Genomic DNA, 144,179 nt, shown 5'->3' on the forward strand with positions numbered 1-144,179 from the left:
TTTCTATTGAATATTTTCTGGAAGAAGATCACGTAAGGAAAGAGTACCCTTGCTCAGACAGAGATGTGTTGGAGACACCTAGTTTGGGTCTCATTTGTGGTGGCTGATCATGGGAAATGTGTTGTTGATAAGGCTATCATTTATTTTGGGGAGCCAGAACTTGTGCAGTATAAATAGTAGCTTTTATGCCTTTTATTTTGGATAGGACTAAACAGAAGAAATCCCTTGAAATTTCCTCTACCATCTCATTTAGATAATATTAAACAATATTGGGTCCAGAAGCAGTAAAAAAAAATTTCTTCCCTAATAATAGTGATGGTGAATGCAGTTCTTTATTATATATGAACTTCCTTTCTAATACTCCTGTGTTATCAGTGAAGAAGGAAAATAGTAACTGACAACTGAGAGTAGACCATTGGACTATCAATAAAATTAGTATGCTAATTCCTGGACATTTCTAACTTTGTTGATGTGATGGCCCCATAACCTAAATGATATGAGAATGATATGGAATTATTGCTCTTACCAATGTTTTGTTTCGTATGTTTCTGTGACTGAGACTAGTTAAGAGCTATTTGCTTTTAAAAAATCTTTTATTGATATTTTTAACATACCAAAATTTCTTCCTATATTTTTTACTCTTTATCCTAGAGGTATGTTCCATATAATAAAGGGTATTTTAAAAGAAGAGAAAACAAAACAAATCAATGCATCAAAAAAATCTGAATATATAAGTGATATTTAACACCAGGGGACCCCCCCACACCACACACACACACACACACACACACACACACACACACAGAAACACACACTTCTTCAAAGGAGTGAGTTGAGATGACTCCTCCTATCTCTTCTTTGAGGACGTGCTTGTTCTTTGTAATTTTGCATTCACTTTTGATTGTTTTGTGGTTACTTTTCTATTTACATTGCTTAGCAGCCAAAACTGGGTAAGTCACTCACCTCAGGGGATTTTTGTTTCCTTGACTATACAATGGAAATGAGTTCTAAGATTCCTTCTAACTCTAATAACTTGGTATCAGTGAGACTTTTTGTTCAGCCCAAACAGGCAAATTGGCCTTGGGTTCATGATTCTCAAAGGCACTTAGTATCTGATCTAGTTCTCTTCTCCTTTCCCTCCATCATGTGCCTGAATCTGTGCAGGGCTATGAGAGGAGCAGTCCCAGATTAGAGGGGCCTCAGAGAGTTTCAAATTTAGTCTTGGTTTTTGTGGAATCCTATTCTCTTCTTAACTTGTTTTTCACATTAGTTGTACTGGATATTAGTGTATTAGATAGTAGGTACCTGATTTTTAATTTTAATTTTTTGCTGAGGCAATTGGGGTTAAATGACTTGCCCAGGATTACAGAGCTAAGAAGTATTAAATGTCTCAGAACAGATTTGAACTTAGATCCTCCTGACTTCAAGGCTGGCACTCTATCCACTGTGCCATCTAACTGCCCCCTTAATTTTTTTTTATTTTCTTGTCATTTTTCTAACATTTCTTGCTATCTAATTAATTTAGTTCTATTTGCTTCATTCTAATTTTCTTTAAAAAATATTTATTTTTAAAAACATTTATTATCTCTCCCATCCATTTCCCCCAATCAAATAAGTTAAAAAATAAAATCCCCAAAGCAAATATACACAATCCAGTAAATAAATCCCCACATTATCCATGTCCAAAAGTTTATGCTTCCTTTATTTTAAGTCCATCACTTCTCTAGCAGAAGATAGGTGGCTTGATTAATATTTAATCATCTGAACTAATTTTTTTAAATCATTGTCTTGATTAGAGTTCCAAAGATTTTTAGAGAATTTTTTTCTGCAATTTTGTGGTCATATAAATTGCTGTACTTACTCTGCTAACTTCATGTAAAGTTTCATAAATTCATATAAGATGAAACCATTTCTTCATCTCTCAGGATGCCATACTATTTCATTACATTCATATGCAAAAATTTGTTTAATTATTCCCCAATATATAAGTATTTCCAGGTTTGGGACTCTATGAAAAGAGTTACTATAAATATTTTTGTAAATATAAGTCCTTTTACTCTTCCTTTCATCTTTTGGAGGTATAAGTCTTAATAGTGATATGGCTGGGCTAACAGGTCAAAAATTATTTATGATTCAGTGATTTTTTTTTACATTGTTCTAAATTACTTACCAAAATAATCAAACTAATTTATACTTTTCCCAGAAGTGCAAAAATATGTCTATTTTCTTATAGGCTCTCCTGAATTTATCAATCTTTTGTCATCATTGTAAATCTGATGGGTTTGACATGGAAGTTTACTTATTTTAATGAGCATTACTCTGCTTGTTAGTGATTTATTTTATTCTTGCTTTGAGGGGATCTGTTAATAGGGTAAAGTTTTCCACTTTATGTTCTAAGTGATTTATTCTCATTCTAATCCTTTCTTAAACATCTCTTATTTCACTTATACCTTTATTTTTCTCACTCTTGCTTTAGTTTTGGACAAGCCATTTTCCCCTCTCAAACATTCAGGAACTCAAAAGTCAACTAGAATCTGAAACCTTTAAGAAATGCTGCCTTCCAAATAGTAACTTTCTTTTTCTTTCCCAAGAAATATATTGCCAAAGTCCCTCCAATTCCCCTGGAATATGAAACCCTAAGCTGTGCAGAAAGAAAGAAAAAACATACACACACAACAGGAAATTTGACCTTTTCCTTCACAAATAAAGGCCCCTTTATTTAACAGGTACTGTTTCCTGATTGAACAGAAAGAGTTAAAAGAGAAAGAGAAACAAGTTCAGGATCATAGGACTTTCCTTTGATTTGTTCTGACCTCTACAAGGAAGTCAGGCTGTTGACAGGTAATAAGAACAAATCTATTAGTATTTGTAATTAAGAGTAAGGCTTTGCATGTTTTCCTAATGATCTGACAACATTTCCCATCCCCACACTTCCATTCATGTATGATAATCAACAATGACCAGGCTATTAATAACAGATGACAACTTTAACACACACACACACACACACACACACACACACACACTCCATATCCAAATTTCATAGAACCCACTTGGGACTATTTTCACAATATGTGGGTCTTTTTGGCCAAGGAAAGCTTGAAAGAGACAATAGTGTAGGCTTATAAAGAAGAAAATCCAATTTTCATTGGTTTTCAGGAATGTAAATCCTCTTGGGGAGTGGAGCGGGAGAGTAAATATTCAGGGAAATAGACCCATACAGGCAATCCAGCACTCAATTCTAAATTCATACAGATTATTAGGTTCAGTGTATGATCACAGGAGTGACTTAACATTCAAAACCAGTCAATTAATGTGGCTAACTGTAGGGAAGAAAAATTTCAAGTGCTTTGCTAGTTTTTAACATAAGATATCTTGCTTACTGATTAATATCTCAGTTATAATTTTGTCCTGATTGTTATACTCTTTTTCCTTATAAAGCACTGTGTTTTCTCTCAATTTAATATGTAGCCTGAAATCTTATAAAGAAGAAAATCCAATTTTCATTGGGTTTCAGGAATGTAAATCCTGATAAAGACAAAATCCAAAGTTTCCTGTTTATTTTTATCAAGTCTCAGTCTTTTAAATTTGTTCCCTTTTTAGGTTTCTTCCCTCTATTCTCAATCTCATCACTAGCATTTAAACCTAAATAAGACATTTAAATGATGATTCATGTTTTAATATATTGTCACATACAAAGAAATAACTTAAAATAATACCATTTACAAAAATAACTCTTCAAAAAGTAGGTGCCACCATCATCACTAGCCAGAAGGAGCTAAGAAGGAGAGAATAGTATGTCTGCCTTCTTTTCTATTAAAGAATGGACAAAGCAAGAGAGTAAGTGGATAGAGAACAGAGAAATGGATCTCAGTTCCCCCAAGAAAGCATAAGTTGAAGACTCTAAGACAGATATACCATAGGTCCTATTCCTGAACCTTGGATAATTGTTGGGTCAACCATGATTCTATCCTTGGTTCCCAGTACAAGCTCCTTTCATTAAGGAGCTGTGATGCCTGAAAATGTTCAGCTCAGGAAATATACCAGCAATACTTCAATCCTCACCATTTTCTACCATCTTTCAAAATAAAAATGAGGCAGATCAGATAGTTTATGCTCAGATAAAGTCTGAAAATCATTAAAAACTTAGAATATTTGTGAAGGGATTGCTTACAGCCAAGACCTTACCCATGTCTCCTTTTGCTTTATTTTAAGCTTTCTGAAGGAGTTCCAAAATATGGAGTTTGTAAAAAAGAGTGTATTTGGTTGGAGTCTTGTGTATTTGTGCTCCTTCTTTTTGTAAACAAACATTTAAGCCATTTTATTTGCAGAATTCTAAATTACTGTTGAAAATGAAAAAAAAAAAAGCCCTCCACCAACAATATATTGATGTTCCTATCTTTCCACATCCTCTCCAAAATTAACTATTCCTACTTTTTATCTTGGCCAAGATGTACTCATGTTGTTGATGCAAAAACTTTTCAATTTCATATAATCAAAGTAATCTATTTTATATTTGTAATTTCCACTATTGTTTGGTTAAGAATTAATCTTCTGTCCACAGTTTTTAAAAGTAATTTCCACTATTGTTTGGTTAAGAATTAATCTCCTGTCCACAGTTTTTAAAAGTACATACTAAATTTCTCTGCTAATACTATTGCAGTATGGTCCAAAAATGTATTTAATATTTATGTTTTTCTCCATTTCTCTTAGAAATTCTTATTCCCTAAAACATGATCAATTTTTTAATAACTTTTTATTTGCAAGATATATGCATGTGTAATTTTTCAGCATTGGCAATTGCAAAACCTTTTGTTTCAACTTTTCCCTTCTTTCCCCCCATCCTTCTCCCAGATAGCAAGTTGACCAATACATGTTAAATATATTAAAGTATAAGTTAAATAAAATATATGTACACATGTCCAAACAGTTATTTTGCTGTATTTTGTTTTGGACAAGCCATAGAAAGAATTGGAAAAAAAGAATCGGACTCTGAAATATTGTACAATTAGCCTGTGAAGGAAATCAAAAAGGCAGATGGACAAAAATAGAGGTTCATAGTCATCTCTCAGAGTTCTTTTGCTGGGTATAGTTGGTTCAGTTCATTACTGCTCCATTAGAACTGATTTGGTTCATCTCATTGCTGAAAATGGCCAGGTCCATCAGAATTGATCATCATATAGTATTGTTGTGGAAGTATATAATGATCTCCTGGTCCTGCTCATTTTACTCAGCATCAGTTCATGTAAGTCTCTCCAGGCCTTTCTGAAATCATCCTGTTGGTCTTTTCTTAAAGAACAATAATACTCCATAATATTCATATACCACAATTTATTCAGCCATTCTCTAATTGATGGGTATCCACTTAGTTTCCAGTTTCTGGCCTCTACAAAGAGGGCTGCCACAAACATTCTTGCACAACATGATCAATTTTTGCAAAGTTGCTGCATGTGGCTGAGAAAAACATTCACAATTTTATCCCCTTTCAATTTTCTTCAGAAGTTTACCATATTCAACTTCAATTCTACCTATGTCTTTAACTTCACATGTAAAGACAGTTTTTAAAGCTGATTTTTAGAAAGATTTTGAATTTCAAATTTTTTTCATTTACTCATTGCCTTTCCCTTGCCAAGAGGGTAAACAATATGCTACCACGTTATATATTGCAATAATGTGAAATGTATCTCAATGTTAGTCATGTTGGGAAAGAAGAAACAGAACAAAAGAGAAAAAGGCCAATAAAAATGAATGTGATATGTTTCAACTTGCATTTAGACTCCATTATTTTTTTCACTAGATATAGATATCATTTTCCAACATCAGTCTTTTGGAATTGTCTTTGATCATTATATTGCTGGGAAGAGCTAAGTCTATCATAATAGATCATCATACCTGCAGTTACTGTATATAATGTTCTCCTGTTTCTGCTTACTTCAGTCAGCATCAATTCATATAAGTCTTTTCAATTTTTTTTTCCCTGAAATCCACTTGCTCACTTTTTCTTACAGCATAATAGTGTTCAATTACATTGCATTCAGTTCTGTGAATTGATGATCAATTTCCAATTCTTTGCCACCAAAAAAGAACTGCTTTAAATGATTTGTGCATATAAATCCTTTCCTCTTTTTTATGATTTCTTTGGGATAAAAACTTAATAGTGGTATTGCTAAATCAAAGGATATGTACAATTTGACTGCCTTTTGGGCAGTTCCAAATTGTTGTCCAGAATAGTTTAAATTAGTTCACAACTATACCAACAATGCATTAGAGTCCAAATTGTCTCATGACTTCTCCAATATTTATATTTTCCTTTGCAGTCATATTAGTTTATCAAATAGATGTGAGATGGTAAAGTTGTTTTAATTTGCATTTCTCTGACTGAGAGCATATGAGCTTATGACTATAGATTATTTTGATTTCTTCATCTGAAAACTACCTGTTTATATCCTTTGGTTATTTGTCAAATGGGGAATAACTCATTCTTAATTTGATTCAGTTCTCCTTATATTTGAGAAATGAGGCTTTTTTCAGAAGCACGTGTTGTAAAAATTGTTTCCCAGTTTTCTGCTTTCCTTCTAACTTTGGCTACATTGGTTTTATTTTTACAAAAACAGTTTAGTTTAATAATTTAATCTATTTTGCATATCATAATGCTCTCTGTCTGTTGTTTGGTCATAAATTCTTCCCTTTCCCATAGATCTGACAGATAAACTTCCTTGCTCTCCTAATTTGTAATTTGTATGATCTTTTATGTTTATGTTTTTATGTTTAAATTGTTGTTTATGTTTTTATGTTTAAATTATGTGCCTATTTTGACCTTATTTTGGTAAATTATATGAAATGTTGGTTTATACCTAATTTTTGCTATATTAGTTTTCATTTTTCCCAGCAGTTTTTAATAAAATAGTGAATTCTTCTATTAGGAGACTTCAAGTTTATCAAATAAATGATACTACTATCTTGGGTACTTAATCTATTTCACTGATACACCAATTTATTTCTTAGTGTCAAATAGTTTTGATGACTGCTGTTTTTTTAACATGGTTTTAGAAATGATATTGCTAGGCCACATCCTTTGCATTTTTTTTTTCATTTATACTCTTGATCTTTTTAACTTTATGTTTAGCTCAGACTACATAATAGACTCCCAAGTATTTTATGTTGTCTATAGTCATTTTAAATAAAATTTCTCTTTCTATTTTTGCTGCTGGACTTTTTTGGTAATATGTAGAAATGCTGCTGACTTTTGTGTGCTTATTTTATGACTTGAAACATTGTCAAAGTTGTTATTTGTTTTGAATAGATTTTTAGATGATTCTCTAGGATTCTTTAAGTATATCATATCATCTGCATAGAGTGATAATTTTGTATCCTCGTTGACTATTCTAATTCTTTCACTTTCATTAAAATGCTAAAGCTAACATTTCTAGTACAATATTCAATAATAGTGGTGATAATAGGCATCCTTATTTTACCTAGCTCTTATTAGGAAAGCTTCTAGCTTAACCCCATTACATGTAATGTTTACTAATGGTTTTAGATAGATACTACATATCATTTAATGGAAAACTCCATTTATTCCAAAGTTCTCTAGTGTTATTTTTTAATACTCATTTAACTTTTACTTTAGACATCTGGATGCTATTCCATTCAGTGCAGATATGTTTAGTATTAATATTACTTCTTTATTTATGGTACCCTTTAGCAAGATGTAGTTTCCTTCCTTATCTCTTTTAATTTTAATTTCCTTCCTTATCTCCATATTCATCCTGCTGGTCATTTCTTACAGAAAAATAATATTCCATAACATTCATATACCACAATTTATTCAGCTATTCTCCAATTAATGGGCATCCCCTCAGTTTCCAGTTTCTAGCCACTACTAAAAGGGCTGCCCTGAGTGCATATCCTGTTATCATTCTCAGTGCCACTTATCACCAAGAGCATTTATTTCCCATCTCTTGAGTCAAGATGTTGTTGATGTTCATCCTTATGTACTAACTTCTCCCAGATTACACCCATTATAAAGTCCCATTTCCTATAACAAACATATGCCTTTTTCTCCCATAAGAGTATTATTCACTGCAACCCCCTTCCCCATTTCATTCACTGTGTTTTAATCCATCTATTTTGCAATTTCTCCCATTCTCCTGTAGTTCCTTTTCTTGCTGAGTAATTTAACAGTTTTCTTTCCTTAATTGTTCATCCATGGATTTAATTAAGCTATATCACACATTCTCTTCTATTCTCCACTTCTTTTCTCAATGATGGAGCTTCCCATTATACAATTTAGTCCAATAAATACACTGATTCATCTTTAGAGATAAGGTAGGTTTAATTTATGATGTTTCAGTCTTGGTCCTTCATTATTATTTTAAATTCAGTTTTCATCTTTATTCCCTTGTGTATATTTTAAAATCTTTTAAATATTTATTTTTAACCTAATAGGTTAATCTTTTTTTAATCTCAAGTAATGAGGCACTTAATTTTACCAATTATTATTTCCTTAATATTTTAATTTTTCTTGTATATCTGTTATTTGGAGGTTTTTCAAGTTATGTAATATGATCACATTTTTTTTTTAGTTAGGAATATTTCAAATGCTTCTCTTTTATTGAACATACACGTTTTTAATTGATAATTACATTCAAGTTTTTCAAGACATGACATTTTTCACTGCACCTTGAGTTTTGCTTCTTGGAATGTTATTTCATTCTCTTCTTTAGTTTCTAGTGCATGAAGAACATTTATATTATTACATTATCCTTTCCTTTTCATTTGCATGTCTTTTTCCTAAGCACTTATAGAATTTACTATTTTTTATTGGAATTGCTAAATTTAACATTTATGAGTGTTAGAATTTGAAACTGTGATAGACAAAGAATTTTGAACTCCACTTCTCAACATATATTACATATATTTTTAATTAATTAATTATATATATTTGCTGAAGCAATTGGAGTTAAGTGACTTGCCAGGGTCACACAGCTAGGAAGTGTTAAATGTCTGAGATCAGATTTGAACTCAGGTCCTCCTGACTTCAGGGCTGGCGCTCTATCCACTGTGCCACCAAGTTGCCCAAGATATATTTCTTTATGTAGGTAAGGGAGATTTGTTTATGAACACAATGGAATATTTTCATTCCATAAGAAATAATAAGTAGCCTGGTGTCAGAAACTTAGAAAGACTTACATGAACTGATGTTGAGTGAAATGAACAAAACTAGATAAACATTGTACACAGTAATAGCAAGATTATGTGATGATCAACTTCACAGCAATAATTCAGGATAATTTCGATAAACTTGGGATAGAAAATGCCATCTGCATTCAGAGCACAAAATCTTATAAAAATGATTGTTGAAAACTATCTTTATGTGTATTTACAAAAATAAAATACTACTAGGAAGAAAAAAAGGGCATCCAGTATTTGCTTAATGATCTACTCCTAGATGCTAAGCTACTTATTTTACTTTTGAATAAATTCAGATTGTTAGAAATACTTCCCTGACATTTAGTATTCAGCTGTTCTGCCTCCTTGTAACATTTACTTTTTGACTCACTATCCCATTTCCTGACTTCCTGCTGATGCTTCCACTTTTATGATCCTTTTTAATGAGAAATTCAGAAATAGGTTGTATCTTAAATGGGTTTTTTAAAATCATATATTATCTGCCACTAATCATATGTTAACTACAATGAACAGTTGAAAAGTTTTTCCTTATTCAGTTAATAACTAAGACAATAAGATCTTAATGAAATCATAATAAAATTCAAAGAAATAATGAAGAAACTTGGGAAAATGTGGTATAAGAATTAGTGGCAGGGACTAGAGATATTTAGTCTGGAAAGTAGAAGAGAATAAGCAGTGGGCCATGATAACTATTTTCAGATACCTGAAAGGCAGTGATGTGGGAAAGTGATTATTTTTGCTATACTGCTTAGTTCTAATATATAGAATTAGGACCAGTGAGAAAAAAAAATTATAGGGGGTAGGCAATGGCTGGAATATAGTTCAATTTAATTCAACCAATATATTGGTTCTATGTAGACTGTTTTGTTGTCCAGTCATTTCAGACACTGGAGTATCTGAGGTTGAGTTTGAACTCATGAAGATGAGTTTTCCTGATTGCAAAGCCAACTGCTTTGTTCACTGTGCTCCCCACTGCCCATATGTGGACTTTTAAAAAATGTATTCTATGTATAATACTTTCTTAAAGTATTGAATACTGAGGCTACAAAAATGAAAATTACATAATCCTTGCCCTCAAGAAACTAGGGGTATAATAGGGCAATATTGTAACAAATATAATACCATCTTATTAATTACATCTTACAAAGAAAATCATCTTAATAATTAATGGAAAAATTAATGGAAATAACATTAATAATAGTAGATAGAATGAGCACATCATTACTAAAAGTATTCCAGATGATAAATTGTTAGGAATGTTGTTCATGAATTAGGGAGGAGGATCAACTGAATTATCTCTAAATTGATTTAAAATAGTAGAATTCGTTAATTGTATTTCTTAAGAAAAAAAGTGACAAGAATTTAAGAGCAGCATGACATCTAACAGTATATCCTTCTTGATTTCTTCTTAATGCTCCTTTCCTTAATTTTTTTTTACATCCCCCCAAATGAAAGAGCAGAGGTCTGGTAATGAAAAAGGACAGAATTTAAATAGCAACTGCTTCAATGTTTTGGAATTGCTCACATACAACATTTGCTGGGTTTTGTTTGTCCTTCATTCTCAAAGAGGACCATAACATCAGGGAAGTGATGGCATAACATGAAAGTAAATTGGATTTAAGTGAGCCAGGACTGGGTAAAGTCACCAATTTCACTTTCTCTAGAGCCATCTGGGTCCTGTGATAAGATATGATCAGGACAACCAAGTTAAGGATAACCTGGGATAGAGTGGGAGATCTTGGCTTTTTTAAGCTAAGGTCTTTAATGGGTCTCAGTCAAACTGAGACAATAATCAATTGCAATCTCACCCACAGGCTGCTCTGTATATCACACCATGTTTCTCTCTCTTTACTGAATAGCAATGAGAGACCAGCATGCTCCAATGATAGATCTGTTTCAACAGACTCTTGACACGTCTCGGACCTTCTTTTCTGTTACTAACTTGACAATAGTGTAGTAATTCTATATTTGTTGCATTGTTAGGCCCCTAACCTCTCCCCCAGACTGCTCCAAATTCTTTTAAATAATGATTCTAAACAAATTTTAGAGCATCAAAACACCCAAAAAGACAGAACAGAGCAGTGTTTAGCTAAAGGCAACTTAGAAGCTCAGTAGGAAAAGGTGCAGGTCCAGCATGCAGCCCTAGACACAGACCAAACCATGGCCTGGCCCTACCTTTGAATCAGTGACAGTACTGATATCTTCCAAACCTCTCAGTTCAGAGACACCAAATAGAAGCTAGAAGGTCAGCAGAAAAGATCCTTGAAAAAGCCAACATTTCTATTACAGTGTTAAATAATAGTGGTGATAATGGGCATCCTTGTTTCATCCCAGATCTTATTGTGAATGTATCCAGTTTTTTCTCCATTACAAATAATGCTTGCTGTTGGTTTTAGATAGATATTGCTTGTTATTTTAAGGAAATCTCCCTTTATCCTTATGTTGTCCAGTGTTTTTAAGAGAAATGTGTGCTATATTTTGTCAAAAGCTTTTTTTTTGCACCTATTGAGATTATCATATGATTTCTGTTGGTTTTGTTATTAGTGAATATGTTCAATTATGGTAATCATTTTCCTGATTTTTCCTGATATTCCAGCCCTGCATTCATGATATAAATCCCACTTGGTCATAGTGTATTATCCTGCTGATAAATTGTTGTAATCTCTTTGCTAATATTTTATTTAAAATTTTTGCTTCAATATTCATTAGGGAGATCGGTAATTTTCTCTCCCTGTTTTGACTCTCCCTGGTTTAGCTATCAGAATCATATTTGTGTCATAGAAGAAATTTGGCAAGACTCCTTTACCTATTTTTCCAAATAGTATACATAGTATTGAAAGTAATTGTTCTTTAAATGTTTGGTAGAATTAATTTGTGAATCCAGCTGGCCCTAGAGATTTTTTTTAAGAGATTTTTTAATTAATGGCTTGTCCAATTTCTTTTTCTAAAATTGGCTTTTTAAAATAATTTATTTCCTCTTCTGTTAATCTGATATTCATCCATTTTGATTAGATTGTCAGATTTGTGGTCAAACACTTAAGCAAAATAGCACCTAATTATTTTTTAAATTTCTTTTTCATTGATGGTAAGTTCACCCTTTTCATTTTTAATGCTGGTGATTTGATTTTTTCCTCTTTTTTCTAATTAAATTAACCAAAGGCTTATCTATTTTTTGGTTTTTTTCATAAAATGAATTCTTAGTTTTATTTATAAGTTCAATAGTTTTCTTAGTTTGAATTGTATTAATCTCTCCTTTGAGCTTCAGAATTTCTAATTTGCATTTAAATGGGTTTTAATTTCTTTTTTTTTTTCCTAGCTTTTTTAGTTGCAATTCATAGATCTCCTCTTTCTCTATTTTATTCATGTAGCTATTTAGATATATAAAATTTCCCCTAAGAACTGCTGTGGCTACAACCCATAGGTTTTGATATGTTGTCTCATTATTGTCATTTTCTTGAATGAAATTATAGGTTGTTTCTTACTTGACCCACTCGTGTTTTAGAACTATCTTATTTAATTGTCAATTGGTTTTTAGTCTATATTTCCCTGGCTCTTTAATGAATATAATTTTTATTGCATTTTGTCTGAAAAGGAAGCACTTACTAATTCTGTTGTTCTGCATTTGATTGTGAGGTTTTTATGTCCTAATACATGATCAATGTTTGTGTAGATGGCATATACTGTCAAGAAAAAGGTGTATTCCTTTCTGTCCCTATTCAATTTTCTACAAAGTCTAGTTTCTCCCTAGTTTCTTTCTTTGTTTATTTTGTGGCTAGATTTGTCTGATTTTGAGGGGGAAGGTTGAGATCCTCCAATAGCATAATTTGGCTATTTATTTCTTCCTATAATTGATTTAAAATATTTTCTAGAAATCTGGCTGTTCTTCCACTTGGTGCATATACATTTAGCATCATTTCAGCTTCATTGTTTATAGTACTCTTTATCAAGATGTACTTTCCTTCTTTATTTCTTTTAATAAGATCTATTTTTATTTTTGCTTTATCTGAGATAAGAATTGCTATCCCTGATTTTTTTTACTTCAACTGAAGCATAATAAATTCTGTTTCAGCCTTTTACCTTTACTCTGTATGTGTCTGTCGGTGTCAAGTTTGTTTCTTGTAAACAACATATTGTAGGATTCTGTTTTTTAATCCACTCCACTATTTGCTTCCATTTTATGGGATAGTTCATCCCATTCACATTCACAGTTATGATTACCAGCTCTGTATTTCCCTCCATCCTATTTTCTCCCCTGTATATATACTTTTGTTCTCTTTTTCCACCCTGTCCTTAATAGTCTTTTTTTTAACCTACACTACCCATTACCTGATCTTCTATCACCTCTCCCCTTTCTCTTTGTAGTTTTTTTTTAACCCATCCTACACTACTTTATTTTCTATTATTCTTTCCCCCCTTCTCTTATCTTTTTTCCTAGTGTGTTTGCCCTCCCTTCTTTCCTGCCCCTCCCTTTCCTTTCCTCTTTCTTTTACTACTTTTTAAAATAAAGGTTAGATAAATTTCTGTATTCAACTGAAAAATTAAATTACTCCCTCTTAGAGCCAAAACTGAGGAGATGAAGCTTCAGAAAATGCCCACCCCCTCCCTGCTTTCCCAGGATTGTGATAAGTCTTTTATGCCTCTTCATGTGATACAATTTGTTCCATTATATGTTCCCTTTCATCTTTTTCTAATACAGATCTTTTCCCACATCAGAGTACATTCACAATCACACCCTTGTGTGTCCATGTGATGCCACCCTCTGTCTACCCCAGTGACAGATATAGTTGTCACAAGTTACTGATATTGTTTTTCCATCTAAGTATATAAACAATTTAACTTTAAATTATATATATATATATATATATATATATATCCCCTCCTCCCTGGTTACTTTCTATGAATTAAACAGGGGTGTGAGTCCTGTATTCATAGATTAAATTTTCTGTTTAGTTCTGGGGTTTTTTTCAATAGAAATGATTGAAAGTCTCTTCCTTCATTGAAGATCATAGCCTCCCTTGAAAGATGATGCTGAGTTTTGCTGGGTAGTTAATTCTTGGTTGTAACTCTAGGTCCTTTGCCTCATGAAATATGGCATTCCAGACTCTCCATTCCTTTATTGCAGAAGCTGCCACACTGGATAATTCTGACTGTTGCTCCTTCATATATGAATTGTTTTTGTCTGGTAGCTTGCAGTATTTTTTCCTTGAGATTGTAGTTCTGTAGTTTTCCAACATTGTTTTTTGAGGTTTTTCTTGTGGAATCTCCTTCTGAAGGTGATCGATGGATTCTTTCAATGAGTATTTCCCCTTCTATTTATGGAATATTGGAGGAGTTTTCCTTAATCATCTCTTGAAGAATGCTGTTCAGGCTCTTTTTTTTTTTTTTCATGGATTTCAGGTAGGCCGGGAATTTTTAAATTATCTCTTCTGGATCTATTTTCCAGGTTGGCTATTTTTCCAAAAGGTATTTCACATTTTCTTCTATTTTTTTCAATTCCTTTTAGTTTGTTTGACAGATTCTTGCTATTTCATAGTCATTAGCTTCCATTTGGCCCATTCTAGTTTTCAATGTGTGATTTTCTTCAGTTAGCATTTGTTTCTCTTTTTCCATTTGGTTAATTCTACTTTTGAAGATGTTGTTTTCCTTAGTGGATTTTTTTTTTCATATTTGGCCAATTATATTTTTAAGGAGTTGTTTTCTTTAGCCATTTTTTTCTTCCTTTTCCAAGCTGTTTACTCTTTTTTCCTTACCTCTCATTTCTTTTTCATTTTTTCTTCTACCTCTTTTATTTGCTTTTTAAAGTCTTTTATGAGCACTTTCAAGAAGGCTCTTTGGGCTTGAGACCAATTCATATCACTCTTTGAGATATCCTCTGTGGACATTTTGTCTTCTTCTGACTTGATGTTTTGTCTTCCCTGTCACCATAGTTTTCTATGGTCAAGGAACTTTTCTGTTTCTTGATCATGTTCTTTACTTTTCTTTTGTTATTTCCTAGTTTTTTTTTTTTTTTTTTACTTTTATGGTTCTGCTCCTGGGTAAAAAAAGGACAGTATCCTAAGCTTTCTGTGTAGCTCTGAAACTTGGCTTTGAACCCAAGGGCCCCTTGCATTTGCAGGGGGTAACTTTGCCTGCTCTTTTCAGGAAACATTCTGGTTTCCCAGAATTTGTCTTCTGAGCTGGGACTAGAGGCTGCCCCACTGATCTGCTCTTCTCCTGAGCCAGAATTAAAGGTCTCAGTTGTCAATTTGCTGTAAGACGCTCTCACTGGTTTTCCCAGAGTCTGTTTGAGTTTGGATGAACACTCTTTTCACCTCAGTGAGACTAACCTTTCTTGAAGTTTTTCCAATCTATCTTGATCTGGAGAGTGGTTTCATTCTGTCAGACTCTGTTCAGAGGCTTGGTTTCATGTGGTTTTCAAGGGAAACAGAGAGTTTGAGCAGCTTCCTGGCTTTACTCTGCCATTTTGATTCTACCCCCAGAAGTATCCTTCAAGTGTTCTTTCTACATTACTTTAGTAAAGTGTATTTTGTTAAAATGATTTAAGTCCTACTAATTAATTAGGAGATATGAAAAAGTAGGGGTTTGCATGTGACAGTATTAGCCAGTCCTTTTCTGAAGACCTGGGTCTCAGTAAAAGTAAGAATTAAGGAAGTATCCCTATTTAGAGATAGCAAATTAGTCATTGTAATTGTTTATCATGGTTATATATTAATTGATGATGTTTTCAAGTCAAGTAATCTGCTTACTTTCTCCCTCTCCAGTATACCTCAAATGCTTCTCTTTTTTATTTAATGTTGTCTCTTTCATTTATGATTAGGTTTAGGTTTTCAGACTACCTCATTCTGGTTTGCAATTCGAGATTTATTGATTTTTTGAAATTCATTATTCCATTACCTTCTTCAATTTCAACCATAGAACAATCCATTTTTATTCAAATAACTTTTGTTTCATATTTGAAAATATTTCTCCTGGCTATTTTCACAAATTGTTATCATTGAAATTATTCAATTTAACCATTTTATCTTAGAATTAAAAGTATGTTTTTTTTTTCTAACACCAATCTGGGTTTTCTATTAATTCTCTGTTATAGGAATTCAAAAGTTTTGAACTGATTTCTTATGTTATTTTTTTGCATCTTGGTGTTCAAGGTTTGTTTGATTTTTAATTTATTATCTTCTAGGAGATTATAATCTTTATTATCTGTGTACATGATGTCTTCAAAGTCAGTTGACTTTTTTTTTGGTTTTTATTTTTGTAGAATTCATGTTCTTCTTTTAATGTTATTGATTTTTGTCTCTCTTATCCCATATTCCTCCACTACATCTTATTCTCCCATAAACATACACACACGAATCTTTATCATTGTCTCTTAACTTTTTCCTCTTATAGAAACAGTATCGATCATGTATTCAGTTTTTCTAATCTAGCTACACTGGTTTCCTTGCTATTTCTCACACACTGAGGCTTAATCTGTAGTTATTGGTTACCATGCTTGGAATATTCTTTTTACCTGTACTTCATAGTCTTCCTAGTTACTCTGCTTGAATTAGCTAAAATTCCATTTTCTATAGGGGTTGTTTCTGGGTATTTTCTTCTTCCTATCCCTCTCCTCCAGCAACATACCATTGGGATTACTTTTGTGTGTGTGTATGTGTGTGTGTGTGTGTGTGTGTGTGTGTGTATGTGTGTTTGCATGTTGTCTCCCCATTAGATTAGTAAGAAAAGGGATCACTTTTTTGCCCTTTTTTATATCGTTTATCACACTGCCTACCTATTGTAATCATGTAATTAAATACTTGTTGACTGACTCAATGATCAATGTATTTTGAAACTTTTGATTTCTTCTATATTGAAAAGTCTAATTTCTAATAAAAATTCATTCCTACTTTTTCATTTACATGTAATAGGGGTCTAATGCATGGCCAAAGTATGATAAATGAAGTCTTATTAGAGGACATGCTAAGGATCAGGTGGCATCTCTTCTTCTCTTTGTCTCAAAACTCTAGAGGGAGGTCATTTACTGAAGGGAGTGGAACCAATGATATTTGGAAATGGAAAGGTTCAGAAGACTAGTTAGGAGCTCAATTTTCCAGAAATTGGGTTTGCTGCCCAAAAAAGCACTAATGACTCATAATGTGAAGAGAGTGGATCCTCCTTCAGAATCCCATCATTAAGAGTTTGAGTTTTGCAAGTCAGGACAGCATAATGACCTAAGCAGCAAGTAGGAACTTTTGGGAGGAAAAAAGTTAAGAACATCTTTCTGATGTATTGTCTCAAGTTTTCATTGTCTATGTTTCTTCCATTTGTTAGGATACTTAATGGTCAGCACTTAACCATTTAACACCAATTGGCTTTAAAGGGATAATTGCTTCATAAATATATTAAAAATAAATACATAAACAGTTTCTCCAATACCTTAGGAACATAATCCTTGCCTAGACTAACTTAGGTAGTGGAATGTATATGTATTAGACACAAAATTTAGTTCCATTCCTGCATAGCATTAGTTCTATCAAGTTTGCATTCAGATGTGGCATACATCTCTGTTATCCAAAGGTCACTCCCAAAAGTTCCTACTTGCTGCTCAGGTTATTACATACATGTATGTATAGCCTGAGAGAATAAAGCCAAAGTGTACATGTTACATATGAATTTCAATTTTACTTTAAGCCATTCTGGAGATTTTTGCTATTTTATAATATATGGAAATTATCAAGCAAAGTCCCTACATCTGTCTTCATCAGGCAGCAGTGTGTCCTTTTCCTTCATATTTGTAGCATTGCTTTAAAGTACTTTGGGTTCTTTTAGAGGTTTAACTCATTTTCCCCTCTGCTTTTCGGAAATTTCCTGTTGATTTATTTGCATGCTAACTTGGCTTTTATTGAAACTGACCAAACTATTATTGGATATATAAGAATTTCCTGGTACTTTGTCAAGTCATTCTGTGGTGAGACATGAAGTTACTTCTATCAGCTATGGCTCTAAGTTCTAATGGATTCAAAAAGAGAGTTTGAGAATTACAACTCTTTGATATTAATTCTTGACTTTTTTAAACTTTGCATGAAGATTTTTTATTTTTTTAAACTATAATTACATTATATTTGATGCATAATTCCTTTAGTGATGATTGGGGTCGAAGAATGATCTAGGCAGGAAATTTGATGGTCAAACAACTCTCACCAAACTATTTTCTACCATCCTTCCAGGTGTAAATAGCTTCTTTCTCCTCTAATTTATTATGCCTCTTTGAAATTAATTGAATTGGAACTAATTTGAAACTACCTATAACATTCTAATTTGCATTCTAGTTGAATATGTTTGTAATATCTTTTACTAATCTATGACCTCACTGAGAGAAGAAGTCATGGTGTATGTTCTTATCTTGTGTAAAACCATGATCAGAACCAAGCCTTTAGTGGGTGCCTAACAAATGCTGAATGGATAATAATTCATATTTTTAACACTTTCAAGTTCACTAAGTACTTTCTTTGCAACAATCCTATATAACTATTATTACCTCTATTTTATAGATGAAGAAACTAAATATCATAGTATCAGAAGAAGAAATAAATGAATGAATCAATAAAGAAGAAAAATGTGTTCAAAGAAATATGCTCAAAGATTGATTTATTACAAAGAAAAATAAATGTAACCTTTTTTTTTTTTGTTGTTAAGGAAATAATGCTTGAAGTTTGTCAAGAATTCCCTAACTATTTAAAACCAAATATCCAATATACACTTATTCAGGATAACTTTTTTTAAATGGAGAAGGGAATGTTTACAGAGTATATGGGACTATCCTAAGGTCACCAAGTCTATGACAGGTTAACCTGGAAGTGGATCAATTGTTCCCTTTAATTCCTGACTTGTCAGCAGCCCCTTCTTCTTCATATTCTTCTCCTTCAAGATGGTGTTCATTTTGGGGATTGTTGACTTTGGCTAGAAAAAGTATATTGTTTTCATTATACAAAATGACTATGAATGGCCTGTCAAAGTTAATGACTATAGGTGAAGGGAACCTCATTGAAGTAAGGACAAACTCTACGCCTGTAGCAGCTGCAGCTTCTGTGCCAGTCTCATCTACATCCATCACAGCTTTGTGGACAGCCTGTAAGGGGAAAAACAACATTACTGAACCTGGAGGAACATGAATCAGATCATGAAGGATGATGGGAGAAGTCCTTCATGGACTATGGGTATTGGATCCATGAGCTCTTCACGCATCAGATCAAATTAGATTGCCAGTCATAGCCTCAGTGCTAAAGGAAATCCTAGAATCACTTACACTCTGAAATCTGTGCTGAGAAATTATAGGGGTGGGGAGGGGGGAAAGGAAGGAACTTTAATATTTTCCCTTCATTTCTGAGAAAATGAATTTGATAATTTGTTCTAGACATTTGGAAATAGCTCTGGACAGCTTCTTCCATCCCCATTTTCCTCCTTTCAGCATCCATCTATCCTCCTCATACATTTCTTTGTTCCTCCTTTCAATCTGCTCTCCTCCCTTTCTTATCTTGTCCTTCCTACCCTGATCATATTTTTTTTAATCTTCTCACCTTTTCCCTCTAACCCTTCTCTTTCTTTCCCAGCCTCATTATCATTTTAATGTTCTCATTCCTATATTCCTTATCCCATCTTTATGTCCTCCAGGATCTTGCTCCTTTTTATTCCTTCTTCCTTTGATAAGAGATTTTGTGTTTCACAGACCCTATCACAGAAAATGGGACTTCATAATGTGATTTAAACTGAATGTAAAGTAGTCCCATCCTGGCCTAGGTGAACTTGGGCCAATTCTCTGAACATTGGTCCTTTTATACTGTCTGCTGCATGTGTGGTGGGAGATCTGACTTCAGATTGAAGAGATCATCAGAGTTCAAAAGGCAAGAGTGGAAATTAAGTGACAGACAAGAGATCTGGAACTGAAAGTTGATGAGGAAAGCCAGTACCTGCTCCCCTAAAAGGGAAGGAGAAAGGAATAAACATTTATATAATACCTGCTGTATGCTTTTTATTAAGTGCTTTTCACAGATTTTATGTCACTTGGTATTCACATCAACCCTCAGAGGTAGATGCTAGTATTTTCATTTTATAGTTGAGGAAATTGAGGCACAGAGATTTAAATGACTTGTCCAGGGTCATGGACAATTTCCCAGAAATTACTGAGAGTGATTCTCACTTCTTGGGTGAGATTATTCTGTGGATGAGCTCAGATTTCATCACACTCCTGAGTCAAGGAATCCCCTGAGTATTATCATCTAAATGCTTCTATAGAACTTCCCACTTACTGCTTTATGATTTAACTTGAGAAATAACGCTTTCTTGCTGTCTATTGTTTTTTGAGTGATAACTGTCTGGTGGAATTGAAGATAAGGTGCCTTAAATTATTCTTCCTTCTCTCAGTTTGGGGGCATGATTAATTCCTTTCTGGAATGAGCAGAGCAATTGACTTTTTTCATACACCATAACTCTAGATGCCAAATATATGGTATATTGTTATTGTCATTGTTTTAGTCATTTTTCAGTTTATGTCTGACTCTTTGTGACTCCATTTGGGATTTTCTTGGCAATGATACTGGCATAGTTTCCCATTTCCTTCACCAATGTGACCCCATTTTACAGATGAAGGAACTGAGACAAATTAAGAGTTAAGTGACTTATCCAGAGTCACACAAGTCTTAAGTGTCTGAGGCCAGATTTGAATTCAGATATTCCCCAACTCTAACTCCAGTGCTATATTTAATGTACCATCTAGCTGTCCGTAAAAACAAAATTTGCTAACCCGAAATACCTGGATTAGAGTTTGCTAAACTGATTATGATTAGTAGAGATTTGAATTCTTTGCTACATGTAGCTGATCAAACTATTAATGGGTACTTAGGAATTTCCTCATACTTTGGAAAGTGGTCATGCATGAAGTTACTTCTATAAAGAAAGGCTTAATAATAGGTTCTGAATGAAAGCTCTAATTATTACAGTTCTTTTATATTAATTCTTGGGTATTTTTAATCTTTCATCAAGATTTTTTTTATCTTTTTAAAACCGAAATTGTTAAAAATGAAATTTTGTGCATAATTCCTTTTGCTGATATTTGGGATTGAAGAATTCTGCACAAATGATGTATTCTATAATCTTGATGGTCACACAATTCATACAAAGCTACTTTTTGCTACCCTCCTAAGGCAGCTGGGTGGCATAAGGAAAGAGAACTGGTCCCAGAGTCAGGGAGAGTCTTCTTCCTGAATTCAAATCCAGTCTTGGAAACTTACTAGCTGTATGACTCTGAGCAAGTCATTTAACTCTGTTTGCCTCAGTTTTCCTATTTGTGCAAATGAATTGGAGAAAGAAATGATAAATCACTAGTATTTTTGCCAAGAAATCTTCAAATGCAGTCTTGAAGAGTCAAACAGGAACTGAACAACAATCATCTTCCAAATTGAAAGTAGCTTCTTTCTCCTCCAATTAAATATACCACTTTGAACTTATGTGTCTATCTATAACATTCTATTTTTCATTGTAGTTGAATATATCCCTATCATCTTCTTTATTAGACTATAACCTCCTTGAAGGAAGAGATCATGGTTTATCTTTTTAACTCTTGCAATACAATTACTAAGATTTGATGAGGAGGTTGGAAGGATGTACAACATTTAGTAGGTACTTAATAAATGTTGAAAAAAGAATAATTCACATCTATAACACTTTCAGGTTTACTAAGTGCTTTCTTCACACCAACCCTATGCAACTATCATTATTCCTGTTTTACAGCCGAGAAAACCAAAGTTCCAAATCTCAAAACAACGAACTGATGAATGAATGAAGAGAACCTTTTTGTTCTTTGCACTGTTGAGACCTCCTCGGTGCATTCGGGATGGGAGAAGAGCAACACTATAAGTCTCCCTACCTATTGAGCAAACATCCTTTGTTTTGGGCTCTTTTGTAGTTGGGAAAAATTCCCCTGGAAAGCTCTGAATAATGGGGAGGGAACTCCACCCTAATCACTCACTGATGTCTCTGTGGGTCTCAGTTTTCTCATTTAAGTTTCATTTCTCCAATTTTTATAAAAACCAAACAAATACTCATCCACTTCTCACAATGGGAATTGTCTTTTTACTTGGGCCTGACAGATTGTAAGCACTTAATATTTGCTGATTTGATCTGACTATGCGACATTAAGAAAGTCATCCAATACTTTGTGAATTGGAAAATGGAAGGAGGTGGGCAGGACAAGTGGAGAAGCAAGTAAAGTATATATAAAATAAATGCAAAATCTTTTCCAAGCTAGGAAAGCACTAATGCAGGGCTTATCAAGAAAGACTGAATATAGAAGGGGGAATCTGAGATGATTCTTAATGGAAAGAAGGATTCCAAGAAGCAAAGAAAGGTGAGGAAGGGGAATATTTTAGGCATAGAAGACAGCTTGTGCAAAGGTATGGAAATAGAAGCTGGTTTGTGTATAAAACTGTTGAAGTTCAAAAGGAAACCCCAGGAGGTTGGGGTCACAAACAGTGTCAAGAGGTGTCTCAAAAGAATTTGCTAGGCTTGAATCCTGCACTAAGTCAAGGGACAGAGCTTACTGTAATTGTAATGCCTATTGAGGTGGGCTAAGTTCCAAAAGGATTTAGCAAAGAACCAGGAACAAAAAGACAAATTTATAGGAAAAGACAAATTTGCTTCTTCATGTCAGTGATATGATAATTTTATGGCCCAGAGACAGAACTGAGGAGTGGTCTATTCACTTTTGTCTCAGGAACTAGGTTATCACCAACCAGCAGATTATCTATCAGAAGACTTTAGAATCATTGACAAGACAGATTGTTAATCTACTTCAGAATTACTGCTATTTTTCTTATAGAAGCTGTATCCTATCAAAACCATAAGGAGGCCAGTTTGATAAGAAACATAGTAAGGCAGAATAGTGTGAAATCTGTTTTGCAGATTGCTTAGAATGAAGTTGCGAATAGGTTTTATATTTTATTTGAAGGCAATAGGGACCCATTGAAGCTTCTTGAGCAGATGCCTTTCCTCATTTCTTAACTTTTAAAATATTTTTTCCATGAACATATTTGGACTTTTCTTGTATATGCATGAAAGTATGCCTTAAAAAAAAAATAGTTCTTATCTAGAATGTGAAAATGTCCTTTTCTCCTGAAGGTATTTCTGTGTATTATATAGTTGGAAGCAGGAAACAAACAAGCTTGATTGGTCCAAGCAAAGAGCTAGGGATCTATGAGCACTTTTAATAAAGCACAGAGCAGTTAGTAGAACTAGAGGTCACAGAAAAGCAGAGGATCACATATATTAGGTGGACAACTGGACAAAAGAACTGTGAAGCATGATCTAGGGTCAGCTAGATAAAATGGATTATGTGAGTGTACGCTAACTTACCAATCAGAACTTCTTGATCTTAAGGAAAAAGTAACAAAACTGAGTGAATTAAATCCCTCAGAGAAGAAAGAGGCATGATCTAAGAGGATACAATCAGGAGTGAGATGGGATTATGGGGTTTTTGTTTGTTTGTTTGTTTGTTAGCTTTTTTTCAGAGGAGGCTGAAGCCTGCTTGAACAGGCTCCAGAGAGCTGATTGTTAAATTTTCAATGTAAGCAATTATACCTTAGAAATTGGCAAATACAATAAATTTATTGTTCTGTCCATTTCCTAAATTTAACAAAATGGACAAAAATGTTAATAATGATTAATAGTAATTAAGTTTAGACATGTTTTAAGTATATATATATATAGTCAGACAGCTGGTGTTTAAACCACTAGACTTCTAGTCTTTTTCTTGGTGATAGCTCTATCTCTTACTTTTCAGGCTCTAGCTCTTACTATTCAATTTGGCTAATGGCTGAATTGAGTGAGTAAATGAAGCAAACTGTAGATCTTTGTAAAGGAAAGTTGAGTCAATGTTTATTCTTTCATATAATTTCTTCATGCATTGGACAAATTTTTTTTTACACTTACTATGAATCCATTCTTTTGCTAGACACCAACAATATGAGGACAAAAATTAACTCATTCCTACTCTTCTGTGAATGACCCCTGTTGAAGTCTGATTACCATCAGGTAAACAGCCATTTCTAGCTCCTAGATTTTTTTTTTTGTTTAATTTCAAATTGAATACACACATATATATACATACACATTGATGCAGAAGTAGACTTCCAAATTCAGTAGTGCTGTGAAAAGGATTCCAATTGATGTAAAATAAATTAAATCAGCCTTTGGAAAATATAGCAACAGAAAAAGTGCTGTTGGGTTTTGTTTTGCTCAGTCATTTGGGGTTTTCTTGGCAAGATATTGAAATAATTTGTTATTTCTTTCTTTAGCTCATTTTATAGAAGAAGAAACAAGGCAAACAAGGTTAAATGACTTGTCCAGAGTCACACAGCTAGTTAAGTGTCTGAAGCCAGATTTGAATTCATTAAGATGGGTCTCCCTGACTTCAGGCCCACCAGTCCATTCACAGAGTCATCTAACTGTCCCAGATGTCCAATAATTCACAATAAAAAGGGTTAAAATGATACAGGTAAATATCATAGGATAATGCTGAATGGATGTTTGAATGAAAGGGGCAAAGAAAAAAAATATTAGAACTGGAAAAAACCTCAGACATTGTCTAGTTTAACATTGTGCCCTTCTCATTTCTGATACGCACTTTAATGAAAAGGTAATTAACTCATAGAGAAATGGAATGCTTTGTCTATGATCTCAAATCTATGTTTTCTAGCTATCTCCACTCTACCATATTGCTCAATCAGAGGTACTTTTAGAAAATTTGGGAATTCTGTTCAACAGGAAATTGAAAATTCTAAGGCTCTAGAAATCCATTCTTGTTAATAATGTGCTACAATTAAGTATGCTTTGAAGACTGAAACTCTGCGTTTATTGGGCTCTGTTAGCTGCATTTAAGTCTCTAATACATTAGGAAACACTCAGTAAATGTTTGTTGACTGATTATTAGGATTGTACATGCATACATTTAAAATGATTCTTCACATAGCTAAGGAATCAAAGTTTTTGGACTCTGGGAGGTAGGAAGGGAATACCCATCTAAAACAATAACAAAACTGTTGGAAAGAGTAAGAAGTGTATTTTTGTGGGTTTATGATACTGAAAATTAAGCAAGTGTTCTCATCTCCCTGATCTCTAAGGAAATTATGGTCCTTAGAAGGAGCAAGACCTTCAATGGTACAAAAAATACAGCATTAGCCAAAAGGTGCATTTAATTTTAATTATATAATATTATACACTAAATATATAATATAATATATAATTAATTATAAAGGTCAATCACCCACTGTAGCAACATATCCAGATATTACATTACTGTGTATTAATAATATTAATCTGAAAATTGATTGGTCAGGATAAATTTATTTGGAGTGACCCTAAAACAACCCTGAGCTTTTTTGAAATTATTTGGCATAACTCAAGAAACCATGCAATTTCTTTGTAACATAGATGCCAGGGAAGATGATTTTCCTGAATAACAAACAAAATTCTTAGCTTGGCATTTAAAGCCCTCTTCAATTAGATATTATTATGAATTTTCAGATTATTTTATATACTTTGAAAAATGAAAACTAATTTGTCTATTTTTTTTCAGGTTTGCAAAGCATTTTCCTCATAGTAACCTTGTAAGTCAAATGCTGAAAAAAATGAAGAAAAGAGAACTTGTTTGCTTAGTCACATACCTAGGAAATGAGAAGCTCATGGAAGAGTTGACATGTATTGGTCTTAGAATCAGGAAGACCTACATTTGAATTTAGTCTTAGAAATATAACTGCTTTCAGAACTCAGGCAAGTTATTAACTTCTCAGACTCAATTTCCTCATTTTGAAAAGATTAACATTTACCATTTAGGGAGTCCCCTAAGGTGCATAAAGTGTTTTACCTATGTTAAGTTATTTGCTCCTTATAGCACCATAATGACACAAGTGCTCTTATTATCCTCATTTTTGTAGATAAGGAAACTGAAGCACAGAAAGGTTAAATGATTTGTCCATGCTCCACCAATCAGAGAATGTCTGAGACAGACTTCAAACTCAGTTCTTTCCTACTCCAAGTCCTATGCACTGTTCATTGCATTAGCCAGCTGGAAAGCATAGGCTATTAAATTAAGAGCATATATCTCAAAGAGTTATCATGGCAATTGGATGAGAGTCACTTAGCATCTCTAGGTCTCAGTTTCCTTATTTGTACAATGATAGGATTTATATTAAAGGGCCTCTGAGGATTTTCCCACCACTACATCTATGTCACCTATGTGAAATTTTTTTTTAATTTTAATTTTCAGTTCCAGATTCTCTCCCTCTCTCAACTTCCTCCACCACTATTGAAAAGGCAACAAGAATGATATCCACTATATGTATGAAGTCATGCAAAACATATTTCTACATTTGGCATATCAAAAATAAAAGCAAGAAAAATAAAATAAAGAAATATTATTCTCGGAAATTAAAGCAATAATTAGGAGCTATTTTGTGCAACTGTATGCCAATAAATCTGACAATCTAAGTAAAATGGATGCATATTTAAAAATATATAAATTGCCCAAATTAACAGAAGAGGAAATAAAATATTTAAATAACCCTGCTTTAGAAAAAGAAATTGAACAAATCATCAATGAACTTCCTAAGAAAAAATATCCAGGGCCAGATGGATTTACAAGTGAACACTATCAAACACTTAAAGAACAATTAATTCCAATACTATATAAACTATTTGGAAAAGTAGGCAGAGGGGGACCTACCAAATTCTTTTTATGACCTAACTATGTTGCTGATACCTAAACATAAATATGGTGTGGAAGAGTCAAAACAGGAAAAGAAAATTCTAAGCCAATTTCCCTAATGAATATGGGTGCAATATTTTAAATAAAATATTAGCAAAAAGATTACAGCAATTTATCATCAGGATAATACTATGACCAGGTAGGATTTATATCAGGACTATCAGGGTTGATTTAATATTAGGAAAACTATCAGCATAAATAATCATATCATTAATAATACTAACAGAAATCATATGATAATCTCAATCGATGTAGAAAAAGTGCCAATTCCTATTAAGACATTAGAGAGCTCAAGAATAAATGGAGTTTTCCTTTAAATGATATGTAGTATCTATCTAAAACAATCAGTAAGCACTATATGTAATGCAGATAAGCCAAAAGCTTTCCCAATAAGATCAAGGATAAAACAAAGATGTTCATTATCATCACTATTATTCAATATTGTACTGGAAATGTTAGCTTCAGCAAAAGATAAAAAAATTAAATTGAAGGAATTAGAATAAGCAATTAGGAAAGAAAATTATCACTCTTTACAGATGATATGATAGTGTAATTAGAGAATCCTAGAAAATCAACTGAAAAGCTACTGAAATAATTAATAACTTTGACAAAGTTGCAGGCTATAAAATAAACCCACCTAAATTATTAGTATTTCTATATATTATCAACAAAGCACAGCCACAATAGAAAAAAAGAAAAATTCCATTTAAAGTAATTGTAGACAATATAAAATATTTGAGAGTTTACCTGCCAAGACAAACTCAAAACATTTACAAAACTCTCTTCACACAAATAAAGTCAGATCTAAACAATTGGAAAATTATCAATTGTCTAAGGGTAGGCTCAGATAATAAAATTAAAATAACAATTCTACTTAAATTAACCTACTTATTCAGTACTGTATCAAACTAACAAAATTCATCTGGAAGAATTAAATAAAAAAAATTTAATTATATCAAGGGCATCAATGAAAAACAAAATTCAAAGCAAGATGGTATAGCCATATCAGATCTAAAACTATTTTATAAAGAGGCAATTATCAAAACTATTTGATATTGACTAAGACATAAAGTGGTGAACCAGTGGAATAGGTTAGATACAAAAGACCCAGTAATGATTATAGTAATCTAGTGTTTCATAAACCAAAGACTCAAACTTTTTGGATAAGATTCACTATTTGACAAAAACTACTGGGAAAAATTGAAAATAGTATGACTGAAACTAAGCATAGACCAGGGGGGCTTGTGGGCCATATAAAGCATTTGGTTTGACCCTGCCAAGGCAACTGCAGGTGATGATGAGCCAAAAACTAGTATGACTGCTTGAGTTTTAAGTAGATAATTTTGTATAGCTTACAAATGATATAAATAACCATATGGCACTTGGCAGAAAAAAGGTTTCCCACTCTTGGCAAAGACCAACATCTCACATTGTTTACCAAGATTAGGTCAAAATAGGTATATGATTTTATTTGGGAAGTGGTTGTGGTTTGTGTGAGTGTGTGTGTTGTTTTGTTTTTGGCAAGGCAATTAAGGTTAAATGACTTGCCCAAGGTCACAAAGCTAGTGAGTGTTAAGTGACTGAGGTCAGATTTGATCTCAGGTCCTCCTGACTTCAGGGTCATTGCTCTATCTATTGTGCCATCTAGTTGCCCCTGAGTATATGATTTAGATATAAAGAGTGATTCCATAAGCAAATTGGGAGAGCAAAAAACAGCTTACCTGTCAGATCTATGGAGAAGGGAAGAGCTTTATAACCAAACAAGAACTGGAGAACATTATGAAATTCAAAATGTATAATTTTGATTATATTCAATTAAGAAAGTTTAGTGTAAACAAAGTCAATGCAATCAACATTACAATAAAAGCAGAAAGCTGGGAAACAATTTTTGACAGTGTTGCTGATGAAGATCTAATTTCTAAAATATAGAGAACTGAGTCAAATGTATAAGAATACATGCCAACTGACAAATGGTCAAAGGATATGAACAGATCATTTTCAGATCAAGAAATTAAAGCTATCTCCAATCATATAAAATATTCTAAAACATTATTGATTAGAGAAGTGAAAATTAAAACAACCCTGAGGAAACATTTATGCTTATGAGACTGGATAATATGATGGAAAAGAAAAATTATAAAAGTTGGAGAAGATGTTGGAAAATTGGAACACTAATGTATTGTTTGTGGAGTTGTGAACTGATCTAACTATCCTGGAGAGCTATTTGGAACTATGTCCAAACTGCTATAAAACTGTGACCATCCTTTGATCCAGTAATACCACTTCTTGGTCTGTATTCCAAAGAGATCATTTAAAAAGGGAAAAAAATCCACAGGTACAAACACATTTTAGCAGATCTTTTTGTGGTATCAAAGAATTGGAAATTGGAAAAGAATGGAAATTACCCCATGAATTGGGGTAATAGTTGAATAAGTTATGGTAATGGAATGCTATTTTTGTATGTGAAATGATGAGCAGGTGGATTTCAGAAAAACCTAGAAAGACCTAGAAAGATGCTGAATGAAGTGAGCAAAACTAAGAGAATTTTGTAAAAATATTAACAGCAAAATTGTGTAATGATCAACTATGATAGACAGTTCCACTCTTCAAGACAATTCCAAAAGACATGATGGAAAATGATATCTTCATCTGAGAAAGAACTATGGAGTTTAAGTGCAGATCAAAACATACTATTTTTACTGTTTTTGTTTTTCTTTTCTCAGTTTTTCCCTTTTGTTCTGATTTTTTTCCATGATATGACTAATGTGGAAATATGATTAATATGATTGTACAAGTATAATCTATCAGATTGCTTGCTCTCTTTAGGAAGGTGTAGGAAGGGGAAAGTGAATTTGGAACTCAAAATCTTATAAAAGTGAATGTTGAAAACTATCTTTACATGTAATTAACAGTACTATTATATGAAAAAAATCTTCAAACTGTACTCATCAGTTCTCTGAAGGTTGATAGTATTTTTCATCATGAGCACTTTGGAATTGTTGTAGATCACTGTATAGATCAAAATAGTTAAGTCTTTCACAGTTGACAATCATAATATTGCTGTTGTTGTGTACTATATTCTTCTAGTTCTACTCATTTGATCTTGCATAGCTGATATAAGCTTTCTCAGATTTTTCTGAAGTCATCTCCCTTTGCCATTTATTATAGCAGAATAATATTCTATCCCAATCAAATGCCACAATCTGTTTAGCTGTGCCACAATTAAAGATTATCTCCTTAATTTCCAATTATTTGACACCAGAAAAAAAAAGCTGTTATAAATATTTTTGTACAGATACATACATCCTTTACTTTTTCTTTGATTTCTGAGATACAGACCTAGAAGTGATATTGCTGGGTAAAAGTGTATGCACAGTTTTATAGCCTATTGAGCATACCTTCAAATTGTTCAGAATGGGTGGACTAGTTCACAGCTCCATAAACAGTACATTGGTATCCCTATTTTTTGCCACATCTGCATTTATTGATAAGTGTTAGATGGTATATCAAAATTGTCTTAATTTGCATTTCTCTAATTATTAGTGGTCTAGAGCATTTTTTCATATGACTATAGAAAGCTTTGATTTCTTCTTCTGAAAACTACTTACTTCTATCTTCTATTTATAAATTGGAGAATGACTTCCCAAAAATTTAGTTCAGCTCCTTATATGTTTGAGAAATGACACCTTTGTCAAAGGAATTTGCTGTAATGTTTCAATTTCCTGCTTTCCTTCTAATTTTGGCTACTTTAATTTTGTTTGGGAAAAAAAATTGTTTTAATTTAACATAAACAATGTTATCCATTTTGCCTCCTGTGATTCTCTCCATATTTTGTTTGGTCACGAACTCTTCTTTCCTTCCTAGATCTGACAGATGATTTTTCCACTTTCCTAATTTGCTCGTTATATTACCTTTTATGTCTAAACCATATATTCAATTTGAACTTCTCTTAATATAAGGTATGAGATGTTGGTCTATACCTAATTAATGCAAGATTGATTTCCATGATTCCCGGCAGTTTTTTTCCCTCAAACAAGTGAGTTTTTGCCTTAATAGCTGGGACTTTGAGATTTGTCAAACAGTGAGTTATGGTGGTCATTTACCTAATCTATTCTATTGATTGACCATTTTATTTCTTATCTAGTACTAGATTCTTTTGATGATTATCACTTTATAGGAGAGTTTGAGAACTGGTACCCCTAGGCTGCTTCTTTGAACTGTTTTTTTTTTTTTTTTTGGCATTGATTCCCTTGATATTCTTGACCTTTCTTTTATTTTTCTTGTCTTACTGTTATAGGTACCAATTCTGGTAAAATATTGAAGAATAATAGAGATAATGAACATCATTTCTTCACCCCTGATCTTTTTGGAAACGCTTAGCATTTATCCCCATTAAAGATAATGTTTGCTCTTAGTTTTAGAAAGATATTATGTATCATTTTAAGAAAAGCTCCATTTTTTCCTGTACTTTCTCAAGCTTTTAATATGAATTGGTGTTATATCTTGTCAAAAGTTTTTTCTGTATTTTTTGTTATAAACAATTTTTTTTGTTTTTGTTTTTGAGAGTACTATTTATGGTTTCCCTAATATTATTTAACTAGTCCTACATTCCTGGCATAAATTCAGCCTGACCGTGATGTATGATCTTTGTGATATATGGCTTTAGTCTTATTGCTAATACTTTATTTAAAAATTTTGTGTCAATATATATGAGGAAACATGTCCTACAATTTTTTTCTTCTATTTTTCTCTTCCTTTCCCCTGTTTTTCCTCCTCTCAGGCACTTTACACTTGAAAACAGGTGATATAGTAGATAGAGCATCAGACCTTGACTTGAGTTCAAACTCAGATTCAAAGGCTTGCCAAATGTATGACTAGATAAGTCACAAACTCTGTCTTAATTTCCACATTTGTAAAATAAGGATAATAACATCTACCTCTCTGGCTCATGATGGATCAAATGAGAGAATGTACATATAACTCTTTGAAAATCTTAAAAAGCTATATAAATGCTTTTTTTAAGTCATATCTAGCTCTTTGTGATTTTGAGTCTTTCTACTACTTATGATTATTATTTATTAGCTGTTGGATCTGTAGCTCAAATGGTGCTGCCATTCAACTGTGTATCATTGACAAATCACTTCCCTTTAAAACCTCCCTTTACCAGAGTCTTCCTAACTTAGGTTGAGAAGACCTGAATTCAAATCAAATTTGAGGCATTTCCTAGCTGTGTGGACCAAAGCAAGTAATTCTTTCACTAGGTAACTCAAAAGGTTATTGTGATGAAGATATTTTGTTTATCTTGATTCTTTATAGATATATGGATCATGACATATTTCCAGGGAGCTACATTACATTTGAAAAGATGAGTTATAATAAAAAAGTTATCTTATTCCTTGTGCTAGAGAATCTACAAGAATTGTGGGAGGCTATGGAATCTATAGACATATGTTTTTGTTATTTATACTACTGCAATGGTATCAACATGACCTTGTTCAACCTTGCCAAAGCAGAACTAGTACCTTGCCCACCTCTGTCTTTGTACTTAAAAACTTGAAAAGCAATAATTTAAAGTTGTTGAACCTACTTTGGAAATTTTGATGTCTTTGGCTTGTTCACTTATTCCAGAAAGATTAGCATCATCAGTAAAGAGTTCCTTAATACCAATTGCTGGAAGGATCTTCTCTAGTTCATAGTTACTAGAGATTGAAAATTTCGGCAAATAGAGCTGGATCTGTCTGAAAAAAAAAAGTAAGAAAAAAAAAACCATTGTGATCATTTTATTCTCTAGCACCTTTGGAATAAATTAATCCATATCTTGATATTCAGTTTAACAAGTATTTAATGAACACATTAGGACCCTAACCAGAGATACAAGGTTGGAAGTGAACTTGTTATTAAAACTAAATGGGTTTTCAAATCTTAGTATGGTAGCAAGTTGAAAATTAGGGAGGAATTTGAGAGGAAAGAGGGAGGAATTTGGAACACAGGTTTTTGCAAGGGTCAATGTCGAAAAATTATCCATGTATATGTTTTGAAAATTAAAAGCTTTAATAAAAAAAAGAAAGAAAGAAAATTAGAGATACAAGGTTAGATTGTATGCCTTAACATAAGTTCTGTTGTATATATGGAAATGTTCTTTCTTTTCTTTTCTTTTTAGAAGAAAGATATAAAAAAGCAAAAGTGATTTTGTTTAAAACAAAAACAAAAAAATAACACTTTAACATTAGCTCTAAGATTAACCCAATTTTTTCACCTTCTATATATTTGGATGATTTTCACATTCCAATTGAGAGAAGATCTTCAGTAATGGGTAAGATAGTCTATCAACTAATAAACATTTTTTAAGAATTTACAGGGTGCCAGGCACTATGCTAAGTCTTTATAAATATCTTATTTGATACTCACAGCTCTGGAAGAGAGGTACTGTTATTATATCGAATTCTAGTAGGGCAATTTTCTTTCCTTCCTTCCTTTCTCCCTCCCTCCCTCCCTCCTTCCTATTTTTCCTTCCTCTTTCTTTCCCTTCTTCCTCCTTCTCCTTCCCTCCTTTCCTTCCTCTCTCCCTCCCTCCCTCCCTCATTCCTTCTTTCCCTCCTTCCCTTTTTTCCTACCCTCCCTCCCTCCCTCTCTTCCTTTCTTCCTCCCTTCTTCCTGTCTCCTTCTCTCTTCTTCCCTTCCTCCCTGCTTCCCTCTTTTCTTTCTTTCTTCCTTCCTTCCTCCCTCCTTCCTTCCTTCTCTCCTTGCCTCCCTCCTTCTCATCTCTCTTCCTCTCCTTCCTCCCTCCCTCTTTCCCTCTTTTCTTCTTTCCTTCCTTCCTTCCTTCTTTCCTTCCTTCCTTCCTTCTTTTCTTCCTTCCTTCCTTCTTTTCTTCCTTCCTTCCTTCTTTCTTCCTTCCTTCCTTCCTTCCTTCCTTCCTTCCTTCCTTCCTTCCTTCCTTCCTTCCTCCTTCCCTCCTCTTCCTCCCTCCCTTCCTTCCTTCTTTCCCTCCTTCCTTCTTTCCTCTATTTCTTCTTTCTTTCTCCCTACCTCCCTCCTCCTTTTCTGTCCATATGAGAATACATACCTTTACATGTGTGTGCTTTAGCAAAAAAATATAAATTTTGATTACTGAAGCTTCACGATTTATCTTGAGGTTGGGGACTAGATATGTTTTCCTCTTTCACACTTAATTATTCTATTATTTTTTTTTAAAAAAATGAGGACAATTAGCTGTTTTATTCCATATAGTTTCATTTATGATTTTCTGAAATGGAGCTATGGAAAACTAGATTTTGATTTAAAAAAAAATTGGGCTTCAAATAGAGTTACCTGACCATGCCTTAAACCTGAATCACTCTTTTTAAGGACCACACCTAAGTATGAAAGGGCAGATCAATTCTCCTAAAGCTCCCACAACTGTGAATCATAACATATTTGAAGGAATTGCAAATCAGCCTTTACTGACCCAGATATTGCTAGTGAATTGGGAATGAAGTAAATTGGAGGCAAGAGGGAAGAGGAGAGAATTCAGAGAGTGCAACTGCCTCTCAGTCTCCTTGTATTGTTATCATCCTCTCACAAGAAAGGATCTTTTCTGATGGTCAGACTTAGATTCCCAGCAGCCACTAGCAGGTAGCTCCCATAACACACTCTGGCTCTCACTGACTAGCCAATAACAGGTTCCAGACCAAGCTTCACTTGTTTGAGTTTTGATAACTCAGAATGAGTATAAATAGAAATTTTTTTCTGTCCTGACTAGAAATTTTGAAGGTCTTCCCCTTTCAGTTTGATTTCTTTTTCTTGGAGTGGGTAAAGCAAAGCCATCTTTTGCCTCATTTCTTACATAGTCTTAAATCACTGAATGTTTGTTGCTTCAGACAAACCAAGTCCTGGGAAGATCTTAGCTTAAAAAAGTCAAAGTCTCTCACTCATCTTCACTCATCCTGATTTATGCCTTGCACTGGACTTGGATAGCTCTAGAGGAGAGAGTGAGACTAGTGATTTTGCACAGCCCTGCTGCTTTAAAATCCAATTCATTTGCAATTCAAGACATCACTCTCCTGATGTCATTGGTTCTCTTCAAGAACAAAAAACAAATAACAACCTGCGCTTTTATCTGAAGCTTATATTTATATCTACTAGCCTCTGCTCCCCCCAAAACTATACATAATGAGTATTTAACACATTTTTCTTGGATTAAGAAGTTTAGAATGTCTGAGTTGAAAGAAATTGGAGAGGCCCATCTATCTAGTCAAACCCACTACTTTTTGTGGAGAAGTTAAATAAATCCAGAAAAAAGTGACTCAGGGAAGCCATTCCTGTAGTAGCTCATTTGGAATTCTAATAAAGGCCTTATAAACATTAAGCTAGTACTTTCTCAGCTTTGCTACTGCCAATTGAATTAAACTTAAAGGATTTATTAAATTGAATCAAATAAAACCAATTCATTTCTTAATTTGTCATATTTATAGAGGCACAATTGAGTTATTGATGAGTTGGTTTCTTCCCCTTGTATTTTGAGGATAATTTTGTTTTGTAAAAGTCCAGTAAAACATAAATAATCCTAGGATAGAAGGCAAGAAGTAATCTCCCTCTCTTAAAAAAAATCCATTTTTATGATAAAGTGAAAAATGCCCTATATTGATAATCAGGAGACCAGGAACTAGTGTAAGTTCTGGCACTGAATTGCTGAGTGACCTTGGACAATTACTTAATTCCTCAGTTTTATTATTTATAAAATGAGGGAAATGATATCTATTTCTCAAAGTTGTCTTGAGGAAGCACTTTGTAAACATTAAAGTTTTCAGTTTTGTGAGGTTATTTATCAAGGCTATTACCCATCTTCTAATGAGGTGACTTGAGGTTCCTATCTAATGCAGTTTTTTGGTATTTATGTAGTTTACTTCTGTGTTATGTCAGACAGAGTCCTGAATTTGGAATCAGAATTTGAATCTTTACTAGTTGTTACCTTGTCTCAGTTTCTGCATCTGTAAAATGAAGGTATTTGATAACTTCTAAGGTTTTTCCCAGCTCAAAAGTCTATATTGTAATTTTATTTGTTTAAAAAAAAGATTGGGAAAATATGTGCCAATTCTTCTTTTTGTAAACACTTTATCAGGGTTCATTGGCATATAATCAGGCTCTGAGCAAATGAGGCACACACAAACAAATAAAAAATCAGAAAACGTTTATATTTACTTATTCTTAAGATTTTATAGAAGGATGTTGCAGTATTTACAATATAGAATGGTGTTAGAAAATAATAGAGTTTACTGAACTGAAAAACATGTTTTTTACATGACTATAATTTGGATTGCTAGCTCATGAGATTTCAATGTGTCTTTTGACTAAGATACAGCCACCTCTGCCTGAGAGGTGAATATTTCCCAGGATTGTTTTGTATTCCCTGAGCATTTTATCAATAATCATTCTGGTTTAGCTTTTTTTTTTTTTAAATAGTGTCATCAAGAATGGAAAGAACAGGATAATACAGATTAAACAATAGAAAGAATGTGTTAAAGCTGGATGTGATCCTAGAGATGATCATAGTGAATAATTACCTTTCTTGGAGTGAATTTTTCCACTTGTTCAGTACTTCTAGACTGAGAGCATCTTCAACAGTCTTCATTTTTGTTATATCAGGAAGAATGAAAAGTGCTGTAGCATTTCCCCTATATTTCAGTTCTACAACTGTGCAGAAAAGTTCCTTGTCTTGGAAAATACGGGTATGAAATCCAGCTTTGCCCATCATGGAAACATCAACAGTCTTGTTTTCACTCACAAAGAACTTCTCCTTAAAAGTGTCAGATGAAGCAAATGGTGTTTCCCATTTGGCTTAAGAGAAGAAAAAAAAAAAAGATACAGAAAAAATGTTATACACAAAAGCGATTTTATAGTAGTATCTACAGCTAGGGCAAGCAGAACTGGAAATCACAAAATCAGGGATTTTTAACCTTTGTTTCATATGTCATGGATCCCATTGGCCAAATCCCACTGAAACCTGAATATTTTATTGCCTACATTTATAATTTAAGCCATCTACAGTCATTTTGATTTATAACTTGTCATGGGACCCAAATGGGTATGAAATGCCTCAGTTTCATTGCCTCAGTTTCCCTGAATTTTTTTGCCTCAGTTTCCCTGGTGGAAACTCCCTCCTCCTTCCTGGCCATAAGACTGAGATAATTAGGGCTGTAGAGCTCTGACAATTCTGGCATCCCAAAGAGTCATTAAATTCCAAATGGTTTATCTCAAATGCCTGGGCATCTTCTGACCACACTTTCTGACTCCTGCCTGACCACTTTCTTATCAGAATTTATGATTCTTTCTCCTTACCCCCAAACTGTCAGAACTGAATTATGGTCCTTCCTGGAATTTTCACTCACCCAGTGTTCTGTTCCCCACCTCCCTTGCCTTTGTTTCCCTGATTGCTGGAGCCCTATAAAAGTCTCTGGGATTACTTGCTTGTGGCTGAATGCTTTGAGACAAGAGTCTGATCCAGTTGACTAATCAAAGCTCTCCATTAATAAAATGTTAAAAACTCTAATCTATCTTGCCTCAGTTTTTCTGGCATTTCAAGTGAGACAGGTGACCTTGCACACCTCTTCAAGAATGAAGGACAAACAACAACAATAACAACAAAATGTCAAAATTCTGTTAGTAGTTAATGAAAATAATGATGTAAATTTTTAAAAATCCAATTTCATGGAACCCCTAAAATCTCTCCACGAACCCCTGGATTCCAGTTTAAGAATCCTTGCTCAAAAATCTATAGGCTCACAACTTTTTTTTTCTTAGCTAGAAGGAGCCTGAAAAAATCACTTAACTATTCCTTTACTTCTCACTTCATTGTTTTCCTGCTCCATGATTCTTATTGGCATAGGACAGAAATTTTTAATAAGGAATAAGGAAAAAAACTCAACACTCCCTTAAAGTTTGATTGGACCAAAGGATCATTGATTTAGAAAATGAAGAAGCTCTACAATTATTCTAGTACAGCCTCATATTTTTACTAATGAGGAAGATGAGTTTCATAGCAATTAAATGACTTTTCTAAACTCAACAAAGCATTAAAGTGTAGAGCCAGGGTTTAAACCTTAATTCTTTTTCTAGAAATCCAGTGTTTCCCTTTGGTCATGTTACCCTTCTGTAGAATAAAGTGAATGATCATAGAGTTGGACCTATAAGGGACCTCAGAAGTCATCTAATCCAACCACTTAATTTTATAAAACCTTATTTTATCAGAGATCACTTCAGTTACAGATCAATCAATTGTATAAAATTTCCTGTAATGGCCAGAGGAATAGTAGATAACAAGATATGTAGAAAAAGGAACAGGGAGTGAGACCATAGGTTGAACATGAGAATCAGAATTGGAATTGAACCTGAAAAGATAAGTGGTTTTGAGATTAGGAGAAGAGAATAAACATTTATTAAGCACCTACAATTTGCCAGGCACTGTGCTGAGTACAGGATGAACCCTGAAACTGTGTCCCCTTTAATATGTAAAAGAAGAGAGATTCGGGGGTCTCAGGCTCTCTCCTGGGAAAAACATACCTTCCCAGACAAGCCCTTCCCAACTTAAGTGTCTTCATTCAATTGGAGATCTTGGTCAAATCACCTTTCATTGAAACTGAGATCTTTTGGGGGTGGCCTGGATCCCCTTCAGGGGGTTCTACTGGGAAAAGCCTTCAAACTTCTAGTTAAGTGATTTTATTCAGTTGGAGATCTCTGTCTGATGGTCTTTTATTGATTAGTCCAGACAGCTCCCAGCCTCAGGCCAACATTTGCCCATATAACCAGGGGTCTATTAATTCCTAATTAGGAAATTCCTAATGAGGAGTTTTGCCCACTAAGAGACCTTCTCAGTGAACAATAAACTTCCCTTTTCTGCCATTCAGACTTTTCGGGTTTGCGAATTCTTTCTCATTGGATTTGTGATGAATAGAGGGGATTCCCCACCTCAGTTCATCATTTTGATTCCCTGACTGGGAATCCCCAAGAATCTGGACAAGGTAAAGCCTTTTCTTGTTTTATTCTATAGCCAGAACATTCCAAATTCCCAGGAAAATTTGGATTGTTGGAGCTCGATGCTCAGCAGAATTCTCTGTCCGGGAATGATCAGACTGGAATTCCTGTGACTTGACAAAAAGTCCCTTTATTCAGGGAAAGTTTTTGTCATATTTCTCTCTCTCTCTAGGGATGCCTAAAGAGAATGGAGAACTATAGAATTGAGAAATCTGGGGCTTGTGGCAAAATGATCCTTCTATTTCTAAGGATCCTTCCTTAGGCAGAAACAAATTCAGTTTGAAAGATCTCAAAACTAAAAACCTTAAATTAAAACAGCATTGCAGGATGCTGCTTAAATTTGCTGAAAGGAAATCAAACTACCTCTTTTCTATTCCTCTAGGGACACAGGAACCCTCCCCTGTATTTCTATGCAGTCCTTATCAAAGAGACATCCCTCTTCACCTTTCTACAACTTTTCACAATGTTAATCCTCTGCTATCTTTTATACTATCTTTTCTTTAGACTTTTATGGCACTGGTGTCTCCTGGTTCTTCTCCCACCTGACTTTTCCTCAATCTCTTTTGCTGGATTTTCATCTTGATCATGCCCATCAATTATTTCTCAAGGCTTTGATTTGAGCCTTCTCATCTGTCTCTTCTCTATTTAACTTTGATCTCATTTGCTCCAATAGATTCAATTCTCACATCTATATGGATGACTCTTAGATCTATTTATTCAGCCCCAATCTTTCTTCTGAATTCCAGTTTTTTAAATACACTTTTATATCAAAATGGATGTCTAATAGATGTCGTAAATTCAAGATTATATTAGTTGTTTTTCTTTCCTCAAAGAAATTCAAGAATAGATTCAATTCTCACATCTATACAGATAACTCTTAGATTTATTTATCCAGCCCCAACCTTTCTTCTGAATTCCAGTGTTTTAAATCCACTTTTATATCAAAATGGATGTCTAATAGATGTCTTAAATTCAAGATTATATTAGTTGTTTTTTTTTCCTCAAAGATATTCAAGAATAAATTCTCACATCTATACAGATAACTCTTAGATCTATTTATCCAGCCCCAACCTTTCCTCTCAATTCCACTTTTTCAAATCCACTGTCATATCAAAATGGATGTCTAATAGATGTCTTAAATTCAAGATTATAATTAGCTGTTTTTCTTTCCTTAACCCCTCCAATATTGAATATCTCTATTTTCTAACATCTTTGTAAAGTGCAATTCTTGGGGGTTTTTTGATTTGTATTCCCTTTATTTTTTATTCTCTATTACAAGAGTTGACTTTCTGGGGAGGGAATCAAAGGTGATATAAAAAGGTATGGCTGCAGCCCTTAGGAATAACAAAGACTACCTGGTCTTGGAAATGATGTAGTTAGAAATGCTGTATTTCTTCCCTTGGGCTATCTTGTTCTAGTTTATTGTATATGACTAAAATGCTGAATTCAAAAACATTGCTGGCTATCAGATAATACCTTGTCTGTCAATGATAATAGAGTTCCTGAGAGTAATGAATGGCAATAATGAAATTATTAAAGTTAACACTGATAGAAAACAAAATTGGGTGCCTGCCACTTGATCTAGTAACATTTCAGGCCTAAAATAATGCCTCTAGAAGGTTCCCACTCACCTCCACCCCCTAGTTTTTATTTTTCTAAAAGGATTAATAAATGAAATGAAATTTTTTTTCAAGTCTATAAAGAACTATCATGGGGAAGAAGGGTTAGACTTATTTTACTCGGCCTCTGAGACCAGAACTAGAGTCAATGAATGGAAGTTATACAGTTTGATTTTGGTTTGAAGTAATAAAACAACAAAATCTTTTTAATAGAATGCATACAATACTGTAATGAACTACTTTGGTAGGTAGTGAGGAGTTCACTATGTTATGCCACAGTTCCCTTTTAATGTCCCAACCCAATTTCTCCATTGTCCTATTTAGTTACTCTGCCTCAGGTTATAACCTTTCCCTCTTAATGATGATAAGATAAATGTTTTATATCTTTAGGCTATAATCATTCCTTCTTAATGTTTGACAGGATAAAGGTCTATCCATTTTAGACATCATTAGAATATCAGTAACCTCTCCAGTACCTCCCTCCATTGTGTCATCCTAAGTGCTTCCTCCCATTAGGTCATCCCCACCCAGGTACCTCCCCCATTATGTCATTGTTCTTGTTATCCTATAAAAATCTTGCTGTCTCAATACTCAGGGCTGGAGACAATAGTCTCGTTTAGCCTTGGGACCAACCATGGATCCATTTGGTCCCAGTATATCTCTCCATTTAATAAATTATTAAATTGTTCTCTAATCTCTGTCTTGCTCAGTTTCTCCATCATTACAACTACTATAAGCAATCTTCAAGTAGAATATCAAATAGATATATAAAGTTGTTTACTTGTTCTGAATGTTGTACAGAGAATTCATGCTTCAGTTACAGGATGAACTCAAAGACATCTAAGCCTCTTCCCAATTTATCAATTCCCCAGTTGGCCTGGTGCTCTCCAAGTTCAGTGTGGACCTCTATATATCCCCAACTCCCATCCTGGTTCAGCATAATTTTGGAGAGCACTGAAGTTAAAACAATCTGGATATGAATCATAACTGTTACTCCTCAATCATGTGACTAAGCAAATCATTCCTCCTCAATAAGTTTTGGGGTTTTTTTTTTTTTTGTTGTTGTTTTTTGGGGTTTTTTTGGTAACACAGGATGATAATCGCTATTTTGTCTGTTTAAGATAGGCATATAGTTAGGATAGTTAGAGCTAATAGATCCACATTTTAAATGTTAATTATCATTAATATTACTCACTAAGTCCTTGAAAATCTCTACCAACACTGTCCCTAACATCAGCTTGTAGCCAAAACAAATTTTAGTTATTACTAGCATTTTTGGCAATTCTCTGGGCATAGGGGTTGCAGCATTTCTGTGATTGACTAAGTTATTATCTCTAAACTGTAGTAAAGACTAAAAATCTGGGGACCTTTGATAGGCTGATCTGAAGCAGTCTGTAGTCTACCAGAAAGGCTGGCTTTGTATCTAGGGCAACACTGCCAAAGCAATCTCCCTTTTGTCAGAAGAATTGCTAGTCATGTATTCTGACCCCACAGCAAGAATCCTATCCAAAGAAAGAAACTTCCAAGTGAACCCTAGAGATCCAAGATGTCCTTAGTGGACTGATACTTAAAATTATGATGAATGCAATGATCAAGCATGGCTTCTGAACACTGACAGCAAAGCAAGCCTCTCTCTCTCTTCAGAGGAAAGCTGGCATGTAGATATGGCACAAGGCATGTTTTCTTAGTTGTGGCCAATGTATTCATTAACTTATTTTTACTATATTCATTAAATTATTTTTACAAAGGAAATTCTATTGATAGCAAGAGAGTCATTGGGAGAATTAACATTTTTTTTTTAAAAAGCATCAATAAAACATTTTTAAGAGATATTTTTCTATAGCCACTACATCATATAAAATGTAATGGGTCAGCAAGAAGGTGCACTTACCTTATCTACTGAAACACAGATAGACAAGCTTAGAGTGAATTCGGGGTTCATTGATCACTCTTTATTCAGGGGGAGTATAGACATTATTGGAGGGCCTCATCAAAGAGGACAACCCATAGAAGCAACTGCAAACTACAATTTTGGTTTTTAGTTGAGATCTTCCCAGAAAAAAGGGAGTAGCCTGGATAGGTAATGAGAACCAGACTCTTCTGGTTCATAACCCAATTGTATCTCCCACAATAAATTCATCTCTTGGTCTTCTCATCTAATTCATTCTTTCTCATATGAACTTGGGTAGCATGAGTCAATAATCCCAAAGACTAGTTACTGATACAACCCAGAGTTTGTGATCAAACTCTGAGGAATTTGAGATGATTCTGGAAGCCTAGTGCCACCATCAGTCTTTTTTCTTTCTCTTTCTACATACTTTATTTTCTGCTGCCACCAATCTGCCACTTTAATAGCATAGTATATACAGTATAAAACGACTGGTAGATGCCTTTCCTAAAAGAGAAAAGTCATGAACTGTACATTAGGGAGTTAAGAGACTTGTGATATTGATGTAATAGAACTGTATGCCCCTGATCTTTGGGGAGGCGGGGGTGAGTTAAAAAAAACCCTGAATCTCAACCTTTCAAGGCTTCTGGGAGCATCCCCACCCTCCTACTTGATTACCAGAAGAAACTCTCACAATAATCCTCACCTTCAATTCATTTGGAGATCTTGGCCTAGGACATAACCACCAACCATTATTAACCTGGAAATTAGTCCCTCAATTCATCTGGAGATCACTCCCTAGCTCTGGGCCATAGAAAACTAAATAAAATCAAGACTCTGTATCCCAATCTTTGCTAACTTCCTAATCAGAACCAGCCCACTGAGATTTCTCAGTGAAAATAAACCCATTTTGTCAAATCACTTGGAGACTGGGACTATGAATTCTTTCGCAAAACTTGCAACACCTGCCTGGTAACACCTCATTGCTGTTAGAGTATCTCACCTCTTAACAATATCATTCCTGATTCACTGTATGACTCTAAGTCACTCATTTGACTTTTCCATGTTGCAATTACCTCATCTACAAAATGAAGACAATTCCTGCCTTCTTTATGCATTCAATGCCAGTCACTACTTACCTCTCAAGGCTGTTGTAAGATCACATAAGATAATGTGCTTGAAATTTATCTTAAATTCACAGTCTACTGTAATGTGGAAACTATTATCATCATTAATCAGTCAACAATCATTTAAGCACTTACTGCCAAGTACTGTGACAAGTATTGGAGATAAAAAAGAAAGAAAAACAGTCCCTAGACTTCACATTCTCATATGGGAGATAATATAGGGATAACTGGGTATGTACAAGTTAGTCACTCATCCTTCATACTCAAAAGGGACCAAAATGATATCACATTGTTGTGGAAGAAACACAGTATGTTTGACTATGTGAGTAGATGGATGGTAATCTTAGAAGGGAGGGCACAAGCAGCTTCAGAGGCTGAGAGGGGCCTCTGGGATTTGAGCTGAGTCTTGAAGAAAGTTAAGATGTAAGAGAGCCAGGAAGAATTATAGCTAGGAGGAGAACAAGTCAGTACAAAGACTTCAGTTGGAATATGAAGTATTCCTAAGGAACACCAAGTAAGTCAGATTAAATGGATTTTAGAGTACCTGGAGGGGAATCAAATGTAAGAAACCTGGAAAGGTGTGAAGGGACTAGACTTTAAATTTTATAGAGAGTATTAGTCCATTACTTATAGCTATTAATATTATTAGTCTCTCTTTTTCCATTCTCACTACTCATTTTTAATCTGCCTTTAGTATTTAGGTTAATATGAGTTTTAAATATTGGAATTGAGTCAAGTAATACATTTCTACACTCACTCACTAATGAATCAGAATGACAGAAATAGATGTCAGTTCCATAGTTTATTCACTTCCAAATCCTAGAACTTCAGCACTCTGGGAAACATAATGCTATAGTTGTCACAGGGATGATCAGGAATACACAGGAACATTTGAAAACTGATTGTGGCTATGGGGATCCAAGAAATACTACAGGAATGGCTTTTAGTTTTTACACAATAAAATATATGAATCCAATCACAATACTGAGGAATAGAGAGGAATAATTGGAGAAGTAAATATTAGAACTTGACTGATCATATCAAAGGAGCCAGAAATCATAATATTTCACTGGAGAAGCATTAGCAATCCTAAAATACATGATGCACAATGGAGAAAATGCACATATTAAAACTACAAAATAGGGATTATCCTCATTTTACAGCTGAAGAAATTAAAATAGACAAAGGTGAAATGAAAGGCTTAGAAACAGTGAATTAGAGATGACATCACAAGTCTCCTAAATCCTAACTGTTTCTTTTTATATACTAGCACCTACAGTTCCTAGTACAAAGCAGATGCTTAAGAAATGCTGATGGATGCTGTTGTAGCTATATCATGTGCAGTCTTGGAATTAAACTAAACTAGGAAACACAAGCTATAATTTGTTAAATCAAAAAAAAAAAAAAAAAAAACAATTCTTTCTATGTGGGTGTGGTCCATTTTTCCATTCCCAGATTCTAACAACTAATTGAAGAAAACATACTGGCCTTACAGTGGTTTGTATAATCATATAGTTGGCTAAGCCAATACACAAATAGCCTGTGGTGCTGGACCCTTCTCTTTATTGGTGAGGAATTGGCAGTATTTACTCAATGTTAAAATATTTATCCTTCATGAATCCAAATTTAGAAAACTCCAAGAAGAAATCATTAAAGATCAGTGGTTTGGTATAAAGACTCTTGTATTTTGTGTAAGAATATATGAGTCTGAGTGTGACAATAAACAGGTCACTTAAATCCTCAGTTATAAGAAAAAAGGAGAGGATGATATCACACATCTACACATATCAGATGCTATAGGTGGACAAAGAGTTGGAAATAAGATTGAATCAAAGATATCATTAAATCACATTTGGGAAATTCTTCCATGTTTCCAATAAACCAAACTTATTCCTTGGCCAAAAAAAATCCATCTCTTAAACTCCACTTATATTTTACTAACGATAGTGAAGTGGGTTATGGTCCCTTTAAGAAACTGTATTTCCTATTGATTTGTGATTCCTTTCTGATTCCCAGCCCCTCCTAGCTGATGCATTATCAGCTCAGGAAGCCAGGGCCTTTGATTCACAAATCCTGGTCAAAAGCATCCCTTTGAATTCCAAAAGGAGAGTCGAGCTTGTCCCAGCCCCCTTTGGATCTGAGCCAAGTTGGACTCTCCCAACCCCCATTCTAATGATCTGCTCGAGTTTCCCAACCTCCACCAAGACAAGCAATATAATGAGCTTCCATCAATTAAGATCTTTGCAGATGGACCTTGACAGTTCCCTTTACTACTATGTCTTTCTGCCCACTGAGAACTGCATTCTCAGTGCAAAACTCCATTTTCTATAGATCTGCTCACTGGAATAATATTCTTTTCCAGTGTTATCCTCTCTTTATCCTCACCTATTTCCCTAACCAGACTTTATGCTTAATATGCATAATATTTTATGCATAATAAACCTCTTATCAATCTGGGTTTTTCGGTCTGTAAATTCCTTTACAGGGAATCTATGCACAGTCAAAAGGGAGTCCCCAAAACTCCCTACCCTTGCGCCGAATCCCAATGGGTTGCAGGGGAGCTCCATTTAATGCCCTGAACCCCAAACCTGCCACTAGACCTCATTTAACTCCCTGGCCACCAGAAACCCTAATTTCATTTGAGTTCCCCAAATCTAAATCTCATCAATAACATATATGAATAATGGACAATCATGATTCCAAAGAATCACTATTTCAGGTGACATAAATGGTAGACATCAGTAAGTTGCAGCATGATTTGTACATGAGAGGGGACATAAAATACATAAATGAATATATGAACTCAGAAAGGGAACTGAAGTTGTCATATTATAAAAAGGAAGAGTAATCAAGCCAAGTACTGCTCTAATAGCCATAACACAGTAATTGAAAAAAGCCTTTTAGCTTTTGGTGGCTCCTTTATGGAAGGTTTATGGAAAGACATGAACAAAAATTGCATAGGATAAAAAGATAGATTGGTTGTGATCTGAACCAAAGAGGAAGTATCATGTCCTAGATGCTGAATTGGGAAGTGGAATTCATTATATAGGATTATATTGAGAAAAATGCAATGAATACTTAAAATTATATATAATTGTGAGTTATAATTAGTACCAGGAAAGTAAATAAAAGTGAAGTACCAGTGGCCAATCTTCTCAGTGTTTTCAGTGAGCTATTACCCAAGGGAACAGGAAGATAATGGAAGTAATTTTGAAATGGAAAGAATAAGTCTATTGGGCCTTTTGCTAGGAAGCACCATTGGCTAATGAAAAGTGATCATTGTGATCTAGGCTTCGTGGATTTTGGCTATATGGCTTCAGAGAGAAGGTTACTCTGATTTCATCTTATGACAGTAGGTAGAAAAGTCAAAACTTCAGCTATAAGGCAGAACCTATTATCCTAATCAACAAGTAGATAAATTTACTTCAAGAAAACCCCTAGAATAGGACAGGTCACAGATGAGAGAATTTCAAGGGACTGGCACTAGGCAAAGCTTTAAGGTGGTATAAGAAGCCTGAAATAAAGAATAGTGATGGATTTCCTGCCAAAGTATATAAAGGATTCTGTGGATTCATACTCACAGAAGCTTAAGCTGAGGAAGATGACTTCAAACATTTTGCAAATGTGCTAAATCCCAAGAAGTCTACTCTTAAGAAAATGAGAAAGGAAAGAAAAAAATGCCTTGATGGAGTTCTGGGTCACTCATACTTTTATGAGCTTGGACAACACACATTAGCCTTGTCAAATGGAGCTTAAATTAGCTGGGTATCTAGAACTTAATGCTAAACCCAATCTAGATCAGACTGAGTCAGCTGCCTAAGACAAGATTTTGAGAAGAGTTTAATCCATCAAGGGGAAGGGAACCAAGAAAGACTAATTTCGTGTATATTTGTAATAAGGACTACATCTAGCACATAACTTGACATTTTAAAATATCCTCTGTACATTCTTATGACCCCTTCTGTGTTTTTTCCCTATCACTCCCAGGATCATATTTACAATCCTATGTTTGGAATGTAAAGCCTTTCACAAATCTGGTTTTTCCTTCCTTTCTATTTTTATAATTAACTCCTCTCTCTGCACCCTACAATCCATTTCTACTGGCCTTTCTTGCTGTTACTTGTTTAATGCTTCATTGCCCATTTCCATATCTTTGCACTGGTTACTCTCCATGCCTGGAATCTTCTCACTCCTCATATCTTACTTTTATTTTCCATTATTTCTTCCAAAACTTAGTTCAAATCTCACTTTCTGCAGGAGACCTATCTCAGTTCTTTCAAGTGTTAATGACTTCCTCTCTCAGCTCATCTTCCATTTATTCTATTTCTTATGTACATGGTTTGATTGTTTTTTTTTTTTTTTCATCACGCTATTTTCTCCATTCCAAGATAAGTTCCTTGAAGACAAGAAATATTTTGGACTTGTATTTCCAGTGCTTAACACAAAGTCTAGCACATAATGTTTAGTGAACTTTTGTCAACCGACTGACTGATTATGTTGCCTGTAATAGCAAGCACTGGATAAAGGTTTAAGTCTTAGCTTTGGCTATTTCATGTGTCACTCTGGACAAGTCCTTTTACCCTAGCAAGCCTAAATAGATGGTCTCTTTAAAAGGTCTCTTCCAACTTTAATATTCTGTGATCCCATAGTTACAATAACGACAAAAAGTAAAATGAGAATCTACAAGAATAGTTCATTAATTGTCAAGGAAGAAAGTAGAAATGGAAGGAAGACTAACTTCTGGTTTTTTTTTTTTCTTTATCTTTTCAAATTGACTATATATTTGAGAGTTCATACAGTCCAACTTCCTTGCTTTATAAAACAACAATAACAACAACAAACAAACAAAAACAAATTCAATGGGGAAAATGACCAGCCCAGAGCCAGAAAATGACCAGCAAGCAAGAAATTAGTAGAAGATTCCAGTGGAACAAACCTTAGGGACTTGCCTATGAGAAAAAATGAGGTCATGGGTCCAACAATCACTTATAAAAGAATTTTTCTCCCTTGAGCCATCCAGATGAACCCAAATTCTTACCTTTAAAGAATATGTGATTCACGAGAACCATTACTGTGTTTTTATCAAGTCTGTCAAACAAATTTATGATTTTCCCTTGTGTTTGCTTCTCTACATAATCATTGATCTGTTTTGTTGCTAAATCAGGATCCTGGAAATTAGCAGGGAAAACTTCTGTTGAATATAGTAACTTGCTATCTTGCTGGAATTTCTCTATCAATTCTATATGTTTGCTGGTAAACAAGGCATTGCCTGAGCTTAGTTGAAAATCATCATTTGGGAGATTGAGGGAATGTAAGAGCTGCTGAAAGCTTCTGTGGATTTCAACTTCTGAGGTCTCTGTCAAGTTGAATCCCAGGCCTTCTAGGGTCTCACTCAAGGTGGTTCCTTTGGTACCAAGAGACAGGAGAGCAAATGCTGTTGATATACTCAGAGGAGAGAAGAGGACATTCTCTTGGGTTTTTTCCGAAGCAAGCTTCTTGTATAGTTGGAACGCAAAGTTAGCATTGCTGGTATGTATTGAAGAGAAAGCTGGATTTATTCCACTTAGTTGCTGCTCCTGGATTTGGTCACCTGTTTGAGCTTCCTGTGTGTCAGGGTTACACAGCCCAGTCACACAGAATACAGCCAGGAGCAGTCCCAGAAGGTAGGTGGATTTCATTCTTCCAACCCCTAATCTGTGGAAAAGAAGATTCACTGAAGTCATTATAGGTAAAATCCTAAATAGCATTAGATTTGGGCAGTTAGGTGGCAGTGGATAGAGTGTTGAGAATGGAGTCAGGAAGACTCATCTTCCTGAGTTCAAATTTGGCCTCTGACATTTGCTAGCTGTGTGAGCCTGGGTAAATCATTTAACCCCATTTGCCTCAGTTTCTTCATTTAAAAAATGAACTGGAGAAGGAAATGGCAAACCACTTCAGTATCTATATCAAAAAAATTCCAAAGGGGGTAATGAAGTGGCAAACATGACTAAACAACAATAATATTGTTCCTTTATTTCTTTCTTTTAAAGTGTGGAGTCTTGTCATTACCACTTTTTTATGTACTCTCAGGGTTCAGAAACAGTGGAAGAAAAAACTGGGAAGTTTGTGTTTGATGCTTCCCCATAAACTTTTTTCCTCCTTCCTTGTGTTGTGCCACACTTCCCTTTTGATGTTGTGCCATGCTTTGCCTTCCTGACCTAGTTTCCCCATTGTCCTATCTGACTCAGGTTATAATCTTTCCCTCTTAATGTTTGATTTAGTTACTCTGCCTCAGGTTATAACCATTCCCTCTTAATGTTTGATAAGGATAAAGGTCTTATATCTTAGACTCTTAATATTTAATGGGATAAAGACCTTTATCCATTTTAGACACCATTAGAATATCAGGAGCTTCTCCAGTACCTCCCATTATGTCATCCTAGGTGCCTCCTCCCATTAGGTTATCCCCATCCAGGTACCTCTCCCATTATGTCGTTGTTCTTGTTATCCTATAAAAAAGCTTGCTGTCTGATACTTAGGGCTGAATTCTTTGAGATGATAGTCTTGTCCAGCCCTGGGATTCCTCCAGAGGCTCCAGAAAGAGAGCAGTTCACCAGCTGGGGCCACATCTGACAGTAGATACTTTGGATTCTGCCAGGGGAGAGTAAGTCCAATCTGATTTGTTTTTGTCTGTCTGTGTTAGCACCTGGATTTTCAGAATATTAGAATGCTGACAGAATGATAGGCATTGAATTCTGGATAATACCCTTTGGTTTTGTGTCTCCTAGACACCTAGTCTGATACTTACTTGTGCTAACACCTGGGTTCTTAGAATAACAGGACACTGACAGATGTTAAAATTCTGAGTAGTGTCAAATTGGATGCAGTTGGTACTACCTGAGTGTCTCCTAAGACACATATGATTCTGTGTGTCAGTTGGCACAACTCTGGGCATTCCAGAGTATAAATCTGGGTTTCTTTTTAAGACACCATTTGGCTTTGGTTCTTTATTAGTGTTGAACTGGACGCAGTTGTCACCATTTGGGTGTCCTTTTAAGACACCATTTGGCTCTGGTTTTGATGTCAATGTCTTACTGAATGTTGTAATTGTGCAGTCTAGGTGTGTTCTGTGTTCTGTGTGATTTGTTTGTCTGTTTTGTTAGTTTTAAGAGCTCTGTTAAATTTAAGAACAATGATCAAATTTGGGAATTTGTTGTTCCAATACTGAACTCCAGCTGGAGAAAACATTTGATTAGGAATTTTAAGATGATTCTAAATTTGGGAAATAAATTTTCCTGTTGCCTATGCAGGGTAGAATTAGTTATCTTTAAGTATAAGATCTTAAAAGAACAATAGCTTATTAAAGAAGTTCTGTTAACTTGCCTGAAAGGGGTCGTGTGCCTCTAATTAGATAAAGTATGTAGGCAAAAGGATCTAACTTTTCTGAAAACTTCAACTCTGCCCAAGTTGGAGCTTAGGAGGAGTGCATTAGGAATAATGGCCACATGGAGCCAGAGGAAGAGAATGAAACTGTGCTGTTTCATTATTTGAAATGAGATAGGAAAAGCAGTTTTATATTATTGGGAATTTAAAGTTGTATTTGGTTCAGAGTTTGTTACCTATATTATAACATTATAAATTATGCTTTAAATCCAGTTCTGCTGGACATGTGGGTTTTATGGAATTCCCCCATCCATCCACCCACCCACTGATTTCTGCTACTTTAAATGTTGGGTGGGGTAGGGATCTTTTGTAAAGATTTAAACTCACCCCCCCACTGCTGTTACTTCAGCTATTGGTGCATCTAGTTAGCCTGGAGTGAAGTTTAGTTCAACTTCCCTCCTCCCCAACCCAGTCTCTTGGGAGGCAGTGTGGGGGGAAGGGCAGTCACATGGAATCCTCTCCTCCCCCCCTCCCCAAACTATTTCAGACATTTTTTTTTATCAAGTTGTAGCCACTTGGTTCTTGGCTAAAAGCAGCAAACTGATTTGTATAAATATAAGGTTATGGTAAATATCTGTTTAGAATTTGTCATTGGAGGTAAAATTTCTTGGATTTGTAGTTAATATGCCACTGCATTTTTTTTCCCTCCTGTAACTGATTTCTATAATCAGAGCAATGGTCAATAAGAAATTATTAATTCAATTATGTCATATCTTGGTGTTTCCAATATGGTTATCTGTAATCATTATATCCTAAATATTTGAGCAAATAAGTATTTAGTCTGGATATTCAAGTTTTTTTTTTCTTTTTTAAGGTTTATAGCTAATGAGAGGCCACATCTTGTAGCAGTCTTTGTGGACCAGTCTTTCTATCTCAGACTGTTCTAACTTTTCTTTGTTAGATTTGTTTTTGTTTCTAGATTTGGTCAAATTACAGATATATTGACTTGCTTCTGGGACCTAGATCAAGCTTTGATTGTCAGCACACCATATCACACCCATCCCCCTCCCTGGACTGAGCATTTTCACCCATTTTCAGCAGGAAGCAGCTTTTGTAATTTAGGGTTTTTGTAATTTGGACTGATATGGGGGAGTGGGAAAGTGATTGAATTGTTAGAATTTTAACTCTGTATTACTGTGTGTTTAAGACTTGGGATGGAAATTGTTAAACTTGTGTAACTATGGCTGTTATGTTTAAGGGACTTTTAGTCTGTTATGTATATGCATATGTATATGATTTATATGTGGGATGGTTATTTGATAATTCCTTTCCGAAAAAAAAAAAAAAGGGGAGGAAGAAATAGGAAATTGGGGAAACTGGTATATTTTCTTAAGCACTTCTGCCCTACCCCCTATCTTACTAGTTCAGATTTAATTGGAAGTCCTTTAATTTTTTTAATGTCCTTTTCATTTTTTACTCCTTGCTTAAATTTACTGGACTATGATTTGCTCATTGTGCTTTAACTTTGAAATCCCTTATTCTGTTGGAATTGCCCTAGCAGACTCAGTTTTGGGGATTATTTTTTAGAAACAACCAAAAATGAGATACCTGTCTTGGGACTGGCAGTCTCTGTGATTTGTTTTTGCACTCCTGTTACCCCAGGTCCTTAATTAGCATTTCAGCATACTTAAAAGGACTATGATTTTCTGGTTATGCTTTAACTTTGAAATTCCTTATTCTGTTGGAATTGCCCTGGCAGATTCAGTTTTGGGGATTATTTTTTAGAAACAACCAGAAATCGAATATCTGTCTTAGGACTGGCAGTCTCTGTGATTTGTTTCTCCACTCCTGTTACCCCAGGTCCTTAATTAGTATTTCAGTGTACTTAAAAGAACCTTGTAGTTGATATCAGGCCTCTAAAAGTTTGGGGTTTGCCTGACTTAGTCTAATTGTGCATAATCTCAGAAATCTGATCCTTTCTGCAGCCCTGTCTGTTCCTCTGGGCACAGACAGGTAGAGCTACTCCAAGCCTCACCCTTCTCCCCTGGAGCGGGTTGCCCCTCTGAATGGGCAGCACAACTGTCTTGAACCCTGCTGCTCTGTAAGCAGAGGCCAAGTCATGCACAAATGACCACAGACCTCTGTCCATATGCTCCCCAACTGCAGAGGACCTGGCATGATTGAAATAAGGAACTTTGTGTGTTGCTGATTAACTCTGGGGTTATCAGAGAGAGACTTGATCTTGCCATAAGTCCTTGCATTGTTCTAGCTTTATTTTAATTTTTATTTGGTCTATTTACATCACATTGTTGTTCAAAATTATGGTGCTAAGACCTTCTAGAGGAAGGTAATTAAAAGATTTGAATAGTTAGAGAGAGAGTGTGTGGAATATTGTGCCATAGTTCCCTTTTGATGTCCTGACCTAGTTTCCCCATTGTCCTATCTGCCTCAGGTTATAACCTTTCTCTCTTAATGTTTGCTAGGATAAAAGTTTTATATCTTAGACTTTAAGCTATACTTATTCCATTTTAATGTTTAATGGGATAAAGGTCTTTATCCATTTTAGACATCATTAGAATATCAGGAGCCTCTCCAGTACCTCCCATTATGTCATCTTAGGTGCTTCCCCCCATTAGGTTATCCCCATCCAGGTACCTCCCCCATTATGACATTGTTCTTGTTATCCTATAAAAAAGCTTGCTGTCTGATACTTAGGGCTGGATTCTTTGAGATGATATCTTGTCCAGTCTGGGACCAAGATCCATTTGGTCCCAGTATATCTCTTCATTTAATAAACTATTAAATTGGTCTCTAATCTCTGTTTTGCTCAGTTACTCTGGCATTACATTTGTTCCTTTCTCAATTCTCTGATTTCCTCAAACACTTGAAACTTTCCCTCACAACCTTATCTAATACCTCATTGCTACTAATGCCTACTAAGATATTAATTGATAACTGAAGACTTCACCCCATTGGGATAATTGCATTTAAATAAGGGTTATTCAAAGACCAAATGTCTTTGCACACTCAAAGTACTTTGTTGATCATTCTTTAGGATTGATGGGATGGATTAGGTTAAAAACACATAAAAATTTGCACAGAGAGGGAGAACTTTGAAATAAGGTTATCTCATTTTCTTAGGTTATAAAGAGGAAACTGATGCACAGTAAAGTTATGATTTGCCTGAGATTACACAGATACTTTATGAAAGCCTTAATACTAGAAGAATTTTTAATCCAATTTAATCTTTAATTCTACTTTATTGCTTAAAGAAAGCTTGTCATTGTTCAGTCGTGTCTGACTTTTTGTAACTACAAAGACCATTGGTCATGGGATCTTCTTGGCAAAGATACTAAAGTAATTTGCATTTCCTTCTCCAGTGGATTAAAGCAAACAGAGATTAAGTGACTTGCCCATACATCTAGTAAAAAATAGGTTACATATGAATTCAGGTCTTCCAGATTCCAGGCCAACTACTCTATCAAATGAGCCATTTGGTGGCTTGAAAGGGAGAAAGGGACCTTAGAGGTGATCTAATCCATTCCTTTTATTTAACCATTAAGGAAAGAATGCATAATGAGAGGAGAGCACAGACCAGAATCACACTGAATTAGTGATAAAGCAAGGATTAAAACCCAGACTTTTTGATTCCTTGTTACTTCTTACACACCCCCCTCCTCCAGGTAACTTGCCTTTGACTTATCTATTCTCAAGAAATTGTTTCCCAAGAAAACAAAAAAATTCTAGTATCATGGCAATGCAATTCAGTGCTTTATATTTAATCAAGCAATAAATCAGCAAGCATCTATTAAGTACAAAGGTGTATTGGTAAGTGTTTTAACAACCAGTTCTCCATGAAAACAAAATGTGCCCATGACACATTTTTTAAATTTAATCTGCATTATTACCATTTTCTATATCACTTTCTTTACTTTGGACAATTGATCAAACAATAAAACAAGCCTTGAATTTAAGCTTATATAGATTTCCAAGGTATAAATGCTCATAATAAAAATTTGACAATTAGTTCTCCCAAACTCATAGCACCCTACATTAAATATCTTCTGTGTGTCAGACACTGAATTAGCTTCTGGGGAGAAAAAAAGTAAAAATGAAAATAATTTTGTGTCTCAAATATTGGAGAAGTAGTCTATCCTTACATCATTATTAATAATGTATGGAATCTGCTCTAAAGAATTGAGAGAGTACCTTGTCTTCACCTCCCAGCTAATGACAATGAAAATTCTAATTGAGCTTATATATTTTAAAATATACTGTCCTGTTTATATCAAAAAAATCATTTAATTCCCCACTCCATTCCACCCAAAAGTCATCTGTAGTGGGCCTGGAAAAAGAAATCAAGTTATTAAAAATCATTTTGTCTATAAAAACCATCCTGTGTTTATAAAATCAGGTTATTTTGGGTATATGTTAGACCTCATTAAATCATGAATGACAAAGAACTCAGAATTTGAAGGAAGTTTAGAAAACTAAACACAGACTGTTAGAAATCAAAGGCACATTAAAACAAATAATATCAGAATTGGACAAGACCTTGGAGTATAGAATGTCAGAACCAAAATTATTAGGACTAGGTAGACACTTAGATCATTATATTTATTCTTATTTCCATATCACTATATGGTTTACAAAACATTTTCCTCAAAACAACCTTGTGAAGGAGGCAAATCAACTATTAGGATACACATTTTTATGGATGATAGAACTGAAGTTCAGAAACACATAGTTAGAAAATTATCCTGCTTTTTTGCCATGATTCTAGTTAGTGGCAGAGCTGAAATGAGATTGGTTTCTTGTTGAATGAATTCTGGAGTGTACTGGATAGAGCTCTGGAGTCAATCAAAGGATCTTGCATTTGAAGCATGAATTTACTACTTAAATCTGTATAAATTTAGGCAAGTCACTTTCCAATTATTGATCTCAGTTTCTTCAACTGAAAAATGCATAAGTTGGACTAAGGCCTCTTTCAGCTTTGATATTCTCCAAATATTAAAGAACAAAGAGATTTATTCACCTGAGCAGAAAGCATTGAAAGAGAAAAATATTACTTACCACCCAATCCCAAAGGTAACAGCTGCTTACTTTGTTCACTGTCACTGCTTTTATTTACCACAAGAAAAAGCTCCTCCCCTAGTTTAGTAAGCAAATTTCCTGTTTTTTTTTTTTTTTTTTATGTTGAAACTGGCAAAATAATGATTTCCAGTAACTGGACCTTTCTATTTATTTGCCTATTCCTCACTAAAAGATTAAGACCACGTGTTTAAATCATGTATTTCATAATGCATTTTCCTTTATTTGATCTCAGCCTGAAGGAATGAGAATGCTTGAAGATAAAATCTATTATTTACCTAATCAGACAATCAGAAAATTATAATTGTACTTGTATTATCAAGTGCTGCCAGGAAAATTTCTTTCTTTCCTTCCTTTCTTTCTTACCACTCTTCTTCTTTTAGAATTAATACCTTGTCATCTATGACTATATCTCATGACAACCTCAACTAAACTGGGAATAAGAAGTCTCATGCCTGCCCCCCTTTATATGAAGACAGACATTTAGAACTTTTTCTTCAGTGAAAAAGACTGTCTTGAAAGGAAGTGAATTCTTTATCACTAAACATAATCTTTAATTTCTAGTGATCTCCTTTGTTTTAATATTACTTTCATGCCAAAATATTCTCCTTGACTGCTATCCCTTATATCAGAGAACAAGAGATGAAAAAAGTGGGAATCCAGTAAAATTAATCAATGCATCAACTGAGTTTACTCCACTCCCTTTTCTGTTCAATGTCCCAATCTTCCTTTCCTGCAAAGAAAGAAATGAGATGGGTCTTCTCTTTTCTGCCCATCTGGAATAAGACAAATCTAATCCAATTGCTCTGATGCTATAAATAAATGTCACTTTGAGGTAATAACCTTAGAGACATTTTCTGTTTCACAGTGTAGTGATTCCATCTAACAAAGGCATGACAACTTAATTGAAAGGCATAACACATATGGAATCACATTCCAAGATTTGGTCTTTCAGCCAAGTCCTTTTCCCACTCTACCACACTCTTCAATAGTGGTCCATTGGAAGATTGAAAGATTGAAAACCTCTAGTCTAGAGGGGACATTGTTCAAATAAGTAATGCTAGTCCTTATTTGGTACCAGGTACCAAATAGGGTACAAAAGAAATATGCTTCATGTTCCTTGCCATGGAATTTTTTCATTTAAAATGAAGCTGAGAAAAAAATAAAAATTAAAATTAAAAAAAAAAAAAAAGAAACTGAGGGTAAGTGATACTTACAAGTCTCTCTATCATGTTGTATATTCTATGTAAAGTAGTGTTCTAATGTAGTGTTCTAAAATTCTATTTTTTATGGTCTCTTCTAGCTTTATGATTATACTGTTTACTGATTCCTTTCTTTGTTCATTTTCCAATTGCCCTCCCTTTCCCTCACTTCTAAAAGAATCATACTTGACAGTCTTAAAAATTATTTTATCTTCCTTCTCTACCTCTCCTCTGTCTTTCAATCTCATGTCTCATCACATTTTTTCACGATATTATATATTTCATGATATTGTGAGAAAAGGGAACTTACATATTATCAATATATGTTTCTCTTTTTACAGATGAAGAAATTGAAGCTTAAAGAGGGAGGGTGACTTGTCTTCCCACAAGAAGGTCAAAATTAAAAGAAAAATTTCTCAATCTAAATGTAGTATTCTTTGGATCATACTATGCTGCCTCATTTTACTTTAGTGCCCTCCCCATCCCTTATGTCTACTTCAAGCTGTCATTACTACATCAGTGAGTATTGGCACTCTCCAATGGAGTTCTGGGCAAGTCCCCTTAGTCTCACTTTGGAGAATTTGATTAGGTGATCCATAAATTCTCTTCAGGATTTTATCTTCTATATTCTAACAGTTTATTAATAATAACAATAATAATATTTTTAATTGCCTTAGGATTTGCAAAGCATTTTAAATTTTTTATTTCATTTAATCCTCATAAAAACTACAGGCGGAAGGTGCCATTATTATTCCTATTTATTTTACAAATAAAGACACTGAGCTAGTCAGAGCTTAAGAGGCTTGTTCAGAGTCACATAGATAACAAGCATCTGAGATTGAATTTGAACTCAGTTCTGACTTCAGTTCTAGCATTCTATTCACTATACCATCCTAGGTATTTCCAAATTATAGAGTCTTATGACTATGGAATTCTACAACTCTACTTGGTAGCAGAATTAGTATAGAAAACCTGACAGGTACGGTCCTTTTATCTAAGAGCATTACAAAAGATCTCTTCAAATTATGACTATTTCATAATGTTTGCCCTTAGATTTTGGTTTTTCTTCATTTCTTTTTATTTTTAGTCTCTCAACTGTGAATGGTTTCATTTCAGTGAAATATAGAAGTAACAAATTATTATTTTTGCAATAAAAGTAATTATTTATAGTGGCTTTCAAAAAGAGCTTTGGATGTCAACAGGATTGCACAGCCCTTTCTGTTGATGTTTGTTTTGTGAGAGAATATTGTGCAAGACAAGTTGCTTCTGCAAACATTCTTTGGACTGTGTTCTGTGTTCCACATTCAGTAATGACCCAGACTAAACAGTGGTGCCCTCCATATCAATAGTCACCTAACATAGAAGGAAATGCTGAAGTTCTTATTGTGGCTGTTTGGGGTTCTTTGTGGTGACAGGCATTTCTTCATGGAAATAAATTTCTGTGGTCAATAGAACATGAGCCAAAGTTAATGAAGAACTACCAAGAATGAATCTTTGCAAACCGTTCAGTCCCTGCTGCCTTTTTTTCTATTGAGCATGCTCAGTAGTAGAGAGAGAAACCAAGAAGTATAATTCACCAAGATTATTAAGCAAGGGCCACTATAAACTTCACTTTCAAAATGTTAGTATAGAAAGTCTTTACAGTTAGCTTAAGAAAGATCTAGATTCAAATCTCATGTCTGTGTGAATCTGAGCACACTATTTTCCTTCTCTGCCCTCTGATTTTTCCATTTGTACTTTGAGAGAAGTAAATTAAATGGTCTCTAAGGGTTCTTCCAACCCTCTAGAGGACCGTGTATAGTGGGAGAATTCTGGGTAATGTATAAGATCATTAGCCCAGAGGAAACCCACTGACAATATCTGGTTTGGCTCCCCATTTCCCTTGGTGTTCACACCTTTTCCTGAGAAGTTAAGGAGGGTGTGACTACCTGTGTCCTACTTGAAGCAAGGATACTTATAGCAGGGTGTTTACTCAGTGTGATTGATGAGATAATGGTTCTCTAGTTCACATATACTTAGTACTTAATATGGTGATATAATGGTTCTACAGTTGGCACATGCTAAGTGTGCTATAGTGATTTAATTGTACTAAGGTATTTAAGGGCTGAGAGGACTGGAGACAGTGTGAGAGTGAGAGTGAAAGAGAGTGAGAGTATGTGAGCTTAAGCTCAGACTACAGATTTCAGACTCAAGAATAAAGGCTCCAGATTATCCCTGACCATCTTCTTCATGACTCTCCTGCTAAGACCAAGGCCCATCCAGAGATCCTCAAGAAAGCTAGCCCAGACACTATACAACCCAAATCCACCTAGGAAGTATGAGAGATACTAGAAGATGAAATTCTGAAGACACAAAGGAAAATAATTCCAATTAAAAGAAAAAGTAGGATTGTCTGAAGAAACTATTCTGACTGCATATGGAATTCATCAACAAATTAGATATTTTTAAAAACAGTAAACCAAATCTAAGACCATATATCAGGAAATGGATATAAGAGCATGTCACAATACTGTAAGAGTTAAAGAGGTGTAATGTAATTGAAAGGGCATATAACTAGAAAGCAAGAGACCTGAATTTTTAAGTGGTTGTCTCTAACTAGCCTTATAATGATAGTAATTCATTTCTTGTTCTAAATTTCAGTTTCTTCATCTGTCAAATGCAAATAAGCAATCAGCTGAACATCTACTGGGTGCCAAACATGCTAAGCTGCAGAACAAAAATAAATAAATAAATAATGAAGGGAGGTGGGATATTTGAAATAAATAATATTTCGGGGGAAGAGGGGGGAAGATGGAGGAAACAACAAAGGGAATTTATTCTCAGATTAATTCTCATTAACAAGAAAGACCTGTTTGCTCAATTAGGAATTACAGGAACCAGTGAGAATGGAAGATTATTCCCTTCTAGACTTTGTGACTGATAAGAAGAAATTTGAGGATAGTTTGACGTTCATACTAGATTTTTTTTGGGGGGAGAGATTTCAAAGGATTCAGAGGAAGAATAAATAAGATCTCGTATAATAAAATAGCACAAGAGAAATCAACCTAGGAAGTATGAAAGATACTAGAAGATGAATTCTGAAGACAACAAGGAAAATAATTCCAATTAAAAGACAAAGTAGGATTGTCTGAAGAGACTACTCTGACTACACATGGAATTCATCAACAAATTAGAAGTTTTTAAAAACAGTAAACCAAAGATACATCTAAGACCATATATTAGGAAATGGATATAAGGGTATGTCACAATACCGTAAAAATATTATCAGCAAGTATCAAAGTTCAGAATAAATGGAGACTGAGAAGAAAAGGGAAAGACAAAAAAAAAATGAGTGGAAAGTAAGTTTAAAAGTGTAATAATACTTTTAGATTTCCATTTCATCTTCTCTAAAATAAGGGGGTTATACATGATTGTCTCTAAGGTTTTGCACTGGTTCAAGGGGCTGTTCTCAAAGCAAATGATTGCTCTTATTTTCAAGATTTTGGATTATTGTGACTTACACTGTAGTTCTTTTGTTTACATGAAGTCAACAAACTAGTAACTAATTCCTTGGTTACAAGATTTGTTAAATCTTGCCCTTTCAAATGTATTAGGGATTTGACAATTAATCTTAGATTTGGGGATTGATTGTCTTTGTTCTGATTTAACTGATTAAAAATCTTGTACCAGCAATAATTTCTTTTGACAGCATTAACATATGTATTTCCCCATTGGTAAACACTGAATCATACTCCTGCTGCTACATTTCCCAGATGTAATGACTGCTAGGCCTCCAAGTATGATTGAATTGGAAAGTAAAGGCACTTGATTCTTATAAATTTACTTTGCCCAATAAAACAGCCAATTTGAACTTAGTGAGTTTTCCCTGCTGATTCATTCCTTGGCCAAATGAGATTGAAAGAAAGATAGAGATAGAGAAATAGAGACCTTTCACTGGCTAGTTAATGAGACAGTATGGTGCAATGATAAGAGTGAATTTGGAACCAGATAAATGGGATTAAAAACTTAACTCTGTTACTTCCTATTCAGCTATAGATCACTTAACTTCTCTAAAACCCAGTTTTCTCATTGATAAGATCAGGGGATTGATTAGTAGTCTCTGAAGTCTTTTGCAACTCTGTATCTGTGGTCATGTCTATTTCTACACCTATATCTATAATTATATTTCATCTATCTCTTTAACTATCTATATCTATATCCTTCACAAGAATATACAAAGTTCCAAAAGTTTGTCTTGCTTAAAATTCATTATGTCAACCAGAGAATTCTCTTGATCAATGCTCTACACTTTAAAGATTGAGTAATTATCTAATAAGTTTAATTATATTTTTATTTTTATGTCACAATCATTTCTGAAAATATTTACTCTCTGCACTTATCCATCAAACCACCCTCAAGATTGAACCCTCTTATGTAATAACTAAAAACAGATATCAAATAATCCACATGATGATCTTCTTTCTGCTATTAGAAAAGAAGGTAATATCAAAACAAAGATAGCAATGCATTTTAAGAAGAATTTTAAAATTTTATTTAAAAATTTATTTTTTATGTTGCTTTTAAAAACTGTTTTTAACATTTGTCTTTACAACTGTGAATTCCAAATTATCTACTTCTTTCCTCCCCACCCCACCCCTCATTGAGAAAACAAGCAATTCAATATAGATTATACATGTATAATTATGCAAAACATTTTCATTAGTCATATTATGAAACAAATCACAGGCCAAAAAAAGCCTTCAAGAAAAATAAAATTAAAAGGTATATTTAAAACTATATTCTGACATTATTAGTTCTTCCTCTGGGGATGAATAACATTTTTTTCTACAAGTCCTTCAGAGTTGTCCTTGATCATTGTAATGCTGAGAATAGTTAAGTCATTCACAGCTAATCATCTTACAATATTATTGTTACTTTCTACATGGTACAGTGCATTTTGCATCAGCTCATTGAACTCTCTCTAGATTTTTCCGAGAACACCCTGTTCATAATTTCTTATAGCATGATAGTATTTCATCATAATCACATAAGCACAATTTGTTCAGTCATTTCCCAGTCAATAGGCATCCCCTCAATTGAGAATTGAATTTTTTTGCTACCAAAAGAGAGATGCTATAAATGTTATTATACATATAGGTCCTTTTCCTTTCTGTGTTTTATCTCTTTTCAGATATAGACCTAGTGGCAGTATTGCTAGGCCAAGGAGTATGCATGGTTTTTAGAGGCCTTTGGGCATAGTTCCAAATTTACTCTACAGAATGATTGAATCAGTTCACATTTAGACAAATAGTGCATTAATGTCTCATTTCCCCCCCACATCTCCTCCAACATTTGTCATTTTCCTTTACTGTCCTATTAGTCAATCTAATGAGGTAGTACCTCAGAATTATTTTAATTTGCATTTCTCCAAACAGTTGTGAGTCAGAGCATTTTTTAATATGGCTATAATTAGTTTTTTAGATTTTATTTTTATTAAAGCTTTTTAATTTTCAAAACATATGCATGGATACTTTTTTCAACATTAACCCTTACAAAATCTTGTGTTCCAATTTTCCCCTCTTTACCTCCTCCTCCTATCCTAGATGGCTAGTAATTGAATATATGTTAAACTTGCTAAATATATATATATATATATATGTTAAATCCAACATATGCATACATATTTATACAATTTTCTTGCTGCAGAAGAAAAATCAAATCAAAAAGGGAAAAAATGAGAAAGAAAATAAAATGCAACAAACAACAAAAAAATAAAACTACTATGTTATGATCCACCCTCAATTTCCATAGTCTTCTCTCTAGATGTAAATGACTCTCTTCATCACAAGATCATTGGAACTGGCTTGTATCATCTCATTGTTGGAAAGAGCCAAGTCCTTAAGAATTGATCATCATATAATCTTGCCATTGCCATGTATAATGATCTCCTGGTTCTGCCAGTTTCACTTAGTAGCAGTTCATGTAAATTTCTCCAGGCCTTTCTGAAATCATCCTGCTGATTGTTTCTTACAGAACAATAATATTTCATAACATTCATATAACACAACTTATTCAACCATTCTCCAAATGATGGGCATCCACTCAGGTTCCAGTTTCTTGCCATACAAAAAGAGCTCCTGCAAACATTTTTGCACATGTGGAAAACCTTTCCCTCCCTTAAGATCTCTTTGGGATATAAGTCCAGTAGAAACACTGTTGGATGAAAAGAAGCTATAATTATTTTTGATCACTTCATCTGAAAACTGTTCATGTCTTCTGATCTTTAAAAAAATAATTTTAAAAAATAAATTTGACTTATTTTTATAAATTGACTCAGATCTCTATGTTTGAGAAATGAGGCTTTTAACACTTCGACAACGATATTGTATGAGGACATATTTTGATGGAAGTGGATTTCTTTGACAAAGAGACCTAACTAAGTTTCAATTGATAAATGACGGACATAAGCAGCTACACCCAAAGAACGAACACTGGGAAACAAATGTGAACTATCTGCATTTTAGTTTTTCTTCCCGGGTTATTTATACCTTCTGAATCCAATTCTCCCTATGCAACAAGAGAACTGTTCAGTTCTGCAAACATATATTGTATCTAGGATATACTGCAACATATCCAACATATAAAGGACTGCTTGCCATCTAGGGGAGGGGGTGGAGGGAGGGAGGGGGAAAAAAATCGGAAAAGAAACGAGTGCAAGGAATAATGTTGTCAATATAAAGTAATCATTAAATAAAAAATAAAAATTTATAAAAATAAAAAAAAAATCCAAAAAAAAAAAAAAGAAAGAAAGTAGTAGAGCTAAAATTCAAAAAAAAAAAAAAAAAAGAGAGAGAGAGAGAAATGAGGCTTTTATCAAGAAAATTGCTTCATATTTTTTCTCACAATTAGTATCGCTAACTGTATTTCCTTCTATCCAATCCCACTCCCCATTTATTCTATTCTCTTTCTCCATTTACCCTCTCCCTCCTTAAAAGTGTTTTGCTTCTAACTACTCCCTTCCTCAATCTGCCCTTCCTTCTATCATCATTACCCATTCTTGTCCCCTCCTACTTTCCTGTAAGATAAGATGAAATTCTATACCCCACTGAGTGTGTATATTATTTCCTCTTTGAGCCAATTCTGAGATTAAGGTTTATTCATTCCTTTTCTATTCCTCCTCTTCTCTGTCAGTGTAAAAGTGTACAATTAGCCTGTGAAGGAAATCAAAAATGCAGGCAGACAAAAATAGAGGGATTGGGAATTCTATGTAGTGGTTCATAGTCATCTCCCAGAGTTCTTTCCCTAGGTATAGCTGGTTCAGTTCATTACTGCTCTATTGGAACTGATTTAATTCATCTCATTATTGAAGAGGGCCACGTCCATCACAATTGATCATTATATAGTATTGTTGTTGAAGTATATAATGATCTCCTGGTCCTGCTCATTTTACTCAGTATCAGTTACATGATAAAGTCTTAATGCAGATGGAAGCATGCTTTTTCAACTTTATTTTCTTTTTTTGTTCTTAGTTTATTTTTTTCACAACATGACTAACATGGAAATATTGTTTTGCATTACTGCACTTGTATAACCTATATCAAATTGCTAGCTATCTCAAAGAGGGAGAAAGTGTGTAGGAAAGAGAGAGAGAAAGAGGGGTGAGGAGAGAGAGAGAGAGAAAGAAGTTGGAACTCAAAATTTTTTATAAATGTTCAATATTTTAATGTAATTAGAAAAAAAATTAATAGAAAAATAGAAAAAAATTTTCTTAATGCACACATAATAAAATAAAATCCTAATTTAATTTTTTATTTTTATTACTTACTTTTTATAGCTTTTTATTTCCAAAACATATGCATGGGTAATTTTTTCAACATTGAAACCTTCTGTTCCAAATTTTCCCCTTCTTCTCCCTACCCTCTCCCCTAGATGGCAGGTAGTCCAATACATATTATATGTGTTAAAATATATGTTAAATCATATATATATATAAAGTTATCTTGCTGCACAAGAAAAATTGGATCTAGAAAGGAAAAAAAAAAAAACACCTGAAAAAGAAAACAAAAATGCAAGCAAACAATAATAGAAAGAATGAAAAAGCTATGTTGTGGTCCACATTCAGTTCCCAAAGTCCTTTCTCTGGGTATAGATGCCTCTCTTCATCACCGAACAATTAGAACTGGTTTGAATCAACTCATTGTTGAAGAGAGCCATGTCCATCAGAATTGATCATCATGTTGTTGTCATGTATAATGATACTCTGCTTTCTGCCCATTTCACTTAATATCAGTTCATGTAAATCACTCCAGGCCTCTCTGAAATCATCCTGTTGGTCATTTATTACTGAGCAATAACATTCCATAACATTAATATACCATAATTTATTCAGCCATTTTCCAATCGATGGACATCCATTCAGTTTCCAGTTTCTAGCTACTACAAAAAGGGCTGCCACAAACATGTTTGCACATGTGGGTCCCTTTCCCTTCTTTAAGATCTCTTTGGAATATAAGTCCAGTAGTAACACTGCTGGGTCAAAGGGTATACACAGTTTGATAACTTTTTTGAGCATAGCTCCAAATTGCTCTCCAGAATGATTGGATTCATTCACAGTTCCACCAATGTATCAGTATCCCAGTTTTCCCACATCCCTTCCAACATTTGTCATTATTTTTTCCTGTTAGCAAATCTTAGAGGTGTGTACTGCTATCTCAGAGTTATCTTAATTTGCATTTCTTTGATGCAGTGATTTGGAGCACCTTTTCATATGACTAGAAATAGTTTCAATTTCATCATCTGAAAATTGTTTGTTCATATCCTTTGACAATTTATCAATTGGAGAATGACTTGATTTCTTATAAATTTGAGTCAATTCTCTATATATTTTGGAAATGAGGCCTTTATCAGAATCTTTGAATGTAAACATTTTCCTCAGTTTATTGCTTCCCTTCTAATCTTGTCTGCATTAGCTTTGTTTGTACAAAAAACTTTTTTAACTTAATATAATCAAAATTTTATATTTTGTGATCAATAATGATCTCTAGTTCTTCTTTGGTCACAAATTCCTTCCTTCTCCACAGGTCTGAGAGGTAAACTATCCTATGTTCTTCTAATTTATTTGTAATACCATTCTTTATGTTTAAGTCATGAATCCATTTTGACCTTATCTTGGTATACAGTGTTAAGTGTGGGTCAATGATTAGTTTCTGCCATACTAGTTTCCAATATTCCCAACAGTTTTTGTCAAATAGTGAATTCTTATCCCAAAAGTTGGGGTCTTTGGATCTACCAAACACTAGATTGACTTTTGTCCTGTTAACCTAACCTATTCTACTGATCAATTAGTTTATTTCTTAGCCAGTACCAAATGGTTATGATGACCACTGCTTTATAATATAGTTTTAAAGCTGATACAGCTAGGCCACCTTCCTTTAATTATTTTTTTTTTCATTAGTTCCCTTGAAATTCTTGATCTTTTTTTTTTCTTCCAGATGAATTTTGTTGTTATTTTTTCTAAGTCAGTAAAATTATTTCTTGGGAGTTTGATTGGTATAGCACTAAAGACATAGATTAGTTTAAGTAGTATTGTCATCTCTATTTTATTTGCTCACCCTATCCAAGAGCATATGATATTTTTCCAATAGTTTAGATCTGACTTTATTTGTCTGGAAAATATTTTGTAGCTTTGTTCAAATAGTTCTGACTTTCCCTTGGCAGATAGATTCTCAAATATTTTATACTATCGGTGGTTGTTTTAAATGGAATTTCTCTTTGTATCTTTTGCTGTTGGATTTTGTTGATGATGTATAAAAATGCTGATGATTTATGTGGATTTATTTTGCAACAATCTGCAAAGAGTGATAATTTTGTTTCCTTATTACCTACTCTAATTCCTTTAATCTCTTTTTCATCTCTTATTGCCAAAGTTAGCATTTCTAATACAATATTGAATAACAATAGTGATAGTGGGCAACCTTGTTTCACCCCTGATCTTATTAGGAATGGTTCCAGTTTATCCCCATTACATATGATGCTTACTGATAGTTTTAAATAGATGGTACTGATTATTTTAAGGAAAAGTCCATTTATTCCCATGCTCTCTAGTGTTTTTAATAGGAAATGGTGTTGGATTTTATCAGATGTTTTTTCTGCAACTATTGAGATAATCATATAGTTTTTGTTAATTTGATTATTGATATAGTCAATTATGGTAATAGTTTTCTTAATATTGAACCAGCCCTGCATGCCTGGTATAAATCCTACTTGGTCATGATATATTATTCTGGGGATGATTTTCTGTAATTTTTTTGCTAATATTTTATTTAAGATTCACATCAGTATTCATTAAGGTGATTGGTCTATAATTTTCTTTCTCTGTTTTCATCCTACCTGGTTTAGGTATCAGTACCATGTCTGTGTCATAAAAAGAATTTGATAGGAGTTTTTCATTCCTTATTTTTTTCAAATAGTTTATATAGTATTGGCATTAATTGTTCTTTAAATGTTTGGTAGAATTCACATGTAAATCCATATGGTCCTGGGGATTTTTTCTTAGGGAATTGATTAATAGCTTGTTCTAGTTCTTTCTTTCTTTTTTTTTTAAATGGTACTATTTAAGCAATTTAATTCCTCCTCTGTTAATCTGGGTAATATATATTTTTGTAAATATGCCTTCATTTCATTTAGGTTATCAAATTTATTGGCATAAAGTTGAGCGAAGTAACTCCTAATTATTGCTCTAATTTCCTCTTCATTGTCGGAAAGTTCTCCCTTTTCATTTTTAAGACTAACAACTTGATCTTCTCTTTTCTTTTTCCTATCAAATTTACTAAAAGTTTATCTATTTTGTTGGTTTTTTCATAAAACCAACTCAGTTTTATTTATTAATTCAATAGTTTTTTTTTTACTTTCAATTTTATTAATCTCTCTCTCTCTCTCTCACTCTCTCTCTTTCTCTCTTTCTCTCTTTTTATAATTTCAGGTTTGGTATTTGATTGGGGGTTTTAAATTTGCTCTTTTTTTAGTTGCAAGCCCAATTCATTAATCTCTTTCTCTGTTTTATGCAAGTAAGCCTCTAGAGATATAAAATTTCCCCTTATTACTGCTTTGGTTACATTCCACACATTTTGGTATGTTGTCTCATTGTCATTCTCTTGGATGAATTTATTAATTGTGTCTATGATTTTCTGTCTCACTCATTCATTCTTTAGGATAGGATTGTTTAAAGAGAACTGTTCATGCAATATATGGACACATACATTGTATCTAGAATATACTGTAACCTAGTTAACATGTATAGGACTGCTTGCCATCTCAGGGAGGGGGTGGAGGAAGGGAGGGGAAAAATTGGAACAGAAGTGAGTGCAAGGGATAATGTTGTAAAAAATTACCCTGGCATGGGTTCTGTCAATAAAATGTTATTAAAAAAAAAAAAGGATAAGATTGTTTAGTTTCCAATTACTTTTTGGTCTATTTCCCCCTGACTTTTTATTGAATGTAATTTTTATTGCATTGTGATTTGAAAAAAATGCATTTATTATTTCTGCCTTTCTGTGTTTGATTTTGAGGTCTTTGTGTCCTAATATATGGTCAATTTTTGTACAAGTTCCAGGAACTGCCGAGAAGAAAGTGTACTCCTTTCTTTCTCCATTCAATTTTCTCCAAAGATTTATCATACCTAACTTTTCTAGTATTCTATTTACCTCTTTAACTTCTTTCTTATTTATTTTGTGGTTTGATTTATCTAGTTCAGAGAGAGCAAGGTTGAAATCTCCCACTATTATAGTTTTGTTGTCTATTTCTTCTTGTAGCTCTTTTAACTTCTCCTTTAGGAATTTCCATGCTATACCACTTAGTGTATATATATTTAATATTGATATTGCTTCATTATCTATGTTACCCTTTATAGTTTCCTTCCTTAATTCTTTTGATTAGATCATTTTTTGTTTTGCTTGATCTGAGATCAGGATGGCTACCCTTGCTTTTATTACTTCACCTGAAGCATAATAGATTCTGCTCCAGCCTTTTACCTTTACTCTGTATGTATCACTCTGCTTTAAATGTGTTTCTTGTAAACAACACATTGTAGGATTCTTCTGCTTTATTTTTTTCTGCTTCTGCTTTATGGGAAAGTTCATCCCATTCACATTTATGGTTAAAATTACTAATTCTATATTTCCTACCATCTTATTATCCCCAGAATATACTTTTCTTTTCCTTTTTTCACTTTTCACTCTTCCCCAGAATTTAGCTTATGAGCACCACTTGACTCAAGCAGTTCTCCCCCTTTAAAATCCTCCCCTTTTAGAGTCCTTCCCTCTTTCTTATGCCTTTCCTCTGTTTTCTGTTTTCTGTTTTCCCTTCTATTTATCCTACCCCTTCCCTTTTCACCTTTCCCCCTCTGCTTTTCTATAAGAAGAGAGAAATTTCTCTGCAAACCAAATATGTCAAGTATTTTCTTTTTGAGTCAAATCTGAAGAGAGTAAGATTCACACAATGTTCATCCCACTTCCTTCTTTTCTTCAAATATAATAGGTTTCCTTTGCCTCTTTTTGAGATAAAATTTACCTCCACTTTTTCCTTTTTCTGCTACAATCGCCTTTCCACCTCTAGTTCCTTTTTTATATTATAACAGTAAAATCAAATTATACATGTACTCTCTATGTATACCCATAACAGAAATACAGTTCCCAAGAGTTCTTTTTACCTTTTTATGCTTCTCTTGAGTCCTATATTTGGAGGTCAATTTTTTTGTTTAGCTCTGGTCTTTTGGTCAGAAATAAATGGAATTCACCTGTTTCATTGAATGCCCATCTTCTTCCCTAGAAGAAAATCCTAAGTTTAGTGGGGTAGTTTATTCTTAGCTGCATTCCAAGTTCCTTTGTTTTGTTTTTTTTTTTTGTTTTTGGAATATCAGATTCCAAGCCCTTTGATTCTTTAAAATGAAAGCTGCTAGATCTTGGGTAGTCCTTATTGTGACTCCTCAGTATTTTAATTGGTTTTTTTTTTCCTAGCTGCTTGTAATATTTTTTCCTTGGTGTGATAGTTCTGAAATTTAGCCATGATATTCCTTGAAGTTTTAATTTTGGGATCTCTTTCAGGAGGTATTTGGTGAATTTTTTCAATGGCTATTTTACCTTCTGATTCTATGACATCAGGGCAATTCTCTTTGATTTCCTGAAAAATAATGTCTAGGATCTTTTTTTCATCATGGTTTTCAGGGAGTCCAATAATCTTTACATTGTCTCTCCTAGATCTATTTTCCAGATCAGTTGTTTTCCCAAGTAAGTTTTTTTTTTTTTTGTATTTTTCACTTTTTTGGTTTTGCTTGACTGATTCTTGATGTCTTATTGAGTCATTCATTTCTATTTGTTCAATTTTCATTTTTAATGAATTATTTTCTTCATTTACATTTTTTATTCCTTTTTGTATTTGTCCAATTGAGTGTTTAAATGAGTTGTTTTGTTCTGTGGAATTTTTTTTTCATTTCACAAATTCTGTATTTAAGAAGTTATTTTCTTTTTTCCACTTCACAAATTCTGTTTTCCTGGGAGTTATTTATCTTTTCCATTTCACAAATTCTGTTTTTCAGAGAGTTATTTTCTTTTTCCATTTTGTCAAGTCTATCTTTTAATGAGTTATATCCCTTTTCCAAACTCTCTTGCAAAGTTTTCCTTTCTTTTCCTCATATGTCTTCTAGCTCTCTTTTGAAATCCTTTTTAATGTTTAATTTCTTCTAGAAGAGTCTTGTGTGATGGGGAACATGTTATATCATCTTTTGGGGCTTCATGTGGAGACAATCTGCTTTTAGTCTTTTCATACAATCCAACCATGAACAGTCAATAAAGATTTTCTAATAATCTATTATGTATTAAGCACTGTATTAAATGGAGATATCACAGACACCTCAGGGATTGTCATTTTGGTTTCCATTATTATTTCTTTCTTCCTCTGATGAATAATGGAATTTGCTAGCACTAGCCATCTGGGTATTTCTGTTACATCTCCAGCTTTCCTTGCGGCTCTCTGTGTCATCCACTTGTGACTCCCACAGGCTAGTAGAGCCTATTCATAGGTTCCAGGGCCTTTGGAGAATATCAAGATATTTTGAATGGAGGCCTTGTCTTCATTTTCTTGTCCTGTGATCTACTCACAGTTCCGGGACAACTACTTCAATTTTCTTCTGTCCTCCAGTCAGAGCATCCCTAAGCTTTTGAATATCTTATTTTTCAGTACTGGACTGAATAGGGGAGATTACTAATGATTTCTTTTGGTTTTATTGATTATTGCTTCATCTGATATTCTTTTAAAAGATCTTTGCAGAAGAATTACTTAGAAAAGATGACTTGATTGGTACCTTTTACATTACCAAAAGTACTATATACACTGTTCTTTCAGCTTTCCCTCTACCACCAACATCACTTCACCTCCCATCCCCATAATTCTCACCTTGTCCCATATACACACACATACACACACACACACACACACACACACACACAATGTCCTTTTGAATCCATTAGATTTCTTCCATTGTAAGAAATTCCTAGTTTTACACTGAGGAAATTAGGTCTTATTTCCCAAAATTGCTTCTCAAACATTCCCATAATTTCCCTGAAAACTTGCCTTGAAGAAGAGAGGGAAATTTTAAAAATAAGCTGCTAATAAATGATTAGCACCTCCTTTAGAGAAGCATAAATCCCTTCCTAATCTCTATGATCTATAAGCAGAAGCATCTATCTATGAGATGTCAATACTAGCTGATCTCTTTGCGAACTGACTTCTGAATAGACAGCCAATTCACACTTAGAAGGTGAATGAGAGAATCAGAGCTCTAAGAAGACTTTCTTATAAAAAAAAAAAACCACCTTTACCCAGTGCTTTCAATAGGATTTTTTTTTAATTTTTTATTTAATAATTACTTTATATTGACACTCGTTTCTGTTCCGATTTTTTTTCCCCTCCCTCCCTCCACCCCCTCCCCGAGATGGCAAGCAGTCCTTTATATGTTGGATATGTTGCAGTATATCCTAGATACAATATATGTTTGCAGAACTGAACAGTTCTCTTGTTGCATAGGGAGAATTGGATTCAGAAGGTATAAATAACCCGGGAAGAAAAACAAAAATGCAGATAGTTCACATTTGTTTCCCAGTGTTCTTTCTTTGGGTGTAGCTGCTTTTGTCCGTCATTTATCAATTGAAACTCAGGTCTCTTTGTCAAAGAAATCCACTTCCATCAAAATATGTCCTCATACAATATTGTTGTCGAAGTGTATAATAATCTCCTGGTTCTGCTCATTTCACTTAGCATCAGTTCATGTAAGTCTCACCAGTCCTCTCTGTATTCATCCTGCTGGTCATTTCTTACAGAACAATAATATTCCATAACATTCATATACCACAATTTACCCAGCCATTCTCCAATTGATGGGCATCCATTCATTTTCCAGTTTTTGGCCACTACAAACAGGGCTGCTACAAACATTTTGGCACATACAGGTCCCTTTCCCTTCTTTAGTATTTCTTTGGGATATAAGCCCAATAGAAACACTGCTGGACCAAAGGGTGTGCACAATTTGATAATTTTTTGGGCATAATTCCAGATTGCTCTCCAGAATGGTTGGATTTGTTCACAACTCCACCAACAATGCATCAGTGTCCTAGTTTTCCCGCATCCCCTCCAACATTCATCATTATTTTTTCCTGTCATCTTAGCCAATCTGACAGGTGTGTAGTGGTATCTCAGAGTTGTCTTAATTTGCATTTCTCTGATCAATAATGATTTGGAACACTCTTTCATATGAGTGGTAATAGTTTCAATTTCATCCTCTGAAAATTGTCTGTTCATATCCTTTGACCATTTATCAATTGGAGAATGGCTTGATTTCTTATAAATTTGAGTCAGTTCTCTATATATTTTGGAAATGAGGCCTTTATCAGAACCTTTAACTGTGAAAATGTTTTCCCAGTTTGTTGCTTCCCTTCTAATCTTGTTTGCATTAGTTTTATTTGTACAAAGGCTTTTTAATTTGATGTAATCGAAATTTTCTATTTTGTGATCAGTAATGGTCTCTAGTTCATCTTTGGTCACAAATTTCTTTCTCCTCCACAAGTCTGAGAGATAAACTATTCTATGTTCCTCTAATTTATTTATAATCTCGTTCTTTATGCCTAGGTCATAGACCCATTTTGATCTTATCTTGGTATATGGTGTTAAGTGTGGGTCCATGCCTAATTTCTGCCATACTAATTTCCAATTATCCCAGCAGTTTTTATCAAATAATGAATTCTTTTCCCAGAAGTTAGGGGCTTTGGGTTTGTCAAACACTAGATTGCTATAATTGACTATTCTGTCTTGTGAGCCTAGCCTTTTCCACTGATCCACTAATCTATTTCTTAGCCAATACCAAATGGTTTTGGTGACTGCTGCTTTATAATATAATTTTAGATCAGGTACAGCTAGGCCACCTTCATTTGATTTTTTTTTTCATTAATTCCCTTGAGATTCTCGACTTTTTATTGTTCCATATGAATTTTGTTGTTATTTTTTCTAGATCAATAAAATATTTTCTTGGAAGTCTGATTGGTATAGCACTAAATAAATAGATTAGTTTAGGGAGTATTGTCATCTTTATTATGTTCGCTCGGCCGATCCAAGAGCACTTAATATTTTTCCAATTATTTAAGTCTGACTTTATTTGTGTGGAGACTTTTTTATAATTTTGCTCATATAATTCCTGACTTTCCTTTGGTAGATAGATTCCCAAATATTTTATGGTATCAACAGTTATTCTGAATGGAATTTCTCTTTGTATCTCTTGCTGTTGGGTTTTGTTGGTGATGTATAAAAATGCTGAGGATTTATGGGGATTTATTTTGTAGCCAGCTACTTTGCTAAAATTATGAATTATTTCCAATAGCTTTTTGGTAGAATCTCTGGGGTTCTCTAGGTATACCATCATATCATCTGCAAAGAGTGATAGTTTGGTTTCCTCATTGCCTACTCTAATTCCTTTAATATCTTTCTCGACTCTTATTGCTGAGGCTAGTGTTTCTAATACGATATTAAATAATAATGGTGATAGTGGGCAACCTTGCTTCACTCCAGATCTTACTGGGAAAGGTTCCAGTTTTTCCCCATTGCATATGATGCTTACTGATGGTTTTAAATATATGCTCCTGACTATTTTAAGGAAAAGTCCATTTATTCCTATGCTCTCAAGTGTTTTTATTAGGAATGGATGTTGGATTTTATCAAATGCTTTTTCTGCATCTATTGAGATGATCATGTGGTTTTTGTTTGTTTGGTTATTGATATAGTCAATTATGCTAATAGTTTTCCTAATATTGAACCAGCCCTGCATTCCTGGTATAAATCCTACTTGGTCATAGTGTATTATCCTGGTGACGATTTTCTGTAATCTTTTTGCTAATATTTTATTTAAGATTTTAGCATCAATATTCATTAGGGAGATTGGTCTATAATTTTCTTTCTCTGTTTTCAGCCTACCTGGTTTAGGTATCAGTACCATGTCTGTGTCATAAAAGGAGTTTGGTAGGACTCCTTCAATCCCTATTTTTTCAAATAGTTTATATAACATTGGAGTTAATTGTTCTTTAAATGTTTGGTAGAATTCACATGTAAATCCATCTGGTCCTGGGGATTTTTTCTTAGGGAGTTGATTGATAGTTTGTTCTATCTCTTTTTCTGAGATGGGACCATTTAGGATATTTACTTCTTCCTCTGTTAGTTTGGGCAAGCTGTATTTTTGGAGGTATTTTTCTATTTCATTTAAGTCGTCGAATTTATTGGCATAAAGTTGGACAAAGTAACTCCTAATTATTGCTCTAATTTCCTTTTCGTTAGTGGTGAGTTCTCCCTTTTCATTTTTAAGACTAACAATTTGATTTTCCTCTTTCCTTTTTTTAATCAGATTTACTAAGGGTTTGTCTATTTTGTTGGTTTTTTCATAGAACCAACTCTTAGTTTTATTAATCAATTCAATAGTTTTTTTACTTTCAATTTTATTGATCTCACCTTTTATTTTTAGAATTTCAAGTTTAGTGTTTGACTGGGGGTTTTTAATTTGTTCCTTTTCTAGCATTTTTAATTGCAAACCCAATTCATTGACCTTCTCTTTCTCTATTTTATACAAATAGGCCTCTAGAGATATGAAATTTCCCCTTATTACCGCTTTGGCTGCATCCCATACATTTTGGTATGATGTCTCATTATTATCGTTTTCTTGGGTGAAGTTATTAATTATGTCTATGATTTGCTGTTTCACCCAATCATTCTTTAGTATGAGATTATTTAGTTTCCAATTATTTTTTGGTCTACTTCCCCCTGGTTTTTTGTTGAATGTAATTTTCATTGCATCGTGGTCTGAAAAGGATGCATTTACTATTTCTGCCTTACTGCATTTGAGTTTGAGGTTTTTATGTCCTAATATATGGTCAATTTTTGTATAGGTTCCATGAACTGCTGAAAAGAAAGTGTATTCCTTTCTGTCTCCATTACATTTTCTCCAGAGATCTATCATATCTAACTTTTCTAGTATTCTATTTACCTCTTTGACTTCTTTCTTATTTATTTTGTGGTTTGATTTATCTAATTCTGAGAGTGCAAGGTTAAGATCTCCCACTATTATAGTTTTACTGTCTATTTCTTCTTGCAGCTCTCTTAGTTTCTCTTTTAAGAATTTAGATGCTACCCCACTTGGTGCATATATGTTTAATATAGATAGTGCTTCATTATCCATGCTACCCTTTAGCAAGATATAGTGTCCTTCCTTATCTCTTTTAATTAGATCAATTTTTGTTTTAGCTTGATCTGAGATCAGGATGGCTACCCCTGCTTTTTTGACTTCACCTGAAGCATAGTAGATTTTGCTCCAACCTTTTACCTTTAACCTGCATGTATCTCCCCGCTTCAGGTGTGTTTCCTGTAAACAACATATTGTAGGATTCTGGCTTTTAATCCATTCTGCTAACCGCTTCCTCTTTATGGGGGAGTTTACCCCGTTCACGTTTATGGTTAGAATGACCAATTCTGTATTACTTGCCATCTTGTTAACCCCGGTTTATGCTTTTCTCCCTTCTTTCCCCTTTCCCCCCCTTCCCAGTATTAAGCTTGTGAGCACCACTTGCTTCTCACAGCTCTCCCTTTTTAGTATCCCTCCCCCGCCTTAGAGTTCCTCCCCCTATCTTACCCCTTTCCCTCCCAGTTCCCGTATTCCCTTCCGCTTAGCTTATTCCTTCCCTTTTCACTTTTCCCTTCTCACTTTTCAATGAGATGGGAGAAGTTTCACCATAGATTGAATATGTCTTAAGATTTTTCACTTAAAGCCAATTCTGAAGGCAGTAAGATACCCACTATATTCATCCCCCTCCATTCTTTCTCTCAGATATAATAGGTTTCCTATGCCTCTTCATGAGATGTACTACCCCCACTTTACCCTTTTTCTGGTACAATGTCCTTTCCACATCAATTTCTAGAACAAGGTATACATGTGTTCTTTATACATCTATATAGTCAAAATATAGTTCCCAAGATTAATCTTTACCTTTTTAGATTTCTCTTGAGTTCTATATTTGTAGATCAAACTTTTTATTAAGTTCTGGCTTTTTCATCAGAAATAGATGAAATTCGCTTACTTCGTTGAATGTCCATCTTCTTCCCTGGAAAAAGATGCTCATTCTTGCTGGGTAAGTTATTTTTGGTTGCATACCAAGTTCCTTAGCCTTTCGGAATATCATATTCCAGGCCCTTTGATCTTTTAATGTGGATGCTGCCAGATCCTGGGTGATCCTTATTGTGGCTCCTTGATACTTGAATTGGGTTTTTCTAGCCGCTTGCAATATTTTTTCCTTCATCTGCGGGTTCTGGCATTTGGCCACTATATTCCTTGGTGTTTTGATTTTAGGATCCCTTTCAGTGGGTGATCGATGAATCCTTTCAATGTTTATTTTTTCCTCTGTTCCTATGACTTCTGGGCAGTTCTCTTTGATAATTTCCTGGAAAATAGTGTCCAGGCTCTTTTTTTCATCATGTTTTTCTGGGAGTCCAATGATTCTCAGATTGTCTCTCCTGGATCTGTTTTCCAGGTCTGTTGTCTTCCCCAGAAGGTATTTCACATTTTTCTCCATTGTTTGATTTTTTTGGATTTGCTTGACTGATTCTTCTTGTCTCCTCGAGTCATTCAATTCCACTTGTTCAATTCTGATTTTCAGTGAAGTATTCTCTTCACTCACTTTTTTAAAATCTTTTTCTAATTGTCCAATTGAATTCTTTTGTTCTGTGGAATTTTTTTCCATTTCGCCAATTTTGTTTTTTAGAGAGCTGTTTTCTGTTTCCAGTTCACTAATCCTATTTTTCAAGGATTTTACTTCTTTATCCACTCTCTCTTTAACTGACTTCTCCAGGCTCTTTTGCCAAGCCTCCCATTTTTCTTCTAGCTCCCTTGTGAGAGCCTTTTTAATCACTTCTATGAGGTTCATCTGTGCTGAGGAACAGATGATCTCCTCCTTTGGGGATTCACCTGGGGACTGCCTGTTTTTAGTCTCCTCAGGATTTAGAGTCTGCTCTCTATCTGTATAGAAGCTGTCAAGGGTTAAAGTCCTCTTCAGCTTGCTCATTCTGTCTAATAATCAAAGACAAACTACCAAAGAAAAACAGAAAAAACTGGAGTCTTTCTTTGGGGGGGGGGGAGGGCTGGGTGTGTTATCGAGCTTCCTCTACAGACTGCAGGGGGCAGTGAGGCACTAGCAGGACTGTGTGCGCTTGCGCTCTGAGATCCCAAAGCGTGCTGAGTCACTGTGGGGGGGGGGGGGGGGCGGCCAGGTCCCGAGAGACTCCAGCTGTTTGGGGTTGTATTCTTCAGCCCCGGTGTTTTTAGCTTCTCTGCTGGGCTGCTGACTTGCTGCCGGAGCAAAGTATCCAAACCTGTAGCGAAGCTCTCCCCGCAGAGACGGCTGCAATCACTCCCCACCCCCTCTCCAGTCTGCTCCCGTGCTCTCACTGCTGCTGCCCGCAGCCTGCGCCCGATCTAAAACCGTCCCAGCCCTCCAGTAAAGACAGACCTTTCTTGGCGGATCTCAAGGATGGCTTCTCTTGGTAACCATATGTGGGTTTTTTTCAGTCAAGCATTGATTCAGAGGCTTGTAATGAAGTGGATAGTGAGAGAAAGCGTGGAGCTTATGCAGCTGTGAGCCTCCTCTCCGCCATCTTAACCGGAAGTTCCTCAATAAGATTTTAAAAATATTAAACTACAAGTAACTTATTTTTCCTTAAACTTATCCTTTTTCATTATTTCCAATATCTCACTCCATCTCTCCAGGTTTCAAAGGTAATTCTTGGTGTCATGGGTTATTCAGCTTTTTAAAAAATGTGCCTACTATGTATAAGACCTTGTGTTGTATACTAGAGGGACAATGAAATGAAGAAGATATGTTCTCTACCTCAAAAATAGGCTTTTTTTAATATTAGTAGTTTCTTAATTCAATAGAATTGGGAACAACTGTGATATACTGGAATATTTTGGAGTTAAAGGTCTAGAGGTCAAATCCTTACACAATCACTTATTAGATTTGTCTTCTTCAATTAGTCACAGTCTCAGTTGTTTCATCTGTAAAATGGATAACATTTTACTTACTTTACCTAATCTATTGGATGTTATAAAAATTAAACTAGACAATTTTTGTAAAATTGATTCATAAAAAGGAATCTTTCACTATTAGTTTGCATGTATACATTGCTCTTTATTCATAGGAAGCTGCACAATGATCCACCCTCACCCTCCCTTGCTGCCTTCTCCCCCAGGAGGTACATGTGGATAGGTGGCTGCCCTTATATTCTAGAGGAAAGGCTTAAGATAGAGTGGAAGCAGATAGTCCTTCTGCTTCCCTGGGGTTCACCACTTTGCCAAGCAAAAGGATGCTCTGGTTAGGTTGAGTAAGGATCATAATCAGAAAAGGTCTGTTGAATTCCATCATGTGGTGTCGAGCAGTTGACAACCTGACTTTGATGTGGCTCTTGGTATTAATAGCAACTTGTGGACCTGACTCATCCATTTCAAATCCAGTCTCATGGACAATCTGCAAGGAGAAACACACATATAATGGCACTTTGAAAAAGGAAACAACAGAATCTGTAAAGGAAGTCATGAATATCCTAAGAAGGGAAAATATCAATCAGGAGATGGCAGCACTTTCATCAAAAGATAGTTAGGATCAAGAATAGAATTTTCTTTTTTTAAATAAATAAGTCAAAAGGAAAGATAGCATGATATAGGGGATTTAATTAGACATGAAGAAGTCAAGGAACCTAACTCTGAAATCCAGGTGTGTCTTACCAGCTACATAACTTCAGACAAGCTTCACTTTCCATATAAGTAAAACAGAGGGAATAGTAGTTACCTTGTCTCATTCAGATGGAGACAATAAATCATAATGAAAACGTGAGTTCTTATTAGTTGTTTTGAAAAGAAAGAAGAACTCTACTGTTTTGTTCTTATTATACTGCATTTCAGCCCAATTTTGCTAGTTTTCACTTGTGCATAGAACTAATGATTATGTAACCTATGCATTTTAATCCTCTCATTCCTCTCTCAATCTTGCAGCCTAGTGTTCAATGTCATCATTCAATGTCACTAATTTCTCCAGGTTCAGTGATCTTTTAATTGTAATTAATTACAATTGCAATTAATCCCATTACTTCCCATTAAATATAATTGTAATTAATCCCATGAAGTCTTCTCAGTTTTCATCTTTGTCCTCCCTTCAGCATTTGACAATTGATTCCCCTTTCACAAATTTTCTGTTCTTTGAGCTTTCATGACACTTCTTTCCTTTCTTTCTTTCTTATATATCTTGCTGGTTCCAACTCTCCTTTCTAGGATCATCATCCATGTTCTGCCCTCTAATTGTAGATTTACTTTAGGGATATCTTGGTCTTCTCTATTCTTTCTACCTCTTGATAACATCAAGATCCATAAGTTTAACTATCTTCTCTTTGTAAATGATTCCTATATCTGTTGTTCAATCATTTTTCAATTCTCTTTCAGTTCAGTACAGATACTCTTTGTGGTCCTATTTTGGATTTTCTTGACAAAGATATTGAAGTGATTTGTCACTTTCTTCTCTAGCTCCTTTTATGATAAGTAAAGGAAGGCAAACAAAATCACATAGCTAATAAGTGTCTAAGGCCAGATTTGAACTCAGGAAAGTGAGTCTTCGTGACTCCAGGCCAATAGTCTAGCTGTCTTTTCCATATCTATATATCTATATTCATTATATCTCCTAAATTTCAGCTCTATATTATTGACTACCTATTGGATTTTTCCAAATGGAAGTCCTATCAGTAGGGCAGAAGAGTGAAGAAAAGCACTGGTAGAACTAGAAGACCTGAGTTCAAATCTCACTCCTGACATACTATCTGTGTGATTTGGGGCAAGTTCTCTGGATTAAGGTTCTCTCTGAAAAATAAAGAGGAATGACCTCTTCTACCTCTTAATCTCATCACATCTAAAGCAGAGTCCATCTTTCTCTTATGTCACTCTCTCTTTTGAACTGTTATAATATCATTCTATAGATGATGAGATGAAATAAGAAGAGCCATCAATCTATAGTCACCAAAATTCGCAATCATAGACTAATCCTTCTTTCTCCTCTATAACTACTTTCACAATATTGACCCCCTTTTCTCCACTCACATGATCACCACTCTAGTTCAGGCCCTCATCACTTCTCACAGGGTCTAATGTAATTCTCCTAATTTATCTCTCTGACTCTATTCTCTTCCCTTTCAGATGCATTCTCTCCACAACTGCCAAATCAAAAGTTCTAAAATACAAAGGAAGCCATGATATGATGGGTACAATTCAGGTTTTGAAGTTAAAGTTAAACTCTAGTTTGAATAATACATCAGATATTTGTTGTCTCTGTGATTCTGTGCAAGTTTTTAACTTCTCTAGGGGCTCAGTTTCCTCATCTGCAAAGGTGAGTACATTGGAACTTAATAATTCAGATCTTATACCATTCCCTTGCTCAAAAATTTCCAGTGGTTCTAGAACAAAATAAAGTCTTTAGTTTGGCATGTAAGTCTTTACATCTGACTATAGCCAGAAAGTTTTGCAAGCTTGTTCAGTAATGTTCTCCTTCATTTACTTAAAGTCTGGGTCCAATTGTCCCACTTGCTATCCCATCCTCACCTCTACATAACATTTCATCTCTTACCACTGTGCTTTATCACTGTTCCTGATGGCTGGAATTCACTCCTTATTTTTACCTCTTAGATTTCTTAATTTCCTTAAAGTCTTATTTCAGTTTTTACTTCTTACATAAGGCCTCTCCTGATCCTTCCTGTTGTTAATGTCCTATTCTTGTCCCAGGAAATTATATGATCTTATATTTACATTTATGTTTACTCTTTTTCTCTAATCCCAATAGACAGTCTAGATAGAGAACATGGCTTCATTGTTTGTCTTTGGCCCCAGAGCTTAGCATAATACATGTTTAATTAATACTGAATAAAATACATGAGTGAAAATTTCTACCTACCTTAATAGATGGCTTCATGAATTTCTGGGAATGAAAAAAAGTCTCACCTGGTGGCTGATGTTCTGGAGATCACTCTTTCCATGTTTAACCAGATTGGTTAAACCCAGACCCAATATTTGCTGAGTTTATATTATGGAAAGCCAGACAAAGCTTATGCTCTGGTGGCATAATCTTTTGTGAAAACTAAGGCTTATCTTCATAGCCTTATTTTAATAAAAGTCTTGGTTGAATTAGATAGTTTCCGAGGTCCTTTTCAACTCTGAGATTCTCTGATTCTTTATACAAAATAATGGGAATTAAACCAAGGTCTTTCAGTATGGGGATCAAGAAAGAAATTAAGTCTTTCTAGTGTATTGTAGTAGAAAAACAAATTAAAACTAAGGGGATCTGGATCCTAGTTCCAGTTTTGCCATATTCAATGTGTGATACTGTGAATTGTGGCATATGAATGTACTATTCATATAATGTATAGCAAATAAGACAAAGATTTCAAAGAGACATGGAAAGATTTATGTAAACTAATTAAAAAGTAAAGTGAGAAAAAAAGAAGAAATATGTGAGGACATCAATATTATAAAAATGAAGAGTTTTTAAGAATTGCATAAACTGATAGAGAATAAAATGAAATGAACTAGAAGATTTCTATAACAACTTAAATGTAAAAACAAACAACTCTGAAAGTTGTAAGAATGACTATCCATAATTCCAGAAGACCAATGATGAAACATCCTTCTCCTGTCAGAGAATCAATGGACTCAGAGTGCAGAAATATATGTTTGTATGTATGTATCTATATATGTTTATATATAACTAATGTGTTTATACATGCATACATTACATATACATGTGTGCATATATACATATGTGCGTGTGAATCATTGAATGAATGCCTACTTTATTTTTCCCCTCAAGTCCCTTCTTTCTAACTGTCCTATATCTATTGAAAAATACATTTTGATAGCCACTGAGATTTACTATATATAATTTATACAAACATAAATACATATATATATATACACATTCACATATACATATATGAGGGAATTTGTTTTGCTTGACTTTGCATATTTGTTATAAGGAATTTGTTTTTCTTTTTCCATGAGATAAGAAGTAGGAGGGATAGAAAATGGATTTTTGTTCATTAAAAAGTAGAAATCATTTTCTTTTCTTTGAGACTTTGTTTCATCTAATCTAATTAATCATTTTATAGTACAGAAAACTGTACCCAGAAAGGGAAATTTTTTTGCTTGAGGTCACAAAATAAGAGACAAAACCAGAATTTAAAACTAAGCCTTTTGACTTGGGATTTCATGCTCTTTTGACTACAACATGTTGCCTTATTTAAGGATCTAGAGGATGAGCTGGCATAATTATCAATACTTACAGATTGAGAAGTAGTTATTTCATCTTCAAAGAAGATGTAGGTGGCCATAATTTTTACTGTGACATTTGTCTGCATGTGCCTTTGCAACAAAATAAAAGTGACCACCTGACTCTTGAAATGACAGAATCAAAATATAGGAAATGGCTCATGTCATTAAGGAGTGATCTAAGCAAAAGTGAAACTGGCTAATGTTTTAAAATTGCATCCTTGTATATTACTGTTCACCAGAAGTTTTGAGTCTTCACTGAAATAGAAGCAACTTGACATAATAAAAGAAACATGTAATAGAAAGTAGTATTTTCATGGAATGCTTCTCATCAATACATGCATTCCATACAAATTCAGACTACACTATGTCTGAAAAATCTTCAAAAGTCAATTAATTCAACACTTACCTAGATACCAATGCCCTTTTCAAAATAACAAACAGCTATCCACTGTTCAAAGACTTCTAGTGATGGGGCATTTAATATTTATTAAGCTTTTGAATAGCTCTCATTTCTATCTAAATAGTGCTTGTCAAAATGTTGAACTTAGTGTCACAGAGACTTGAATTCAAATGTGGTCCAGGATACATACTGTGTGACTCTGGGCAAGTCATTGAACCTCTATCAGTCTCAATTTTCTCATGTGTAAAAAAAGCTTTTACCTCATAAAGTTGTTATTAGGATCCAATAAGATGATATAAGTAAGATGCTGTGCAAACTTTAAAGCACTATATAAATGTTATTTATTTATCGTTACAAATACCTGCTTGTAACTTCCATGTATTGTTTCCAATTCTTCCCTTCAGGACCAAGTAGATTAGTTTGATATTTATTCTACTTGGTAGCCCTTCAAATATTTGAGTACAATTTTGATATCTCATTATGTCTTCTCTTTTTCAGACTAGATATTTTTTTCTTCAACTAACATGATAATGGTCTTTAATCCTCTCACCACTTTGATTATTATCTCCTGGGATTTTTCCAGTTTCTCATTGTTCAGTGGCTAAAATATGTCATCCAAATATGAACTAAATACTTCAGATATGGTCTGCAAGAGATAGGATACAACAGGATGATCACATCTCATTTTCTATATGCTACATATGTATTGTAACCTTATTTCAATTTGGGGTTTTTTGGCTGTCATGTTGCATTATTGATTCATATTAAAGAACAAATTCCACTAAAATTCCTAATTCTTTTCCACATCCACCATACTTCTACCACATTTAACTTTATATTTATTCCTATTAAATGTTATTGTGCTATATAGGTCCATTAGTTTTCTAAGAATATTTTTTATGTTATGACTATAATCTACTGTTAGTTATCCCTCCCAGCTTTATGGAATAATATTTAAAATCTTTCTTCAATCCAAGGCCTTAAGCTTCCCTTTGATCATATCAACCTATTATCATCCAAAATGGTTTGCTATTATTTTTATAGATCACAATTTTTTCTTCATTACAACCTTCTGGACATCATACCTAAAGTATTTGCTTAACCTACCCCTAGTCATAAGTGTCAAAAAAACCAAAAACAAAAACATTTATGTCACAATTATAGAAATCCTAACATTTACAAACATACTTGAGAAATTAGAGGGGTCAGATGGCTAGGTTTGTTGTTCAAGTCGATGATGCCAGAGAAATCAGCCTCTTTAGAGAAGATATTCGTAATCTTCAGGGCTGGAAGTATCTTCTGCAGCTCATACTTGCCATAAAGGGATAACTTTGGAATGCGTAATTCCATAGCTCTGGAAAGAGAAAATTTAAAACCAAAAGAGCTTAAGAGGTCTTCTCAGTCAACCCATCATTTCACAGATGCAAACATCAAGGCCCAGAGGAATTGATAATTTGTTCAATGTTGGTGCCACCAGTTAGTGCTACTTCAAAGACTAGAACCTATGTTTTTAAACTTCTAGCCCAGTGTTCTTGGCATAAAATAATCATTTGTTTGTGAAGGGGCTATGGCATTGTCTTCCCTTATTCTCCTCCAAAAACCTTTATAAATCCCTCTACACAAGGTATTGATTATTACAACTATCTTCTCACAAAACTTCACTCCAGAAATTTTGTTTCCCAAAACTCAAGATGACTCAGTCAACTCTTCCTCTAAATTCTACTTCTCATTGCCTCACAACTGTATGTTTTATTTCTCTTATTATTCTATTATTTCTCTTAAGAGGACAGCCCATTCTAAATGTTTTATTCATGGTCTTGACTTCAAGACTCACAGAATAGAAAACCAGAAGAATCATCTGGACATAAAATGTTAGAGCTGGAAGTCAAGTAAAGAAGCATTTATTAAGTGCTTATTATGTGACAGGCATTGTGTTAAATGCTGGAAATACAAAAGAAAGATAAAAGATAGTCCCTGATCTTAAAGAACTCATAGTCTAAGGAAAGAGATAAATCCAAATAATTATGTAAAAATGTTATAGACATAGATTCTCTAATGTGATAATATAGTAACATTAATATATTTGGCATTAACTTAATTATAATAGATATTTATGAAATAATACTTACATGTGTATATATGTAGTAAACTGTAGATCCTTTCAGAGGGAAGACACTGACTGGAAAAACTTTCTTTTCCCAGTGGAACTTTTTATTTTCATCTTTTTGTTTTGTTGTTTGCTTGCTTGTTTTTTTCCCTTCCTCATGTTTTTTTTTTTCCCCTTTTGACCTGACTTCTTTTTTACTCAGAATGATGGATATGGAAATATGTTTAGAAGAATTGCACACATTTAACCTATATCAAATTACGTGCTGTCTTGGGGAGCAGGGAGGGAGAAAAATTTGAAACACAAGGATTTCTGAAGTTAAATGTTGAAAACTATCTTTGCATGCATTTGGAAAAATAAAATACCATTAAAAAAAAAAAAAAGGAAGTGGGACTTTAGCTAGACTTGAAGGAAACCAAGGAAGCCATGAGGTTATGATGAGGACAGAGATATCAGCCAGTGAAAACGATCAGAGTTGGGATTTCTTATGCAAAGAACAATGAGAATGTCAGTGTCACTGGAGTATGGGAATGTGGTGTAAGAAGATTATGGTGTAAGCCTGGTTATGAAAAACTTCAAGAACCAAAGCAAAGATTTTGTGTTTGATCCTGGAAGCAGTAGGGAGCTACTGAAGTTGATTGAATGGGGAAGGGAGTGGAAACATTGTCAGACATACTTAGGAAGATTAATTTGATAGATGAGTAGAAGATGTGCTCAAGTGGGGAGAGATTTGAGGGAAAGAAACCAGCCATCATCCTGTTTGGAGAAAAGTGAGGAGCTAAGAAAGACACCTAAATTGAAAACTTGTGTGACATGGAGGATGGTGGTGCCTTCCAAATAATAAGAAAGTTAAGGAAGAAGTAAGAGTTTGGGAGAAAGATAGTGAGTTCAATTTATAATTAGAAATAGTAATTTCCCAAATTCAGTGGGAAAATTGATGCTCAGAAAAATGAAGATGATGAGACAGAAGAGGACATGACAGCAGTTGAATGTATTTGAAGTGTGATAAGCTGAGATGACAAAAGAAGCATCTGGAAACCGATTTCTGCATAAAACCTTACCTTAAGGGAACTTCTGCTTTAATTTCATTTATGCAAGTCTCCTAATTTTAGATTTAGAGTCTCGTGTGTGAAGAGGAGAAAAAGAAAATGGACACAGAGCTCCAGTCTCTTGGACATCTGGGAGGTGTTTTCTACTGCGTAAGTATTAAGCCTCATACAAGAGTCCCCAGTAACTGAGTCCAACTCTAAAGCAACCAAAAAGAATAAAAGAAAAATTGATCTCAGAAAAAGAACATGAGGGGGGGAAAAGAGAGTTAACATTTCTTAGATGGTTTGAGAGTGAAAGTACATAAAGAGAAAGATTAAGAAGGAACACTGAATCTATGGAGCTTTGTAATAATTATAAGAATTTTATAGTGGAGTTGGAGCTGGAATCTCTGAAGAGAAAGACAGTTGTTAGAAAAACTGATGATAAGGATATATAGATGTCATGAAGAAAAAGGCGATTCAGTAAGTAGAAAAAGAAACTCCCTAAATCAGTACAAAAATAGTGATATGTGGACCTGACATGAACAATGGAAAGCAACCCAATTTTCCTATCGTATGACTTAGCCTCTTAGAACTTAGTCAATTCAATTGATTCATTTGTGCTCTGATAATATTGCTAAAAGGAATCTAGAAATTATTGGTAGGGAATGTAATATTCTGGGCAAAAAACTGAAGACTTAGTGAAAACACATAGGGCTCTTAGCCCAGCTTTTTTGAGAAAGAGAATCAGGTATATAAGAAGGTATTTGGGTTTGGGAGCGGTGGCTCAAGATACAGAAATGATAGTCATATCTAATAAGATTTGGCAAATTATATTTACCTTGAAAATTATAAATTATAAACCAGATTTAAAATGAAAACAAAGAGGGAATATAAACCTGCTGGGCAGATACCAAATACCAGGATCTACACAGAAAGAAAATAATCAGTGGAGAATATGAGTAATTCACATGAAACAATATCACGATAGAGTCAACAATAAAGCCCTCACTCCAGATATCTATTTTCTCTTAAATCCCAAAGTATGTGCAAAGCATAAGGAAATGACTAGTCCTAATTTAAAGAGAACAATTCAACCTTACATATATATCTGACACTTGATATCATATGACTCATGATTAGAACATATTCAGGAAAGGGCATATTATTCAAAGAAAGCAAGATTAAATAGATGACTGGAATAGAAATACTGCCCTCTCCTCTCCCACTTCCCCACCAAATTTATTAAAATGGCAGATGTAGCAAAGTATTATGCTGGACTTAGGGTAAAGTTCCTGCCCTCAAAGAATTCATAGTCTTGTAGGGAAATAAAACAACAGTAAAAATAGCAATAATGGTGATAATTCTTAATATGCATATTGAGAAAATATGAATTATTTTGTGATGATAGATCCGGAAGATCAGTGCAAACCAGTGATATCTGAAGAGATTTTTTGTAAAAGATGGGCTTTAAATAATCAGTAAATATTCAATATTTGAATTAGAACTGTGGATATATGGGTATATGGATTAATTGGAGCAAAGCTACAAGGCATGGGTGAATAATGTTTCTTTAGGAGTGGAGAGAGGTAGAGACTTATCTATTTTTGTTGTTATCATCTCCCTACAAAACTATGCACTCCTTGAGGGCAGGGACTCTACCCTAAAGCCCACCATAATACTTTGCTACATCTCCTATTTAATAACTTTTGTGGGAAAGTAGGAGAGAAGAGGTCTATATTTCTATTATATTCACCTATTTATTTTTTATCTTGTTTTATTTGGATGTAATACAGGTGTGTAAAGAGGAGTGATATGAGATAATATTGAGAAAGTAAGAAGACACCATTTTATATGCGGCTAGAAATGTATCTCAAAGAAATTCATTCTACTTTGAAAGTAACAGAGAACCAATGAAGATTTTTTTAAGGATCTGATATGATCAGATCTATACTTGAGAAAAAGATTATTCAGGAAATATAAAGAATACATTAGAATTAAACATCTGGAAAATGACTATTACAACAACAATAGGCAATAATGAGGGCCTATAAGGTATTGAAATAAAAATAGAAAAGAGGAACTGCATATGAGAACTATGGAGGAACTGAATGTAATAGAACTTGATAAGTCATGCCATTGCATTTGAGAAATTAGGAAAAGAGATAAAGTCAAAGAAAATGGTGATTATAAGATTACAAATATAAAGAACTGAGTGTATTGTCAATACAAATGGAAGTAGTGAAAATGAAACCAGGATAGGGGAGAGGAGAAATAATGAATTTAATCTTGTTCATGTTGAGTTGCTAAAGGCAGTTAGTTGAAGCTTGAGGTCTAGAACTCAAAGGAGAGATTATGAATTGATATAAAAATTTTAGTGGTAGTTGGTAGCCATGAGATTGAAAGATGTAACAGGGACTAGAAAATTAACTGGAATACTGGGATTTATGTAGTTCAACATTCACTCTCAACCCTGAAAGCAATGTGAATGAACTATTGAAATCTCTAAAGATGAAGGTGGATTTGGATTGTGCTCAAGAGATTTAAAAGGGATACATAGAGTGGAATAGAATAAGAGGGAGTAAAAGGGACTTCATGACTAAGTAATAGTGTAAGGGAGAAAGGGCTGCCATCCTTATTCAAGATCCCATAAGCTGAACTGAAAAGAATATACCCTAAGGTGTGACAAGTGAAAGAAGAAGCTTCAATTTCTGGTCTAGAGAATTAGGGAGAGGGAAAATTGAGCTTCAATTTAGACAGAAATTATCAAAGGGAGTGAACAGGCTCCCAGTAAGCAGGGATTTTGAGTTCTTTCTTGGAACAGAGAACTTACACTGAAGCTACCAGTTGTATTCACCTTCAAGGATTGAAGGTCCTTGAAAAGACCAAAAGTTCTACATTTCCTCCTCTACATTCCATCCTCTTCTCAAACTTGTCTAATTACAGACACAACAGTATATATTAACTTTTTTTTTACTTAAATAGGAAATCCTTTATTTTTACTTAAGCATATAGAAACCAGAGGTTAGTTGAAAGAACACAAAATTTAAATTAGGATAGAGAGCAACATATCAAAAAGTTAGAGATTCTCCAAAGTAGGGGCTATGAATTATTGTGGTTGCTAGTAACTTGTTGTCTTTTAAAATATATAAAATAGCAAAGAGGACTGAACATATTGATCGAAACTTATTACATTGCTCTTCACCTAGAAACAAGTTAGTTTTCAAAATAGTGTGACTGATTAAATCTTCAGAGATAACAGCAAAACTGAGAACTAAGTCATCTATAACGAACTGAAGGCCTCCTTTGGAAGCAGAATGTAAACTAAATACCTTTTTGCAGACATGTATCAGTATTGGCCAATATTGACTCAAAAGTCTTTTATCTTGCATAAGGATTTCATTTTAGTGTTACTGGGAGCAGTCTTGTAACTGAATGGTAGACACATGAAATTAGTAATATTTTTCAGCAGAGGCCTTAGGGACAGTAAGACAAATAACCCTGTTCACAAACTGGAGGTCCTAGCTTTGAAATGACAGGTCATTGAGAAATCTAGATTATGAGCTTAGAGAAATTTATAATTGTGCAGTAACAGTAGTTCACTGATTTACATTCTTAATCATGCCAAGTTGGATGGTTTTCAAAATATGGGTGGTAGATTTAACACTTCAAATTCAGCTTATATACTTGCTAAAGAAGATGAATATGGATGTAGATACATCATCCAGAAAACCAAATAACATTAAAAATATGGTAGTACTTGAAGGAGTGAAATTTATAAGTTTTTCTATGAAATTATTGAGAAGAAGTAATAACCAAGGAAAAACACTTGGATATAGTGAGAGAGAGAGAGAGAGAGAGAGAGAGAGAGAGAGAGAGAGAAAGAGAGAGAGAGAATGAGAATATGAAGGTTTTATAGAGAAGTGAAAAGAGAAACAGAATGGTGTGATCATTCTGAATCCAAAGGAGGGAAAAAAATATCCAGTAGAAGGGGATGTTAAAAATGTCAAAAACTACAAAGAAATAAAATGACTTGCCTGGCCTTATTGATGCATTATTAATAAAAACTACAATGATGATAATACCAGTGGTACTTTACATATATCATATAACTTTTGGTCTATATTCATCCTGTGCTCTTATTACTATCCCATCTTATCTCTCTAAATTTTAAGATTCTCAAGTCAAAGTTCATCTTGATGAGGCCTAAACATGAAAGCATTTTGGAAATCCTGATTTTTTTTTTGGTTAAAAAATTAACATGAATATTTCATTATAGTCTGGTTCACTGGTAAAAAGCATAAGCTTTAGCAAGTCCTTTTTCTCTTCCTGCAGGGGAAATATCAGATATCCTGCCCACAAAATCAAAATTTCAGACAATATTGTCTCTGATACTTCATTCACCTGTAATAGCCTATGGTTCAGTGTTCTGACAGTCTATGTTCTAATGTCTCCCATATTCCCAAAGTGTCTTTAATATTCTATTATTTGTGGCTTAGAATTTATAGGGTTTTTTTAAATGTAAAATTCTATATTCCAAGATTCCTCCTATCCCTTTATGATTTTATAGCTGACCCTCCACGTGACAGATTTCAGTATAGGAATAAAGACTCAATAAGTGTGAATTGAAGTAAAAGTCATCAATTGCTGATTTGCTAATGATCTGAACAGTACCTCTTTTTGAGTCCCTTGAGCCACCGTTTCATAATTTTTTGATTTAGGGCAGCCTCCACACGTTTCATCTGCCCTTGGTCAGGAAGAACAAACAAGGCTGTCTCATTTGTTGCATAAGCTATTTGCAGTACACTACAGGAGAGACTCCTATCCCGGAAATAATAGTGTATGTCTTCATGGATCATCATGGGGACCTTCACCATTGTTTTTTCTGATACAATGAAATTCTCTTCTTTAGTTCTTTTAGGATCAAAATTTCTTTCCCATGAAGCTAAAGATCAAATAACAACAACAAAAAAAAAAGTAAAAAAGGAGATCTTCAGCCAAAAGTCAAAAAAATTTTCTTCTGTGAAAAAGAAAGTCTGGGTCAGAGCAGAATTTCACATTATCTTTTTTCCCCTTGAACTGCATTTCTCCAAACAGCTTAATATATTAAAGCTATGTCACATAGAGTCTTTCCTAAAATATACTATATAGCACTGAACATTGTACTTCAAATATGACCTGACCAGGGTACAGAATTTTGCAGGTCTGGATGCTAGTTTATCTGGATGTTATCAGTCTCCTAAAGTGGACCAGGATACCATTGACTTTTTCTTGTTGTGATACACTGTTGACTCATATTGAGCTTACCATTCATGTAGTCATTTTTTTTTCCTACCGGAACTCTTATTACCCCTTTTCTGTATTGATAAAAATGGAATTTTAAGTTTATTTTTTATGTGCATTATACTTTTAGTATAGGAGTTTATGTTAATCCTTGTTAAATAGAATTTTATTCAATTCAATCAATTGTTCTATCCTTTCAAGGTCCTTTTTGGATCCAAAGCCTGCCTTTCAATGCACTAATTATGTATCCCCATGCTTTGTGTCACCTGCTACTTTGACATAAATGATAAATAATTACAAAAGGTAGATACAAGGTTGTAGCTATGAGGCATTCCATTAGGAATTTTTTTTCCAGTGTGAGCAATTAATTATACATTTGTTGGGTCTGGTTCCAAATCTATTTAATTGTAATACTATCTACTATATGATCTCTCACTTATCCATAAACATAGCATAAAAGAACTCAAATTTTTTCCTGAGCAAAATTAAATAAAGCACTTTCCCCAGGACAACCCTGTCATTTTTTCTCTTTTAATAGATGAAGAGATTGAGGTTATAGAAATAAAGTAAGTTGCTCATAGTCACATAGCTAAGGAGCTAAAATATGTCAGAACATGGATTCTAACTTTTGTCTTTTGAAATAAACTCCAGTGTCCTTTCTACTATATGATGCTAAAACATATTTTTTTCCACAGTGTTCTAATTCTTTATCATGTGAGTTACTCCTGTTCTATTAATGCAAGTAAGCCTTATAAACATCTGAATCACAAATCACAATGAAACAAGTTCTTCTTTTAGGTACATTGTGGCCCATGTGCATAAACCTTATTATTATTTCTATTATTATTGTGTGATTTCCCTTCCCCGCCTTTAACTTTTCTTTTCTTTTTTTTTTTTAATTTTTATTTAATAATTACTTTATATTGACAGAATCCATGCCAGGGTAATTTTTTTTTACAACATTATCCCTTGCACTCGTTTCTGTTCTGATTTTTCCCCTCCCTCCCTCCACCCCCTCCCCTGATGCTAAAACATATTGATGAATGTTATGTAAAACTGGAAATTTTTCTTTTATGTAGTGTGGTTCTGAAGATATTTAAAACATATCCTTGATCAACGTCTTTGAAATTCTCAGCAATACAATGATCTAAGACTATTCTGAAGTACATATGATGAAAAATGCTATCCATATCCAGAGACAGAACTTATTGTGTATGAATGCAGATTGAAACAAAATTTTTTTAAATTTAATTTTTCTTGAGGGTTGTCTTTTTCTTCTTTTTTTTTTTTTGGCAACATGACTTTTATTGAAATGTTTTGCACATGTGCCTTCTCAAGGAGGCTCAGAATGGGGGTGGGGAGAAAGGGAGAGAATCTGGAACTCAAAATTTTAAAAACAATGTAAAAATTTTGCTTTACATGTAATTAGGAGAAATAAAAATATTAAATAAATATATGTTTCAAAAATGTTTTTTAAAAAAATAAAGTCTGCAAGATATTTTCCCCCAGTAGGAGATGGTAATATTCCCATACATAGGGATTTGAAAGTTAATCCAGATTTCCTTTTCAAATTTCTTTAACAATCTTAATATTATTAATATTTTATCCTTCCTCTGCCAGCTACCCCAACATCCACCCAGACTCAAAGCTCTTACTTACCTTTAAAGAAGATATAATTCACTAGAATCATCATAGTGTTGGCATCAACATTTTTGACCAAACCCCCAATTTTCTTTTGGGTTTGCTCTGATATGTAGTCATTAATGCGTTTCTGAGCCCTGACAGGATACTGGAAGTCAATGGAGAGAGCTTCTGACATGTACATGGTCTTCACATTTTGTGAGAACTCTTCCAGTAGTCGGAACCTTTCCTCAACAAACAGTGCACTCCCCATGCTTAGTTGGAGCTCAGGATTGGGCATGTTGAGATTGAGAATCAAATTCTGAAAGAATTTGTGGATTGCGTCTTCCTGAATTTCCTTGAGATTGAAACCCAGACCCACAAGGATCTGAGTACGGGTAGTAGAGTGTGCTCCAAGAGTCAGCAGAGACAGGATCATGGAGACACTCAATGGGGAAAAGAAAACATTCAAATCAGAGTCTTGAGAGACCAACTGCTTATATAGACTGAATGCAAAGTCAGCATTTTTTTCTGTCATCTTGCAGATGAGTGAGGCATCTTTGGCACTGTGAATACCTCGGAAAGCAAAATCAGAGGCACTTTTTCCTAATCGATGGGAAGAAACATGGCAGCCCCCAGCAGCTTGGAGGCTGGTGAGCAATAGAGAGAGAAATAACTTGAATACCATTGCTTCTTGTTCTTATTCTGTAAAGAAGAAGGACCAGAAGAGTAGAATGACCTGAGAAAGAAAGTAGACGAAAGGTCAAACTTGGAATACCTTTCTGTACCTTTCTCTTTATAGATTAAGCTTTTCCACATTCCTTAAAATTTAGATGACACTTCTTCCAAAAAACCTTCCCTAATCTCACTCCTTAACTAACTTTCTTTCTCAGATTTCACCTAACATTTTATTTTGCAATTCTCCAATGCATTTATTATATGACATTATCCTATTAGACTATGAGTCCTACGGAGGCAGAGACCATGTTCTACTTAAACTTAACATCTAATAAAAGTTTTAAAAATCATATTTTCCTTAACACCTTCTATAATATCCTCTGCAATATAGGTACATCATATGAATGATGAATTGAATATGGATCTGTGTGATATCTTTTAAAAAAACAAGTTCTATAAGAAAAATTAAATGAACCTCAAACTCTGGAAAAGTCAGGATTGGAAAAGGGGATGTGAAAGTCAGTAGTAATAATCAAAGGCAGGAGAAGGAATGAGATGTACAAGAATATCTATAGATAACAATTAACTTCTTGGGGAGGCCCACATTTGGGAGATGGCTTAAGGAAGATTAGACAAAGAAAAAAACAGAATGTCTGGAATATCCTAGAAGCCAAGGAAGAAGACAGCTTCATTGAGGAGGCAGCATGTGTAAAAATATCAACTACCATGGCCTGTTTTTTTTTTCAATGATAAAGATTATTCATGATAATTCAATGATAAAGATTAAAGTTAGGGCAGTGTCTTAGAGCACCATCCAAAATGAACTTCTGCTAGAGATAAAAAGATGATTCTCTAGGCAGAATTGTCTCTTTCTCTTGTGAGGAACTCTTGATTTCTGGATCAAAATCATTGTTCTTCTCTATATCAGGTAAGGAGGGCAGTAAGTTTGATTCCAATGTAGCTTTCATTCTCAGGCTTTCCTTCTCATTTTGCCTTGAGATTCCCATCCCTCAGTGAAAGGATTAAAAGAAAGTGTGACAGGAAAAAAATGGTTCTACCCTAAGCCAAAGGAAGTCTGGGAATGTATGGAAGATGACTTATGCTTTCAGTCTTTCTTTTTTTAAAGATCAAAGTAAGCATTAGACAGAATAATAGCTCTAAGATACCATCAAAACCATTTTATGGACTTTAGAACATTGAATATTAGAATTAAAAGGAAACTATTAACTTGGAATGTTAGAACAGAGAATTTTAGTGTTGGAAAAGATTTTAAAGATTATCTTGTCCAAAACTCTGACTTTATAGATGAGAAATTGAGGTTCAAAAGTTTGAATTGAGTGCCAATAATTACTAGTAAATAAGTAAATGAACATTTAGTAAAGACTTACTATGCTGCAAAGCATAAGGGATACAAAGAAACAGAAAAGACAACAGAGATAAAGAGAAAACAGAAGCAAAATAATTAATTGAAATATCCATCTTTCTAAGGTCAGCTGCAATCATAATCCTATTTATACTGAGCAGAAGTTTTATCCCTTTTATGATTTGCTTGCTTTTCCCAATGTAACAACAAAAATAAGCACCTCTTTTTATTCTCCTTAACATTTATCAACTCAAATTCATTCTGGATTTTAACACTTCTGAGTCTATTTTTATAAAATTTGTATTCATCCTCATTTATTTGCCCTTCCTTCCATTTTCTACACTTACCTTTAAAAAATTCAGCTGCCATCATTTTTAATCTATTATTTTCCTTTCATATTATAGTCACAAATTCCATTTTATCAACTCCAAATGATACATATGACATCAAATTTGCCTCCTTTTATTAGGATTTTATAGGTCATTCTGTTTATTATCTATTTTTTTTGCATCTGTATATAACCACATTTGTATGTAAGTGGTTCTAGTAAGCATGGTATTATGGACTGTCACTTATTCCTTTATTTGACCTTTAAGTATGTCCCAGGAACTTACTCCTCTTTTTTTTTTTTTACATGGGCAGAGCATCTTTAGCAACTCATTACCTTCTAGGGCATGTCTTTTTCCAGCCTAATGAAGATTGTTTCCTAATTGGGAATTAGGAAATTGCTACCTCTCTGCTCCTTGTTTAACCACCAAAGCACATGGCAGAAGATCTGATCCCAAAAATTGCACTCTGTTTCTGTGTCTCTGATTTTCTATTTCTGTATCACTGTCTATCTGTCTTCTTCTCTGACTCTGGCTCTGGTTCTATCTCTCTATATGTTTCTCTGTGTGTCTGTCTCTGAATTTCTCTCTTGTCTCTGTTTCTGTCTCTCTTTATCTCTATCTCTATGTCTTTGTTTCTCTCTGTGTGTATCTCTCTGTCTCTCTCACTCTCTCCATCTCTGTCTCTCATTGTATCTCTATGTGTGTATGTATCTCTCTCTGCCTCTCTGTCGCTGTCTTTGTCTCGCTATCTCTGTCTCTTTGTCTCTCTGTTTTTGTCTCTTTCTGTCTGTCTCTCTGCCTTTCCATCTCTCTCTATCTCTGTCTGGTCAGAAGAATTGTCTTTCTGTCTTTCTCTGTTTCTGTGTGTCTTTCTTTCAGACACAGACACACACACAGACACACACGCACACACACCACTCCCCCTATTAAATATGTGGCTTTCTAACCCTGTCCTCAACTAGGTCTTATGAGCAGCTTCAAGTTGTATATAAAAATCTTCAATAATTTAGATTTCCCATTTAAGTTTTTTCCCTTTCCCCCCAGTCTTGATGCATACATACAAGTAGTTAGCATTGACCTAAATAGATATCTGATTTTAATACTAAGAAAATTTTATACCTATAATAAGAAAACCTAAAAAGACCATTTAAAGAGGCAAGAATTCTAAAGGAGTTCTGATCTTCAGAGCCAGAGAGTGAAGGAAAAGCATTGTGGCTTGCTTCCCTTTTGTTACCCTCTCCATTTGGTGAAGGGTGAAAAAAAACAGGAAATAGATGAAGGTGGATAGATCTTTTCTCTTCTGGGGAAGAAGGCCTATGCTACGCTCCCCTAGCCATTTGTGGCTTACTGTCCAATGTATGTTAGCAGTCTCTAAACTATTCTTTCTCTGTTCACTATAGATCAAAAACTTCTGATATCCTGAGTCCTTTTTATCCTATATTCAACTTCAACTTTTTTTCACAACATCTCTCATATAAACAGACTCTTCTTTCCTCTGATAATGTCACTATCCTCACCTTGCACCTGAACCATAGAAATAACCTTCTAAAATTGGCCTCCTTATCTCATCTTTCCCCATTTCAGTCCTTCCTTAACACAGGTATTAAATTGATATTCCTAAAGTTCCCTACCCCACATCACTACCCAATTCAGTTAACTCTGGTGTCTCCTTATTACCTCCAGGATCAAATATCCTGTTTGACTCTATACAATATGACTTCTTATCTTTCCACTTTCCTTACACTTTACTCCACATACTTTACAAGTGTTAAATGTTACATAAATGCTATTCTTATTCTTATTATAATTAATTTTATTCTACAATGCAATGACACTGTCCTTTCTATTCCTTCTACATAACATCCCATCTGTTGAATTTATATCTTTCACTGGTTATCTCTCATGCCTAGAACCTTTCTCCGCTTCTCCCTGGTTTCCTGATCTCTTTTAAATATCAACCAAAAACCATACTTTTGTAAAAAGCATTTCTCAACTCTTTAATCTCCTTGTGAGCAGGACTTTTTTTTTTGCCTTTCTTTGTCCTTTTAGCACTTAAGACATTGTCTTGTCCAATGCCAATGCTTAACAAATGTTTGTTGACTCCTCTTGAAATAAATCTCTGTCTCTGGAAATATTTTTCCCAAGAGCTTAATAATCCTCAGTCCTTTTAGGCAGCCTCATTTGTTTTTACATGAATTGCTGAAAGTAGATAATTGTTATTAGGTTTGACAATTCAATGGAGATTTCCTGTCATATCTCAGTTCCACACTGCAGATAGACAACAAATTTTTCTATTGTTTATATCAAACTCAAAAAGAGCTACCTCTCTTACATAGTAATGTCAGAACATAGAATATTAGTGACAATATACTTAGTCCTTTCATCTCATAAATCTAATAAACCTCATAAACCTAAAGATCAGAGAGTGACTTGCTTAAGGTTATATAGGTAATTGGTATGATAAATAGGCTTAGAAAGGGAAAACACAGGTACTGGTTTCTATCAGCAATGAGGTTCTCCAGAAATACCAAAGTTAAGACAAAGGGTTAGATTTTTACTGTTCACCCTCAGATCCAGTGTCCTGAAAATATAACTAAACATATAAAATAATCTGACTTTTTGAATTCTCAAGATACAAAGTACTAGTGGCATAGAATTACAAGTTCAATGATCTGTTAGGAATAGTTTTTTAAAATAAAGCTAATAAGTTAATATCTTATAATATAGATGCTGACAGATATCTCCTGATAACACTCTAGTTGGTGTAGAGGTAATATTCCTTGAATATTTTCTTTATTTTACTTTTTTTCCCCTGTATATTTTGTTAGGCATGGGTTTAGGTATTAAGACATGAACAAGACAGAAATTATAGGCGTAGGGAGAATGAACTCACTTCTCACCTATTCAAAGTCAACTCTTAATACATTTTCAGGAAAACCTAAATCTCAGAGCCCTCTTTTTAAACTCTATAAACCTTCTTCAGTTCTCTTACTAAGTAATCACAGTTCATACTTACAGTCTTTGTGGTTGATGGAGATGGATGTTGATTGATAGTGGTGAGGTATTAGGAAGATGCACACTGATTCCAGATATCCCACAATACCAGCTCCCTCTGAGCTCTGGATTAACCAGGATGCCCAGGAGGAGCCTACCTCCACCTCCCAGCAGGGTACTGTTTTTTTTTCTTTGATTGGTGGCCACAGCAAGTATTATTTAAAAATACAAAGCAGACCCAGCCAAAGCAAACTCCACTCACACCCAACCCAGAAGATCTAATTAGTATTTCCTTTATATACTGTAAGAAATGTGTTAGGCATAAAATCTCTGTGGTTACATTTTGACCAAAAGGGAACACATGGTGTATGTGAAGGAGATAAGAATAATTTTAGTCAGCAAAATGTCTAAGACTGGAGAAAGGGAGTTGGTTCCCTAGGCAAAATTCTCACTCTCCCTTTTCTATAGCCCTTTGTTTGAAGTTATTGGGACTGCTATCTACCACATAGGGGGAGAGGAAGGTTGTTTCTAAGTTGGCTTCTAACTTCTATGCCTCCCTTTTAACATTGATTCTAGGTCCCAAAATTCAGATAGATAAAGAGTATACAAACATAAATGTCTAAAGATTCCTAAAGCCAAGGAAAAATTTTATAACCATGTTTCTACAACTTAATCATTGGCCTTACAGATCTACTAAGAAGTATCTGGAAATCATAGATAACGCAATGTCAGAGTTTGAAGGGATCTTTGAAAAGTGAATTGTCTGAGTTCCTTAGGTAAACAAAAGAAAAAAGATAAATAAGAGATCAGCCATAGATTTGTACTGTTTAGCAAATACCCATAATATTCTAAGAAATCAAAGAAACATAAGAGGTAATATGGCAATGAAGATTTATATAAATAATAATGAACACCAAACTACAAATGATATTAGCTTTGTATTATGTTATAAATTATTTGACAGAAAGAGGAATAATAGAATTCAAGAAAAATATCTGAAGTCTGGAAAAGAAATAATATAGCAGTGATAAAGAACTTCAATTATATAGAAAGTTTTTTTTTTTACTGAAAACAAAGCATTTAATAATTTTTCAGTTTGTTTTAATAATAATTTTATCATTCCAGAAATGCAAGAATCAATGACAAGCATTTGTATTTTGATCAATAAGAAAAAAAAATTGGTTGTTGGGTGAAGAGAATTGAAAAATGACTACGCCATTTCAGAAGAAATAAAAGACAAAGCCTTGGGCCACAGTTAGTAGACTTGACATGAATGTCATGAATTAACAAATGAGAATGGGATAGAATGATCAGAGAGGTAAGAGGAGATTCAAGACAAAACAATGTCAGAAAATCCTAGAAAAGAATGTATTCAGGAGCAAACAGTGATCAATAACATCAAAGTATGAAAGGAGATTAAGATGAATGATTTAAAAGAAATAAATGGACCCAGCAATGGGGAGAGCATTGGTAACTTTGCAGAAAATAGTTTCAATTTAAAGATGAGAAAATGAGCTAGACTGCAGAGAATTAAAAGTAAGAGTGAAGTCATCAGAGGTAGATGACTTTTTCAAGAAGTGTGGCTAAAAAAAGGGTTAGAGGAAAAGAATGGTAACAGAGATCTTAGGAACTGGTAACTGTTTTTTTTTTTTTTTTTTTTTTTAAGGATAGTGAAGATTTGGAATATTTGTAGACAGCAAAGAAGAAACCAATAAGATAAGGAAAGACAATATTGAAGATTAGAAGAGGGACAATAGTATTCTGCTAGACAATATAGGAAATGATGAGGTGTTGGTGCGTGTAGAAGAATTGGCCTTAGTAAAGAGAAGGAACAAAGACTGCAATAAAAGAAATAGTGAGAATTCTTCATTTTTGCTTTTCAAGGCATTATTCTCCTCATTAGCTTTTCCTTTTGTGCCATTCTCAATTCTTTTCCTAATTTTTCATTTCTTTCTCTCTCTTACTTGATTTTTAAAATCCCTTTTGAGTTCTTCCATGGCCTGAGTCCAATTCTTACTTTTCTTGGAGGCGCTGGATGTAAGAACTTTTACTTTGTTATCTTCTGAATGTGTGTTTTGATCTTCTTTGTCACCATAATAACTTTTTATGGTCAGAATCTTTTTTGTCATCTACTCATTTTTCTAGCCTATTACTCCACTTTTAACTCTGTTAAAGTAGGGATTTCTTTCCAGAATGGAAGGCACATTTTCCCAGGCTTCACAGATTTGTGCAGCTCTTTTCAGAGATCCTTCTAGGAACCTGAACAAAAACATTCTTTTCTGCCCTAGAACTGTTATAAATATCCCTGTCTCACTGTAATTGTAAGATCTATGGTGCTAACGCAACAGAGTCCTGCTTTGCTAGTGCTGGGATTAGGACTGGGGCTGGGGTTGGGGCCAGAGCTGCACTGGCATGCTTTGAGGAGATAAGAGAAGGTTTAGTACACCTGATATGGTGAGGAAGACAGCAAATAGATTAAAGAGGAGCTAAATGATTGCTTTGCTGCAGAATTCAGATTTTATCTTGATTTACTGTTCTTTTCATATATCTTTTTGTAATCACTTATATTGTTTTTCCTGGTTCTTCTTATTTATTTTATATCAGGTCATATAAGTCTTCCTGTCCTTATTTTCTTCATAATCATCATTTCTGTATTATAGCATAATATTCCATTACATTCATATACCCACAAATGGTTTAATCGTTTCCTAATCAATAGGCATACTTTTAGTTTCTAGGTCTATGAAAAATATTGCTATAAATATTTTGGTATATATGCAGCCTTTCTTTTATCTTTGACTTTTTTTGGTAGGGTATATGTCTAGGTATGGTATTTCTGAGTCAAAAGATAAGGATATTTTAGTCACTTTTAAAAAACATAATTCTGTGCCATTCTCCAATTGATAAATGGTCAAAAGATATGAACAGACAATTTTCAGATGATGAAATTGAAACTATTACCACTCATATGAAAGAATGTTCCAAATCACTATTGATCAGAGAAATGCAAATTAAGACAACTCTGATATACCACTATACACCTGTCAGATTGGCTAAAATGACAGGAAAAAATAATGATGAATGTTGGAGGGAATGCAGGAAAACTGGGACACTGATGCATTGTTGGTGGAGTTGTGAACGAACCCAACAATTCTGGAGAGCAATCTGGAATTATGCCCAAAAAGTTATCAAAATGTGCATACCCTTTGATCCAACAGTGTTTCTATTGGGCTTATACCCCAAAGAGATACTAAAAAAGGGAAAGGGACCTGTATGTGCCAAAATGTTTGTAGCAGCCCTGTTTATAGTGGCTAGAAACTGGAAAATGAATGGATGCCCATCAATTGGAGAATGGCTGGGTAAATTGTGGTATATGAATGTTATGGAATATTATTGCTCTGTAAGGAATGACCAGCAGGATGAATACAGAGAGGCTTGGAGAGACCTACATGAACTGATGCTGAGTGAAATGAGCAGAACCAGGAGATCATTATACACTTCGACAACGATATTGTATGAGGACATATTTTGATGGAAGTGGATTTCTTTGACAAAGAGACCTAACTGAGTTTCAATTGATAAATGATGGACAGAAACAGCTACACCCAAAGAAAGAACACTGGGAAACGAATATGAACTATTTGCATTTTTGATTTTCTTCCCGAGTTATTTTTACCTTCTGAATCCAATTCTCCCTGTGCAACAAGAGAACTGTTCGGTTCTGCAAACATATATTGTATCTAGGATATACTGCAACATATCTAACATATATAGGACTGCTTGCCATCTTGGGGAGGGAGGGGAAAAATCGAAACATAAGCGAGTGCAAGGGATAATGTAAAAAATTACCCTGGCATGGATTCTGTCAATATGAAGTTATTATTAAATAAAATAAAATTTAAAAAAAAAGTTTAAAAAAAGCATAATTCTGAACTGATTTTTCAGAGTAGTTAAATCAATACAAACTTCTACCAATAGTATTTTAATGTGCCATTCTTTCTCCAAGCCCTACAACTTTGTCAAGAATTTCCTGAAGAAAAAAATAACCATCCCTAAAGTGAATTGAATTTATGGCAAAGAATCTTCAGAGACATTATCAGTTAAACAATTAAGGAAATCTAATATTTATGAAGATGGAAGTAAAATCAATTGAAGGTTAAAGAGACAAATACAAAACTCAGGTGGCAGTAGTGGGTGAAAAATCTTGATGATTAGGGCAGTAGATAATGCCCTAATGAAAAATGAAAATGAAGCAAAAATTTTTTAAAGTACAAATTGTAGTAAGCTCTAGAGGACAAAACTCAGTGAGATTAATTTAGATCATAAAGGATAACAAATGTCCGGTGTAGGATTTGAACTTCTTGATATGCTATAAATACAACAATGATAAACCAGTGTGTTGTATTGGATTACTGTACACAATGATCTCCTAGTTCTTCTCATTTTACTTTTCATTAGTTCATATTGATCTTGTCATTTTTAAAACCACCTTCCTTATAATTTCTTATAATAAAATAATAATCCTTAAAATCATACACTTCAACTTGTTCAGCCATTAATCAAGTGTAATATTGCTGCCCTGGCATAATAAGGTAAAGAAATATAAGTATATTTCTCAAATCTTTGCTTGATAGCAGAATCCAGAACTCAGGATATATTTGTAGCTGCTAGTACCAAAATTCCATCATTGTCCACACCAATCCCTTGTATTTGAATTAGGAATTCTGTTTTAATTCTCCAGACTACTTCACCTTCATTTTCACTTCTAGAGCCATGCAGAGAATTAATTACATCAATAAAGATAATGGAAGGCTTGTTCTTTCTGGTAAGCTGAACTAAATTCTTAACTAGCATTTAACTTTAACCTAGTCATTTGAAGGCAAGATCAGAGGACGATATTGAAAAAAATGTTGAGTTGTTGACTTCTGTAGCAACTGCTTTAGCCAAGTAGAATTTTCCTGTTCCAAGTGGTCCAAAAAGAAGCATACCCTTCCATGGGTTTCTCTTACTTGTAAAAGATGTGTAAACTTAATGGGCTTGTGCTGCTTTACTAGCAAAGTCTATTACTTTCTGGAGATTGGCAGATGCCACAGTAGTGGGAGAAGCCCACAGCCAGGGGAGAAGGGTGGAAAGCAAGAAGCCATGTTGCTGGAAGGCTTGGAATGCAGCAATACAGAGGCCAGACAGTGCCACTTGGCTCCTGAGAAGATAATATCTCTTCTGGTCCTTTTTTTGGCAGCTTCCAAGGTCCCATGGGAACCTCTCTCCCAGCCTTCCTCACTACTTCTTCAAACTCAATCCTCCCCCAATAGAGTTACCGCTGTAATTATTACTTGTATATTTCCAAACCAAAAACCAGGACACAGTTTGGTGAAAGATATTCCTTTTACCCAATTCTCATTTTTGTGAAATTATTTTCTTCAATAAAACTTTGACCTTTTTCTATTTTGCCAATTCTGTTATTTTATTTAGTGTTGTTTTCTTCAATATTTTTTGTCTCTTTTTTTTAAAGTTAAGCTGTTAATTTTCTTTTTACAATTTTCTGGTATACAAAATTCTGGTATACATTTCCCCCTAATTGTTTCTTTATCACTCATCTCTTTCTTTAATTCTCTCAGGAATTCTTGTTGGGCTAGGGTTCAATGAGTATTTTCTTTAAGGTTTTGATTGAGGCTATTTTTAGACCATTATCTTCTGAGTTTATGTCTTGTTCTTCCTTACTACCACAGTAACTTTTTATGGTTAGGTTCTCTTTTTTATTATTTTGTTTTCCTCTTTAAGAAAGTAGCAGGACACACAAAAATGCACAAAAATCATTAAAATTTCCTCTTCAATCAAGAGTTAGTCACAATTTATTAAGACTTATTATGTGCTAAGGGCAGTGATGAGCATTGGAGAAGTAAATTCAAACAAAAAAAAAGTCTCCACCCTGAAGAAGTATACATTATACACATAAAAGAGAGCTTCAAAGAATGTTCACCACATTCTTTAACTCCATTCTTGAAGAAAATATTCATGACATATAGATGATCATCTTCTTTACATCCTACAAGTCTTTGGACTTTTTAAAAATTAAGATTGTGATTCATCTTTTTCTTATTTTTTTATCCATCTTTTTCTATACCTGCCATAGCAATGATGTCGTGGAATATTAAAATATGTGTTGCTTTAATTTGGAGGGTCCTATCAACACCTTCCTATAATTTTTCTACCTTCTTATCCTCAGCAGTTGATGTTGGTTAATAGGGTGCAATTGTTTTCCTGGTGGTTTTTTTTGGTTCTGCAAGACCACTGAACAATGAGAAAGGGTGCTCAAAAGACCATTTATTTGGTAACTTTGTTTCTTTTTTTCATTAAAAGTACATTTTACTGTTGGATATAGGAGAAATGAAATATATATATTTTCCCACAAATTAGGAAAATACAATTTTGAAATGTCAATTTCAGTTTGGCAACTTCTTTCTAGTAAGAGTTTCAATAAAATTGAAAAAGATAAACTTAATTTAACATTCTAAGAGATTTCACTTAGATGATAGGACAGAAGAGTACCATTTAATCATGTTAATAAAGAATTAAATACTGTTTATATAAAATTTAACATTCTATGTCAATGATTTTTTTTTGGAAAATACATTTTAGAAATTCTTATTACTGCTGTAGTTCTCTCCATTTAGCAAATGAGACCAGTTTTCTCTGAGCAGCAGTTTCCATTTTAATGGCAGTTTGCCCAGAGCTTCATCAGACAGCTAGATGCATAATCTGTCTCACAAAGCACTACTAATCGTTTAGAAAAGATTCCCTTTAGTGCAAAAAAAAAAAAAAAAAAACTTGGCAGAAATGATTATTCTTTAGCCTTGGGGTAACTTTGTTTCATGTCTACAGAATATATTGTACAAAGGTGATGAATCCCTCTGATACATGGGCAGAAGCTACAAATTCTCTACTTAGTTGAACTCAGTTCTCATAGCCCACTAGCATGGCCTTCAAAAACTCAATGTTAAACCTCTCATATTGGCTAAGATGACTGGAAAAGATAATGATAAATATTGGAGGGGATATGAGAAAACTGTGAAACTACTATATTGTTGGGGGAGTTGTGAACTGATCCAACCATTCTGGATAGCAATTTGGAACTATGCCCAAAGCGCTATCAAACTGTTCATATCCTTTGATCCAGTAGTGTCTCTGCTGGGTCTGTATCTTTTTTTTTTTTTTTGAGGTAATTGCAGTTAAGTGACTTGCTCAGGGTCACACATCTAGGAAGTTTTAAGTGTCTGAGGTCATATTTGACCTCAGGTCTTCCTGACTTCAGGGCTGGTGCTCTATCCATTACACCAACTAGCTGTCCCATGGGTCTGTATTTTAAAGAAATGATAAAATAATAATAATAAAAAGGGAAAAGGATTCACATATGCAGAAATGTGGGGAATGGCTGAATAAGTTATGGTATATTCATGTTATGGAATACTATTACTCTATAAGAAATGATCAGCAGGATGATTTCAGAAAGGCCTAGAAAGACACATAGGAACTGATACTAAATGAAGTGAGTAGAACCAAAAGAACATTGTATTGGCAAAAAATGTTATGTGATAATTAACTCTGATGTATTTGGCTCTTTTCAACAATGAGATGATTCAGACCAATTCCAATGGGCTTGGATGGAGAAAAGAAGGCCATGGAGACTGAACATGGATCACAACATAGCATTTGCACCTTTTTGTTATGTTTGTTTGCTTTTTTTTTCCCTTTCTTTCTCATTTTTTTAATCTGATTTTTTTTGTGCAGCATGATAATTGTGGAAATATGTATAGAAGAATTGCATATGTTTAAAATATAGTTGTGGAGTTCTTTTTCTTTAAAATAATATAATGGTTTTCTCTGGGAGCATGCAGGTTTCTCGGGGAGGTTTTCTGGAGGCAGCCTTAGTTGCAATTGAAAGTAATAATCACCTCAAAATACAGCCAGGTGATAAAAGTTCAGATCTTTTATTGTCTCCAATATAGCCCAGTTAGCTTAGAGGCCTATCTCTCTGCTTGGTTTCATGAGCTCTTGCAGATTTTGTCCTTTGCTTCTGCTTCTGTTTTCTTCAGCCTCCAGGGCCAGCACCAAGTTGAATCTGTCTTGGCTCTGAGAGAGGGCTTCCGGCTCTCAATCTTCCAGAGTGCTCCTCTCCGACCCCAGTCAATGTTCTGAAGTAAAACTCCTCAGTCAGAGACGGCTTCTGGCTGAACTCACTTGACGCTCCCCTCTCAATCTAAATTCAGCTAAACTCCCCAATCTAATTCAGTTCCACTCCCTTGACTAGGCTCACTGAAGCTCTATTTATGCTCTTTCGAGAGAGAGGGATTGTGGGATTCGAGAGAGAGGGATTATGGGTTTCTTCCCAAAGTGCTCTCTGGTCCTAAGAGCTTCAAGGGAGGTGTGAATTCAGATATCTCATACTAAACCCTGAAATCTCCCAAATGTGTGAACTCCAATGAGTTCAGGTGTGAACACAAGCATTGTATCAATTAGTTCTACTTAGTACCTTGTTTTTTCTGGCCCATAACATCTCCTTATAAGATTAGATCAATCATAGTGAACCATGCTAAATTAGATAATTATTGTCTCTATCAACTCTAATGACTTAACAGTTTGTAAAGATTCCAACATATAGTGGATTATTTGCTATCTAGGGGAAGAGAGGGGAAAGGAGAAATTAAAACTTGGAGGTTTTGCAAGGGTAAATGATGAAAACTATCTTTGCTTATATTTTGAAAATTGAAAGGTATTATTAAAAAGAAAAAGAACTCAGTGCTATTTTCATGTCATGTGGAAGAATTGGAGCAGGACTTTCTCAAAGTTCTTATGGAAGAAGGATGAATTTATAAAATCAAAAGAAATAATTTAAAATGGAAAAGAAAGGTGGATGGCTTTGCCAAATATCAAATTGTTCCATCAAATGAAACTAATTGCTATGGGACTTAAAAAAATAGAGAAGTTAATTAGTGAATTAGATTACAAAAGCAAGATTTTAAACTAAAATGCACATCAAAATAATCTCTATTAGTTCAATTTAATTCCATAAGCATTTATTAAGTAATTATTAAGTGCCAGGCATTGTTAAGGGCTGGAAACATAAAGATAAAAATGAACCAAACCTTTGCCTTTTAGGAATTTACATTCTACTAGTCAAGGAAACATTTATTCAACATATGTACAAGTAAGTGTATATTATCTCCTTTCACACTCTCTGAAATCTAGAAACTGATCTTCCTCCTGAGTTCACACCAAATGTTTTCTCTCTGCCTCTGCCTAGACTGTTGATGAATATTTGGGATAGAATCCCCTACCTTATCTTTCTCTTCTAGAATTTCTGATTTCATTCATAGATCAACTATACCTTTATCTTTTATTTACATGAGGTTTTTTCTTATCTCCCTAGCTGGTCATGCCTCCTTACAAGTATGTTAGTTTCTATATTATTTTGTATCTGAACATTATGTCTTCCCATTACGGAATGTAATCTCCTTCAAGGGAAGGGATAGTTTCAATGATATCTATATGTGCTTCTCAGCTAACATACTGTCACATAGCAGGCACTCTACAAGATATTTGTTTGATTTGCTATTTATTCTATAGGACTTATTTCTAAATATTTTTATTTTATTTCCCTACAAGTAAAGAATTTTTGAACATGCACACTAAATGTGTGTATATTTACTTTTATAATTATATATGTGCTATTGTATTGATAGCATTAAGATAAAAAATGTGATAAAAATGGAAATGATATCTAAATGCAAAGTCAATAAGGAGAACAGGAATTGGAGTAGGGAATTGACATGGTACATGAATGTAATAAAATGGGAATCTATTGGAATAAACAATAAATATGATTTATGTAGAGGGAAGCATGGGAAGGCATGTAAACTAATATAAAATGAAGTAAATGAACCATTAAAACATTATGCAAAAAAAAATACTGTAATTGGAAAGACCAATAACAACAAAACAATTAAAACTAAATCCTATAAGATTATCATGGCTAAGCCATAAAATTATGAAAAAAAAATCTCCCTTTACTTTTTTTGCCCAGGTTAAGAAAAAGGTTATGAAATACTGTATAGAAATTCAAACTTTTCAATATGTTATTTTTTGCTGAACTTTCCCCCTTTCTTTTATATTCTTCATAAGAAATGGCCTTCCAGAATAGTTAGGAGATAGTTAGGAGAGATACATTTGATGATTAAAAAAATTTTTTGATAAAAATTCAATTTTTAAAAAGTCTAATGGACAGTTATTTTACACTGTAAAAGTGGTCAAAGAGTGTAATCAGTAAATTTTCAAAAAGAAGAAATTTGTGATGGTCATCTGAAAAAGAGCTCAAAGCTGCTGTTAGAGAAACAAATTAGTAGAGCTACTTTGAAGCATCAACTTATTTCCATTGATTTGGCAAAAAGGGGGGGGATAAAAGATGGGAGAAAATTAGTGTTGACAATGCTGTGCTAAAATTGTGAATGATAATTCACTGCTGGTATAATTATAAATTGTGATTCAAAACACAAAAGAGAATTATCTAAGAAATTTGTGTCAAACTTGTATCATATTCTTGACCCAAAGATCCAGTGTTCCTAACCACAAGAAAGGGCCCAGTTGTCTAGAAATATTTACAGCAGCATTATTATCAAAGACAAAGAATTATAAACACACTGTGTGCCCAATAACTGGGAAATCACTGAATAAAATGTGCTATATGAATGTAATGAAACTTTATTATGACATGAACAAAGATAAATGTAATCCATGCTTTGCTCTCATTTCTTTTATCTCCTTTGGGCTAGAGGTGATTATTTGGAGAGAGACTGGTAAAACAATTTTCTGTTGGTTTTGGTATACACAAAAGAATGGTCATCCCTTCAGTTCTTCAACTCCACCAGATTTCTTGGGAAACATGTATTTTTATGGGCAGAAAGCCACATGATTGAAGAGAAAAGGGTACAAAACCTACATACTTTAGGTTCTTGGAGGGGGAAGGGAATAGATAAATACTTAGAACCTACTATGTAACTGACCCTGTACAAAGTGCTTTCCATAAATATTATCTCATTTGATCTTTACAATAACTCTACAAATTAAGTGTTATTATGACCTCCCACTTTACAGTTGAGAAAACTAAGGTTTGGAGAGGTTAAGTGACTTGCCAGGGTCATATGGGTAGTTTAAAGCTGGATTTGATCTCAGGTCTCCCTGACTAAAGACTACGTACTGTATTTATTACACCATCAGATTCCTCTGGTAAGCTGCTTTTCCTTTTCTTCCATTGCCCTTGAAAGTTATGAGAATCATTTTATGTCTATAAGAGCATGAGAATGAGTTGGATTACTGGGTTTTCATGAGGTACGCTGAAGTGGTTGAGAAAAATCTCTATTCCTACCACTATTATAACTGATGGGGCTTGATTGGATAGAGATAAGGACTTCCAGAGACTTGAGATGCAGCTCCTGGAGCTGATAAACTGTAGCTGCAATCAGGGAAGATCCCAAGTAATGTTATGAATTTCTCTGAATTAGTGAACTGGAGGAGAGGAGTATTTCTTCTTGTTTAGAACCTTTAATTCCAAGACACGGTCCTAAACATGCTTTTCTTTGTTTTTCATGAGCTATTGATATCTATGGTATGAGAATCCTAATGTACCTAAACCATAAAGTTCTGGAAGAGTAATTAGAAGGATACTTAGGAAATGGCTAGAGATCAATAGCTCCATATGGAAATAGTTGACCTATTTCTTTTCTTCAGAAAATTATGAATCAACAAGTTTTTTATTCATCACTCACTGTATGCTAGACACTATGCTATGTATTAATGGTATTACAGTAGGTGCTACATGATTGCATTATAAAATGGCTTGCATCTTCAAATGTAGGGGGTCATGAACAGAGAGAGGAGAACAAAATGGGATTAGAGGTTCATGAGATAATTGAGAAAGAAACCAAGTTGTCCAAGGTCACAGTATAAGTATCAGAGTGAAGATTCAAACTTAGATTGGATACCAGGAGTCATTATAATGGATACAAATAACTCTAAGAGCAAGGTTTATCTTTTTTCCCCCCACAGCATTAGACCTTGAAAGTAATAGTAAAATTTGGTTTTACTGTTGCCTTTCATTTTTATACAGTAATCAGTTCTCTCTGCTTTCTACTCTTCCTCAAGTATCCTTTTTGTTACAAACAAACCCAGGTCTCCCACTTAGTACAATGAGCATTTCATTTCACAAGGGTTTCTCTTTATGAACTAACAATAAATGATGAAACATGTTATATTCAATTTAATGAATGTTAACTAAATGCTTTCTATTACAATGTACTGTGCTTAGGTATTTATGATTCAGAATTGAAAAACTACATTTTCCTTCATATTGCAATGTAAATTCAGGATGAAACATGTATACAGTGAGTAAATGGACCACACCAAACTCACCACTAAGTCAGAAGAGCTTAGTTTTTAGAAGCAATTGAATGTGGTAGTATACTGCTCAATAAACTTAGAGTCACTACTAGGATAAAGACTATATGATGGAAAGCAGTCTCATAGAAAAATGATTTAAACTAAAACCTTTTGCCACATATCTTAACAAACTAAAAGTAAATATGTGATCTAAACATAAAAACTCACATTATTTTAAAAAATTTAGGAGAACAAAGGAAATAGCTACTTTACAGTTATCATTAGAGGAAAAATTCTTAACCTGAACTAGAGATAAAGATGATTATACAAGATCCAAGAAATGAACAATATTTATTACATAAACTGAAAAGCTTTTGCACAAGTAACATCAATGCAGTTAGAATACAAAGGGAAGCAATTTTGGAAAGAAAACCCTTCAACGAAAATTTCTCTAAGTATAAGCCTAATATCTAAGATATAGAAAGAACTGATGCAAATTTATATGAATAAGAACTATTTTCCAATAGATAAAGGGTCAAAGAATGTGAGCTAGTGGTTTTCAAATGAAGAAATGCAAGCTGTCAACAAACATATGGGGGGAAATGCACCAAATCATAATAATAGAAATTCAAACCAAAATAATTTTGAGATTTTATCTCATAGTGGTCAGTTCAATAAAGATGACACAAAAGGAAAAATAATAATTGTTAGAGTATTTGTGGAATAGACTCACATGTGCTATTGGTGGAACTCTCACAACTAAAATGTTTGGGAATTAGCCTTCTTTATTAAGAGGTGGCATATTTACTGAAACTTAAAAAAGGCTAGCCATTCTAAGATATGAAGTTGAGGAGGGAATGCATTCTGGGTGTGAAGAGTAGACCTGTGCAAACAGTTTATTAAACATTTTAAACATCTACCATGTCCCTATACTAGTAAAATCACTTCTAGCTCGATTCCTATCCTCATGTGATAGATACTATAGAGACATAGGGGCATACAAAGACAAATGAAGCTGTCCCAGCATGAGGATTCTGTATTCTATAATATAGATGGCAATAGATAAGCATTTACAAGTACATAAGAAACATGAAAGCAGAGCCACAATAATCTTAGATAAAGAGGCATTAGCAACTGAAGAGACCATGAAAGGCCTCTTGTATAAGAAAACATTTAAACATAGTCTTGAAAGAAGGGAAGACTTCTAAGAGGTAGCAGTAAGCAGAGAAAAAATTAGACTCCTCCACCAAAGTTCAAAGACAAGACATTAGAGTGCCAGGTTCTGGAAATCACAAGTGTTTTCATTTGATCAGAATGTAGAGTGTGTGAAGGGGAATAATATTCTATAATCCTGGAGAAATAGTCTGGAGCCACACTATGAAGGGCAAATGAAATGATGGAATATGAGGAAGAGGTAACTGTCCTGGAAATCATGGCTGTCTATTCCAATAGGTTCTCTGGGAGTGGCAAAAAGAAGGTACATCACCATGCTTTGTAATCATACTTCCTCTTGTAAGAAGTTTTGGTAAATAAGGAGACAATGAATCATCATCCTTTGTGAATGGCTGTAAAATTATATCAGTACAACTAGCATTGGGGAGGTCTCAAAATCCCTGTGGCCCACCCCCATCTTCATCCTACATTCATTTAAATATAAAAGGTTGATAAGCACTGGTAGCTAGGTTACTAACATACCAGGGGATCACCAAATTGGTCCATTAGAACCTGCCCCAATCCCCTTGAATACTATTAGGAAACAGACTACCAAGGGAAGGAGCATCATAAATAGCATCCAATTGAAATAGCAATTAATAATTATATCATTTAAAATGTTTTAAGTATTTTTACTTTTATTGTATTTTCTAATTCACAAACATTTCAATGTGTTCCAATATGTGACTTTACTGGATTCAATTAAATTACATCTGGCCAAGAACAGTCGTGTAATATAAACTAACAAAACCCCACAAATTTTTTTGCGAGGTGAAGTGGTTATTGAATTGCCAAAGAAGGTTCCCTTTCTTTTTTCTTTGTTTGTTTGTTTGTGTGTGTTTTTTTTTGTAGATTCTTTTTTTTTTAATTATAGCCTTTTATTTACAAGATATATGCATAGATAATTTTTCAGCATTGACAATTGCAAAGCCTTTTGCTCCAATTTTTCCCCTCCTTCCCCTCATTCCCTCCCCCAGATGGCAGGTTGACCAATACATGTTAAATATGCTAAAGTATATGTTAAATACAATATATGTATACATGTCCATACAGTTATTTTGCTGTACAAAAAGAATCAGACTTTGAAATAGTGTACAATTAACCTGTGAAGGAAATAAAAAATTCAGGCCCACAAAAATAGAGGGATTGGGAATTCTATGTAGTGGTTCATATTCATTTCCCAGAGTTCTTTCACTGGATGTAGCTGGTTCAATTCATTACTGCTCTATTGGAACTGATTTGGTTCATCTCATTGTTGAAGAGGGCCACATCCACCAACAATGTAGCAGTGTCTCAGTTTTTCCACATCCCCTCCAACATTTGTCATTATCTTTCCCTGTCGTTCTAGCCAATCCAACAGGTATATAGTGGTGTCTCAGAGTTGTCTTAATTTGCATTTCTGTGGTTAATAATGATGTGGAGCATCTTTTCATATGGCTAGAAATAGTTTCAATTTCTTTGTCTAAGAATTATTATTTATCAATTGGACAACTATTTTGTTCTTTGAACCTAATCTATTCCACTGATCAATTAGTCTATTTCTTAAAAGCCAATACCAAATAGTTTGGTAATTGCTGCTTTATAATATAATTTTAGATCTAGTACAAGTAGGCCACCTTCATTTGATTTTTTTTTCATTAGCTCCCTTGACATTATTGACCTTTTGTTTTTCCATATGAACTTTGTTGTTATTTTTCTAGGTCATTAAAATAGTTTTGGGGGAGTCTGATTGGTATAGCACTAAATAAATAGATTAGTTTAGATAGTATTGTCATTGTTATTATATTTGCTTGGCCCCTCGAAGAGCATTTAATTTTTCCAATTGATTAGATCTGACTTTATTTCTGTGGAAAGTGTTTCATAGTTTTATTCGTATAGTTCCTGATTTTCCCTTGGCAGATAGATTCCTAAATGTTTTATACTGTCAGTAATTACTTTAAATGTAATTTCTTTTTGTAACTCTAACTGTTGGATTTTGTTAGTGATATATAAGAATGCTGATGACTTATGTGGGTTTATTTTGTATCCTGCAACTTTGCTAAAAGTGTGGATTATTTCTAACAGGTTTTAAGTAGAATCTCTAGGGTTCTCTAAGTATACCATTATATTATCAGCAAAGAGTGATAATTTGATTTCCTCATTACCTACTCTAATTATCTCTTTTAATTAGATCAATTTTTGCTTTTGCTTGATCTGAGATAAGGATGACCACCCCTGCTTTTTTGACTTCACCTGAAGCATAATAGATTGCGCTCCAGCCTTTTACCTTTATTCTGTATGTATCTCCCTGCTTTAAATGTGTTTCCTGTAAACAACATATTGTACTTTTGATCCAGTTTGCTATCTGCCTCCGCTTTATGGGAGAGTTCATCTCATTCACATTTACAGTTAAAATTACTAATTCTGTATTTCCTGACATCTGATTATCCCCAGATTATGCTTTTCTTTTTCTTGCTCTCCCTTACCCCTTTCTCAGTATTAAACTTATGGGAACCATTTGCCTCACACAGCTCTCCCTCTTTAGAATCCCTTCCCCTTTCTTGTACCTTTCCCTTATTACTCTTTTCCTTTTCCCTTTTCCTCTCCCACTTCTTAATGAGATGAGAGAAGTTTCTCTGTAAACCAAATATGCCAATTATTTTCTCTTTGAGCCAATTCTGATGAGAGTAAGATTCACACAATGTTCCACCTCTTCTCTAAATTCCCTCAAATATGATAGATTTCCTTTGCTACTTTGTGGGATGTAGTTTCTCTCTTTTTTATAAAAAAAGAAAAATTTTCTAATACTATCCCCTTTCCATTTCTACTTCCCTTTTTTATGTTATATCAGTAAAATCAAATTATACATGTACTCTTTATGTATATTCATAACAGAAATACAGTTCTCAAGAGTTCCTTTTACCTTTTTCTGCTTCTCTTGAGTTCTATGGTTGGAGATCAAATTTTTTGTTTAGTTCTGGTTTTTCCTTAGAAACAAATGGAATTCATCTGTTTCATTAAATGTCGATTTTCTTCCCTGGAAGAAAATGCTCATCTTATCTGGATAATTTATTCTTAGCTGCATTCCAAGTTCTTTTGCCTTTTGGAATATCAGATTCCGGGCCCTTTGATCTTTTAATGTGGAAGCAGCTAGATCTTTAGTATCTTTATTGTGGCTTCTCAGCATTTGAATTGTTTTTTTTCTGGCTGCTTGTAATATTTTTTCCTTAGTCTGATAGTTCTGAAATGTAGCCACAATATTCCTTGGAGTTTTTATTTTAGGGTCTTTTTCAGAAGGTGTTTGATGAATTCTTTCAATGCCTATTTTACTTTCTGATTCTATTACATCTGGGCAGTTCTCTTTGATGATTTCCTGTAAAATAATATCTAGGCTCTTTTTTTCATCATAATTTTCAGGAAGTCCAATAATCCTCAGATTATCTCTCCTAAATCCATTTTCTGGGTCTGCTGTTTTTCCAAGTAGATATTTAATATTTTTTTCTAATTTTTCATTTTTTTTGTTTTGTTTGACTGATTCTTGATGTCTCAATGAATTATTCATTTCTATTTGTTCATTCTGATATTTATTGAGTTATTTTCTTCATTAGTTTTTTTTTAACTTCTTTTTGTATGTGTCCAATTGCGTTTTTAAATGAGTTGTTTTGCTCTATGGAATTTTTTTCCATTTCACAGATTTTTTTTTTTACTGAGTTATTTAGCCCTGAACACCAAAAGTGTCTCTGCCCTGGGGAGCACAGTTGAACTGTGACTGAGCCCCACACAGGGCAGTCTGATAGTTCTGAAATGTAGCCACAATATTCCTTGGAGTTTTTATTTTAGGGTCTTTTTCAGAAGGTGTTTGATGAATTCTTTCAATGCCTATTTTACTTTCTGATTCTATTACATCTGGGCAGTTCTCTTTGATGATTTCTTGTAAAATAATATCTAGGCTCTTTTTTTCATCATAATTTTCAGGAAGTCCAATAATCCTCAGATTACCTCTCCTAAATCTGCCCTGGGCTGTGCCCTCCTGCCATGCAGTTTTGTGACTGCCCCTGGTGAAAGCCCCGTGCTGCAGAATGTGGCTGCATGGCTGTGCTGTGGTCTGTGCTGAGTCACTTACTTCCAGTTTTGGGTGGGTATAGCCATATCCTTTTAGGTTCTGGCATTTTTTAGAGTACCCTCTACCTTTGGCTTTAATTTCTCTGCTAGTCTACTGCTTTGCAACCAAAGTAGAGCAGTCAACCTGTGGTAAAGTCCTCCCTGTAAATTTTCCAGCTCCAGAGACCACCCCCACCCCGGTCTGCCCCCTATGCTATCTTCTCCTATCTCCCTGCGTGCACTGGCCTGCTCCCACTGCTCAGGACAAACCTTTTCTTGTGATCTTCCAGATTATCTTCAGCTGGTAAATTGTTGTACTTCCAATCTTTGTGAATTTTACCAGTCAAGTGCTATTTTTAAGGCTGAATTTAGTAATTAGTAGTGAGGGTATGAGAGGAGCTTAGAAAGTTGCATGTGCCTTCTCTGCCATCTTGACTCCAGCCCCAGAAGCTTTCCTTTCAAAATGCTATCTAGAGTCCTTTAAATCACATGATTCTCCTAGGTTTATAGAAAATTATATATATATATATAGCTCTATATGTATTTATCCATCTAGCTATTTTTCTATTCACCCATTCATCCATCTACCTATCCATTTTTCTCTCCCTCTCTCCCGCCCTTTCTCCTTCTCTTCCCTGTCTCCTTCCCTTCCTATCCCCTCCTTTACAGGATTATTGAAATACTATGGATAAATAGCACAAATATTATCAATCCATTTTATAGATAAGTTAATGCAGGCACAGAGAAATTAAATATCTTACTTCTTTTTTATTTATTTATTTATTTATTTTATTTAATGATTACTTTATAATGACAACACTATTCCTTGCACTCATTTCTTTTCCGATTTTTTTTTCCCCTCCCTCCCTCCACCCCCTCCCCTAGATGGCAAGCAGTCCTTTATATGTTGGATATGTTGCAGTATATCCTAGATACAATATATGTTTGCAGAATCGAACAGTTCTCTTGTTGCATAGGGAGAATTGGATTCAGAAGGTATAAATAACCCGGGAAGAAAAACAAAAATGCAGATAGTTCACATTCGTTTCCCAGTGTTCTTTCTTTGGGTGTAGCTGCTTTTGTCCGTCATTTATCAATTGAAACTTAGTTAGGTCTCTTTGTCAAAGAAATCCACTTCCATCAAAATATGTCCTCATACAATATCGTTGTCGAAGTGTATAATGATCTCCTGGTTCTGCTCATTTCACTTAGCATCAGTTCATGTAAGTCTCACCAGTCCTCTCTGTATTCATCCTGCTGGTCATTTCTTACAGAACAATAATATTCCATAACATTCATATACCACAATTTACCCAGCCATTCTCCAATTGATGGACATCCATTCATTTTCCAGTTTCTAGCCACTACAAATAGGGCTGCTACAAACATTTTGGCACATACAGGTCCCTTTCCCTTCTTTAGTATTTCTTTGGGATATAAGCCCAATAGAAACACTGCTGGATCAAAGGGTATGCACAATTTGATAATTTTTTGGGCATAATTCCAGATTGCTCTCCAGAATGGTTGGATTCGTTCACAACTCCACCAACAATGCATTAGTGTCCCAGTTTTCCCGCATCCCCTCCAACATTCATCATTATTTTTTCCTGTCATCTTAGCCAATCTGACAGGTGTGTAGTGGTATCTCAGAGTTGTCTTAATTTGCATTTCTCTGATCAATAATGATTTGGAACACTCTTTCATATGAGTGGTAATAGTTTCAATTTCATCCTCTGAAAATTGTCTGTTCATATCCTTTGACCATTTATCAATTGGAGAATGGCTTGATTTCTTATAAATTTGAGTCAGTTCTCTATATATTTTAGAAATGAGGCCTTTATCAGAACCTTTAACCGTGAAGATGTTTTCCCAGTTTGTTGCTTCCCTTCTAATCTTGTTTGCATTAGTTTTGTTTGTACAAAGGCTTTTTAATTTGATGTAATCAAAATTTTCTATTTTGTGATCAGTAATAGTCTCTAGTTCATCTTTGGTCACAAATTTCTTTCTCCTCCACAAGTCTGAGAGATAAACTATTCTTTGTTCCTCTAATTTATTTATAATCTCATTCTTTATGCCTAGGTCATGGACCCATTTTGATCTTATCTTGGTATATGGTGTTAGGTGTGGGTCCATGCCTAATTTCTGCCATACTAATTTCCAATTATCCCAGCAGTTTTTATTAAATAATGAATTCTTTTCCCAGAAGTTAGGGGCTTTGGATTTGTCAAACACTAGATTGCTATAGTTGACTATTCTGTCTTGTGAACCTAACCTTTTCCACTGATCCACTAATCTATTTCTTAGCCAATACCAAATGGTTTTGGTGACTGCTGCTTTATAATATAATTTTAGATCAGGTACAGCTAGGCCACCTTCATTTGATTTTTTTTTCATTAATTCCCTTGAGATTCTCGACTTTTTATTGTTCCATATGAATTTTGTTGTTATTTTTTCTAGATCATTAAAATATTTTCTTGGAAGTCTGATTGGTATAGCACTAAATAAATAGATTAGTTTAGGGAGTATTGTCATCTTTATTATGTTCACTCGGCCGATCCAAGAGCACTTAATATTTTTCCAATTATTTAAGTCTGACTTTATTTGTGTGGAGACTTTTTTATAATTTTGCTCATATAATTCCTGACTTTCCTTTGGTAAATAGATTCCCAAATATTTTATGGTATCAACAGTTATTCTGAATGGAATTTCTCTTTGTATCTCTTGCTGTTGAGTTTTGTTGGAGATGTATAAAAATGCTGAGGATTTATGGGGATTTATTTTGTATCCTGCTATTTTGCTAAAATTATGAATTATTTCTAGTAGCTTTTTAGTAGAATCTCTGGGGTTCTCTAGGTATACCATCATATCATCTGCAAAGAGTGATAGTTTGGTTTCCTCATTGCCTACTCTAATTCCTTTAATATCTTTCTCGACTCTTATTGCCGAGGCTAGTGTTTCTAATACGATATTAAATAATAATGGTGATAGAGGGCAACCTTGCTTCACTCCAGATCTTACTGGGAAAGGTTCCAGTTTTTCTCCATTGCATATGATGCTTACTGATGGTTTTAAATATATGCTCCTGACTATTTTAAGGAAAAGTCCATTTATTCCTATGCTCTCAAGTGTTTTTATTAGGAATGGATGTTGGATTTTATCAAATGCTTTTTCTGCATCTATTGAGATGATCATATGGTTTTTGTTTGTTTGGTTATTGATATAGTCAATTATGCTAATAGTTTTCCTAATATTGAACCAGCCCTGCATTCCTGGTATAAATCCTACTTGGTCATAGTGTATTATCCTGGGGATGATTTTCTGTAATCTTTTTGCTAATATTTTATTTAAGATTTTAGCATCAATATTCATTAGGGAGATTGGTCTATAATTTTCTTTCTCTGTTTTCAGCCTACCTGGTTTAGGTATCAGTACCATGTCTGTGTCATAAAAAGAGTTTGGTAGGACTCCTTCGATCCCTATTTTTTCAAATAGTTTATTTAGCATTGGAGTTAATTGTTCTTTAAATGTTTGGTAGAATTCACATGTAAATCCATCTGGTCCTGGGGATTTTTTCTTAGGGAGTTGATTGATAGTTTGTTCTATTTCTTTTTCTGAGATGGGACTGTTTAGGATATTTACTTCTTCCTCTGTTAGTTTGGGCAAGCTATATTTTTGGAGGTATTTTTCTATTTCATTTAAGTTGTCGAATTTATTGGCATAAAGTTGAGCAAAGTAACTCCTAATTATTGCTCTAATTTCCTCTTCGTTAGTGGTGAGTTCTCCCTTTTCATTTTTAAGACTAACAATTTGATTTTCCTCTTTCCTTTTTTTAATCAGATTTACTAAGGGTTTGTCTATTTTGTTGGTTTTTTCATAGAACCAACTCTTAGTTTTATTAATCATTTCAATAGTTTTTTTACTTTCAATTTTATTGATCTCACCTTTTATTTTTAGAATTTCAAGTTTAGTGTTTGACTGGGGGTTTTTAATTTGTTCCTTTTCTAGCATTTTTAGTTGCAAACCCAATTCATTGATCTTCTCTTTCTCTATTTTATACAAATAGGCCTCTAGAGATATGAAATTTCCCCTTATTACCGCTTTGGCTGCATCCCATACATTTTGGTATGATGTCTCATTATTATCGTTTTCTTGGGTGAAGTTATTAATTATGTCTGTGATTTGCTGTTTCACCCAATCATTCTTTAGCATGAGATTATTTAGTTTCCAATTATTTTTTGGTCTACTTCCCCCTGGTTTTTTGTTGAATGTAATTTTCATTGCATTGTGGTCTGAAAAGGATGCATTTACTATTTCTGCCTTACTGCATTTGAGTTTGAGGTTTTTATGTCCTAATAATTTTTGTATAGGTTCCATGAACTGCTGAAAAGAAAGTGTATTCCTTTCTGTCTCCATTACATTTTCTCCAGAGATCTATCATATCTAACTTTTCTAGTATTCTGTTTACCTCTTTGACTTCTTTCTTATTTATTTTGTGGTTTGATTTATCTAATTCTGAGAGTGCAAGGTTAAGATCTCCCACTATTATAGTTTTACTGTCTATTTCTTCTTGCAGCTCTCTTAGTTTCTCTTTTAAGAATTTAGATGCTACCCCACTTGGTGCATATATGTTTAATATAGATAGTGCTTCATTATCCATGCTGCCCTTTAGCAAGATATAGTGTCCTTCCTTATCTCTTTTAATTAGATCAATTTTTGCTTTAGCTTGATCTGAGATCAGGATGGCTACCCCTGCTTTTTTGACTTCACCTGAAGCATAGTAGATTTTGCTCCAACCTTTTACCTTTAACCTGCATGTATCTCCCCGCTTCAGGTGTGTTTCCTGTAAACAACATATTGTAGGATTCTGGCTTTTAATCCATTCTGCTAACCGCTTCCTCTTTATGGGGGAGTTTACCCCGTTCACATTTATGGTTCGAATGACCAATTCTGTATTGCTTGCCATCTTGTTAACCGCGGATTATGCTTTTCTCCCTTCTTTCCCCTTCCCCCCCTTCCCAGTATTAAGCTTGTGAGCACCACTTGCTTCTCACAGCCTTCCCTTTTTAGTATCCCTCCCCCTGCCTTAGAGTTCCTCCCCCTATCTTACCCCTTTCCCTCCCAGTTCCCGTATTCCCTTCCGCTTAGCTTATTCCTTCCCTTTTCACTTTTCCTTTCTCACTTTTCAATGAGGTGGGAGAAGTTTCACCATAGATTGAATATGTCTTAAGATTTTTCACTTAAAGGCAATTCTGAAGGCAGTAAGATACCCACTATATTCATCCCCCTCCCTTCTTTCTCTCAGATATAATGGGTTTCCTATGCCTCTTCATGAGATGTACTATCCCCACTTTACCCTTTTTCTGGTACAATGTCCTTTCCACATCAATTTCTAGAACAAGGTATACATGTGTTCTTTATACATCTATATAGTCAAAATATAGTTCCCAAGATTAATCTTTACCTTTTTAGATTTCTCTTGAGTTCTATATTTGTAGATCAAACTTTTTGTTAAGTTCTGGCTTTTTCATCAGAAATAGATGAAATTCGCTTACTTCGTTGAATGTCCATCTTCCCTGGAAAAAGATGCTCATTTTTGCTGGGTAAGTTATTTTTGGTTGCATACCAAGTTCCTTAGCCTTTTGGAATATCATATTCCAGGCCCTTTGATCTTTTAATGTGGATGCTGCCAGATCCTGGGTGATCCTTATTGTGGCTCCTTGATACTTGAATTGGGTTTTTCTAGCCGCTTGCAATATTTTTTCCTTCATCTGAGGGCTCTGGCATTTGGCCACTATATTCCTTGGTGTTTTGATTTTAGGATCCCTTTCAGTGGGTGATCGATGAATCCTTTCAATGTTTATTTTTTCCTCTGTTCCTATGACTTCTGGGCAGTTCTCTTTGATAATTTCCTGGAAAATAGTGTCCAGGCTCTTTTTTTCATCATTCTTTTCTGGAAGTCCAATGATTCTCAGATTGTCTCTCCTGGATCTGTTTTCCAGGTCTTTTGTCTTCCCCAGAAGGTATTTCACATCCTTTTCCATTGTTTGATTTTTTTGGATTTGCTTGACTGATTCTTCTTGTCTCCTCGAGTCATTCAATTCCACTTGTTCAATTCTGATTTTCAGTGAGGTGTTTTCTTCACTCACTTTTTTAAGATCTTTTTCTAATTGTCCAATTGAATTCTTTTGTTCTGTGGAATTTTTTTCCATTTCGCCAATTTTGTTTTTTAGAGAGCTATTTTCTGTTTCCAGTTCACCAATCCTATTTTTCAAGGATTTTACTTCTTTATCCACTCTCTCTTTAACTGACTTCTCCAGGCTCTTTTGCCAAGCCTCCCTCTCCTTTTCCCATTTTTCTTCTAGCTCCCTTGTGAGAGCCTTTTTAATTACTTCTCTGAGGTTCATCTGTCCTGAGGAACAGATGATCTCCTCCTTTGGGGATTCACCTGGAGACTGTCTGTTTTTAGTCTCCTCAGGATTTAGAGTCTGCTCTCTATCTGTATAGAAGCTGTCAAGGGTTAAAGTCCTCTTCAGCTTCTTGCTCATTCTGTCTAATAATCAGAGACAAACTAGCAAAGAAAAACAGAAAAAACTGGAGTCTTTCTTTGGGGGAGGGGCTGGGTGTGTTATCGAGCTTCCTCTCCAGATTGCAGGGGGCAGCAGTGAGGCACTAGCAGGACTGTGTGCGCTTGCGCTCTGAGATCCCAGAGCGTGCTGAGTCACTGTGGGGGGGGAAGAGGCGGGGCGGTCAGGTCCCGAGAGACTCCAGCTGTTTGGGGTTGTATTCTTCAGCCCCGGTGTTTTTAGCTTCTCTGCTGGGCTGCTGACTTGCTGCCGGAGCAAAGTATCCAAACCTGTAGCAAAGCTCTCCCCGCCGAGACGGCTGCGATCACTCCCCACCCCCTCTCCAGTCTGCTCCTGTGCTCTCACTGCTGCTGCCGGCCGCCTGCGCCCGATCTAAAACCGTTCCAGCCCTCCAGTAAAGACAGACCTTTCTTGGCGAATCTCAAGGATGGCTTCTCTTGGTAACTATATGTGGGTTTTTTTTCAGTCAAGCATTGATTCAGAGGCTTGTAATGAAGTGGATAGTGAGAGAAAGCGCGGAGCTTATGCAGCTGTGAGCCTCCTCTCCGCCATCTTAACCGGAAGTACCAAATATCTTACTTCTAAAAGAATAGAACATTTGTTTATTATAATAAAATATTCCTCTAGGACTATAAGGTTTATTTAGGTACATTTAATAGAAAAGGACTCTGGAATTAGACAATTGGGGTATTAATCATGAGTCTATTACTAATTGTATACTCTGGGCAAGTCACTTCACTTCTCACTTACCTTCTAAGGTTGCTGTGAGGATCCAATAAAATAATTATAAATCACTTACAACAGTGTTTGGCCCACAGAAGATGCTTAATAAAAGCTTGTTTCCTTCCTTTTTCCTCTGTAGGCTTTCTTCCCCATTTGTTAATTGGGGTGGAAAGAATAGTTGATTTCTATGGCCCCTTTCAGGTCTAAGTGTTCAGATCCTAATAATCCCCACTTCACATTCTATTTTTACAGAAAAAAAATTGAATTTAATTTCCCAAAGTATTCCATTTCTGGTAATTGGAAAGACCTCTTCCCAAACAAGGCTTTGTTGACATATTCTCTGACCATTGTTATTTCTCTGGCATTAATAGCAAAATGTGAAAATTTCCAACATCAGTCAGTAATGATCAGGGATTCATTTTTTTTCCATTGATGTAGTAACAAGGTATTTATGCCCTATTTTAATTGTCTTTTGATTTTTATTCCTATTGCCACAGAAAATCAAAGAATGGCAGAATTTGTTTTAGGGTGCCTAGGCCAGTGGTCAGTTTCTTGAAGGAATCCCCTCCCCAAATTATATAATGGGGATAAGAGGATTATCACTCCAAGCCATCCTCCTCCATCATGGTGTAACATTCAGATAATCTAATTAGCTCTAGTTAAGTATTGAAACTTCTATCCATTCTTTCTAAATTCTGCCCTCAAGTGCAGTTTTAAACTCTACAGAAACAGGAACTTAGTACTAAACTAAGAGTGATCCTCTTCATGCATTTTTCCCTGTTTCCTGTTGAACCAGGAATTGAGATCCTTAAGGAGGTAGAATATCATGTACCCTTATCATCAAGCAGCAACTCCCTGTTGGCTCCAGGGCATCTGTGTCCTGCACCACTTTCCAGGAGACCAGTTGAGGAAAAATATGAACAAGAATAGTTATGTCATTTTGCAGATGGAAGATAATGGGACCTTGAGGCAGCTGAGTCTCAATGCTGATCAATTACACACTTTACTGCCCTGGTCCTCAGTGGGTAGGAGCCAGAAATACTGTTCTGGATGCTACAATCCTTTCTGTTCTAACCAAACCTCCTTTATCAGATGAGTTTAATCATTAAAAATCATTCTACCTTCCCCCATTAGAACCTCAGATCTCTTTAATCCACATACACTATTCTCTCACCCCTTCCTTTCAACTGGGAATCTTGCTTCATATTTAACTGAGAATATTGAATCCCATTTAGCATGTGCTCTTTTTTTCTTCTCTTCATCTCAAAACCTTTTAACATTATATTGATTCCTTCTTCCTTTACCCTAGTGTCTGATGAAGAGAGTGCTCTTCTCCTTGTTAAGATCAGCCACTCTACACATACCCTTAAATTCCAAACTCCTTATTTATTATCTAGCAGATTATCACCACTCCTAAAAATACAATTACCATTCCCTGCTCCTCAACAAAACAAAACAAAACCTTTACAAGGCCCTACTATCCTCTTAAACTATCTTTATCTCATCTTTTTCACAGTTAAACTCTAGGGAAAAATATCAATAAGCATTGCCTCCATTTCTTTTTTCATTTAGTTCTCAACTTTATGCAATGTAGTTTACAATCTCATCAATCAATTGAAACCAATCTCCTCAAAATTAATATTCATCTCTTAATCACGAATTCTGATGAACTTTTTTCAATCTTCATCCTTTTAAATCTGTCTACAGTATTTGACAATGTTGACTATTCTCCTGAACACTCTTTCCACTCTGCTTTTTCATCATACTAATCATTTTAGTTCTCTTGACTGAAAGAACATCATACATATCTATTCAGTTTTTTCTCTTGATTTATCTTCTACATCAATGACTTTAATTGTGGGTACCCCAAAGTTCTGTTCTGGGATTTTCACATGCTTATTTTATGACTTTCATGGACTTAATTATCACTTTTACATAGAATTACCAAATTTATAAATTCAAACCCTGTCTTTTCCCTGATTTTCAGTTGTACATCTTGTTTCATTTATTGGACTGTTTAAATTCTTGTTGGACCATGGTTTCCCATAGGTAGCAGGCAGTCAGCATTTCCTGGAAGAGTAATTTTTGATAGTCCTACCCTGTCTAAAATCATCATTCTGGACTTTAATTTATAGTATTGAGGGGAAAAAAATTGTATTTTTGGTCCATCTTCTAGATTCAGTATCTATTTAATGTGGAAGTACTTTGGTCAAAGCCTGTTTTTACTTTCCTTAGATAGGATTTTGGCCTATAAGATAGCCACATTGAAGAGATTGTGGATCCAAAAAAAATACTGAGGAATCAATGCATTATTATGATACATGAAATTAGGGTTCCATTTTCTTTCTTACTCAGACCAACGAGGCAGTGCTATATGAAGCACCAAAGAAAACAAAAAGGATAGAGATTCTGCTTCTTTGTAAACTGAGTTCTGGTGTCAATTCATGTAGATAGGGTCTTTTTAGCCTATAATAATGACTCAGAACTTTTAACAGGAGCTCCATTTGTCTTCCTTTCAGAGCCTACAACTGGGCAGGTTTCAGATTTGGTTTATAAACACTTCAAGTAATTCCAGCCAAAACATATTCATCAAGCTGAGTTTGATGAGATTTTTATAAACATATGTGAGTCAGTAGAAAGACAAGACAAGAACTGGCCTTGTTTTTTCTAGAGTCTTATGCTGTGGTTTCTAAGTACTCACACAAGGAAGAGGACATAGGATCTTGATGGTAACTAAATCAAAAACAAGAATTAGAAAGGATGGGTTCAAAATGGAAAGAATGAGTTAGGTGGGGAAAGAGAAAATTGTGTTTCACCTCCATAATCCCCACCTCAACTCAAATTAGAAAGCAGTCCTTCCCCAGTATAAAGATCAAGTTTTGCCCTGGGCTTTATTTTCACTTACCATGAAGCATTGGTATATAGTGGAAAGAACTCTGAACTTGGAGTAGAGCTAGGATCAATTCCCAACACTATCCTTATTTGCTACATAATCTTAGGAGAAATGACTTCTTCCTGAGCCTTACTTTTTTAATTTGTAAAATGAAATAGCTGTTTACTTCCCTTTTCTGGGCTTCAGTTTATTTAGCTTCAAAATGAGATGATTGAATTTGGTGATTTCTAAGATGCCTTTAAGTTCTGTAAATTTCCAGAATGCCCCAACTTTAGCCTTCACATTTTAGAAAGTCAGGAGAAAGTAGAAAGGTCAGAAGAACTAGATTATAATCCTTGCTTTTAATTTTCTCACCCAAATTTTTGAAAATGTGAATGTATGGGTTATTATTATAAATGTATCTGAACAGCATTGGGGGAATCCTTGGGACAAGAATTTGCTCACTAGAGAAGCCCATCTAGGATTCAATTTCCTCAAATGTAAAAATAATTTAGCAATATATCATATTTGTGCCCTTCAAGCTCTGTCCCACTACTCTAGATTTTCCAGGGTTCTTGGTAGGGAAGAGGGTTGATTTGAGACAGATTTGGGGTGGGGAAACAATCTGCCCAAATATCTAGAGACATTCATTTCAAATACTTTCAAAGCACAAATCTGAGACTCAACACCTATTTATAATTGTCGCCTCCTCTTCATGTTCCTCTCTTCTGAAAAACAAGTTTAAGACTGATCAAAAAAAAAACATAAACTCAAATGGTCAAAATGATTAATCATTAACCAAGCAAAAATTAAACTGTCCTTACTATAAAGGAACTCATAGTCTAAAGAGGGAGACAATATGCAAACATCTAAACAAGATATAGACAGGATAAACTGGAAATAATTTCAGAAGGAAGTCACTAAGATTAAAGATGACTGGGAAAAGACTTCTTGAAGAACACTGGATTTTAGCTGAGACTTGGGAGAAGCAAGAGAAGCCAGGAAGTGGAAATGAGGAGAAAGAGCATTGCAGGAGTGTGTGTAAGTGATGGAGAGGCAGGGAAAAGGCTCAAAATCAGGATACAGAATGTTTTCAGGAAGGATCAACAAGGAGAACAGTATCACTGCTAAAACAAGAACTTGAGGAAAGTCTATGGTCCTGTAAAATATATCCAGCTTCTTCAACTGATCTGCACATGGCATAGACTGAAGACTATCCTAGCTACTCCCCTCTATATGTACTCTAGCTTATTAATGTCCTTCCTAAATGACCGTAGCCAGAACTCAACATAATATTTCAGATATGAGCTATTTAGTAAATAGTTTTGTAAACCTTAGGGGGGGGAAATATGAAAAGAAACAGCAAAACACATATTTAAAAGGAAAACTATGGGGTTGTTTTTTACTTTAATACTGTGGAAAAAATTACATGTTTTTATGGATCTCTTTTTCTTCTAATGAAGAACTTAGAAAATAATTTGACAAGCTATTCCATATATTTTACGAATATACATACATACCCACAATGTGTATACACACACACACACACACACACACACACCCATATGCATATTCAGGATATGTACTTACATACTCATACTTTCTATCTCTAGTATGTGCCTAGTTATTTGCATATTTGTTTCCTTGTCAGAATGAGTTCTTATCTGTCTTTGTATAACATAAATTTTAAGACAATTACATACAACCTTCTTCATGACCCAAATTATTCAGGCATTCTAGTGCAGGTTATAGGCTCCTCACAGTAATATTTTAAATGTATAAAATAAATTATTTAGAAATCCAAAGGAAACAAATAATATTGAAATAGTTATTAACATTAAAAATAATAAATTAATAAAACACCAAGTTCTGGAGCACTAAGTAAGAATTCCTATTATATCCACCTAATACACTACAGAAAATAAGTATATTTGCTGTCTACTCCACTTGTATGTATAACTATATATGTACACACACATATATGTATATGTGTATACATGTGTATGTATATATGTATATGTGTGTATATATATGTATACATAGAGACAGAAGTATTTGTGTGTATGTATCTACATTTTTATCTGTATTTCATACGTACATAGTTATTTGCAAGTTTGTTTTCTCATTAGGATGTCAGCTTTTTAAGATCATATATTGCATTTCTTTCTTTCTTAGTATTCCCAGCCCTTAGCATAGTGCCTAACATATAAGGAGTGCCTAATAAATGTTGGTTGATGACTGACAGAGCAGGTATAATGACCAGGAATTGCACAGAAGTACCTCTATTTCTATCCCTATCCACAGACATGTTCTTGTCAGGAATTTCCCATTGATGACCTCTTCATATAATGACTTCATATTTATCTAAAAGTAAAATGTCACCAGATGAAGCCTCACAGGGTGATATAAGCTGGTCTCCAACTCAAAAAGCTCTCTTGGAAGAATTCCAAAAGGATCTTAAAAGAAAGAAGAAAAATGATGAAAGGAAATGCATTTTAGAAAAGCAAACACAGAAATCATCTGAAGAATACTACTCCTTAAAAATAGTTTGGCAAGATGGAAAAAGGAAACAATACCTTGAAAAAGAAAATTTGTGAAATGGATAAAAAAAATCCAATGAAAAAAACAACTCATTTAAAAATTTAATTAGCCAATTGCAAAAGGAGGTAAAAAAGCTAAATGAAAATAATTCCCTAAAAATTAGAATTGAACAAAAGGAAGTAAATGACTCAATGAGACATCAATAATCAAACAAAACCAAAAAAGAGAAAAAATAGAAGAAAATGTCAAATACCTCATTGGAAAAACAACTGACCTAGAATATAGATCCAGGAGATACAATCTAAGAATTATTGGACTACCTGAAAACCCCAATGAAAAAAGGAATCTGGACAACATTTTTCAAGAAATCATCAAGAAAAACTGCCCTGATGTCTTAAAACCAGAGGGTAAAATAGCCATTGAAAGAATCCAAAAATCACCTCCTGAAGGAGACCCCAAATGAAAACTCCAAGGAATATTGTAGCTAAATCCCAGAATTATCAGATCAAGGAAAAAATACTGCAACCAGCCAGAAAGAAACAATTCAAATACTGAGGAGCCACAATCAGGATTACCCAGAACCTGATAGCTTCCTCTTTAAAGGATTGAAGGGCCTAGAATATGATGTTTCAGAGGGCAAAGGAACTTGGACTGAAGCCAAGCAAAATTTAGCATTATCTTTCATGAAAAAAGACAAACATTCAATGAAATTCCTCTATTCTTCCTTTATTTCCTTTATTTTTCATGAAAAGACCAGAGTTGAACTTCTGTTCTTCAATTTGATCTTCAAAAATAGAATTCAAGAGAAGCATAAAAAGATTAAAAAGGGAAGAAAAACTGACAACAATGTTTTTTAAAGGCTAAACTGTTTACATTCATATATGGGAAGATTATATGTTTAATTCTTGAGAACTATCTTTTTTAGAGATATACTGACAGCAAAATCAAATGCAGAAAGGCAGAAATAGTAAATGCATCTTTTTCATATCATAATGCAATAAAATTACATGTAATAAAGGGTCAGGGAAAATGTGGTGATTTTCTTCTTTTAAAATAATATAAAGGTTCTCTTTGGGTGAGAAAGCAGGTTTCTTGGGGAGGTTTTCTGGAGGCAGTCTTAGTATCAGTTCAGATCAATAATTACCCCAAATGCAGCCAGGTGATAAAAGTTCAGATCTTTTATTGTCTCCAATATAGCCCCGTTAGTTTAGAGGCCTATCTCTCTGCTTAGTTCCAAGAGTTCCCTCCGAATGTCTCCAAATGCAAAGGTTTGTCCTTCAGCCTCTTGGTTGCAAGAGCTCCCTCCAAATGTCTCCAAATCCAAAGTTTTGTCCTTCAGTCCAGCTAGCACAAAGGTGAATCTGTCTTGCCTCTGAGAGAGGGCTTCTGGCTCTCAATCTCCCAGAGTGCTCCTCTCCAACCCCAGTCAATGTTCCTAAGTAAAATTCCTCACTCAGAGAGGGCTTATGGCTGAACTCACTTGACTCTCCCTTCTCAATCTAAATTCAGTTGAACTTCTGACTGAGTCCTCTTCTTATATATCATCTCCCAAAGGTTGACTCCTCCTTCTGGAGGCACACCTAAGGGAGGTGTGAAATCACAAAGTTACAAAGTTTGCTTTGTGAATCTCCCATACTTGTGAATTCCAATGAGTACTGGTGTGAACACAAGCATTGTATCAATTAGTTCTACTTAGTACCTTGTTTCAGGTTTTGGCCCAAAACATCTCCTTGTAAGATCAGATATCTTTTGACTAGTGCAAGGTCAGTATTTTCTCTGTTACTTGTATCCATAGAGCTGTACTAAAAAACTACATGCCTTGTCCCAAATCACACAACCAGTATGTATTATGAGATAGTAAATAAACCCATGGTTTTTTTTTTATTATTCAATAGCTTTTGAAAATATTCCAGTCACATGTAACATTGTCAGCATTCATTTTTACAATTAGATACAATTTTTTTTTACCATTCCTCACCTCCCCCATCCCCAAGGCAGCAATGAACCTGATATAGGTTATACATGTACAGTAATTTTAAACATATTTCCTTGTTAGTCATTTTGTGAAAGAAAAATCAAAACAAAAAGGAAAAACCATGAGGAAACAAACAAAAAAAGGTAAAAATGGCATATTTCCATTTACATTCACTCTTCTTAGTTCTTTTTCTAGATTCAGATGGTATTTTCCATCATGAGTTTTTTGAAATTGTCTTGGATTGTATTGCTGAGAAGAATGAATTCTATCATAGTGTATCATTACATAATCTTGCTGTCACTGTGCACAGCATTCCCCTGATTCTGTTCATTTCACTCAGCACCAGTTCATCTAAGTTTTTCTAAGCTTTTATGAAATCAGCCTGTTTGTCATTTCTTATGCAATAATATTGCATTACATTCATATACTATAACTTATTCAGTCATTTCCCAATTGATGGACATCCACCCATTTTTCATTTCCTTACCACTACACACATTTTTTTCATATGTGCCTCCTTTTTCCTCTTTTATGATCTTTTGGGATACAGACTCCGTAATGACATTGCTAGAACAAAGCGTATGGACAGTTTTCTAGCAGTTTTCAGGTCAAGGTTTCTGCACACTATGGCATACACATAGCCTTTTTTATTAGAGTCAGGATCCATAACAAGATCTCCTAATGAAGAAACTCTGTCAAATGCTAATAGGACCCAGCTTTGCTGGGGATTACTAAGAAATTAAATGATTTTCTCAGGTTTGCAAAGCCAATATAAATCTGTGGAAGGACATGAACTCAGTAGGTCTTCTTGACTCCAAGACCAACTCTTAATCTGCAGGAACATGTGGCTTCTCCAAGAAGTTATGGGTTAATTAACATCTTTTTAAATCCCTTGTTCCAAGACTATGTCCAACATAAAGAAAGCATATTAACATTTGCTTGTTGAATTGATTTTAAAAAATCATCAAGGACATAATTGTTATTATTAATATTATTATTAATAATTAATCTTTAAGATTCAAACATTGTGTGTGTGTGTTCGTGTGTCTGTGTAGGAAAAAGAGAAATCATTATCTGATTCCCAGTCCCAATTTATCTTTTCAGACATGTGACTTTGGACAAGTCAGTTTTTCCCATCTAAATTATAGGTAGAAGGATACTTACATGATTAACTTCATAGGGTGGTTGTTAGGAAGAAATTTTGTAAAATGTAAAGGACAATATAATGTTATTATATATGTTATTATAGACTTATTATCACTTTCATTATCAGTCATCTGCCATATAAGTAAGACTAATTCCTTTTTATTGTGTTCTTCAGAGCAGTGATGTCAAACTCAAATACAAATGAATCCTGATAGGTCACATATTGACTTTAGAAAACCACAAATTAATGCTATTGATGTTTTATTGTACTTTTATTTATTTTATAAGCATTTATTTATTACATTTGTATCTGGCTAAGGTGGGGAGTGTTGCTAATTAATGCCTCTGTTGTCCAGAACTACAAAAGATGATTAACTTAATCATAAATTGAGAATTTATCTAAAAGATGATAGTCAAATTGAACACCAAATGACTATTCAAAGTCACATCATTTTATTTTATTTGAGAGACAATTGGAGTTAAGTGACTTGCTCAGAGCCACACAGCTAGGAAATATTAAATGTCTAAGGCTGGATATGAACTCAAGTTCTCCTGACTTCAGGGCTGTGCTCTATCCACTAAGGGTCCTAGCTGCATTGAAGTCACATCACTTTAGCAGCAAAACTGGGTCTTCTGATTTCTAATTTGTTGCACCTTCCCTTCATCACATTATATATCTGTTATGAGCTAGAACTTGAAACAAGGTGATAAGTCAAAGGAGATGTTAGAATCCTATTGTTAACTCAATGGAATAGATACAATGCTTATTGGTGCACATGCAAATCCTTACAAAGTGATAAATCAATTGTCTAATTTAGCATGGTATTTAGCAAATTCTCTAACTCACTAATGTATTTAAGTACTCATTGGAGTTCACAAGTATCAGAGATTCACAAAGTTAACTTTGTAACTTTGTGAATTCACATTTCCCTTAATCTCTCCCTCAAAGGGGGAGCCAACCTTTAAGAGATCATATATAAGAAGGTGACAGAGGCTCAGTCAGTTAGTTAGTTTGGAACATTGCCAGGAGTCAGAGAGGAGCACTCTGGGAGATACAGAAGCCCACAAGTCCACTCTCGGAGGCAATGTCAGATTCATTCCATCTTCCACTTTGGTGCTGGCTGGAGACATCTGGAAAAAGAGAAGCTGAAGCTGGCAGAGGCAAAAGATTAGCAGCGAGAGCTCTTGGAACCAAGCAGAGAGATAGGCTTCTAAGAAAGCTACCCGGGCCCAAGGAAAGAGATAAGAAATAAACATTTGCATTTTATCAGCTGGCTGCATTTTGGAGTGATTATTACTTTCAACTGAAACTAAGATTACCTCCAGAAACCTCCCCAAGAAACCTGCTCCCACAGAGAATCATCTCATATTATAAAAAAGAAGAACACCAGATATATATATATATATCATCTCTTCCGTTGCCTTTAAGGAGAAAAGATAGATCTAGAGAAGGAAACTAGTGCTTCCTCTCTTTCCTTCTCATTCCTATTACATATTGAAAATGAATTCTAATAAAGCCATAGATCTACTTAGATAAAGTCAGGGGAGCAAAGGGAGGACAGGAGGTTCTAGGGTGCCTGGATTACAAATCCAAATCACTATTCTAGGAAACTGATTTCTTCATTATTTGCTCACCTCATTCCTAACTCAGCTACTCAGAATCAGTCAAATAAATATTTGCTCTTGTTCTTCCTATTTCAAAATTCTCTGTCATTTTTTTCTCAATGTCCTAGAATAAAAAAATCTCAAAATCTCAACAGAAAATAGTTGTTTTGTCAAACTATGGTGGAGAAGCCCTTATGCTTTCTTGTTTGACTTGGAGTATGGAGACTTGGTTTGGGCTATGAATATGTCTTTTACTAGGTGGGTCAAATAGCTATACTTCTCTGAGTCTTTGCTTCTCCACCTGTAAAATGAAAATAAAGACATTTTCTTTCCCTAAAGAATAAGACTCTGCAGGCCAGTCACTTATAATCTATTTTTATTGTAAAATTTTAAAGTTTTGAGTTACAAATGGTATCTATCCCTCTTTCTCCATCCTCCTCTAAGACAGTAAGCAATCAGATATAGGTTATAAATATGCAATTATATACAATATTTGCCATATTAGTCATTTTATACAAGAAGACTTGATTAAAAGAAAAAAATGGAAGTGAAAAACAGCATGTTTCAGCTTATATTTAAACAATATCAGCTATTTCTCTGGAGGTAGACAGGATGCTTCATTATTAGTCCTTTGGGATTTCTTGGATCATTGTATTACTGAGAATAGCTAAGGCCTTCACAATTCTTCTTCAAACAATATTGCTGTTATGTTACTATGCCTCAGTTCATGTAAGTTTTTTTCAGATTTTTCATCCTATTTGTCATTTTTATAGCACAATAATATTCCATTACAATATATAACATAGCCATTCCTCAATTAATGGCCATCTTTTTGAATCCCAATTCTGGTGCCACAAAAAGAACTGCTATAAATAATTTTGTACAAATAGATTTTTTCCCTCTTTTTTTGGATGTCTTTGTAATATAGATGTAGTAATAGTATAGCTGGATTAAAGGGTTTGCAGAGTTTGGTAGTCCTTTGGACAAAGTTTCACATTATTTTCTAGAGTGGGGGGATCAATCCACAACTCCACCAACAGTGTACCAATATCTCAGTTTTCCTGTATTCATTTCAACATTTAAAATTTCCTTTTTTGTAATTACTGGCCACTCTGATGGTGTGAGGTAGTATCTCAGAGTTGTTTCATTTTGCATTTCTCTGATAAATAATGATTAGAACATTTTTTCATATAACTATAAATACCCTTGATTTCTTTACCTGAAAACTGCCTATTCACATGCTTTGATCATTTATCAATTGGGGGAATTACTTGTATTTTTAATAATTTTATTCAGTTCTCTATATAAATTTTTTTTTATTTAATGATTGCTTTATAATGACAACATTATTCCTTGCACTCGTTTCTTTTCCGATTTTTTCCCCCTCTCTCCCTCCACCCCCTCCCCTAGATGGCAAGCAGTCCTTTATATGTTGGATATGTTGCAGTATATCCTAGATACAATATATGTTTGCAGAACCGAACAGTTCTCTTGTTGCATAGGGAGAATTGGATTCAGAAGGTATAAATAACCCGGGAAGAAAAACAAAAATGCAGATAGTTCACATTCGTTTCCCAGTGTTCGTTCTTTGGGTGTAGCTGCTTTTGTCCGTCATTTATCAATTGAAACTTAGTTAGGTCTCTTTGTCAAAGAAATCCACTTCCCTCAAAATATGTCCTCATACAATATCGTTGTCGAAGTGTATAATAATCTCCTGGTTCTGCTCATTTCACTTAGCATCAGTTCATGTAAGTCTCGCCAGTCCTCTCTGTATTCATCCTGCTGGTCATTTCTTACAGAACAATAATATTCTATAACGTTCATATACCACAATTTACCCAGCCATTCTCCAATTGATGGGCATCCATTCATTTTCCAGTTTCTAGCCACTACAAATAGGGCTGCTACAAACATTTTGGCACATACAGGTCCCTTTCCCTTCTTTAGTATTTCTTTGGGATATAAGCCCAATAGAAACACTGCTGGATCAAAGGGTATGCACAATTTGATAATTTTTTGGGCATAATTCCAGATTGCTCTCCAGAATGTTTGGATTCGTTCACAACTCCACCAACAATGCATTAGTGTCCCAGTTTTCCCGCATCCCCTCCAACATTCATCATTATTTTTTCCTGTCATTTTAGCCAATCTGACAGGTGTGTAGTGGTATCTCAGAGTTGTCTTAATTTGCATTTCTCTGACAAATCATTATTGATCAGAGAAATGCAAATTAAGACAACTCTGAGATACCTCTCTATATAATTTGAAAAATGTAGCCTTAAACAGAGATATTTGTTGCAAATCCCCTCTCCCCAATGTTCTGTTTTCCTTAAAATTTTGGTTGTATTGGTTTTGTTTATTCAAAACCTTTAAAATTTTACATAATAAAAAAATTTCCATTTTACATTTTGTAATATTCTCTTCTCTGGTGCTATAGCTTCCTTTATCCTATTCCATGTTCTCTTAATTTGCTATATGAGTAAATCATGTACTTTTTTTTACTATTTTGGTGTGTAGTGTGATATGTTGGTGTATACCAAGTTTCTGCTATACTGTTTTCTAGTTTTCCCAGAAGTTCTTGTCAAATAATGGGTTTTTGTTCCAAAAGCTTGGATATTTGCATTTATAAATATATTAGATTATGATGGTAATTTACTATAATGTAATTTATCTCTAATTTATTCCATTGATCCACCACTCTATTTCTTTGCCACTTATAAACTCTTCAAGATGCCATAGAAGTACGATCAATTATTGTATTTTCAAGGGTTTTAACCTTTCTTGTTTTTGGTTCTTATTCAGACAGTTTGGAAACTTTATAATCTGACACCATCCTGTGTTATTACTTAGAAATGTATGGTTCACAAAACTCAAATCCTTTTATTTAGAGGCTTATTTATTTATTTATTTTTACAGATCAGCAAAAACAAACAGGGCTCATAGTAGAGCTCATGGAAAACAATGATACCCACATATAAATAATCTTTCCCAGATGTCTATAAAAGTCACATTCTCAGAGAGTAGGTCATTTTCTCAGAGAGTGTGTCTATAGTTTGAGTCCTTGGAATGTGTTTCCAGTTCAAGATTTCTGCATTCTCAAAATCATCTCTTGAAAATCCCCCTTTTTTGGGAAACAGATGTATCTATGCAAAAATACTATTTATATCAGCTCTTTTTGTGGTGGCAAAGAATTGGAAATTGAGGAGATGCCCTTCAATTAGGGAATGCCTAAACAAATAGTAGTATATGATTGTGATATTATACTACTGTGCTACAAGAAATGAAGGAGAGGATAGTTTCAGAAAAACCAGGTGAATTTTACGTGGACTAATGCAAATTTAAATGAACAGAACCAGGAGTATATCATGCAGAGTAATAACAATATGGTAAAGATGATCAATTAACTTAACTACTTTGATTAAAACAATGATCCAAGACAATTCTAAAGAAATCATGATGAAAAATGCTATCCAGTAGGGTGAGCAAATATAATAAAGATGACAATACTCCCTAAACTAATCTATTTATTTATTGCCAATCAGACTTCCAAGAAAATATTTTAATGATCTAGAAAAAATAACAACAAAATTTATATGGAACAATAAAAAGTTGAGAATCTCAAGGGAATTAATGAAAAAAATCAAATGAAGGTGGCCTAGCTGTACCTGATCTAAAATTATATTATAAAGCAGCAGTCACCAAAACCATTTGGTATTGGTTAAGAAATAGACTAGTTGATCAGTGGAATAGGTTAGGTTCAAAGGACAAAACAGTCAATAACTTTAATACTCTAGTGTTTGACAAACTCAAAGACTTCAGCTTTTGGGATAAGAACTCACTGTTTGACAAAAATTGCTGGGAAAATTGGAAACTAGTATGGCAGAAACTAGTCATTGACCCACACTTAACACCATACACCAAGATAAGGTCAAAATAGGTTCATAACTTAGACATAAAGAATGAGATTATAAATAAATTAGAGGAACATAGGATAGTTTACCTCTCAGATCTATGCAAGAGGAAAAAATTTATGGCTAAAGAAGAACTAGAGATCATTACTGATCACAAAATAGAAAATTTTGATTATATCAAATTCAAAAGTTTTTGTACAAACAAAACTAATACAGACAAGATTAGAAGGGAAGCAATAAACTGGGAAAACATTTTTACAGTCAAAGGTTCTCATAAAGGCCTCATTTCCAAAATATATAGAGAGTTGACTCTAATTTAGAAGAAATCAAGCTATTCTCCAATTGATAAATGGTCAAATGATACGAACAGACAATTCTCAGATGAAGAAATTGAAACTATTTCTAGTCATATGAAAAGATGCTCCAAGTCATTATTAATCAAAGAAATGCAAATTAAGACAACTCTGAGATACCACTATACACCTATCAGATGGGCTAGAATGACAGGTAAAGATAATGCAGACTGTTGGAGGGGATGTGGGAAAATAGGGGCACTGACACATTGTTGGTGGAATTGTGAATACATCCAGCCATTCTGGAGAGCAATTTGGAACTATGCTCAAAAAGTTAGCAAACTGTGCATACCCTTTGATCCAGCAGTGTTACTACTGGACTTATATCCCAAAGAGATTTTAAAGAAGGGAAAAAGACCTGTATGTGCAAGAATGTTTGTGGCAGCCCTCTTTGTAGTGGCCAGAAACTGGAAATTGAGTGGATGTCCATCAATTGGAGAATGGCTGAATAAATTGTGGTATATGAATATTATGGAATATTATTATTTGGTAAGAAATGAACAATAGAATGATTTCAGAAAAGCTTGGAGAGATTTACATGAACTGATGCTGAGTGAAATGAGCAGGACCAGGAGATCATTATATACTTCAACAACAATACTATATGATGATCAATTCTGATGGACCTAGCCATCTTCAGCAATGAGATGAACCAAATCAGTTCCAATGGAGCAGTAATGAATTAAACCAGTTACATCCAGCGAAAGAACTCTGGGAGATGACTTAGAATCATTACATAGAATTCCCAATCGCTATATTTTTGTCCACCTGCATTTTTGATTTCCTTCATAGGCTAATTGTACACTATTTCAGAGTCCAATTCTTTTTGTACAGCAAAATAACTGTTGGACATGTATACTTATTTTGTATTTAATTTATACTTTAACATATTTAACATGTATTGGACAACCTGACATCTGGGGGAGGGGGGAGGGGGAAGGAGGGGAAAAATTGAAACAAAAGGTTTATCAAGTGTCAATGCTGTAAAATTACCCATGCATATAACTTGTAAATAAAAAGCTATAATTAAAAAAAAAAGAAAAATGCTATCCAGCTCCAGAGAGAGAAGTGATGAACTCTGAGTGCATATTGAAGTATACTTTAAGAACTTTCTTTCTTTTTCTTTTGTACCATAATATAGAAATATGGTTTGCAAGAGTTTACATGAATAACTGATATTATATTGCTTGCCTTTTTTTGGGGGGGGAGGGGAGAGTCAGAAAGAGAGCAAAGTACTCAGAACCCAAAATATTTTTAAAAACCTATGTCAAATTTAAAAAATTAATTGCTAAACATTTCACAAAATGAATAAAGCATATTAAATAAATTTTAAAAAAATTAAAAAGGAAAAAATCCCATTTATTGTACCTTTGTCTGTCCTGTATAGATTAACTCTTACTTTCACTTGCTAATCTCCATAGTTCCTAGCAAATGGTTGTTTCCCATTGCAGTTCCCTATCATCATACAATGATGACCAACCAACAAATCTCTTTCAATAAGCAATCTGATGGTATTGTTTTTAGCCTCCCTTCCTCTCAGCCTCTCTGCTGCATGTGGCATTGTTTACCATCCTCTTTTCCTGGATATTCTCTCCTTTTTGAATTCTCATGCATAATAAAGGACCACGTGAGGATAGCAATAGGAAGATTCTTTGGGATCACACCTCATTAATACTGAAATTACTTCAATCATTCCCATCCTATCTTTCCTATTTTAAAATAGGTTAGGACATGAAATACAGAACATTAGCCTAAGAAATGATTTTGTGACACAGTATTAGAGAGAGAAGTGACCTTAGAACATAATAGATCATTGAACATGTACTTTAAGAACGGACCTTAAGCTATACAATTTTAAAATACAGAATGTATACAAAATTAGAAGCAACTTTATGACATTTTAAAATATATAATATTATAATTGGAATGATCTTTTGAAAGTAGTTTAGAATATTAAAGTTGAAAAGAACCTTAGATTATGAGATGCTCAGTCATAGGATATTAAAAACAAGAACTAGAAAGGACTCTTGAATCCATAATACAAGAAAACTTTGAGAAAATGGTTCATTGATTTGTTGAGAGTAAACTAAACTTTGAGAAAATGTTTCATTGATTTGTTGAGAGTAAACTACTCTCTTCCATGACCTTAAAACAATAACCAACAGATTAAATAAATTAAAAGATCAATGTAACAAAAAGAGAGTAAAGAAAAGAATTCCAGAGAAAATTATCTAAAAACAATAGGAGAAACCTCAAATTTGTTGTGCATTTCTTTTAGTGATGATTCAGAGAAACCTTCCATATGATTGGTTATACTGTTCAGTTCCTTAAAAAAAACTATTTCTTCATATTGTCTGAGATTTATCTATTCTGCTCTCTCCCTCCTCCTTTTAAAAGATAAATTAATAACAAAAAACTGCAATCTTAATCCAAAGTTGCGGTATCTCCACTTTTCTGGGAACTATTGTTCTAGTTGAAGCTAAGTAGGGCAAGAAACAGTTGTTTCAAACTATTAAAAAGTAACAGTATTAATTGATAATTTTAATATTTCCAAAGATGGTTAGTTAGGCATTAATCATTCCTTTTTGGGAAAGTCAGCCTGAAAAGTATCAAAAATTGATGGGAAAAATGACAAGTTGCAAGGCAGAGAAACATGCCCTGAATTTACAGATTCCTAGGGGAATAGAATGGGATGTGGGGATAGCATATTGCAATGGCAAAATATTGGTTTATGGAAATGATGTGGATTTCAGTTCTGCTGTCAGCCACAAAGAACTTCCCTGATATTTGACAAGTCCCCACTTCTGTGACTGAATAGTTGCAATAACCACTGTCCTATATAATTCCCAACATGGTTTGTGAGATTTGAAGTGACAATAGACTTGGCAGAGTTTTGGGATCTGCTAGCTTTCCTTTTCACATGTCAGAAGTTTGTAGGACATTGTTTCAGCTATGCCTATAATCCTTTATTTGTAGAAAACTCAAAGTCAACACTGAGTAAATCAGTACTACCTTTGGACATCATTGCTAAACAGCAGTTATTGATTATAAGTCTCTTTAATAATGCACTATAAAGTGGGAAACCAAAAGGAAAAGGTAAAAAGTAAAAGAAGAAAAGAAAGGCAAAAGATTCTCCCTAATATTTTTTTTAAAAAGCTAAATAAATTAATTTCATGCTGCTGCTCTCTTGTGATTCTCTTCTGTGCCTGTTTGATTGCTTCTTAGTCCTCTTTGTTGGATCATCTTAGTCTTCTTTGCTGAAACCCCTCTTACTGTGGTGGTTCTCTAAGTTCTCTCTTGGGCTCTCTTTTAGTCCTCTATAATTCTTTCTGTTTTGATGGGTTTAATTATCTCTGCAAACCACCCATCAATCAATGCCACTTTGAGCTTTGTTCTTCATTATTGATTTCTTAGTGGACGTTTAAAATAGATATCCCCAAGACATTTGAAATTCAGCATGTTCAAAACTGAATTCAATATATTTTCCCCAAATCCATCCCACTCCTCATTCTCACTTCTTCAACTATCCAATCAACTGCCAAATCTTGTTTCTGCTTCTACAAAATTTCTCATATATGTGTCCTCTGTGTTCACAAAGTCACTGTACTAGTTTAGATTTTATCACTTCGAACCTAGCTATTGCAACAACAGCTACCCTGCCTGGAGTTTCTTACCATTCCAATCCATTCTGTAAGCATGGATCTGAATAAATCACTCTTCTATTCATTTAATTCTATTAGGTCTGACTGAACTAGACTGGAGAAAACCACACAAGTGTTTTAGGTCCACTGGAAATCAAATGAAATAATGTATGTACAGCACTCTACAAATCTTATTTAAAAGTGCTTAAAATGGTGAGGATTATGGGATGATGGCAGAGTAGACCGGTCAATTTCAAGCTTTCCCAATTTCCCCCACAAATAGAATAAATTTGCTCCTCAGGGCAAACATAGATGTGAAAAATCAAGAAGACTTAAGGCAGAACAGGAGTCCTCCTGAAACAATCCAACAAAACCTGAAGGAAGCTATCAACCTTTCTGAAGTACAAATACCTCTGCGATATTTCCTCAAATACATCATGTGGGGATTGCTCAGATTAGTTGATTATGGCTGGAGCTTCAGCAAGGACCACAGAGACTTTCACCTTCCAGATTATTTGTTGAGTGGGGGATTAAGTTCAGAAGACAGTGAACCTTGGCTGATTGGGAAGAAATACCAGGCCCAGCTATACTGTTGAGATGTGCCCCTGGTTGAAAAGGAGCCAGCACCCAATGAGTGGAACATTGCTAGCTGTAGATGCTGGCTGTAGCGACTTGCAGGAGGGTGGAGCTCTTGGTTTGTGGTTTCTGGTCAGAGTGGAGAGCTGAAGGCAAGTTTGAGACACTGTCCCTTCATCCCATGATTAGAAGTATTTATACTAATACCTCTTATTTAAAAAAATGAACTGGCAAAGAAGAAAGAAGCCCACCATTGAAACACATTATGGGAACAGGGAAGAAAAGGATTTATCTTAAGAGTATTATATGTTAGTTTTTTTTAAAGGCTTCTATCCTGAAGAGTAATGTGAAATGACTTCCTGCGCAGAGCCAAATTTTGAAACTTCCAGATCAAAGAGAATTTTTGCAAGAAAGAAGGAAAAAATTCAAATATGAGGAAACTATATTTACAATTATACAATACTTAGCAGCAGCAGCAATAAAAGACTACAGTTCTTGAAATCATATCTACAGAGAAGCAAAAGAACTCAGCCTATGGTCAAAAATATCATTTCCAGCAAAATTATCTATAATGTTGAATGAGGAAAAATGAATATTCAACAAACTTGCAGATTTTCAGGACTTTCTATCAACCAAACCTGAATTTAGCAGAAAATGTAACATATAAGAGCCAATATCAAAGAGCAATTTTAAGGAACTCAAAATTCCTTAAACATGGACAAAATATTTAAACATGGATAAATTGTTTATGTTTCTTCTACATGGGAAATGTATGCTCTATGTTTAAGTTTTACCTCAACAATAGGGTAAAGCTCAAAAGAAAGACTGGCAAAAGTAAAGGTAAAAATAGTAACCATGTTATACAAATGAGGTTCAGAGGAAGAATAGACATGGAGGCATTAGAGGAGGGAGAAGGGCTTGTAGTTCTGAAAACCTACTCACATTGGGAATGGATTCACCGTCCAAAATCTATAAAAAAAATAAGGAGGGGGGGAGAGTGTAATGACCTTGCTAACACCCAGGATGCTCCAGAATTAGCTGGAGTCAGGATAAGCAAAAGTCCTCAGGCTTTATTCTTGGTCCCCAGACACAGGATTGAACAGGATGGAAGCAGATTCTCCGCAAACACCTTCTCCTTCATCTACCCCTAAGAGTGTGTCTCGCTAGTCTTACTCCACCTCTTAGTCCCTCCTACAATCCTCTATACACCAATCATTGAGCCAGTACAGATAGTGGAAAGGACTATTTTCCAAGCACATGCCCATAGAATATTATCTAATCAATAGTTAGCCTCAAGTGCTCAGCAGTCCTGACCTCAGTGCATTGATTCAATAGTTTCAGCCCTCTACATCTCCCACTTTCTTTTGTTTTACAACACAGGTGGTCACACCATCCTTAACTTCTTAGGATGGTGAGAGTCCCCAAAAGGAGGTGGTCATGCTTTCCCTGACTTCTCAGGAAAAGAGGTAAAAACACCAAAAAGGAGGTGAGTATTGTCCAATCAGTAGTTAGCCTCAAGTGCTCTGCACTCCT

General features: G+C 34.3%; 2 protein-coding genes across 2 annotated transcripts; both read right to left on the minus strand.

Annotated features, from left to right (window-relative positions):
* Positions 1 to 18,802: 18,802 nt before the first annotated feature.
* Positions 18,803 to 56,166, minus strand: LOC127549939 (serine protease inhibitor A3N-like). Its single transcript, XM_051978437.1, has 5 exons — positions 56,065 to 56,166; positions 48,668 to 49,323; positions 36,529 to 36,802; positions 32,574 to 32,724; positions 18,803 to 19,300 (listed from the first exon to the last, which is right to left on the minus strand). The coding sequence occupies exons 2-5, from the start codon at positions 49,305 to 49,307 to the stop codon at positions 19,034 to 19,036; spliced, it is 1,332 nt and encodes a 443-aa protein (XP_051834397.1). The 5' UTR covers positions 49,308 to 49,323; positions 56,065 to 56,166; the 3' UTR covers positions 18,803 to 19,033.
* A 22,837-nt stretch (positions 56,167 to 79,003) lies between these two features.
* Positions 79,004 to 99,271, minus strand: LOC127549940 (plasma serine protease inhibitor-like). The gene is made up of 5 exons (XM_051978438.1): positions 99,021 to 99,271; positions 93,674 to 94,373; positions 91,406 to 91,676; positions 84,785 to 84,950; positions 79,004 to 79,360 (listed from the first exon to the last, which is right to left on the minus strand). Exons 2-5 carry the CDS (start codon positions 94,320 to 94,322, stop codon positions 79,133 to 79,135), a joined length of 1,314 nt encoding a protein of 437 aa, XP_051834398.1. The 5' UTR covers positions 94,323 to 94,373; positions 99,021 to 99,271; the 3' UTR covers positions 79,004 to 79,132.
* Between the last annotated feature and the right edge of the window lie 44,908 nt (positions 99,272 to 144,179).

This window comes from Antechinus flavipes, chromosome 2 (genome assembly GCF_016432865.1).
Source record: "Antechinus flavipes isolate AdamAnt ecotype Samford, QLD, Australia chromosome 2, AdamAnt_v2, whole genome shotgun sequence".
Classification (NCBI taxonomy): domain Eukaryota; kingdom Metazoa; phylum Chordata; class Mammalia; order Dasyuromorphia; family Dasyuridae; genus Antechinus; species Antechinus flavipes.

Coding starts and splice junctions, on each gene's coding strand:
- LOC127549939 (XM_051978437.1), bottom strand. CDS start 49,307: ATGAAATCCACCTACCTTCTGGGACTGCTCCTGGCTGTATTCTGTGTG. Junction 36,803..48,667: donor GAATCACATATTCTTTAAAG/GTAAGAATTTGG, acceptor TCTTCTCTTAAG/CCAAATGGGAAACACCATTT. Junction 19,301..32,573: donor AAGACATCAAAATTTCCAAA/GTAGGTTCAACA, acceptor TTCCCCTTACAG/GCTGTCCACAAAGCTGTGAT.
- LOC127549940 (XM_051978438.1), bottom strand. CDS start 94,322: ATGGTATTCAAGTTATTTCTCTCTCTATTGCTCACCAGCCTCCAAGCT. Junction 91,677..93,673: donor GAATTATATCTTCTTTAAAG/GTAAGTAAGAGC, acceptor TTTGATCTTTAG/CTTCATGGGAAAGAAATTTT. Junction 79,361..84,784: donor TGACCCCTCTAATTTCTCAA/GTATGTTTGTAA, acceptor TTCTCCTTGCAG/ATTGTCCATGAGACTGGATT.